Source organism: Zingiber officinale, chromosome 7A, assembly GCF_018446385.1.
Source record: "Zingiber officinale cultivar Zhangliang chromosome 7A, Zo_v1.1, whole genome shotgun sequence".
Classification (NCBI taxonomy): Eukaryota; Viridiplantae; Streptophyta; class Magnoliopsida; order Zingiberales; family Zingiberaceae; genus Zingiber; species Zingiber officinale.
Window position 1 is genome coordinate 134,085,159 of NC_055998.1, and position 144,179 is coordinate 134,229,337.

General features: G+C 38.5%; 5 protein-coding genes and 1 long non-coding RNA gene across 8 annotated transcripts; 4 read left to right on the forward strand and 2 right to left on the reverse strand.

Annotated features, from left to right (window-relative positions):
• The first annotated feature begins 57,734 nt into the window (after positions 1-57,734).
• On the forward strand, positions 57,735-58,131 carry LOC122000520. Of its 2 annotated transcripts, none has more exons than XR_006117160.1 (3): positions 57,735-57,806; positions 57,917-57,982; positions 58,057-58,131. It is a non-coding gene; the product is annotated as an uncharacterized LOC122000520 (long non-coding RNA). The 2 variants fall into 2 exon arrangements; XR_006117159.1 differs by having other exon boundaries at positions 57,742-57,806; positions 57,891-57,982.
• Positions 58,132-64,070: 5,939 nt separating this feature from the next.
• Positions 64,071-95,409, forward strand: LOC122002687 (ferritin-3, chloroplastic-like). Of its 2 annotated transcripts, XM_042557962.1 has the most exons (9): positions 64,076-64,151; positions 93,304-93,404; positions 93,693-93,776; positions 93,860-93,920; positions 94,002-94,089; positions 94,463-94,524; positions 94,606-94,671; positions 94,996-95,059; positions 95,157-95,409. In XM_042557962.1, exons 1-9 carry the CDS (start codon positions 64,107-64,109, stop codon positions 95,189-95,191), a joined length of 606 nt encoding a protein of 201 aa, XP_042413896.1. In that variant the 5' UTR covers positions 64,076-64,106; the 3' UTR covers positions 95,192-95,409. The 2 variants fall into 2 exon arrangements, with proteins under 2 accessions (XP_042413895.1, XP_042413896.1); XM_042557961.1 differs by lacking the exons at positions 93,304-93,404; positions 93,693-93,776; positions 93,860-93,920; ... (3 more) ...; positions 94,996-95,059; positions 95,157-95,409 and adding exons at positions 64,534-64,617; positions 64,697-64,757; positions 64,844-64,931; ... (2 more) ...; positions 65,847-65,910; positions 66,008-66,166 and having other exon boundaries at positions 64,071-64,252.
• LOC122002688 (ferritin-3, chloroplastic-like) lies at positions 70,591-72,769 on the forward strand. The gene is made up of 8 exons (XM_042557963.1): positions 70,591-70,772; positions 71,054-71,137; positions 71,217-71,277; positions 71,364-71,451; positions 71,799-71,860; positions 71,942-72,007; positions 72,329-72,392; positions 72,490-72,769. The coding sequence occupies exons 1-8, from the start codon at positions 70,627-70,629 to the stop codon at positions 72,522-72,524; spliced, it is 606 nt and encodes a 201-aa protein (XP_042413897.1). The 5' UTR covers positions 70,591-70,626; the 3' UTR covers positions 72,525-72,769.
• Positions 84,534-86,637, forward strand: LOC122002689 (ferritin-3, chloroplastic-like). The gene is made up of 8 exons (XM_042557964.1): positions 84,534-84,715; positions 84,997-85,080; positions 85,160-85,220; positions 85,307-85,394; positions 85,742-85,803; positions 85,885-85,950; positions 86,272-86,335; positions 86,433-86,637. Exons 1-8 carry the CDS (start codon positions 84,570-84,572, stop codon positions 86,465-86,467), a joined length of 606 nt encoding a protein of 201 aa, XP_042413898.1. The 5' UTR covers positions 84,534-84,569; the 3' UTR covers positions 86,468-86,637.
• An 8,209-nt stretch (positions 95,410-103,618) lies between the features above and the next one.
• On the reverse strand, positions 103,619-108,143 carry LOC122002690 (putative respiratory burst oxidase homolog protein H). The gene is made up of 15 exons (XM_042557965.1): positions 107,695-108,143; positions 106,922-107,084; positions 106,790-106,838; positions 106,583-106,696; positions 106,041-106,460; positions 105,566-105,952; positions 105,390-105,485; positions 105,197-105,312; positions 105,021-105,123; positions 104,845-104,933; positions 104,612-104,762; positions 104,390-104,536; positions 104,187-104,315; positions 104,029-104,107; positions 103,619-103,961 (listed from the first exon to the last, which is right to left on the reverse strand). Exons 1-15 carry the CDS (start codon positions 108,089-108,091, stop codon positions 103,852-103,854), a joined length of 2,550 nt encoding a protein of 849 aa, XP_042413899.1. The 5' UTR covers positions 108,092-108,143; the 3' UTR covers positions 103,619-103,851.
• A 3,246-nt stretch (positions 108,144-111,389) lies between these two features.
• On the reverse strand, positions 111,390-115,550 carry LOC122002691 (calcium-dependent protein kinase 3-like). Its single transcript, XM_042557966.1, has 7 exons — positions 114,712-115,550; positions 113,639-113,782; positions 113,363-113,515; positions 112,925-113,040; positions 112,671-112,838; positions 111,896-112,126; positions 111,390-111,826 (listed from the first exon to the last, which is right to left on the reverse strand). Exons 1-7 carry the CDS (start codon positions 115,367-115,369, stop codon positions 111,683-111,685), a joined length of 1,614 nt encoding a protein of 537 aa, XP_042413900.1. The 5' UTR covers positions 115,370-115,550; the 3' UTR covers positions 111,390-111,682.
• Positions 115,551-144,179: the final 28,629 nt, after the last annotated feature.

Sequence of the window (144,179 nt, forward strand, 5' to 3'; positions counted from 1 at the left end):
TGTTATTATTTTTTCTCTAAGCCCACTTCTTGAAACATATTTTTTTCTCTAATTGAGCTCATTAATGATTATATTTATTTTTTATTTTTTTAAAATTGCATGTTATCATTTTTTTTTCTTTAGACCAAGCTATCCACTTTGGACCTACATTAACTCCACCCTTAATGGGAGACATGAAGATAGTATATAGAATTTTAGGAGCTTCAACCAGTCCAGAAAATAAGAGTAGAGGATGGGGATGATAATAGGACTGATTTAAATTAGATTTTATATCTTTTGTCTCTGACCCCATTTATTATATTTATTTATGTTCCCATCAAATATTCAATTTTCATATCCTTCCTTATTCTCATACTTATTGAAGGATCGGATATTCATAACCTATCCAAATATCCTATTACCACCTATAATTATATATATTTTTTAAATTTAAATTATTTTGATTAAGTTATGAATATTTACTAAATTCTTTAAGAAAATAAGAAGAAAAAAGATTAAAAGTAAAAAATTAACAAATTACATATAATTAAGACTGAGCAATCGGTTCAAAACTCAATCGACCGAATTGATTAAATTGAAACTGAATAAATCAAATTTTTTCGAACTAACCAAACCGACCAATCTTTCCAATAAAGATCAACCAAACTAAACCTATAAAACATCAATTAATTTGATCAAAACTCAAGTTAATCGAACTGTCTGTGGTGCTGATTTTTGAAAACCAACATTCAATTGTGCAACTCTAGTTCAATTGATAATGTCGATGTATTCCGCTTAACTGGATTAAGAGTTTTAGGATTAAACCTTATTTTCATCCCAAAAAAAAAGTTAAAGAATATAGGATTATAATTGGGTATTCGGGTTAGGTATGGATAGAATTCTACTAAACCTGTCTCTAGATTTGAACCCAAAAATCTTCATATTGATTACCTGATTGTTTAATCAAGTCCAAAAAAAATCTCTTCATACTCTCCTTCATTCAGGTCAGATATCAGATCCTCTATAGGGTTCAAAATAAATAATCATTCCTAGTAGAGGGTCTCCTTAGAAAGCAAGGAATTGCAATATTGGGACTTTTGGAAACCAAACTCAAGCATGAAGCATATCACTTAGGTTTCATCATTTTAGAATCATTTTAGAACTGAGCATGACACATTGCGTATGCAAAGAAGTATAATGGTGATAGTTTGGGATCTAAGCAAGGTCAATTTGACCATTTTATAGTAGGAGCAACTCATTCATTGCAAAATCAGTTGTAAAGTTACACATATTTGCATTACTATCACCTTTATATATGGCCAACTTAGTATTGTTGGTGGGAGCCTCTAAGCATGACACAAACATAACAGGATATTACATACACTAGGAGGAAGGTTTGTACCAAAAAGAGCATCTCCTATGGTATAATGGACCCTACAGGAACTACCCATTTATGGTTTAATTTGATAGGGTTCCAAAAAAAGGAGAGTCAAAAATCAATTAGTTATTGTAGATCCTATTCAGTCAGTAAAAGGGATATCTGAATGATGTTGAGGCTAAGGGGTTTTCTAGGCTATGAGTCTGATTTGAATGTCGATGAAAAAGGAAAGGACGAGTCAGTGGTTACTGAAAAAAATAAGACTATCTCCTCACAGAATGGAATTGAAGTGTTTGATGAATTAAAGAACAAAATTTTGGAGGTAACCCTACATTAGCATGACCACTGATATGATTTAGACATGCTTTGTTTTAAATATAATAATGTATTTGTTTAATATGCAGCAAGCTTATACACACTTTAGTATAAACATTGTAACAATAAGGGTGGAATCTGTCACACCCCAATCCCACACAATCAGTTCCACGATTATATATGAGGAGGTAAATCGGGAAGTTACAATTAGCTACTATAGGGAGAGCATTTTTCTCAATTTTACCGAGATTAAACCCCTTGTCCATTGTAGCAATATCTATCCAACAGTAGTCAACTCAACTATGTACTGAGGGCCACTTTAGTAAATGATAAATAACAAAATGGTGGTGTTGGTTTCTAAGGATCAACACTATTGTGGGACTATTATTCGAAGATCATAATCAATATGTTCTATTGATCTTACAAAATGATGGTGATGGTTTCCAAGGATCACCACCATTGTGATGGACTGATGCACTACAAGAAAAACCCTCATAGACATCGGTGAAACAACAACATTTTTAAGCAAAAATCGATATCTTTGAGTATTTTACACCTATTTTTCCAAAAACCGATGTCTATGAGCGAAAATCTGCGCTCATAGACATCGGTTTTTTAGGTGATGTCTATGAGCGCCTTTTTTTCGTTAATAGATACCGATTTTAACAGCGATTTTTAAAACCCGGTGTTAATGAACCAAAATAAAATAATTTAATTTTTCCACCCATACTTAGCCAAAATTTGCAACACTTCACTCTTCCCTCCAAACCTAAACCTAGAGCGCCGTCCACCGTATACACTTCACTCTTCCCTCCAACACTTCACTCTTCACTCAGCCTCACCTCCCTCTTCTCCTCTCCAAGCTCTCTGCGGAGACAGATCTGAGGGTTCCCGAAATCCCGTCGTTGTCGGATCTTCCTGTCGATGAGGTAAACTTCCTTCCTCAACCCGAGATCTAGGCGATTTCTTCGCCGCAATGTACCTCTCTTGCGTTTTCTGTCGAGATCCAAGCACCTATGATTCTGGATCTACTATTTTTATCTTCAGATTCTTGCTTAAAGTTACTGTGTTTGAGTTTTTTTTTCATTATCTTGTTGGTCCAACGGTGCCTCAGATCAAGCTGCCTTTCCGATCTTGTTGCTCCGTCTGGTAATTTCTCTTTTCTACTTCCAGATCTGTATGATTTCTCTGCTGCATTTAGTTTAATTTCTCCTCGGATCCATCTTGTATTAGCTTTGCAGGTTGTGACCTATTGTTTTCACATGTGGAAGGAAAAACTTGCTTTTTTCCATTTAGGGTTTACTACTTATTTCGTCTTTGTGTTTATTAAATTATTACTTGGTTATGATGTTGAAAAAGCTTAAAATTAGAGTTTTTTTTTTAACTTTCTAGATTCGATTGTTTGGGCATTGATTTTCATTTGTTTATGAAGTAGCTTTTGTTGCGTTTATTATCTAGAAGATTTCTCTGTTGAAGGGAGAAAAAGGGATTCTAAGGGTTGAATGACACGTTGCTTTGTTTTTGACTCTGACTTCTTCAGTCATCTTGCGAATTGTGAAGGAAGTTGGTGTTGGATCTTAGGCCTGAGTTGTAAGAAGAAAGAGCATAGAAGAAACAGTTCCAAATGGGGCCTTTTTCATTCTCCAAGAAATTATCCTCATTGTCTACATTGGCTTTACTTGCCGTGTTTCTGTTTTGCGTCTCTAGTAATGCATTTTATCTCCCTGGTAGTTATATGCACACCTACATACCTGGTGAGAGCATATATGCCAAAGTTAATTCCCTCACCTCCATTGAGACTGAGCTCCCATATAGCTAACACTTTTAAAATAAACCAGTCTAAAATGTTAAGAGTTTAACTAAATTTTCTCATAAAGATAAAGCAACATAGTAGCAGGTTTCAACATATAAATCATATGCAATGGTGTTGGCTGACTTGGAAAGGAAGAGCAAGAAGAGCAGGAGAACAAAAGAGGAAGAAGAAGAGAAGAGGGGGGTTTTATATTACCTGAGGCCTTGGATTCCTTCAATTTGTCAGCCGTTGTAGACTGCCGAAACTTATCTCCAGGGCTCCCTAACAAGTTCATCAATTGCTACTGGAGCCTACCTTCTATTTGGTGATGACGTTTCTGTTCTGTCGTCTCTATGCTGCTAGCATAGATGAATCATAATTTTGATTTAGAGCATAAATTACAAGTTTGCACTGGACCATATTTGGAAATTTAAAAAATGAGGTGACTGCATTAAGAAGCTTAGACATTATTTGCTAGTCTGTTATGGTAAATAAAGAGTCTTAATTGCTGTGTTCTATGAATAGATACTGATTATTAGATTCACGGGTGCCAAGCTGTTCTAAAAATAATTGACCATCAGTTGCTGTTATTCATTTATTTGATTCTGTCAGGTCAACTTCCATGCAAGGAAAATTGCTTTAGCACAATTTAGAACCAGAAATAGTTCATGCTCTGAAAGATCTAAAAAGAAAGCTTTTATAGAAAGAGTGGATTTGACCATCTCTTTCTGTTTGGTTCAATCAATGGAGTTGTAGACTCAATTTGGGTAATTTCTCCATTTCAACTAAGATATCTTGCTTCTGATTAGTTTTTCATTTGTAATTACATTTTTAAAATAAATTTTTATTTATTAGTGTAAATAAAAATTGTCTTTTGATTGGATTCATTGAGATGTCGGTAGGTAGATCAATGACTTTCTTTTGTTTGTTGCAGTGTAATTTGGGTTGAATGTAGGAGCCAGTATATGTACCATTTTTTTGGAATCCTGTTGGCATTTGGATCTTAATTTGAATGTACTACAGTAGCTGATGTTTTATTGCCCTGGAACATTTTATTACCGACAACTGAATAAACAAGCTTGCTATTGCTTTAATGTGCTTTTGTATACTTGGGGAATCTTAGGTGCTTGAATTACTGCTTTTGTGCCATGACATGAACATGTAGGACATTTTGAGTTTTACCATTCGATTAGCACGAGTGATGTACATAAATTTGTTCATGTAATATGTGGTTCGCATAACTTCAGAATTAACTTGACACATGATAGAAAAACAAAAACTCCTATGATCTACTTTTGTCAAGAGTTGCTCGATCATTGTAACTCTAGTTAGTTTTTGTAGCATGTAAATTGTGTGACGGTCTTATGGATTACAAAAGATAAGTGCTTGAAAAATCAGCTGGAAAACAATGGCTCAAAGGAATGCTACTGTCAATGCAAGTCCTAAGGAAATTTGGCATACACAATAGAATGGCTCAAACTTTGTTACTAACTTAAACTGAAAGAAAAATATCATCTAATCAGACGTTTATTGAGTGATATTTCAAAAGCTGGAAATGTGAATGGCTGAAGGGGAAGAGAACACTAGAAAGAAATGGCTAATAACCCACATAACACAGTAGATGGAAATATTCTGTGAAGTTGGAAATAAATGGGTGATAGAACTGGAAAGAGTGTTACTATACACCATAATAATCATAATAATCTACTATACCAGAAAAATCATAATTTCAAATGTGTTACTGGAAATATTCCAAGAAAAATCATAATAATCTACTATACACCATGCATCACTATATTTAGCTTCTTTCAAATCAGTTGCCTTATAACAGATTATTTCAAATGTGCAGATCAAAGAAGCTGAGCAAACAAGTAAAAATTACCAGCAAAAGGTTACTTATCTCATTTTCAATCTCTATTTGAGTAGAATTTACAGCATCCTTAATTTCCCTTATGTAAGCAACAAACTGCTTTATATCCATATTGACTATTTTATTCTATTCAGGTAAGAGAACTGGAGAATCAATTAAATGGTGAGAGGACAACCAAGAAGGATGTTGCAAAGTTCCCAAAGCCTCCAGTGGCTCCTTTAAGATGGAGGCCTCCTTTACAAAGAATCACCAATCAGTTGTCACCCTCAGGACATCAAACAAGCAGAAGTACCCATCCAGTAATAGATAAAGAGAATTGTCTATTAACAAATAAAACTACTGGGGAAGATTTAGTTAAATCTTTGCACAAAGCAAGAAGGATAACGTTGGCACCAGTAAGAAGAATATTTGTGTACTATATCTATTACCTTTTGATGTTGTAAGAAGAATAGTTATGTGTAATTTGTGGATACTGACTTGATGTGCACAATATCTATTATCTTTTTATGTTGTAAGAAGAATATTTATGTGTTGGTTATATGGATATTGACTTGGTGTGTCTAGATACATCGGTGCATTTTTATTTGTGATTTTCTTAGTGAATTAATAATATTAACTTAATTTTATGATTTGCTTGGTGATAATATTGGTTTTTCACTATTTCAGAAATCGAATTTGTGTCGTTAAACAATACTGATATTACATCGATTTTCAACTGCTGCAAAACCGGTGTCATTAACTAATATTACATCGGTTATATACCGCTGCCAAAATTGGTGTTATTAACATATAATATTACATCGGTTTTACACCCGATGTCGTTAAGTGATACTACATCGATTATAACCCGATGTCTAAAATGACAGACCTTTTACATCGCCTTTATAGACATCGGTCGAAAATATAATAGACATCGGTGGAAAACCGATGTCTATGAGGGTTTTTGTTGTAGTGATGGTTCTATTTGAAGATTAGAACCAATATGTTCTATTGATCTCACAAACTGATGGTGTTGGTTTTTAAGGATCAACACCATTGAAATGTTGTTATTCGAAGATCAGAACCAATATGTTTTGTTGATCTTACAAAACAATGGTGTTGATTTCTAAGGATCGGCATCATTGTGATATTGCTATTCGAAGACCGAAGTCTAAAACTTTAAAAACTATTTGAGCACTATTGGGAATATCTTCAGGATGATAACTTAGGGCATATTTGGACTTTAAGGAACTACAGAAACCTACCGGACTTGGAATGGATCCACTTGAAACTTACTAAGTCCATCAATAGGTTTTGATCGAAACACAATGATGAAACTAAGGAATTTGAATTTATGAAAAATGACCCTGAAATGGAAGGGTTGAGTGTGAAGAAAGTATATATGGTGTGCAACGCTAGTTCTAATACCTTTGCAAGAGTTATTGGTCCATGCTAATTAGCATGCATGATGAAATTTTTTAAAACACTGGTGTTGCATTTGAAAGAACAAAACCATTGTTTACGATAATTAACAAAATGATAGTACTGGTTTCCAATGATTAGCACAATTACGGTGATGTTATTTGAAGATCAAAATCGAAGTCTGAAACTTTTAAAATATTTTGAGCAATATTGGCAATGTCTTCAAACTGATAACTTCGAGTACATTTGGACTCTGAAAAATTAAAAAAACCCACCGAACTTGGAATGTCGTCAATCGTAGTTTGCTAAGTTCATCAATGAGTTTTGACCAAAACTTATTAATGAACCTAAGGGATTTAGATTTCTGAAAAATAGCCATGGAATGGAAGAGTTGAGTGTGGAAAAGATATATATGGTGTGCAAGCCTAGTTCTAAGCCCTTACAAGAAGTTATGGTGGCAAAAGGCGAATACGCTCGCCCCGAGCTCCCCTGCCAACCTGTCCCAGAGTCAACACGGAGGAAGTACATCATGGGCGGCTACTATCCTTTAAAATAGTGACCAGCATATAAGGGAGACATTTACCTTGACTTTTACCAAGATTTGAACCTCATACCTCATGGTGGCAACACCTCATGCGTTAGCCACTAGACCATCCCGAGAGGACCTTTATAAGAAGTTATGAATCTATGCCAATTGACATGCATGATATAATTTTTTAAAACACTAGTGTTGAGTTCAAAAGAACAAAACTATTGTTTATTATAAATACTAAAATGGTGGTGTTGATTCCAAGGATCAACGGCATTCTGATGCTGTTATTTAAAGGTTAGAAACAAAGTTTGAAACTTTAAAAACTATTTAAGTATTGTTAAGAATGTCTTTAAGCTGATAAGTTAGGGCATATTTAGATCGGGGAACTATCAAAACCTATCGTACTTGGAATGAGTACAATAAGAGCTTGTTAAGTCTATCAATGAATTTTGATCGAAACTCATTGATAGACCTAGAGGATTTGGATTTTTGAAAACTGGACATGTATTAGAAGAAGGTAGTATAGAGATGGTTGTTATGATGTGGAAGCCTAGTTTTAAGCCTCATAAACGAAGTTATGGATCCGTTCCAATTGGCACAAAGTTTGAAACTTTAAAAATCATTTGAGCACTACTGGTATTGCCTACAAGCTAAACTTTAATAACTCAAGTTACATTTGGACTCTAGAGCACTGCAAAAAAACCTACCTGACTTGGAATGGGTTGAATTTGAGCTTGCTATGTCGATCAATGGGGTTTGACTGAAATCCATTGATGGAGTTAGGAGATTTGAATTTCTAAAAAATGGTGATGGAATGGAAGAGTTGAGTTTGGAATAGGTAGATATGATATTCAACCTTAGTTATGAGAGTTCTATAAGAAGTTATGAGTATGTACCAATTGACATGCATAATGAAATTTTTTAAAACACTAGTACTAGGTTTGAAATAATTGAATCATTGTTTATGATAAAAAAAACAAAATGGTAGTTTTGTTTTTCAAGGATCAATACCATTGTGGTGCTATTATTCAAATATCAGAACCAATATGTTATATTAATCTCACAAATAGGGGTGATGGTTTTCAAGGATCAACACAATTGTGGAGCTATATATTATTCAAAGATCAGAATCAAAGTCTAAAATTTTAAGTGCGCATTTGGTTCAGGGTTATTATGTATAATTTTGGCTGTGTAATTATTAAGTAATCACATAATCAAATTATGATGAATAAAAAATAATCTAATATTATTTAGTTTAATATTAGATAATGAAATAAAAATTTATTTATTTGGAGGTTTTAATTATAACCTAGATAATAATAAGTTCATAAGAGTGAAAATAAATCAAAATATATAAAATAATAATAATAATATTAATGATAAATATATAAATAAATAAATTTAGATAATATTTTAGAATTTTTGAAGAATAATTTTACTGGGCTTTAGATTAGATCTATTTAATTTATCTTAATTAGAGCTAGGAGTTTATTGATTCAATTGAATCAAATTTTAATAAAAAATTTAAAGTAAAACAAACCCAAAGTTAAACAAAATCACAATCACCTCAAGCACGTGATTGTGAACCTACCGTCCCTACTGTCGTCTCTCGCAACGACGATTGTGCGCCTGCAACATCCGCCCCCACTTGTCGATCGTCTTGTTCATGGGACTGATGAGCCGCCGCCACATCCGGCGAGCCTTCTGCACAAAAGGAATGACGACAACATTTATTGCGCATGCTCACTCCATGAGACGATCAACTGTTGCTAGCCATGGGACAACTGGCTGCTGCTCGCCCTAGCTGCGACAACCGGCTGTTGCTTGCCATTGTAGGACCAACCGCTACTCGTCCTCGCTGCGATGAAGGAATGATCGACTGCCATTCACTCTCGCTATGACGAATCAGTTGTTGCTCATGCTCGATGAACGAAAGACTGAGGCTGGATTCTCGTTAAGTTCGAAATCAAGAAAAATCTTATAATTAAGAGGTAATCCCATTTTGGGGTCTATTCCCCTTTTACTGATGTTTGTTGATGCTCAAAGACTGACACCATTGAGTTGGTGAAATCACAAAATGGTGGTGCTGATTTTGAGAATTCATAAGCTATTTGGTTTTGTTGTTCAAACACCGATGCCATTGTGTTGGAAAGATCAAAATATGGCAGTGCTGGTATGGAGAATCAAGATCATTTTGGTGCTAGTTTTAGAGATCATCATTTTTTTGGATAAATAACAACATTGCAGTGTTAATTTTCAAAGATCAAAAGTTTATAATGCTATTGTTCAATGATCAGAATAATAGTGGTGTTAATTGTCAAATAATAGTACCAAAGTGACAATTGGTATGTTGTATTTTGTTCGACATGATAGTAAAAACATTGTAACAATTTACTATAAATAAATTCATACATAACACTTTTAAATAAACATTTAATAAAAGTAATAATAAACAACTATAATAGAATTAACAATACAGTTATTACGACAATTACCAATACTTTATATGACTAGCACAGGACTGCTATAACCATAACTCTGTTGTATCATTTCAAACGTGCAGTAAATATCTAACCACTAAAAATATACAAGTCACGTGCATACATAAATTCATAGTTACAATCCCTACCAAACTCTTTTTGTTACAACAAGATGAATAATTAAACTAAAATTTTTGAGAATATGTCTCTCAAAATTGATATTGATACATCCATTCTATTTTATTTTTTTTGCTTGTTTGAAATCTATATTCAGATCATATATAAGATATCTAATGTATTACATTGTAAAAAAGTTACAATTATTGTTGTAACTAACATAAGATATTTAGTATTCAAAATTTGTCAAAATTGCACATTAATATTGTTTTTCGTTTATTTAGTTGACTTCTTGTTAGGAACAATCAATTGTAACATGTAACATAGACTTAGTTGTCAAAAGGTGTTGGAACCCTAATATAATATTATTTTTAGTGTGATGAATCATATTAGGTGTTGGAACCCTATCATAAGATATTTAGTATTCAAAAATTGCGCATTACTCAAAGGATTTCCTGATTGGTGACCTTCGCCTGATCATTGCTCTGAGGATAAGCCACGGAGATGAAGGCCTGCTGAATGTCATATCCCTCGCACCATCCTCTGAGCCTTTGACCCGAAAATTGTCTCCCGTTGTTGGATACGAGCTGTCTTGGTATGCCGAACCGACATATGATTTGTTGCCAAATGAACCTCATGACCATCTGTTCGGCTATCCTTGCAAGCAGCTTGGCCTCCACTCACTTTGAGAAGTAATCTACGATCATAAGCAGAAACTTCCGCTGGACAACCTCCATGGGGAAGGGTCTGACGATGCCCATGCCCCATTGATCGAACGGACAAGAGATTGTGAATGCCTTCATCTCCTTGGTGGGTCGGTGCGAGATATTGTGATCCTTTTGACAGGACAGGCACGTGGCCACCGTCCGAGCGGCGTCCTGCTGGAGGGTTGGCCAAAAATATCCGGCCAGTAGTATCTTCCTTGCCAATGATCGACCGCCTGGATGTCCTCTGCAGGATCCCTGGTGCACTTCTTGTAGTATGTAGTCAACGTCTTCTGACACGACGCACTTGAGCAAAGGTCGGGAGAAGGTTTTCTTATACAGCTGATCTTCGATCAGAGTGAATCGCCCGCCCATTTTTCTTAATAATCGAGCCTCCTCCTGAACAGACTGGGTAGCTCCCGACCATAAGAATTCTATCATCGTTGTCCTCCAATCGTTCAGGAAAGTGAGCCCTTCCATTCGATCGATGTGTGCCACCAAAGAGGTTTTCTCGATCGGCTGCGCTACGATAATCGGCAACAGCGAACTAGCTAACTTGGCCAATTCATCGCAGGCTGATTTTTCGATCATTGGATTTTCTATATAACGACCTCTTGAAAGTTGAACTTCAGTTTTTCAAAGGTCTCTGCGTAGAGCTTGAGTCAGACGTTGCTTATCTTGAATGCTCCAGACAGCTACTGAGCGCCCAACTGAGAATCCGAATGGATCAAGATTTTGACTGCTCCGACGTGCTGTGCAGCTTGTAAGCCGGCTATTAGCGCCTCATACTCGGCTTCGTTGTTGGTAGCCCTGTAGTCTAGCTGAACGACCAACTTCATCCGATCTTCTTGTTGGGAGATGAGTAGTATGCCGATGTCGCTCCCCTATCGAGTGGACAAACCATCCACATATATCCTTCAAACAGCTTCTGACTCTGGGCTCTATACCTTGGTGATGAAATCGACCAAGGATTGTGCTTTGATGGTGTTGGTGCAACATCCCTCAGGTCAAGGTTGACCTGGGTGACCAAGCTGAGTCTTGGTTTAAGTTTAGATGTTTGACAATAAGAAATTGATTGAAGAAGAGTCAAGTAGGTCAAGGTTGACCGGATACTTGACAGGGAAGTCTGGTGAGTGAAGCCAGGCAGAAGGAAAACCCTAGTGAGTGAAGCTAGGTGAAAGTCCTAGTGAGTGAAGCTAGGTGAAAGTCCTGGTGAGTGAAACCAGGTGAAAATCCTAGTGAGTGAAGCTAGGTGAAAGTCCTGGTGAGTGAAACCAGGTGAAAACCCTAGTGAGTGAAGCTAGGTGAAAGTCCTGGTGAGTGAAGTCAGGCAGAAGGAAAATCCTAGTGAGTGAAGCTAGGTGAAAGTCCTGGTGAGTGAAGCCAGGTGAAAGCCCTAGTGAGTGAAGCTAGGTGAAAGTCCTGGTGAGTGAAGCCAGGCAAGGGAAAATCCAGATGGATCAAGGATGATCGGACATCTGGTGTTGGGAAGTCCAAGTAGGTCAAAGGATTGACTGGATACTTGGCACGAGGAAATACAGATAGGTCAAAGGAGTTGACCAAACATCTGATGGAAGTCCAAGTAGGTCAAAGGAGTGACCAGATACTTGGCATGAATAGAAAAGTCTAAGTGGGTCAAAGGAATTGACCAGACACTTGGTGGGAAGTCCTAGCAGGTCAAAGGAGTGACCGGATGCTTAGGCATGATGTACCAACAGTCAAGGTTGACCGGATGTTGGTTTGAGAGGCTTGAAACTTGGTTTGGGCAAAACCAAGTGTTGGATCGATCGCTGGATCGATCCAGAGGGATCGATCGCTGGATCGATCTGGCTTCTCCTAAAGCAGAGCCTCGGATCGATCCGTGGATCGATTCAGATGTTCCAATCGATCGATGGATCGATTGGGACGCTGTTTCAGTAGCAGCCGGATCGATCCGTGGATCGATCCAGCGGTTTCGCGGGGCTCATCGGATCGATCGATGGATCGATCCAAAGCCTCCCGATCGATTGGGAATATTCGAATCGATCGGATCCGACCGTTGGTATCGATAAAGGCCGCAGCGTTCATTCCTTCGGCATCTCTTCTCCGATTCACTCCAGATTTCTCGCCAGCTCCTCCACAGCACTCACAAAGCTCAGATCGCCAGTTCTTGAAGGATCTTGGAAGTTTTCCAAGTCAAGAGGCGGATCAAAGCCAAGAAGAGAAGCTAGGGTTAGGGTTTATACTCATTGTAAGCTTGTAAGCTTGTATCTCTTGTATCCTTTCCCTCTCTTCTTGTATTGAGTCTTGTAGGGCTTCTCCGCCCTTGGTAGTTACCATAAAGGAGAGTTTTATTTAGTGGAGGGTGTGTGTGTTGGTGTGGATCCTTGGATTAGTCACCTCTTGTGAGGTGGATACCAAGTAAACCAACCGTGTTAGCGTTGTGTGATTGTTTCTTTGTATTTCCGCTGCATATTCTTGAAGAAACAAGCAACGCCAAGTAACGCCGAGCACCGAGCGAACGCGACGAGCTATTCACCCCCCCTCTAGCTACTTTTGGTCCTAACAAGTGGTATCAGAGCGAGGCCGCTCTTCACCGGAATCATCGCCGGAAGGGTCAAGCATAACAAGAAAAGCTAGAGGGTGAAGAAGTTGAAGCAAAAATTGTCAAAGTCAAAGATATCAAAAAGCTCAACTTCAAGATGCAATTCCAAGATGGACTTGGATTTGACACAAGGGTGGCTCCACCATACACTTCCACGAGTTTTGATTCTTGGAAATCAAGAATTGAAAATTTTCTTATGATGGAGATAGAGCAATGGTTTGCTCTAATGGAAGGCTTCAAGGCTCCAAGAAATTCAAAGGGCAAAGTTCTAAAGAAAAGCAAATGGAGCCCGGAGCAAGTCCAAAGGTGCGAGGCAAATGACAAAGTGACCAAGCTTTTGGTCAATTTATTGCCAAGCACCATTCTTTGCAAAATTGGAGAATTTGAAGATGCAAAGGAATTATGGAGCAAATTGGCCAAGCTTCATGAAGAGATCTCCTCCTCTGTACAAGAGCAAGCCGGAGAGGGTGGCTCTTTGGAGCAAGATCAAGAGGAGGACTCCAAGGTTGAGAGATGCTCAACCTCCGAAGAAGAAGAAATCCAAGAAGCTTCATCCTCAAGGGAATGCAACGAAGGGAACAAGGAGGGAGCATACTCCTTGTTTCATATTCAAGATGATGAAGCCTCCACCTCTAGGATTGAGGGGGAGCAATCCTTGGTGACGTCGGATCAAGAAGAAGGAGAAGCTTCTACATTCCGGTCAAGAGATGAAGAGATTGAAGAAGCTTCTACCTCCACGAGTCAAGAAAAATCAAATGGAGGAGAATCAAGATCGGATCAAGAGGAAGCTTCTACCTCCAGATCCAAAGGGAAAGATGCCACCCCTACAAGCAAAGGTATAAATATTTCAATTAAAAATAAAAATCATATTATATGCTTTGAGTGTAGGGAACATGAGCACTACAAGAGCAAGTGCCCTAAATTGGTCAAGAAGAAGGGCCAAGTGGCACAAAAGGGCAAGGCGAAGCCCAAGGAGACCATCCCCGGAACAAAGAAGAGCAAGGAGCACATTGTGTGCTTCTCTTGCAATCAAAAAGGGCATTACCGAAGTCAATGCCCCAAGGGGAAGAAGATGGTCAAGGCTCAAGGAGGCATTCGTCAAGGGGGAGCCTCCAAGGTAAAGAAGAAGGTAACATTTATTGAGCCTACCCCCTTACATTATGGTGAAAAGCATGATAGTTCTAACTTTTATCATTTTAATGCAATTTACCATAAGAATAGAAAGCATGAGGGCTTTAAGGAAAAACATGTGGCCCTACATGCCAAAACTACCCAACCTAAGGTTAGGAAGGTAGATAGACACTTGGGCAATAACTCTAAAGATTTTAGATACAAGCCCAAAAACAAATATGCTCATGAATCAAATGAAAAATCTAAAACTAAGGACTTAGTGATAGAAAATCAAGTCTTGAGGTCAAGACTTGATAAAATGGAAAAGATCCTAAAAAGGATGGAAAATATCCTATTAGGGCAAAATGAGCATAACCTAGGTTTAGGGGTACAAAAGCCATCCAATGGCCATAGAGGTTTGGGATACAAACCAAAGGCTAAGAAGGATGTGCCCTCTTACCATAGAGTTCCATATAGTTATGGAACAAACCCTAGGTCTAGTGGTCAAGCCAAAAATACTAGGGAAGTCATCCCTAAGAGTATTTTTGCAATAAATGTGACTAAGACTTCTAAGAAGTCTAAGAAAGTCGCAAACAAGGTCACAAGGGGGGTTATCCCTAGAGTTGACCTAGAAACTGTGACCAAGGCTTCTAAGAAGCCCAACAAGGTCACTAGGAAGGTATCTAGGGAAGTTATCCCTAGTGAGTACCTAGAGCATCCAAGGAGCACCAATAGGTGTTGGGTTCCTAGGAGCATCTTCTCTACTCCATAGATGGGTTAGAGAGTGTCAACTCCAATTAGAAGGGTAGTTAACCTGACTTTGAGGAAATTGACACTCAAGGAGCATTTTCAAGGTTTTTGTTAACCTTTGAAAATGAAGTGGATTTTTGTTTACTCCTTGAAAGAGTAAAATGTGCCTAATGGTGGAAGAATTGATTTTAATCTAAAATGGCACAAATTGGGAAAACCTTAAGAACTATCAAGTTGGGATTTTGGTATGTTCTCAGGCAATTTAAGGCAATCCGGGCCTTAATTTAAAAGTGCTACTCTTGTGGAAAAATGAAATATGCCAACATTTGAGGACATGTTTATTTTCAATTGGCATACATTAAATCAAGGAAATTAGAAATGCAAATTTAGGCTTTGGCATTCTCTTGTAGCACTTTAGGACAATCTAGGTGTAAGTTGTAAGTTTAGCTAAGACTTTAAGGATACTTAGATAGTTAATCTAGGTATATTTTACTTATGCTAAATCTTGCCATGATTGTTTGCCCATCATATGCCATGACATCATGTCTAGTTTTGCATTCATGTTTTATTATGAAAAATCCAAAAATACCATGTCATGACATTCATACATCATGTAGTAATAGGATATTTTCTTTTAAAAATTATTTTCTTTTGATGTATGCCATAACATAATCATGCATTAAGTTTAATTCCTTGTAATTAAGGACGAATGACATTTAACGACACTTATTGACAAGTGACATCCTAGGTGGATGTCTAATATCTCTAGAATGCCTAGATAGATATGCATGATCCCTAGATAAGGGCAAAAACCAAAATCTACATCTCACAAAGACTATAAGGTGACTTGTATGTGATTAGTGCACATTAGATACAAGTGAGATGTTAGGATGATGAACATAACTCAAAATGTTGATTTAGTGCATTCTTTTGAGTTTTTAGGTTCATCAAAACACATAGTTATGTGTTTTCCCATCATTGGGAAAGCTAATGTACAAGTCATGTGCATTATGCCCAAGGAACATGATGGGATATTGATTTTAAAATGTTTTTAAAAAAAGTTTTTGGAAAACCTTGGTGAAGGCTATCTTTTGATAGTAATCACCATTGAATAGTTAGACACAAACTTGAAGAAAAACACTAAAGTTTTTGCAAATTTTCGAGTTTGTGTCAATCTTTGAAAATATGATGTATTTTCATAGAAAACTATTTTTTCATGATTAAGTATGCCCTAAATAATGTCTACACGAAATTTCATGATTTTTGGATTTTTGTAGAATTTTCTAGGGGTTTCTGAAGTTGACTGAAATGGAATTTCAGCAACTATCAGAGCTCCGATCGATCCATGGATCGATTGGAGTGCCCGAATCGATCCGTGGATCGATTCAGAAGGCAAGACTCCCGCGAGCAGAAGCTCGCTGGATCGATCAGCCGATCGATCCAGGTATTCTGAATCGATCAGTGGATCGATTCAGAAAGGTTCAATCGATTGGATCCCAACTCCAATCGATCAAAGTTGCTGATTTTGGCTGGGTAGGCTTGATTTCAGCATCTTTGAACCTCTTTGAGTCTAGGTAACCATTCCAAACCCCTAAAATACATTTGTATACATACAAAGGGTGTTTTCATGTTGAAAACAAGGATGGATTGGTTAACGAAGACTAAGTAGAAGTTTAGGTTGAGGTCGTTTCAAATATTGAACATTTAAACCTCAAAACTTCTAAAATTTGGGTTTCCTAAAGGTTTAGGAATTCCAAGTCATTGTTGGTGCAATGATAGAAGTTACCACCATGTCTTTAGGGGGAGGGACTCTTTAAAGACATGAAAAATTACTTTTCATGAACCTTGGAAGGTGGTTAACCTTCTGTAAAGAAAATGCTCATGTATGAGCTTTTGAACTTGAAATGGGGAGTGGATATCCTCATTATTTCAAGTGGGAACTCAAGTGGTTAGATAATGCTCAAGGTTGGGTATTTGTCTACATTGAGGAAGAAGTTAAGGATAAATGAAGGGTATGGGACCTTCTTTATCGTGTTGATCACAACGAGTGATGTTGTGAACAATGATGAGTAACTCTTCAGGGGGAGAGTCGTCAACAAATGGATTTGTTGATGTGTACCCAAAATTGGGGCATGGGTTGATGTGTGCCCAAAGATGGGTTGATGTGTGCCAATAGGGGGAGAATGAAAGGACCTATGAATGGGTGTAAGTTAGGCTTTCATTACCTAGAGGGAGTGTGCCCTCGTAGGGGGAGAATGAAGAGCTTAATTTATATGTTCATTACCTAGTGGCATGAAGATTGAGGCTATAGGATTAGCCTAACTTACATGTGGTATTGTAAGTGTTATTGTGGTATTGTCAAACATCAAAAAGGGGGAGATTGTTGGTGCAACATCCCTCAGGTCAAGGTTGACCTGGGTGACCAAGCTGAGTCTTGGTTTAAGTTTAGATGTTTGACAATAAGAAATTGATTGAAGAAGAGTCAAGTAGGTCAAGGTTGACCGGATACTTGACAGGGAAGTCCTGGTGAGTGAAGCCAGACAGAAGGAAAACCCTAGTGAGTGAAGCTAGGTGAAAGTCCTAGTGAGTGAAGCTAGGTGAAAGTCCTGGTGAGTGAAACCAGGTGAAAACCCTAGTGAGTGAAGCTAGGTGAAAGTCCTGGTGAGTGAAGCCAGGCAGAAGGAAAATCCTAGTGAGTGAAGCTAGGTGAAAGTCCTGGTGAGTGAAGCCAGGTGAAAGCCCTAGTGAGTGAAGCTAGGTGAAAGTCCTGGTGAGTGAAGCCAGGCAAGGGAAAATCCAGATGGATCAAGGATGATCGGACATCTGGTGTTGGGAAGTCCAAGTAGGTCAAAGGATTGACTGGATACTTGGCACGAGGAAATACAGATAGGTCAAAGGAGTTGACCAAACATCTGATGGAAGTCCAAGTAGGTCAAAGGAGTGACCAGATACTTGGCATGAATAGAAAAGTCTAAGTGGGTCAAAGGGATTGACCAGACACTTGGTGGGAAGTCCTAGCAGGTCAAAGGAGTGACCAGATGCTAGGCATGATGTACCAACAGGTCAAGGTTGACCGGATGTTGGTTTGAGAGGCTTGGAACTTGGTTTTGGGCAAAAACCAAGTGTTGGATCGATCAGTGGACCGAGCCGAGGCTGGATCGATCGATGGATCGATCCGGCCTTCCTTCAAGCAGAGCCTCGGATCGATCCGTGGATCGATCAGATGTTCCAATCGATCGGTGGATCGATTGGGGCGAGGCGCGATAAGCGCCGGATCGATCCGTGGATCGATCCAGCGTTTCCAGCGAAGGCGCTGGATCGATCGATGGATCGATCCAAAGCCTCCGATCGATTGGGAATATTCGAATCGATCGGGATCCGACCGTGGTGTCGATAAAGGCCGCAGCGTTCATTTCCTTCGCATCTCTTCTCCGATTCACTCCAGATTTCTTGCCTCCTCCACAGCACTCACAAAGCTCAGATCGCCAGTTCTTGAAAGATCTTGGAAGTTTTCCAAGTCAAGAGGCGGATCAAAGCCAAGAAGAGAAGCTAGGGTTAGGGTTTATACTCATTGTAAGCTTGTAAGCTTGTATCTCTTGTATCATTTCCCTCTCTTCTTGTATTGAGTCTTGTAGGGCTTCTCCGCCCTTGGTAGTTACCATAAAGGAGAGTTTTATTTAGTGGAGGGTGTGTGTGTTGGTGTGGATCCTTGGATTAGTCACCTCTTGTGAGGTGGATACCAAGTAAACCAACCGTGTTAGCGTTGTGTGATTGTTTCTTTGTATTTCCGCTGCATATTCTTGAAGAAACAAGCAACGCCAAGCAACGCCGAGCACCGAGCGAACGCGACGAGCTATTCACCCCCCCCCCTCTAGCTACTTTTGGTCCTAACAGATGGCAGTTCAGGGTTGATACTGGATGTCGAACTCGCTGAGCTTTGTTGTCCATTTGATCAGCCATCCAGATGCCTCGGGATTGAGAAGGACCCTTCACAAGGGACTGTTGGTCATCATGATTATCGAGTGAACGAGGAAGTACGGGTGGAGCCTCTGAGCGATGAGCACTAAAGTATAAGCCAGCTTCTCAAGACCAGTGTAGCGGGGCTCAGTATCTTTTAATATGTGGCTTAAAAAGTACACTGGTTGTTCCTCGCCGCTCTGCCTAACTAATGCCGAACCGACTGCATGCTTTGAAGATGACAAGTAGATCCGAAGCGGCTCGCCGACGCATGGCTTGGCTAGGACAGGCAGGGAGTTGAGGTATTCTTTGAGCTCTTCAAATGCCTTGTCGCACTCCTCGTCTCATTAAAATTTTATCGCCCGACGCAGTATTTTGAAGAATGGTAAGCTCCGATCGGATGACTTGGAGATGAATCTGGATAGCGCCATGATCCAACCGGTCAATCGCTGAGCTTCCTTCAAGTTACGGGGCGGGGGAATGTCTTGCAATGCTTTCACTTTGATTGGGTTAGCCTCAATGCCCCGCTCGGTTATGATGTAGCCGAGGAAGCACCCACTCTTTGCATCAAATAGACACTTGCTTGGGTTCAGCTTTATCCCATAAGTTCTGAGTGTTAGTTAGAGCTCTAGAGTCAATCATATGATGATTATTGTATGGACTCAATGTATCATATTCCTATATACTTATAAAGGCATTTCTTTATGGTTATTATACTTACTTGTATTGGTGACAAATAACTAAGTGTAATAACGTCCTTGAGTAGAAGGTTCTTATCTATATCAATCGATTGGTTGAATCGATAGTGAGATGATATAGAGAACACTACTCTTAATCATTCATAGTCAAGTATTAACATTCAGGGACAATGTTAATGCACTGAGACTAGCATGTAGGTCAACTCGATGACTTGATCTCACAAGTCATGGATATAGAGATATTAAGTTGACACATGAGTATGCATTGGAGAATATATATTGAATGACCCGCCATAAGAAAGTATCATGGATCGTTATATGAGTGTCATATACTTTCTCATGTGACTATTAGTATGACTATGAGTCCTTGGACCTGAAGTCACCATGGTTCCCTACATAAGGAGTTGCATACTTTGGCTTCGTCAAATGCCACCCGTAACTGGGTGGACTATAAAGGCGATTACTGGGTACGTAACAAATTATGCGGAGGGATGTGAGTGATGTAAATGGGATCTATCCCTCCTATATGACGGGAGTGACATCATGATTCTTGATAGAGTGAAACCACTAAATGCATGGGCATGCCCAAATGAGTCAATATGAGATATTGAGCTCATTTGATTAGAGTGAGTCTACTTGGAGTTCGAGATATAAATTGATTAGAGGATGACACAATCTATGCCTCAGTTGATCAATTTAGATGTCTAGGATAGAATGACATTATCATATATTGTGAGAGTTACAATTAGTAGTCACAAAGGTGATGTTGGATCTCAACATTCTTGTAACTTGGGTAGTAATGATGTGTTGCTAGATACCGCTCATTACTTATGTTTCTAAATGAGTTTAGGAGCATTGCCAACGTTACAAGAACCTATAGGGTCACACACAAAGGGCAATTAGATAGAGATTAGGTTCATATGATGGACCAAGAGGATTAGGTTCATATGATGAACCAAATTGGATTAAGAGTAATCCAAATTAGACTAATTGAGTTGGACTCATTTTGATTCATGTGTTGAATGAGTCTAATTTAAATTATGACTCATTGAATCAATTTAATTCAATGAATAGAGATTCATTAAATCAAATTGACTTGAATCAATGGTTATATTTGATCAACCATGGGAGATAAATGGGTCAAGTTTGACTTGACTTGAGAGGGAAGATGAAGGGTTAAGTTTGACTTGACCAAATGCCACCTTAATGTACACTTGGCATGGGCCGGCCAATGATGGTGTTCCACATCATCATGGCCACATAATTGTGTGCCACCTCATGAGGGAGACCAAGAGCCATGACTCTTGGTATTACATGGAGGTATAAAACCTCTAGAAAAGTGGACGACCACTTTATGTGAAGCAATCAAGTGCTCGTTCAAGATATCATCTTCTTCCTCCTCTCTTCTCATCTCTCCCTCTCCTCTATTGCCGAGCCACCCAAGAGTGCTAGCACACTCTAAGTGGTTTTTCTCCACCTTTTGTCCGTGTGGATACTTGTAGAGGAGTGTTCACTTGACACTCTTCGAGATCCGGCACCTTTTGGACGAGCGAGATAAGCGAAGGGCTTTGCTACAAAGGTATAATATCTACCATGTAGATTTAGTGTAGATCTAGGAGAAAACTATGTATATGTAAATTTTTATCTTCGTACGGATCCATGGCAAGAATTTCAGGGTTTTTGCAACGCAAAAAGTGATTTTTACGGCTCGAAAGTTCTAACAGTGGTATCAGAGCCACGTGCGAAACATATACTAGTTTTATTTGTATTTTTATATAAAATTTGCAAATCTGTAAATTTACTAAATTTTAACATTTTATGAGTATATTTCTCTTGGGGGCAAAACAACAAGTGTATAGTCACTTGGAGGTTTCGGCCACTGAGAGAAAATTTTCGCAAACGAGTTGGTCTCGACCAAATCAGCGATCTAAATGATTTTAGGTACTGTAAGGTCTATGTAACACTCACAAAATTAATTTTGTGAGTAGGGGTGCTGCCCCTAACCCCGCAAGGGGAGTTGTTACTTGACCTCGACCGAAAAATCAACAAACTAGACTGCCGCGAAGTTGCAGCTCATAAAGGGTTATTAGAATAGAAGTAAATTTATGAAAATTTATGAAAAATGAATATTTTGAATATGTGTGTGATATGTTCATGGTTATGGCCCAAAAGACCCAATATGATTGGAAATTATGTGTTGTAATTCATAATACGGCCTGCGAGCCGTCATTTGGTTATGAGTGTTGTATTGTGTTACACGACCTGTGTGTCGTGCCCTCTTTCTTTTAATATTCCTGTTATAAAATAGTTTTAGACTCGAATGTAACTCAAGTTTCACTTTTGTAATGTACAATTGAAGATGGAGTTACAAGAAGGAAGCCGACAACATAAGGTGGTCTAATGAAGACCTTAGAGAAGGTGCTATCCCTAGGTTGACCATTCGATCTTCTCTTTGGCTAGAGAGAATCATAGTAGGGTCATAACCATGTCACATTATTTTTCTTTGTGTGTAGTGATGCATGCTATTGTAGGGTAATTAGTGCCTTGATGCGTATATGATACACATTAACGATTAGATTAGATCTTAATCAAGTCAACTCGAAATGCCTACCATGTTTTGATACCCATCACTACCTCGATCATTTGTTGTTGTTGAATCTGCCAAAGCAGAGCAACGCATATTATCTTGGTAGGGTATGGAGGGGCAATCTTGGTCCCACCTATCAAAGCTTGGGTGAGTACAAACTCAATTAGATTGAGTATAACTAGTTAACTCTATTTGATCGGGTATAACTATAGGCATTTTTCAACGGTTGGAAGATAGGATAAAAATCACATTTATACTAAATCTTGGGCGATTTAGCCAAAGCTAACTAAAGCTTTAGTATAAATGAGGATCTTGATCCTATAAACAAGAGTTACATAGAGATGTAATTGATAATTCGTTATCTACCGATTATACTAAGTCTTGGGTGATTTAGCCAAAGCTAACTCAAGGCGTAGTATAATGTGGATCTTGTCCCACGAGAATTATAGCTAATTGATATGAATCTAGTAGTGTGGTTTGACCACATCCATGACTTGATTCTACAAAAGCTCTATAATTCAGTGGGAGCATCATTTAGTTAAAGGCCTAATTAAATAATAGATGGAATATGATATTTACTTTCTACATTATTTCTGTTGTAGATTGTCATGTCGACAAACACGAACACCTTCTCCCTGCATTCTATCCTTGACAAGGACAAGCTCAATGGAACTAATTTCCTGGACTGGTACAGGAATCTGAGAATTGTTCTCACACAAGAAAGAAAACTGTACGTCCTGGAGCAGCCCATTCCCGAGGCACCTCCTGCCACTGCCACGCGAGCTGACCGAGATGCTTATAAGAAGCATCAAGATGATGCATTAGATGTGTCATGCCTCATGCTCGCGACCATGAACTCTGAGCTTCAGAAGCAACACGAGTTGATGTCTGCTTATGATATGGTTGAATATCTTTGTCAACTATATCAAGGATAAGCGAGGCATGAGAGATTCGAGATCTCCAAGGAACTGTTTCAGTGCAAGATGCAAGATTGGACTTCCGTAGGTCTATATGTGCTCAAGATGATTGGGTACATAGAAAACCTACAGAGGTTGGGATTCCCACTTGGCCAAGAGCTGGCCACTGACTTGATCTTGCAATCCTTGCCAGAGAGCTACAGTCAATTTGTCATGAATTACAACATGAATGAAATTGACAAGCCACTGCCTGAGCTGTTAAGCATGTTGAGAACCGCTGAGCTCAACCTTAGGAAGGTAAAGCCCAACTCCATTTTGATGGTGCAAAAGAATAAAGGCAAGGTTAAGCCTAAAGGTAAGGGAAAGTCTCAAGCCAAGGGCAAATGCAAGATAATGAAACCTAAAGGAGGGGTTGCCAAGGATGATACCTGCTTCCACTGCGGTCAGACTGGGCACTGGAAGAGGAACTGCAAAGTATATATGGAAGATCTTAAGAAGAAGAGAAGTGAGACTTCTACTTCAGGTATATATTTTATACAAGTCAATCTATCTATTTCTGCATCATGGGTATTGGATACTGGATGTGCTTCTCACATTTGTACTAATGTGTAGGCGCTGAGAAATAGCAGGGCATTGACGAAGGGCGAGGTGGACCTACGAGTAGGCAATGGAGCACGTGTTGCTGCTGTTGCTATAGGAACTTACTATCTATCTCTGCCCTCTGGGCTTGTACTAGAATTAGATAAATGTTGTTATGTGTCTGTTCTTATAAAGAACATTATTTCAGTCTCTTGTTTGGACAAGAAAGGATTTTCTTTTGTAATAAAGAACAAATATTGTTCTATTTACTTAAATGATATGTTCTATTGTAGTGCACCTCTGATAAACGGACTCTATATTCTAAACTTCGAGAACCCCATCTATAACATAAGTACCAAAATGTTCAAGTCAAATGATATGAACCGAACCTATCTCTGGCATTGTCACTTAGGTCATATAAATGAGAATCGCTTATCCCAACTCCATAAAGATGGTTTGCTGGACTCATTTGATTTTGAATCATATGAGACATGTGAGTCATGCCTACTGGGCAAGATGACCAAGACTCTCTTTAGTGGACACAGCGAAAAAGCGATTGACTTGTTAGGACTTATATATAGTGATGTATGTGGCTCTTTCAATGTCACTGCCAGAGGTGGTTATAGCTACTTCATTACATTTACTGATGACTTCAGTAGATATGGTTAAGTGTATCTGATGACACATAAGTCACAATCCTTTGAAAAGTTCAAAGAATTCAAGAATGAAGTATAAAACCAGCTAGGCAAGAGTATTAAGATACTTCAATCAGATCGAGGTGGTGAATACCTTAGCCATGAGTTTCGTGACTATCTAGCTGAGTGTGGGATCCTATCCCAACTCACTCCTCCTGGAACACCACAGCGGAATGGTGTATCCAAAAGGAGGAATCATACCCTATTAGATATGGTACGGTCGATGATGAGTCACATAGATCTTCCTATGACTTTTTGGGGATATGCTCTAGACACAGCAGCCTTCATACTTAACCGTGTTCCATCCAAGGCTGTGATAAAGACACCATATAGGATATGGACTGGGAGAGATGCCCAGATGTCTTTTATGAGGATTTGGGGCTGTGAGACTTACGTTCAACGTCAAGTCTCGGACAAACTGGGACTCAAATCCGATAAGTGTTATTTTATAGGATATCCCAATGAAACGAAGGGATATTACTTCTACATTTCCAGTCAACACAAAGTGTTTGTGGCTAAGACTGGGGTATTTCTAGAAAGAGACTTTGTTTCTAGAAAAACTAGTGGGAGTACGTTCAATCTTGAAGAAGTTCAAGATATGGACCATAGCACTGAAGCCTTGATGGAAGTTGAACTGGAACCACAAAGTGTTGTGGATGATGAGATTGCTCCACAAGGAGTTGAGGAACAACAACCAGTTCAAGTAGACCTACCTCTTCGCAGGTCTGATAGGGTACGTCGTCAGCCTGAGAGATACTCATTTTTCTTGTCTGACCATGATGACGTTATGCTTGTTGAGAATGAGCCTACCTCCTATCAGGAAGCTGTGATGAGACCAGATTCTGAGTCATGGCTAGAGGTCATGAGATCCGAGATGGAATCCATGTACACCAACCAAGTATGTGTTGGATCGAGACGCGCTAGAGGGGGGGTGAATAGCGCTCGCAGCTATTTCGTTTTTCGGAATCGTAAAACTATCGAGTTAAAACACGCAACGGAATAAAGAACGAACACACACAGAGAGACACGAGAGATTTTACTTCGTTCGGAGCCTAAGGCGACTCCTACTCGAAGGCCCGCGATCCTTGATCGCTTTCCGTGGGCAACAACTATAAGCTCGTTAAAAGATTACAATTATGAGTACAATTAAAAGCTATAAGTATTATACCGACAACAAGAAATGCTAATTCTGAAGCTTCGGGTTGTCGGACACTTGTAGCAGCACTTCGGAACGTCTTTTGGAGCAGCACGTTGATGAAAGATCACTTGGTATTCGTTAATACAAGCTGCTGGTCGAACCCCCTTTTAAATGCTGTTCAAGGTGCCTTAAACAAGCTCCAAGGCGCCTTGAATAGGCCGAGTCAGCCGCGGAGATGAGGAGCGAACTGGTCGAATCTTATCACAGATTCAAGGCGCCTTCCACTGTTCATCAAGGCGCCTTGAACAGCTTCTCGCAGCCAGCTCCAGCCTTGCACCCGAGGCGCCTCCAAGCTCCATGAAGGCACCTCGGACACTGTTCATCCGAGGCTTTAGGTTGCTTCTTTGCACCTGCAAGATACGTTAGTCCCAAACACTATCCTGCAGCACAAAGTTAGCACATAATATAATAAATATGACAAATGAAGTATTGACAGTCTCCGGACTGTCCGAGTCTGACTTCGGGTTTCCGACCGGAAACCCTAGGTCGACCCGACGCCTACTGTTCCCTCTGCGGGGAACGCGTCCTCACCTACTCCACTCAGGAGATTTACTTGTTGCCAGTCGTCCTCCAGATCGACTGGACTTTTGCTCAGCACTCGACGCTTCCGGACTTTCTGCTGGACATCCGCTTCCCGGCCAGTCCAGTCTTTCACCTGGTTCACGACACCAGGACTTTCCACCTAGGGTTACCACCCCCTAGGACTTTTGCCTAAAGTCATCGACCTGCCAAGACTTTCCGTATAGGGTTACCACCCCCTATGACCTAGGGTTACCACCCCTAGGGTTTTTCCCTTTGCCTAACCGCAGCTAGGACTTTCTTGAAATCCTCAAGTAGACTTGTTAGAAAACAAAACACCTTAACTTTGAATCCTTTGCCATTATCAAAACACAAGTTCGATCGTCGGATGCTTCCCGCACCAACAATCTCCCCCTTTTTGATTATGGCAACTCAAATTCAAAGTTAAGTAGACAAACGAATAGATAAGCATTTTTAACACAGGAAAATCTGCTAAGTATAGATGAACAAAAATGACAAAAGCAAATTTGCTAAAGTAATCTATATGCTCCCCCTTAACTTTTGCTTCCCCTTAATTTCAATTTTACAATTTGCTCCTTACAAGATGACCAAATTTGCTAAAGTAACCTATATGCTCCCCCTTAATTATTAATTTGAATTTTAATTTGCTACTCTCCCCCTTTGCCATATATCAAAAAATGGTCAATAATAGACACTTGAATAACATTATAAAACTGTTGAGGAGTGTATCGCTTTGATAGATTTAGAAAGTTAGTGATTATATCTTTCTTACTTAACAGAAAAATTGTTTGTTAGTCTTTTGAAAAAAAATTTACAGGAAATTACTAAGTTCAACATGTTAGCTAAGTTCAACAGAGTTTGAAAGTTAAGATTGGAACTTAGCTTAAATAATATTTAAGATTTAGGACAAGGTTAGTCATTCAAATTCAGTTGGTCCTTAAGTCCAAGCATGAGTCATGTTTACTAGATTGATTTACTAGGTATCAGAGCCCTAAGGGTCAAGGCATTCTTAACTAGAAAATTGAGTATCCTTTACCAACTGTCTAACCTTTAGTTAGTTGCTGACTGCCTATAGGGCAGCAGTTTTCACATGGTTAGTCAAGTCAAGTTGATTTGGTCCAGTTAGATTTGACTAGAGCTGGAAGACTCAACTTGATTAATGTATATTGCGTATTTAAAGCCCAGACTCATATCGATGCACAGATATAAGCATTCTTGAGTCCAGGCTGAACCCTATGCATCTCACGCCGTTCTATATTTTTCAAACACAATCAAGGTAAACCTAGGTGCTTGTGAGATGCTAGGGGAACATGATTTCTAGGGGGAAACTTAGGCTAATTCCAGAATTTTGAAAAATTTAAGAAAATTGGGATTTTTTTTAAAAAAAAAAAAACTATTTTTCCTAAATTTTGAAAAATAACAAATAAATCCAGAATTTGTGAAACTGACTAAGTATTCAAGTAAGTACATAACCCTTCAAAGAAGTCTAACAAAATGAATAAGTAGTGCAGATGCTCATAGTACAATGCATAAAAATAGTCATATCAAATAGCTGGATCATCCATGTGAGGAGCATCAGCTGGAGGGTCATCAGCGGAAGATGGTGCATGGGGATGCTCGGGTGCTGGCTGACCCAGACGTCGCATCTCGTCACGAAGGGACGTAAATCCGGCAGCCATCTCAGATCGAATAGAGAGAACTATTCGTCTTGTCTGGATGGACTCGACCTCGAGTCGAGCAAGTCGGTCCTCGATGGAGAGTGATGTAGATGTCGAAGGTCCAGCTGAGGTGGATGGTCTGGCAGACGGGGAGGGATCTGAGAAAAGAGCCTCGGCTAAGAAATCAGCCCACTCCTCTCCCTCGCCTGGTATATCCTCGGCTGCTGGAGCGATAGGGGCAGCTGCTGGCTGTGGTCGTCCTGTCCAGGCTAGAACTCCATCAGCTGTGATATCAGCACCGGCTAGTCTACAACTATAGGATCCTAGCTCGTCATATATAGTAAGAGGAATGACTGTTCCCCTGGTCACATCTATACCCTCTATAGTCGAAAAGAAGCGTGTCAAAATATGACAATAGGGCATGTGTACTGTCCTGGAGGTGACTGTCCCAGATGCACAGATAATGTTCTAAAACATATGTAAGGCTATATCGATGACACAGGGCGTACAAGAAAAATGAGTGTGAAGATCTCATCTTCGGGACATCCCGAGATGAGATCGGCAAAATACATGCTGTCAGGATCCTATACATCATATAGTCCTGAACCCGAAGAGAGACTGACTTGAACTCAGTCGGGCCAGCAGGTCTCTCTTCCCCAAAGAAATACGTGTAGATAGTATCTAACGTAATGTGGGAATAAGGATCGCCAAATGGCAGGTCCCTACTGGGGTAGCATAAAAAAGTAGACTCTGAAACCCTAAGTCCTAGGGTGGTGCGTAGCAGGGTGGGAGTCAGCTCAATGTCAACGCCAGCAACTCTAGTGGAGTATATATTATCATCAACCCTCTCAAGGTTGTGATAAAAATGTGCACATAACTCCTGGTTTACTGTATCAGTGCAGTAAACCAATTGGTCCAGTTGATAGTACTCTATCATTTGGATAGATGGCTGACAAAACTGGGTATAAAAGGTCCTATTTACATATCTAGGTTTGATTGGTTCAAAAACATAATTAGCAAAGGTATCCCTAAGATGTATAGTGGGAAATCTGATATCTGCTGATGGAATTCTAACTGGATTAGGGTCAACGTGTCGGCGCTTCCTATTTTCAACGATTTTGCAAAAATTGACAGAAATAAGCAAAAATATTACGTAGAACATGAACAGGAAGGCTTGAAATTATACCTAGGAGGCATTGCCAGGTGTAGAGGGAAGATTAAATGGGATGAAGGCTCCTTGGTTGCTCGAATCTGTATGCGGAGGATATACTCGGCGTTGGCAGAAAAACGAACAGAAGGATTCTGTTCGTTTTCTAATGAGGAAAACTGAAGACGCCTTAAGCGTGTTTAAGGCGCCTTTAGTTGGTTTAGGAGGCACCTCGGATCGATCCGAGGCGCCTTAAGGTGATGCGGCGAGAACTTTCCCGTCGCTCTTTAAGGCGCCTTCCAGTTGTGGGAGGCGCCTCCAGGAGGCGCCCTACCCCTTTTATATATATATATATATATATATATATATATATATATATATATATATATATATATATATATATATATATGTATATATATATATATATATATTGATTTAAAACATTGAAAAAAGGGTTTAAAGTTTAATGGATTTTGTAAAGTAATTTTCAAATAATTTTGATATTTAAGTTTTTTTTTAAAAAATAATTTTGAAATTTAAGTTTTTAAAATAATTTTGAAATTTAAGTTTTTAAAATAATTTTGAATTTTTTTTTTAAAATAATTTTGAATTTTTTTTTAAAATAATTTTGAAATTTAAGTTTTTAAAATAATTTTGAAATTTAAGTTTTTAAAATAATTTTGAAATTTAATTTTTTAAAATAATTTTGAAATTTAAGTTTTTAAAATAATTTTGAAATTTAAGTTTTTAAAATAATTTTGAAATTTAAGTTTTTAAAATAATTTTGAAATTTAAGTTTTTAAAATAATTTTGAAATTTAATTTTTTTTTAAAAATAATTTTGAAATTTAAGTTTTTAAAATAATTTTGAAATTTAAGTTTAAAATAATTTTGAAATTTAGGTTTTTAAAATAATTTTGAAATTTAAGTTTTTTTAAAATAATTTTGAAATTTAAGTTTTTAAAATAATTTTGAAATTTAGGTTTTTAAAATAATTTTGAAATTTAAGTTTTTTAAATAATTTTGAAATTTAAGTTTTTTAAAAAATAATTTTGAAATTTAAGTTTTTAAAATAATTTTGAATTTTTTTAAAAATAATTTTGACATTTAAGTTTTTAAAATAATTTTGAAATTTAAGTTTTTTAAAATAATTTTGAAATTTAAGTTTTTAAAATAATTTTAAAATTTAAGTTTTTGAAATAATTTTGAAATTTAAGTTTTTTTAAGATAATTTTGAAATTTAAGTTTTTAAAATAATTTTGAAATTTAAGTTTTGAAATTTAGGTTTTTAAAATAATTTTGAAATTTAAGTTTTTAAAATAATTTTGAAATTTAAGTTTTTAAAATAATTTTGAAATTTAAGTTTTTTTAAAATAATTTTGAAATTTCTTAGTCATCTCACCCGATCTAAATTGTCAATCAGGGAATCCTATAATTGTTGTGAGATGAGTTATTGTTGAATTTTAAGGGTCTGGTTTAACTTTGTGTTAGATTCAGGATTAGCTTTGGGTTCAACAAGTAAACATTCTTTGGATAAACTTCTGGACTATGGTGAGTCACACGGAGCTCATTAAAGTAACCATGATTTCGAGGTTTTCCAAATAGTCCTACCCATTGGACTTAATACTACTCCTTGGTTTAACTAGTTAGGATCCATTTAAGGGTAGCTTCGGTCAGTTCCACTTGGCCAAATGCACCAGGTCGAAGTCATATCTTCCTAGACATGCGATGCCCAAGTTTCCCTAACGTACTATCATCCAAAAACTTCACCGGTACTGTGGTTCAAGTTAAACTCGACCCGTTTTCAAACTAGCCTTAATTACCCTGCCGGGTAATCTACTCTTGTTTTACCCATTTCGGGTAAATTAAGTCCAGTTACCCTGTCGGGTAGTTGAGTTGGAGGTGCCAGCTAGTTTGGATCCACCATCTATTTTTGAATTTTAAATATATAATTTAATTTCAAATTTTTAATTTGATTTTGAATTTTGAATTTTAAATATTTAATTCCGAATTTTTAATTTGATTTTGAATTTGAATTTCGAATTTTTAATTTGATTTTGAATTTTAATTTTGAATTTTTAATTTGATTTTGAATTTGAATTTAGATTTTCAAGATAGTTTTTCTTTTAGCTTTCCCTGGATCATATCCTCGGTATGGTTTATCGAGATAGTATATTTGATCCTTCGGAACCCAGTATTGGCCAAGTCCAACTTGATTGATCAATTTGGACTTGGGGACCCATGCTTGAACTGATTTACTATTTTGTTTGTTTATTAAGGATAGATAAGATCTATATTTCTTTTTACTGTTATATCCCAGCCCAGTTTTGTTGTAAATGGCTCTTTGTGTCCCAAGAATTAGATTCAAATTCTTAGAGCCCAGAGAAAACTTTTCTAAAGTAATTTTTAAATATTTTACCTGATTTTTCAAACTAGAGTTTTCTTCCTCAAGTTTTTGAACTTGAGTAGAGTTTCCAGTTTGAAGTTGATTAGGTAAAGAGTTAGTGTTTGTCACTTCTTTAAGGACGACTACTTCCTTTAGAAGTGATTTAATCCTAAGGTTTGATTTAGCTAGTTTGCGAAGTAAGTAATTAACTAAATTATTAAGCCTTGGAATACTTACATTGGAGTCTGGCCCTTCAGAAACGGATGCGGATCCGTGGTTTTGCTCGGACTCGGCTTCTGACTCGCTCTCGATGATTTGGTCCCGGGCCATCAGTGCGAGTAGACTTGTTTGATCAAGTTCATCGTTGTCGTCCTCTGAAGAAGATTCGTCCCAGGTTGCTTTCAGGACCTTCTTTCTTCTTTGCTTTTTGGCCTCCTTTTGGTTGGGACAGTTGGCTTTGATATGCCCCTTCTGGTTGCACCCGTAACAAGTGACTTCGAATTTTACCTTTGAGTTCGGTTAGGCCTCCCTGGACTGAACTGCCTTCTTCAGATCTTTCTTGTTGAAGCCCTTCTTCTTCTTGTAGAGCTTCTTCACAAGGTTCACAAGTTCACTGGTCAGTTCATCCTCTGAATCTTCTGAGTCGGATTCGTCTTCTGATTTCGATTTAATTTTTCGCCGTACTCTTGATTCCCGTGTTCGACTCGTACCTGTAACCAAAGCAATACCCTTCTCGGATGGCTGTGCATTAGTTTGTTCATGAAGTTCAAATTCAAAAAATAACTCGTCTAACTTTAAAAAAGATAAGTCTTTGGAGACCTTGTAGGCATCTACCATTGATGCCCACAATGTACTCCTTGGAAACGAATTTAATGCGTACCTTATGACGTCCCGGTTTTCGACTTTTTGTCCTATTGCATGAAGAGAGTTAAGAATGTCTTGGATGCGTGCGTGCAGCTGGGTCGCCGTCTCACCTTCCTGCATTTTTAAATTATATAATTTATTAAATAATAAATCACGGTTACTTACCTTGGTTTCCGAGGTGCCCTCGTGAAGTTCGATCAGTTTCTCCCAGAGTTCCTTTGCGATTGAAAAGGGACCGACTCTGTTGAGTTCCTCCTTGGTAAGACCGCACTGGATGGTGCAGGTAGCTTTGGCGTCGGCTTCCACCTTTTTGATGAAGGTTGGTTCCCAGTTCTCACAGGATGTAGGCTTACCGTCTGTATCAGTTGGTAGTTGAAGTCCTGTCTTGACTATCATCCAGGTGTCGAACTGGATCTTCAGATATATCTCCATTCGCCCCTTCCAGTATCCGAAATCTTCTCCGGAAAATAGTGGGGGACGAACAGTGCTATATCCTTCTTGTTGAGTCATTTTAGACCTAGATGAGCAAAAACAAAAAGATCTATTCCAAGACTGTGTCTTGGATTAGTAGTGCGGGAGGAAAAAAAATAACGAGCTCAAGTGGTATTGACCAACTTTGAGCAATACTGATTAAAAAAGTTAGAACTTTAGCTAATTAGCTAATTTCTAATTGACTCCGAAACAAAATACCACGAAAAAAAAATGTTTTGAATGGTGGTTGCACCAATTCAAAACAACCCCGCTTTGATACCAATTATTGGATCGAGACGCGCTAGAGGGGGGGTGAATAGCGCTCGTGGCTATTTCATTTTTCGGAATCGTAAAACTATCGAGTTAAAACACGCAGCGGAATAAAGAACGAACACACACAGAGAGACACGAGAGATTTTACTTCGTTCGGAGCCTAAGGCGACTCCTAATCGAAGTCCCACGATCCTTGATCGCTTTCCGTGGGCAACAACTATAAGCTCGTTAAAAGATTACAATTATGAGTACAATTAAAAGCTATAAGTATTATACCGACAACAAGAAATGCTAATTCTGAAGCTTCGGGTCGTCGGGCACTTGTAGCAGCACTTCGGAACGTCTTTTGGAGCAGCACATTGATGAAAGATCACTTGGTATTCGTTAATACAAGCTGCTGGTCGAACCCCCTTTTAAATGTTGTTCAAGGCGCCTTAAACAAGCTCCAAGGCGCCTTGAATAGGCCGAGTCAGCCGCGGAGATGAGGAGCGAACTGGTCGAATCTTATCACAGATTCAAGGCGCCTTCCACTGTTCACAGGGTGCCTTCATCTGTTCAAGGCGCCTTCCACTGTTCACAGGGCGCCTTCATCTGTTCAAAGCGCCTTCCACTGTTCATCAAGGCGCCTTGAACAGCTTCTCGCAGCCAGCTCCAGCCTTGCACCCGAGGCGCCTCCAAGCTCCATGAAGGCACCTCGGACACTGTTCATCCGAGGCTTTAGGTTGCTTCTTTGCACCTGCAAGATACGTTAGTCCCAAACACTATCCTGCAGCACAAAGTTAGCACATAATATAATAAATATGACAAATGAAGTATTGACAGTCTCCGGACTATCCGAGTCTGACTTCGGGTTTCCGACCGGAAACCCTAGGTCGACCCGACGCCTACTGTTCCCTCTGCGGGGAACGCGTCCTCACTTACTCCACTCAGGAGATTTACCTGTTGCCAGTCGATCCTCCAGATCGACTGGACTTTTTCTCAGCACTCGACGCTTCCGGACTTTCTGTTGGACATCCGCTTCCCGGCCAGTCAAGTCTTTCACCTGGTTCGCGACACCAGGACTTTCCACCTAGGGTTACCACCCCTAGGACTTTTGCCTGAAGTCATCGACCTGCCAAGACTTTCCGCATAGGGTTACCACCCCCTATGACCTAGGGTTACCACCCCTAGGGTTTTTCCCTTTGCCTAACCGCAGCTAGGACTTTCCTGAAATCCTCAAGTAGACTTGTTAGAAAACAAAACACCTTAACTTTGAATCCTTTACCATTATCAAAACACAAGTTCGATCGTCGGATGCTTCCCGCACCAACAGTATGGACTTTGGTTGATCCACCTGAATGCGTCAAACCCATTGGGTGAAAGTGGCTCTTTAAGAGAAAGACTGACATGGATGGACTTATTACCTATGAGGGTCGCTTAGTAGCTAAAGGTTTCAAGCAAATTCATGGTATTGATTATGATGAAACCTTTTCTCCAGTAGCGATGTTTAAGTCCATTCGGATCATGCTTGCTATTGCAGCATATCACGATTATGAGATCTGGCAGATGGATGTCAAAATCGCGTTTCTGAATGGACACTTACTCGAGGATGTGTACATGACACAACCTGAGGATTTTATAGATCCCACTGCATACAGGCAGAGTATGCAAGATGCATAAGTCCATTTATGGACTAAAGCAAGCTTCTCGGAGCTGGAATCTTCGATTCGATGATGCAATCAAATAGTTTGGTTTCATCAAGAATGAAGATGAACCCTGTGTCTACAAGAAGGTTGTTGGGGAAACAGTTATCTTCCTTGTATTGTATGTGGATGATATACTACTCATTGGAAATGACATCCTTTTGCTGCAGTCTGTAAATACTTGGCTGGGGAATTGTTTCTCAATGAAGGACTTAGGTGAAGCAGCCTGTATTTTAGGCATAAAGATCTATAGAGATAGATCTAAGAGATTGCTTGGCCTAAGTCAAAGTACATATATTGACACAGTATTACTACGGTTTGCCATGCAGAATTCCAAGAAAGGAGTTTTACCGATGTCACATGGTATGAGTCTTTCGAAGACTCAAAGTCCCTCTTCTAGAGAGAAGAGAAACCGCATGGATAAGATCCCTTATACTTCAGCCATAGGATCTATCATGTACACCATGCTATGTACTCGTCCTGATGTTTCGTATGCTTTGAGCATGACGAGCAGATACCAGTCAGATCCAGGTGAACGTCACTGGACAGCGGTCAAGAATATTCTTAAGTACCTGAGAAGGACTAAAGACTATTTCTTGATATTTGGAGGTGATGACGAGCTAGCTGTAAAGGGTTATAGTGATGCCAGCTTTCAAATTGACCAGGATGATTATAGATCACAGTCTGGGTTCATGTTTTGTTTGAATGGTGGTGCTGTGAGCTAGAAGAGTTCGAAGTAGGACACAGTTGTTGATTCTACAACAGAGGTCGAGTATATTGCTGCATCAAAAGCAGCAAAGGAGGCAGTTTGGATCCGCAAGTTCATTACTGAGCTTGGGGTGGTTCCTAGCATAGTCGATCCTATAGAGCTCTTTTGTGACAACAATGGAGCAATTGCACAGGCTAAGGAACCTCGCTCACACCAGCGGACTAAACACATACTACGGTGCTTCCATCTCATTCGAGAGATCATCGATAGAGGAGATGTGAAGATATGCAGAGTACCCACAGAAGCTAACGTCGCTGATCCCTTGACCAAGGCTTTGGCACAGAGAAAGCATGATGGTCACATTAGGTCATTGGACCTTAGAGCTACACTGATTGGCACTAGTGCTAGTGGGAGATTGTTAGTTAGAGCCCTAGAGCCAATCATATGATGATTGTTGTATGGACTCGATGTATCATATTCCTATATACTTATAAAGACATTTCTTTATGGTTATTATACTTACTTGTATTGGTGTCAAATAACTAAGTGTAATAGCGTCCTTGAGTGGAAGGTTCTTATCTATATCAATCGATAGGTTGAATCGATAGTGAGATGATATAGAGAACACTACTCTTAATCATTCCTAGTCAAGTATTAACATTCAGGGGCAATGTTAATGCGCTGAGACTAGCATGTAGGTCAACTCGATGACTTGATCTCACAAGTCATGGATATAGAGATATCAAGTTGACACATGGGTATGCATTGGAGAATGTATACTGAATGACCCGCCATAAGAAAGTATCATGGATCGTTATATGAGTGTCATATACTTTTTCATATGATTATTAATATGACTATGAGTCCTTGGACCTGAAGTCACCATGGTTCCCTACATAAGGAGTTGCATACTTTGGCTTCGTCAAACGCCACCCGTAACTGGGTGGACTATAAAGGCGATTACTGGGTATGTAACAAATTATGCGGAGGGATGTGAGTGATGTAAATGGGATCTATCCCTCCTAGATGACGGGAGTGACATCATGATTCTTGATAGAGTGAGACCACTAAATGCATGGGCATGCCCAAATGAGTCAATATGAGATATTGAGCTCATTTGATTAGAGTGAGTCTACTTGGAGTTTGAGATATAAATTGATTAGAGGATGACACAATCTATGCCTCAATTGATCAATTTAGATGTCTAGGATAGAATGACATTATCATATATTGTGAGAGTTACAATTAGTAGTCACAAAGGTGATGTTGGATCTCAACATTCTTGTAACTTGGGTAGTAATGATGTGTTGCTAGATACCGCTCATTACTTATGTTTCTAAATGAGTTTAGGAGCATTGCCAATGTTACAAGAACCTATAGGGTCACACACAAAGGGCAATTAGATAGAGATTAGGTTCATATGATGGACCAAGAGGATTAGGTTCATATGATGAACCAAATTGGATTAAGAGTAATCCAAATTAGACTAATTGATTTGGACTCAATTTGATTCATGTGTTGAATGAGTCTAATTTAAATTATGACTCATTGAATCAATTTAATTCAATGAATAGAGATTCATTAAATCAAATTGACTTGAATCAATGGTTAGATTTGATCAACCATGGGAGATAAATGGGTCAAGTTTGACTTGACTTGAGAGGGAAGATGAAGGGTCAAGTTTGACTTGACCAAATGCCACCTCAATGTACACTTGGCATGGGTCGGCCAATGATGGTGTTCCACATCATCATGGCCACATAATTGTGTGCCACCTCATGAGGGAGACCAAGAGCCATGACTCTTGGTATTACATGGAGGTATAAAATCTCTAGAAAAGTGGTCGGCCACTTTATGTGAAGTAATCAAGTGCTCATTCAAGATATCATCTTCTTCCTCCTCTCTTCTCATCTCTCCCTCTCCTCCATTGTCGAGCCACCCAAGAGTGCTAGCACACTCTAAGTGGTTTTTCTCCACCTTTTGTCCGTGTGGATACTTGTAGAGGAGTGTTCACTTGACACTCTTCGAGATCCGACACCTTTTGGAAGAGCGAGATAAGCGAAGGGCTTCGCTACAAAAGTATAATCTCTACCATGTAGATCTAGTGTAGATCTAGGAGAAAACTATGTATATGTTAATTTTTATCTTCACACGGATCCGTGGCAAGAACTTCGGGGTTTCCGCAACGCAACAAGCGGTTTTTCCAGCTCGAAAGTTCTAACACTGAGTGTCCGGCAGATCTCCTCAATATCTGCATATAAGTCAGCAGCTCAGAGGGATTTTATTAGGATATCATCTACGTATACGTCCATGTTATGTCCGATCTGCCGTCAGAACACTTTGTTCACCAATCTTTGATAAGTGGCTCAGACATTCTTGAGTCCGAACGCATGATGTTGTAGCAGTACGTATCATCGGCCGTAATGAAGCTGACATTTTCTTATCTTCGCGGGCGAGTGGCACTTGATGATAACCCTGGTAGGTATCTAGCATGCAGATCATCTCACATCCCACAATGGAGTCCACCATCTGGTCGATACGAGGTAGCGGGTAGAAGTCATTCAGGCATGCCTTGTTCAGGTCATGGAAGTCGATGCAAACCCGCCATTTGTTGCTTGATTTGGAGACGAGGACGACGTTGGCGAGCCAGCTTGGGAACTAAACTTCTCTCACATGTCTGGCTTGTAACAGCTTTTCTACCTCCACCCGGATTATCAGGTTCTGCTCGGCGCTGAAATCCCTTTTGCGTTGCTTTACCGGACGAGCGTCCAGTCGGACATGTAGCTCATGCTAAGCTACGCTTGGGGAGATGCCGTGCAGCTCATGCGTTGACCATACAACACATCATGGTTCCGCTGGAGACAAGCGACCAATTCTGTCTTCTGCTTGGCCTCTAAGTCGGCAGCCATGAAAGTAGTGGCCTCCGCTCGGCTAGGATCGATCTGGACTTCCTCTTTTTCTTCGTACACAAGGGCAGGAGGTTTCTCAGTAATAGTGTTTACCTTGAGTCGCGGATTCTTTCGAGCGACTTTGGCCTCGGTCTTGACCATCTCGATGTAGCAACGCCGAGCGGTAAGTTGGTCGCCCTTGACTTTTCCAACCTGGTCATCAACCGGGAACATAATTTTCTGGCAGTAGGTAGAGACTACTGTCTTGAACTCGTTGAGGGTCGGTCACCCTAGGATGACGTTGTAGGCTGAGGGGGCGTCCACCACGATGAAGTTTGTGGTCCTAATCCTCCTGAGTAGCTCCTCTCCGAGTGAAATAGCCAATCTTGTTTGGCCAATCAAAAAAACTTCATTGTCGGTGAATCCGTACAGCGGGGTCGTCATAGGTAGCAGTTCGCCTCGGTTGATCTGCAGTTGATTGAACGCCTTCTTGAAAATTATGTTCACCGAGCTTCCTGTATCAGCAAAGCTACGGTGAATGGTATAATTAGTGATCACCACTCGGATAATCAAGGTGTCGTCGTGAGGGATCTCGACTCCCTCCAAGTCCCGGGGTCCGAAGCTAATATCGGGCCTATTCGCCTTCTCCTGATTGCATCCTACTGCACGGATCTCCAATCGTCGCGCATACGACTTCCGGGCTCTATTGGAGTCGCCGCTAGTCGGTCTGCCGACGATGATGCTTATTTCTCCCCGGGCGGTATTGCTTCTGTTTTCTTTCTCCCGAGCGAAGGGTTGATTCTGATCGTTCGAACCTCGGGAAGGATTGGCACTCTCCCTTTGTTGTTGATGTTGGTACTGTTCCGGCGACCTTCTTGCGTCTCCTTGATGACCGGTGGACTGGTGTCTATGTCGTCGATCAGGAGAGGGGGTTCGGCGGCGGTACCCCTTGGGAGCCGGTCGATTGGCGATCAACATTAGGTCACGGCATCACGCATATTATGCGATGCCGACTAGTGGAAAGAGCATAACATAGGCGTCCATACCTTTCCTTTTGACACTTTCGGTCGTTCGGATGCCACATGCTGGACGGTGTGTGCTCTGGTTTCCGAGTGCGGTTGTGCTCCTTCAGCCCTTGGCCCCCTAGGCAGCTGGTGGTTGCCTGATGGTCGATGCTCGGTCAGGACAGAGGGCTCGGTCGGCGCCTCCTTTCTTCTGGCTGCCTGGGCTTCTTCCACATTGATGTACTCGTTAGCTTTCTTGAGCATGTTGTCGTAGTCCCGGGGCGGCTTCCTAATAAAAGATCAGAAGAAGTCCCCCTCGACGAGCCCCTGTGTGAAGGCATTCATCATGGTCTCAGATGAGACCGAAGGGATATCCATGACTATCTGATTGATATGCTGAATGCAGCCTCTGAGCGTCTCCTTGGATCCTTACTTCAAGGAGAAAAGGATGACGCTTGTCTTTTGGTAGCGCCGATTGCTGGCAAAGTGGTGTAGGAAAGCCGTTCGGAAGTCCTTGAAGCTACATATTGAACCGTCCGGAAGCCTCCTGAACCAGCGTTGCGCCGAGCAGGAAAATGTGGTGAGGAAGACTCGACATTTCACTCCATCTGTGTACTGGTGGAGTGTGGCTTCATTATCGAACCTATCCAGATGATCATCTGGATCGGTCGACCCGTTGTAGAACCCGATCGCCAGTGGAGTGTAGTGCCTAGGGAGAGGATCTCGTAATATGTCTTCGGAGAACTGGCGGTTGATCCACTCGGGAGATGCGTTGCCTCGAGGAGCCTTGCCCTTCTGTGCGTCCCGAACGTGCGCTTCGTTCGAAGAAGATCCCCACTCTTGGTTGGCATGGGCTATCCCCGAGGGTGTTTGAAACAGTGCCCGATGTAAAGGTATGGGCTCGGGTGACGCCTCTCTATCTGTGCCGATTGGCAATCTATTCTGCCCCCAGATAGAGAGTTGCTCCGGGCGATCCTCCTGTGCTGCTTGGCCTCCTGCTGCAGACGTTGCTTGCTGTGCTTGCCGATTGGCTGGCGCCTTCTGTTATTGTTGCTTGACTATTTTCTGCGCTCGGGCTTGCACGAGCAGGTCGAGCTCTTCTTGGGTAAGTGTCACTGTGTGAAGTCGTCCAGCATCTTCCATCCTCTCAGCTCGGATGCAGGTTGTGTTCCCACAGACGACGTCAAATATGATCTTGTCCGATAGTCGAGGCGACGGAAGCTGGGAATGTGGCGCTCCGGCTGACCGTGTGTTGACTTCGCGCGACCCTGCAATCACAACTACGTCAGTGCCGAGCCAAGGAAGGGATCTCCAACGTTGGCCCTCCGACGCTCAAGTCAGTCACTGACGATGTGTGGAAGCAAAGCAAAGTAACTAACAGTAGCAGCAACAGTGGATTCTCGCATACCTCCGTTGAACCTTGGGCCCCCTTTTATATAGGGTTCCTGTAGCACGCGTGCATGCTTCCCAAGGTGTGTGCACTTCTCCACGATTTCCATGAAAAGATGTGTCAGGAAAGTGTCTCTAAAACAATACCTTAACGAGCCGAGCATATCTCTAACGTGACGATAGAAGCTTCCGCCGTACGATCCTCTGCCTGACCAAGCCGCTGACCATGCCGTCTATCGGCGGCACTGGCTCCCAAAAGGATACTGACAGATACTCCTTTTGTCTATTATCGGGCCGAGCGAAATAGACGCTCAACCAACATTCCACTATCCTTTGTTCCACTGATGTGCCGAATGGGATTAGTGCTTGGCTGATAGATCTGCTCCCTAGCCGAGCCGGGAAACTGCTTGGCCATAATATCGATGTGTCTGAATGTAGTCTGCTCGGTCGTCACTCTGCTCCGCTGATTTCGAGGATTGATGTAAGGCCAAATGGGTTGTCGCTTGGCGCGCCTTTGCGGATACTTGCTTTTCTGAGCGTCGGATGCTCGGTGTGTTCCCGAGCTGTACTGATGTTGGATCGGGTCTTCTTTATCCTAGTCGGGCGAGTGGGCTACCGAACGGCCGAGGATATAGGGCGTTTGTTAACATTGACTTTGACCTACACCGTGGCCGTAACCCTTCACGAGGTGGGCCCCTCATCACCGCATCACATATATATATATATATATATATATATATATATATATATATATATATATATATATATATATATATATATATATATATATATATATATATATATGATTGGGTATTCGGGTTAGGTATGGGTAGAATTCTACTAAACTTGTCTCTAGATTTGAACCCAAAAATCTTCATACTGATTACCCGATTGTTTAATCAAGTCTAAAAAAAATCTCTTCATGCTCTACTTCATTCGGGTCAGATATCAGATCCTCTATAGGGTTCAAAAGAAATTATCATTCCTATTAGAGGGTCTCCTTAGAAAGCAAGGAATTGCAATATTGGGACTTTTGGAAACCAAACTCAAGCATGAAGCGTATCACAAACTGTTGAAGCTTAGGTTTCATCATTTTAGAACTGAGCATGACACATTGCGTATGCAAAGAAGTAGAATGATGATAGTTTGGGATCTAAGCAAGGTCAATTTGACCATTTTGTAGTAGGAGCAACTCATTCATTGCAAAATCAGTTGTAAAGTTACATATATTTGCATTACTATCACCTTTATATATGGCCAACTTAGTATTGTTGGTGGGAGCCTCTAAGCACGACACAAACATAACAGGATACTACATACACTAGGAGGAAGGTTTGTACCAAAAAGAGCATCTCCTATGGTATAATGCACCCTATAGGAACTACCCATTTATGGTTTGATAGGGTTCCAAAAAAAGGAGAGTAAAAAATCAATTAGTTTTCTAGGCTATGAGTCTGATTTGAATGTCAATGAAAAAGGAAAGGACAAGTCAGTGTTTATTGAAAAAATAAGACTACCTCCTCACAGAATCGAATTGAAGTGTTTGATGAGTTAAAGAACAAAATTTTGGAGGTAACCCTAAATTAACATGAGACCACTGATATGATTTAGGCATGCTTTGTTTTAAATATAATAATGTATTTGTTTAATATGCAGCAAGCTTATACACACTTTAGTAAAAACATTGTAACAATAAGGGTTGAATCTGTCACACCACTACCCCACTCAATCAGTTCCACGATTATATGTGAGGAGATAAATCGGGAAGTTACAGTTGGCCACTATGGGGAAAGTATTTTTCTCAGCTTTACCAAGATTCAACCCCTTGTCCATTGTAGCAATATTTATCCAACAGTAGTCAACTCAACTATGTCCTGGGAGTCACTTTAGTAAATGATAAATAACAAAATGGTGGTGTTGGTTTCCAAGGATCAACACTATTGTGGGACTATTATTTGAAGATCATAACCAATATGTTCCATTGATCTCACAAAATAGGTGGTGATGGTTTCCAAGGATCACCACCATTGTGATGGTTCTATTTGAAGATTAGAACCAATATATTCTATTGATCACACAAAATGACGATGTTGGTTTTTAAGGATCAACATCATTGAAATGCCGTTATTCGAAGATCAGAACCAATATGTTCTGTTGATCTTACAAAGGGATGGTGTTGGTTTCTAAGGATCAACATCATTGTGGTATTGTTATTCGAAGACCGAAGTCTAAAACTTTAAAAACCATTTGAGCACTATTGGGAATATCTTCAGGATGATAACTTAGGGCATATTTAGACTTTAAGGAACTACAGAAACCTACCGGACTTGGAATGGATCCACTCGGAACTTACTAAGTCCATCAATAGGTTTTGATCGAAACACAATGATGAAGCTAAGAGATTTGAATTTGTGAAAAATGACCCTGAAATGGAAGAGTTGAGAGTGAAGAAGGTATATATGGTGTGCAACCCTAGTTCTAATACCTCTGCAAGAGTTATTGGTCCATGCTAATTGGCATGCATGATGAAATTTTTTAAAACACTGGTGTTGCATTTGAAAGAACAGAACCAATGTTTACAATAATTAACAAAATGATAGTACTGGTTTCAATGATCAGCACCATTACAATGATGTTATTTGAAGATCAAAATCGAAGTCTGAAACTTTTAAAATATTTTGAGCAATGTTGGGAATGTCTTCAAATTGATAACTTCGAGCACATTTGGACTCTAAAAAATTACAGAAATCTACCGAACTTGGAATGTCGTCAATTGTAGTTTGCTAAGTTCATCAATGAGTTTTAACCAAAACTTATTACTGAACCTAGGGGATTTAGATTTCTGAAAAATAGCCACGGAATGGAAGAGTTGAGTGTGGAAAAGATATATATGGTGTGCAAGCCTAGTTCTAGGCCCTTACAAGAAGTTATGAATCTATGCCAATTCACATGCATGATATAATTTTTTAAAATACTAGTGTTGAGTTCAAAAGAACAAAACTATTGTTTATTATAAATACTAAAATGGTGGTGTTGATTTCCAAGGATCAACGCCATTCTGATGTTGTTATTTAAAGGTTAGAAACAAAGTTTGAAACTTTAAAAACTATTTGAGCATTGCTAAGAATGTCTTTAAGCTGATAAGTTAGGGCACATTTAGATCGGGGACTATCAAAACCTATCGTACTTGGAATGAGTACAATAAGAGCTTGTTAAGTCTATCAATGAATTTTGACTGAAACTCATTGATGTACCTACAAAATTTGGATTTTTGAAAAATGGACATGTATTAGAAGGAGGTAGTGTAGAGATGGTTGTTATGATGTGGAAACCTAGTTTTAAGCCTCATAAATGAACTTATGGATCCGTTCCAATTGGCACAAAGTTTGAAACTTTAAAAATCATTTGAGCACTACTGGTATTGCCTACAAGCTAAACTTTAATAACTCAAGTTACATTTGGACTCTGGGGCACTGCAAAAAACCTACCTGACTTGGAATGGGTTGAATCTGAGCTTGCTATGTTGATCAATGAGTTTTGACTGAAATCCATTGATGGACTTAGGGGATTTGAATTTCTAAAAAATAGTCATGGAATGGAAGAGTTGAGTTTGGAATAGATAGATATGATATTCAACCTTTGTTTTGAGTGTTCTATAGAAGTTATAGGTATGTGCCAATTGACTTGCATAATGAAATTTTTTAAAACACTAGTACTATGTTTGAAATAATAGAAACTTGTTTATGATAAAAAACAAAATGGTAGTTTTGTTTTTCAATGATCAATATGTGCTATTATTCAAATATCAGAACCAATATGTTATATTAATCTCACAAATAGTGGTGGTGGTTTTCAAGGATCAACACAACTGTGGAGCTATTATTCAAAGATTAGAATCAAAGTCTAAAACTTTAAGTGTGCATTTGGTTCAGGGTTATTATGCATAATTTTGGCTTTGTGATTACTAGGTAATCACATAATCAGATTATGGAAAATAAAAAATGATCTAATGGAATAAAAACTTATTTATGTGAAAGTTTTAATTATAACCTAGATAATAATAAGTTTATAAGAGTGAAAATAAACTAAAAAATATATAATAATAATAATGGTGATGATGATGAATATATAAATAAATAGATTTAGATAATATTTTAGAATTTTTGGAGAATAATTTTACTAGGCTTTAGATTAGATCTACCGTCGTCTCTACCGTAAAAAACCCAAAGTTAACCAAAATCACAGTCACCTCATGCACGTGATTGTGAACCTACCGTCCCTACCGTCGTCTCTCGCAACGGTGATTGTGCGCCTGCAACATCCGTCCCCACTTGTCGATCGTCTTGTTCATGGGACTGATGAGCCGCCGCCACATCCGGCGAGCCTTCTGCACAAAAGGAATGACGACAACATTTATTGCTCATGCTCACTCCATGAGACGATCAACTGTTGCTAGCCATGGGACGACCGGCCGTTGCTCGCCTTAGCTGCGACGACCAGCCGCTGCTTGCCATTGGAGGACCAACCGCTACTCGTCCTCGCTGCGATGAAGGAATGATCTACTGTTATTCACTCTCGCTACGACGATCGGTCGCTGCTCATGGCCGACGAACGAACGACTGAGGCTGGATTCTCATTAACCTTGAAATCAAGAAAAATCTTATAATTCTGAGGTAATCCCATTTTGGATTCTATTCCCCTTTTACTGATGTTTGTTGATGCACTGGGAATGCATCAGGGAATTGCCCATTACCTAAATCAAAAGGAGTTAAACAACATAACCTTGGGTCGATAACCAAGATTATTGACAATAACCCCAACCAAATGCATCCTAAAAACTATTTGAGCAATGTTGGGAATGTTTTCAAGCTAATAACTCAGGACTTATTTGGAGTCTAGGGCATTGTAGAAATCGACCAAACTTGCAAACGGTTTAATCAGAGCTTGCTAAGTCCATCAATAAATTTTGATCGAAACTCATTGACGAACCTAGGAGATTTAGATTTCTGAAAAATGGACACAGGATATAAAGAGAGGAATGTGGAGAAGGTATATAAGGCATGTACACCTAATTCTGAGACCCTCACAAGAAGTCACGAGTTCATGCTAATTGGCACAAAATCAGAACTTTTTTGGTGTTGTTGCTCAAAGACTGGCACCATTGAGTTGGTGAAATCACAAAATGGTGGCGCTGGTTTAGAGAATTCATAAGCTATTTGTTGTTGTTGTTCAAACACCGATGCCACTGTGTTGGAAAGATCACAATATAGCAGTGCTGGTATGGAGAATCAAGACCATTTTGGTGCTAGTTTTAAAGATCATCATTTTTTTGGATAAATAATAATACTGTGTTGTTAATTTTCAAAGATCAAAAGTTTATCATGCTATTGTTCAATGATCAGAATAATATTGGTGTTAATTGTCAAATAATAGTGCCAAAGTGACAATTGATATGCTGTATTTTGTTCGACATGATATTAAAAAAAATTGTAATAATTTACTATAAATAAATTCATACATAACACTGTTAAATAAACATTTAATAAAAGTAATAATAAACAACTATAATATAATTAATAATACAGTTATTACGACAATTACCAATAGATCATATGACTAGCACAGGACTGCTATAACCATAACTCTGCTATATCATTTCAACCGTGCAGTAAATATCTAATTACTAAAAATATATAAGTCACATACATACATAAATTCACAGTTTCAATCCCTACCAAACTCTTTTTGTTACAACAAGATGAATAATTAAACTAAAAATTTTGAGAAGATGCCCCCTCAAAATTGATATTGATACATCCATTCTATTTTTTTTATTATTCTTGCTTGTTTGAAATCTATATTTAGATCATATATCAGATATCTAATGTATTGCATTGCAAAAGAGCTACAATTATTGTTGTAAATAACATCAGATATTTAGTATTCAAAATTTTTCAAAATTGCATATTAATATAGTTTTTTGTTTATTTAGTTGACTTCTTGTTAGGAACAATCAATTGTAACATGTAACATAGACTTACTTGTCAATAGGTGTTGAAATCCTAATGTTATTTTTGGTGTGATCAACTAAGTTAGTCTAGGTCTTGTTATATTCTGATCCCTATGTCTAAGTGTGCAAGAGCTTAGAAGCACAGGAAGTCGAACGGAAGACGCGGCTAGCGAGAAGGACGACACGGGTGAGAGTCGACGGGCTCAGTATGTCCGAGGGTCGAGATGCTGTAGAAGAATACACCGGTAGACGAGAAGGACAAGCACGACGTTCAAGGGATGAGAAACTGGAGCGGAAGTTTACTCGAGAAGAATGCCGAAATTAGGTTCGGGTAAGCCTTATTTCAGTCGGCCGAAATCACCAAGGCAAACGGAGTAGCAGAAGAGCTAGAGTGGAGCTATGTGTTGGAGCAATCTGGGTACCCTAAGTTTTGATGTTTGGGCAAAAGTTTAAGTTAGGTTTATTATTATATTTGATATGCATTGTGAATGTGTAGGATATAGGTACAACAAGAAAAGTCCAAGTGTGAACTTGGCAAAGGAGGAAAATCCAAGGATGAGTCTTGGCGGTGTAAGTCCAAGCATGTAGTCTTGGCAACGTAAGTCCAAGTGTGACTTGGCAATGGATGAAGTCCCGGAGGCGCGACCTCTTGGCAAAGGAAGATCCGACAATAATGACAAGGTCGATGGAAGCTCCAGAAGGTAAGACGTGAAGGATAGGGAGACATCCAAGAGACGCAAGGTTGATGAAGGAGGCTAGAAGGCTAGGACTAGGTTGGTCGAGCGAGGACGAGTGCTGAGTGAATGTACTCAGGGGTTAAATCCAAGGATTAGGGTTTACTGTAGCAGTACTGTAGTAGTCGACTGGTGGTTTCATCAGTCGACTGGTGTAGTCGACTGGGAGCGAACAAAGGGCTGGTATCGAGCCGTTGGGTTGTAACGGTCGAATTTCCACAGAGGGCAGTCGATTGGTAGGCAGGATTTTCCAACTCGTGCCCTATATAACCAAGACTTGGGAGCTTGGTTGAGGTTGATGAAATAGAGGTGGTTAACCCCTATTAGTAGTCTACCTATGCCCTAGCGTCTCAAGTGTTCTTGTGAGAGTTGTGGTAAGGTTTCTCCACCCACAAGGAGCTACGTGAGCTAGCCGGAGTTTGCTGAGGAGTCATCTACCAATGGATCGGGATCGTCCACCTTACGGACAGCCGTGGAGTAGGAGCCCTAATCTTCAAACCACGTTAAATGATCATGTAGCTTGGTTTGCATTTCTTGTCTTGTATTTAGATTAGCTTTCTACTTGTTTGTTTGTATTTCCGCTGCGTAACTAACAAGTGTAGGAAGAAGCGACCGATTTGGGTAAGACTCTATTCACCCCCCCTCTAGCGGACGTCAAGGTCCCATCACTATGGAGCTGCTAGAGTCACCTTCAACAGGAGTTAGAGGCGCCTCCGCGACCTTCAAGCAGAAGACACCTTCAATGGCTGAAGGCACCTTCAACCAACCATGGAAGTTGCCTTCAACCAGGCAATCTGGTCGTTGGATGAAAGGATAAAGTTTTATCCTCTGCCTAACCGGAGGCGCCTTCCAGTCTGCGTATAAGGTTTTCCAAGAGCTATAAAAAAACCCCTGGACCTAGGAAAGAAACAAGAACTTGTGTATTGATTTCCTAGCAATAGTCTGAGCTGTTAACGAGTGAAAGAGGCTTCTCTGCCTTCAGTGAAGGAGACTTTTTAAGAACTTTCATTTGGCTTGGATTAAGAACTTTCATTTGGCTTGGATTAACAATCACCTAGGTTGTAACCAAGTAAATTCTGGTGTCTCTTTCTTTAGTTTCTTATTGTTTAATTTTATCTTTATGCTATTGCTGCTAACCTGAGTTGAAAGATTGAGAAAGGTATTTTAATGTTTCAGGCAAATCAACCCTCTCCAGCAAGCCAACCCGGACCAACAATAGGGTGGTAATGTTCTAAACAAAGACGAATAGCACTAAGTTTCTCATGAGGATATTCTTAAAATTCAGATACCTATAAGAATAAATGAAAAAAAAACTAACATAACTATTAATTTATACTAAAATACTAACATAAACAAAAATATTGTATACTCACTACTACTTCAAAATTATATGTTGGAGAGTTATAATGGTTAAAAGTCATTGTATTTGTGTCAATAGACAATAAGTAAAAGTGTATTCTATCACTGGTAATAGGTATAAAAATATACCTAACTCCTCCGTCTTCTATATCCATTTTTTATGAAGTGTTGTGGAAGTCTTCCACAAACATTTTGATGTTGACTATAATTGTGCATAAATATATAATTAACCAACTAATATAACATATTCAATCATGATATATTACTAGATAATTTTAGTTCCTTACAGTGAACCCAGATGAAGAATATATAGACTTGTTATATGACCTACTAGACGAGACCCTCCTAAATAGAATTGAACAATAGATATCAATTAGCTCACCGATTGTAAAAATAGAACCATTTGCACTATAGAAGAAGGAAGTCATAGTTGAACAAAAAGGTGCATCCTGCCAAACAAATTTGAAAGTAGGCCTCCAAGGAAAATCAATTGTAAATTATTAAACGTGTAACATAATTAAATAATTATGTAATGAGGGCTTGAAACTACCATACTTTCATTTTTTTTTCAATGTATAAAACAAGTAGACAACATCTTCATCTTATTTTTTTCTTCTTAGGATTCTTAAATTGTTTCTTGGCATACTATCATTAAAAAAAATACATATAATTAGTAATTAAAATCAAAATACTCAAAATACTTGATGTGAAAATACAATCTAACAACAATGACTCCCAATCTCATTTTTGTTAAGCTTAACGACCCTTGTTTCCTTCTTATTGATATGTTCTTTAGAATTACCTTCAAAAATTGAGATACTAACTCTTTGTTATTGCAAATTATCCACATCAATTCTTTTCTTTCCCCCTTCCGCTTCCAAAACAACTTTTACTTTTATAGTTTTTTCAACATTGCTTTTTGATACCTCAACCAATTGTACTCCTTTCCATGTCATGTTTATGGAAGGAGCGAAGATTTCTGTCTTACTCCTCTTCCTCTAAGGTACCATCTTGAGGCATATAGGACTATCAATAGTAGCATCCTTATAATTATAGTGACTTCGGTCACATTCTCTCCTAGTCTTAGTTCTAGAAGCAACTAGTTCAAGATGAGGATCCACTACATGGTTACTTGATTCAGACTGGATACCTTTATCTTCTATAAGTTTAAGTAATTATTTTACCCTTTTAATTATTTGAATATTTTTTATTATCAGCTCCTTGATTTAGTTTTGATGAATAATGTAGTTACGACATTCACTATTACTAGGGTATCTTGGTGGCACTAGGTGAATACACTCGCCCCCAGCTCCCCCGCCAAGCCGTTCCAGAGCCAACATGGAGGAGGTAAATCACGAGCGGCTACTAGCCTTTGGAATAGTGACTAGCACATGAGGGAGACATTTACCTCGACTTTGTCGAGACTCGAACCCTAGATCTCATGATAACAATACCTCATCCGCTAGCTACTAGACCCATCATCGTTACTTGCTTCTATAGCAAGTAATGATGATGTCTCTAATGGATGCGGAAAATCATCGAGGTAAGGAAGATTTTCAACCAATATATTTTCAAAAGGAGTAGGGACTAGCTCAACAATAACTTATCAAAAAAAAATTATTTAGAAATTGACAATAACTTAGAAATGAAGAGGAGCCTTGGTGCAACGGTAAAGTTGTTGCTATGTGACCAAAAGGTGACGGGTTTGAATCCTGTAAACAGCCTCCTGGAAAAAAGTAGGGTAAGGATGCGTACAATGGATCCTTCCCCGAAACCCTGTATGGCGGGAGCTTCGTGCACCGGGTCAAAAATCAAACTTATTTCATATACTAAGTATTACATACATACTAATGATCGTCCATATAAAAACCAAATTGACAACTCAATTGAATCTACCTAGATTGTTAAAATCATCAATAATATCTACAATATTTATAGGAATCTTATATGTAATAGAAGAAAACAACACACAAATAAATATATACAAAATATATAATTTACAAAATACTAAAACATCATCATTTACTTTAATTCTATGGGAATATATTTTAAGCAACTCAATTTTTGATCTAGTAGGTTCTTTTTTTAAAAGAAATGAGCAAGAAAGAGGTCACCGTATGCATTAGTTGAATTCATAGGAACTTAAACACCTTTGTCTACAATACCAAGCAATAGAAACACATCTTTTCTATTGAAAGTAACTGGAACACTTGAAAATCTAAAACATTTGAGACGTTGAATTCCAACTATGAATATATTCACCAATAGATCCACAATTTGCTTAATATCTTTATATCTAAAAAAAAAATAGTAAAAGTGGACTGTTTAATGATATCTTTGTGTCTATCATGTAAATGAACATAATCATGTTGCTTTCCTTTACTTATTGTACAACCAAAAAAAAATATTAAAGTAACCTAAAATAATAGTCCATTGGAATTTTTGCCAACACCTACAATTTTAAAAAATAAAAATTAATAAATGAAAAAACCAAATTCTCACATTCAATGCATAAAGTGTGGTTACTGTAAGTACCCTGGGTTGATTTTGATACGATCAGCCAAGTTAAGTTATTTCATGTTTATTTTTTATGTCTTGTGTCTAAATGTGCAAGAGCTTACGAACACAAAAAGTCAAGCGAAAGACACAGCGGATGAGAAGGATGACATGGGAAGTGAATCGACGGGCTCGGTGCATCTGAGAGACGATAAACTATGGAAGAGTATACTAGTGGAGCGAGGACACGCACAACAATCCGAGGAACGAGAAGCCAGAGAGGAAGTCTGCTCAAAGAGAAAACCGGAGTTGGGTTCAGGTGAGCTCAATTTCGAGCAGCCTGATCATCAACCAAACGAGCATGGGAAAAAGGTTGCTCGAATGAATAGTGCTTGAGACACCTCCAATGGCTTTGGAGGTGCCTTAAGCTTCGGTAGAGAAGTTGTCGCATTCGAGACCTGAGGTGTCTCAAATGTGCCTGAGGCGCCTAGGATGAAAAAGCGCGAAAGTGCCTTGAGCGAACTCGAATGTGCCTTAAGCACAGGTGTGAAGGTGCTGTCAATCCTCATGAAGGTGCCTTCCAATGTGGCAGAGACGTTGGTGACACTACTAGAAATATAGCTTATTACGACACTTTCTTCATGACATTTAATTTTAAATGTCAGTAAAAGTATTTTTTAATGACATTTATCAAAAAGGATTATTTTAAATATAAAAATATCATTTTAGATAATATATAGTGACAGATTTCATCAATGTCATCATATACCATTCTAATAATTACTTAATAATTAAGCCATCTTTTTTTTTTGCCCTGACCTAACGCTAACCCCTCACAATTCCCTCACACGCCGATTGATTTCCTTCTTCTTCTCTTCTTCTTCTCTGTTCTCGCTGTCTCGCCGCTCACCCATGCTCAAGCGCCGCTTCGATCCTCTCCCTTTCTCTTCCCTAATCTGCTCTCGTCGTCGCTGCTTCTCTCCCTTGCTCCTCCCTAATCTTCTCTCATCGACGCTCCTTTCCCTTTCTCCTCGCTAATCTACTCTCGTCGTTGCCGCTCCTCTTCCTTTTTCCTCCCTAATCTGCTCTCACTGTCGCCGCTCCTTTCACCCACGCTAACGCATACCTGTGCCGCCACCGACCTCCATCGCGTGTCACCACCATGATTCCTCCATAGCACTGCCTACACGCCATGATTCTGCCTATCTCCTCCCAAACCCATTCTCATCGTTGCGACTCCCTAATATGCTCTCACCGTGATTTGTAATTTTTTTTATGTTGTGGATTGGAAGTTTTGTTTTGTATATGCTCCTAACTCATTTCTTACTAATTTCTTGTTTTTTTAGGTTGTGGATTGGAAGTTTTGATAGTCACATTGCTCCTTTCTACAGAATCAAACAGGTATATATAATAATAGTTTTAAGTTTCAGTCCTTATCTAACAAGCTTCACTTGTATGTGTGGTTGGTTTATTTTCTTTGAATTTTGATGGATATGTTTCTTTCTTATGTAACGGGTTCAATCTTAGTGAGTGTTATGAGATCTAGGGATTCTTTAGTTTGCTCCACAAGCTTCACTCAACTCTCTTGATATTTTTCCTCTCTTCTTTTGTGTATAAAAAGAGTTTGTTGGTTTGATGAAACCCACATATCCAATCCTAAATTAGTAGCTGGGCTGACAAAGTGTGATTATGATGTTATTTAGATGTTTGTGACATCCTCTGTAAATGCTTCGGAAAAAATAGTTGTTTACTATTTAGTTCAATTATTTATATTTAGTTATCTTGGTTTTTTTCTGCTAAGAGCAAAATATTTCAATCTTTTCATTTGTGAAAAGCATTATTGATAAATGAACTGAAATAACAATGTTTGGGCTTTGGATTAAATATCCAGGAACTGAAAAGACTTTGATCATGGACTGTATATACCGGTTGGATGACTCAGAAAGTGCATTGGGATATGTGACCCCGCTGATGTCAGGAAGTGTAGAGCTAATTGCTTAACACTTATGGGATACAATCGTTACTAGTGTATACTGGGAGAGTACATTTGGATTTAAGATGATAAAATTTTTCCCATTAGATAGTCTTGATAGTGTACGACATTGACTTGCAATGTTATACCATGGTGTGTATATCTTCCTTGTCCGATATTAGTTCCTTTGAACCTAGAGCAGGGTTGTTACTGGATGATTAGGCTGCTTTGTTTTGGGTTGCTTTTGATTGATGTATTCATGCTTGATACAGATGCATGAATTTTGTTTAGATATACCCGAAAACCATGAGTGTTGGTAGCATAAGGTTGGTCTCTTTGGTTGAGCGGGTATGCGGATTTTGCATGTCTATGTTGCATGTATATTATGATTGTTATGTGTTGTAGGAGTCCTATGGTAGACTGTCCATTGCAAGTAGTATATGTATTCATGTTCTGATATGGTTTGAAGGTTCCTTGTGGATCATAGATATGTAGTTCGGTGTATGTATCTGGATGTATTATTGAAGATATCTTGTCGATTTAATCTGAGTTGTGATATGTACATATGTGTTTGGTGTGGTATCTGAGGTATCTTTTTGATTATGTTGATATGTGAGTGCACCTGGATTTAGTATGCTTTATTGGAAATATATGATGGTTATACTCTTGGCATAGGTATATGCCATGTGAGGTTGTTTAAGGTGTATTGTCGATTATACCTATGTTGATATATGCACACGGGTTTGATAGGTATTGTTGGAGGTATCACACTGATTTATACCTGTGCTATGAGTGCGTTTGGTGTGTACAAATGGGAGGATTATGTCGATCACACATATGTTGTGTGAGCAAGTGTGTCAGGTGTATTGTTGGTAGCAGCATGATTCTACTTATGTTGAATGCAGGATGTAGAGTGTCTGCATTATGTTATTTGTTGGATTACCCTGTCAACCCATATTCTTATCAGTGAGTGATTCACTACGATGTTGATAGATTTGAGGATGAGTTTGATTTGTTTACTAGGTTGTTTATACCTTTGGCTGCCCACAATGATATGTGGTTGAGTGATCTCGTGCAGCCTCTAGTTGGATAGTTAGGTACCTTGGACACTTATGGATCGTTTGTGGTGGAGCGGAGTTCCCACATATATATATTTCGGATTGCTGGTAGCGGAGCATTGCTCCCATATCTATTGCAGATACATGTTATAGATTATTTGTAGTGGAGTGTTACTCCTACATATTGAGGACTTCTTGTGGTAGAGCGTTGCTCCCACATATGTGGTATTTTCTGTGATGGAGCGTTGCTCTCACACTGGAGGATCTATGCTTAGATGATTTATATCGTTGGTGATCATATTTCAGACTTATTGTCAGGGATCTTATGGCTAGAAATGTTTGTGATATGGACATTATGTGTCATGATTTTACCATTAGGGTTTGGGAAGCCTTAGAGGTTTTCAGAGACTTGATGATTTTGGTATTCCCAGGATGTTTGGATCGGTTTCCATTGTCTTTGTTGACGGTGTTGTGATTTATTTCGGATCCACGGTGAGTTACGCACTTCATCTTTGTATAGTTCTAGAGATGCTTCGATGGAAACGTCTAGATGTGAAGATCAGTAGTGTGTATTTTGGTTGTCTTCTGTGAGATGTTTGAGACACACGGTCACCAGTAGGAGAATACCGTGGTTCCACAGGAGGACGAGGTTGTTACCGTTGGGAGTAGACGGGGTCTATAGAAGAGGCTCGCAACTTCCTTTGTTTGGCTCGATATTTCCGGAGATACGTTGAGGGTTTCTCTCGGATAGATATGTCACTGACATGTCTGACCTGGAAAGGCGTGAAGTTCACTTGGACTAAGGATGACAAGACCAGCTTCTAGGAGTTGAAGCGGAGACTAGTGTCGGCTTCGATTTTGGTGTTACCTTCTGGAGAGGACGGATATGTCCTCTACACCGACACATCTTTACAGGGTTTGTGCGCTGTTTTGATGCAGCACGGCAGGGTAGTCTCCTACTTCTCGGTAGTTGAAGGAGCATGAAGAGAACTACTCAGTACATGACTTGTGGCTGGCTGCCATTATTTTGCCTTGAAGATTTGGCAGCAGCATCTGTTCGGTATTACATTTGAGATTCTCACTGACCATCGGAGTCTCAAATATCTGTTCACTCAGAAGGAACTTAATCTTCGACCGAGGATATAGATGGAGTTCCTGAAGGATTATGATTGTACCATTAGCTATCACTGGGGAAAAGCTAATGTGGTTGCCGATGCACTTAGCTAGAGGTCCAGAGGGACTTTAGCTTGCCACCGAGTTGTGGTCACAGATTTGATTCAAGGTTTCTCCGAGTTGTGCCTTGAGGGATAAGGATAGACAGAGCAGGGTACTCTGGTTACCATGGTTGCTCAGTTGTTAATCAGGACGAGGATCCGAGAGCCTTAGGCTGCTGATCAGTATTTGCAGTTTATTTGCAGCCAGATAGCTTCCGGGTAGCAGACCGAGTTCACACGAGACGAGGAGGGTATTATATACTTCCGAGACAGATTATGCGTACCTCAGTCTTATCCGGTCTTACAGGAGCTACTTCAGGAAGCTCATCGCTCTCGATTTGCTGTCCACCTAGGCGGTACCCATATGCACCAAGATTTGAGGTGTTTCTATTGGTGGAACGATAGGAAGGACGACATGAAGGAAGACATCGCGGATTTTGTAGCTAGATGTCTTGCCTGTTAGCAAGTGAAGGCCGAGCACCAGAGATCTGCCGGCTTACTTCAGCAGATTCATATTTCTGAGTGGAAATGAGAACATATTACCATGGACTTTGTGGTAGGGTTGCCGAGGACACGACGAGGCCATGACGCGATTTGGGTAATCATTGATCGATTAACCAAATCCGCGCACTTCTTAGCGATCCGGAGTACTGATTCGCTGGACCGATTGGCACATCTGTATTGCCGAGAGATCATCAGATTATATGGTGTTCCGTTGAGTATCATTCTGGCAGAGTCTGCAGCAGGCCTTGGGCACGCAGCTCTAATTTAGTACAGCTTTCCATCCGCAGACGGATGGACAGTCGAGCGGACCATTCAGACTTTAGAGGACCTGCTGAGGTCATGTGTTATGGATTTCGGAGGCAGTTGGGAGGACCATCTGCCGTTAGTAGAGTTTGCCTACAACAACAGCTTTCATTCGGCTATCCAGATGGCACCGTTTGAGGCGTTGTATGGTAGACCTTGTCGGACACCCGTCCTCTGGGATGAGGTTGGAGAAGCCCAGTTGTTGGGACCTCATAGAGCTCAGCATGACGCAGAGTTGGTCCGTACTATCAGACGGAGGATGTTAGAGGCGCAGGATCGCCAGAGGTGTTATGTTGATCGGAGACGCAGACCCTTGGAGTTCTCTGTTGGTGACCATGTATTTCTACGAGTTTCACCCACGAAAGGGGTGAAGAGATTTGGCCTCAGAGGTAAGCTAGCTCTGCGGTACATTGGCCTTTCGAGATCTTAGAGAGGATCGGAGCGGTAGTTTACAGATTGGCACTACCACCGTCCCTATCAGGTGTGCACGATGTATTCCACGTATCGATGCTGAGGAGATACGTACATGACCCGACACATGTGCTAGCAGATATCTCGGTTCTCGTACAGCTTGACGTGACCTACGAGGAGGTTCCGGTACGGAATTTAGACGAAAAGAGCGTCAGTTGCGGAACAAGACTATTTAGCTGGTTAAGTCCGATGACAGTATCATTGGGACGAGGAAGTTACTTGGGAGCTCGAGGATACTATCCGAGCTCGATATCCCCATCTTTTCACTTGAGGTATGTGAGTTTATTTACCGTTCAGCATTTATTATTATATCTGTTGTTAGTACTTGCTGATGGTAGATAACGAAATTTGGGGACCAAATTTTTATAAGTGGGGGAGAATGTAAAATACCGGAAATAGGCGAATATGAATAAGGGAATTTTCCGGAATTTTTGGACATTTTTCGGGAATTTTTCGGAGCTCGTACGGACGAGTTAACGGGGATAAAAACGGGGCCCAGAAAAGTCTGTTTGGGTTACCCCATTTAAGTGAGGAAAAGTTGATTTTTACTTTTCTTTTTAAATTCCTTTTCTTTTAATTCTTTTTCCTTTATTCCTCACTTCCTCGCCGAAACCCCCCTGCCCTCACGCCGTCGCGCCCACTCTCTGCCCTAACCGTCGGCCGGCGGTTCCACCTCTCCGAGAGCACAAAACGCCGGCCACTTCTTCTCCCTCTCCTCCTCTCCTCTGCTGGAGCCCTAGCACCGCCGCCCGACCGCCTGCCCGAGCCAAACTCCTCTTCTCTGCTTGCCCTAGCCACCCGACGCCGGTGCCCCTGCCGTCGGCGACGCCCAGAGCAGCGCCGGTCATCTTCCTCCTTTCTCCCAAGTCCGACTTCATCTGTGCCCTAGTACATCTGCCGGCCAATTTCTCCTTTGTTCTAGTATCGGCGATTGTACCTCCTTCCCTCTCTTGGCGGACCACTAGAGTCGTCGTAAAACAGGAGCTTAAGAAGGAGGCTGAGGGAAACAGTAGTCCGGCAATGGGATTGAAGGTGAGGGATTAAGGTTTGGTTTTTGAATTTTTTTTTTTGCTATGTTTGTGTCCTGCCGTGAGCAGTAATGTGTTTGGGCTTTAGCCATTCTTATTGAGGATGATCCACAGCTTCGGACATAACTTCCAGCAGCAAGATCTGTGGTTGTGAGTTGGCAGGAAGATACTTAGAGTGAGGTAAGCTTCGGTTGTTGATTAGGATTGTTGTTTGATTGGTTATTATCGATCTTGATTTCATCTGATCCGAACAGTGAAGAATTTCAGCAGCCAACAACCCTTGACGGCAGTAACTTCAGCCAACAACTCTTTGATTCCAGTACAAACCCGTGGCTGTGAATTTAGGTATGGTGTAGGATAATGGATCCTTGTTATAGATTGAGTTGGTTTAAAATTTATCTAATGGAACGGTTAGGGTTAAGACAATTAACCCTAGTCAATTGTTATATTTTAATTTAGGTAGACAAATGGTTATGTGGATTAGGGTTTTCCCTAATTTAGTCTCGTGGATTTTGTTTAGCTATTTAAATTCTTATGAATTTTAGCTAAATAAAAATATATATATTGATTGGTACAGGACTTTGACGCGAGACGAGTATCTCGGAGTCAGATTGGACCTTTCTATTTTTGGAGGCGGGTACTTTTGACTTTTGTTGTCTTTGATATGCTTAGTAATGGAATTAACATGTTTCATTAATTATGTTTCTTATCTATTTCGGTTAATCACTACCCAAATCTTACATGCTTGATTGATTGATTGGTTTTGCATCTCAGGTATATTTTTACCTGTTTATTCATGCTTATAGGGGTAGTGATATGCCATGCTTGACCATGTTCAGGACCTAGGTTTTTATACCTTCTGTGTACCTTGATTTGATATGATTCTTTGACCTAGGGTGCACATTTCTATATATATGGATTAGGTCAGGATGTTTATATGGTTATTGCCATGCATCATTTGCATGATTGCATGCTGTGCGATAGTCCGCTCCATTATTGTTGAGCACATCGCCAGTTACATGGATCTGCACACACCACCACTCATGGGTTAGTGGTCGATTCAGGCAGAGTGTGTTGCAGCAGGGACTCTGTTAGACACCGTTGGTCCGCTCATGGGTAGTGTGACACAACGAGTTATCCGATAGGGATTCCTCCCCGTCTTTGACGGGAGTTGAGAGCATTGCGCCCCCATCTATGATTTGGGGTAGGAGGATAGGTGTACTCGACAAGATCCCGTCCACTCGGTCACTCATCGGGAGTAGTGACGACAGAGTGTTGTCACACCCCTACCCACTCGGCCTCACTTTGGTATGAGATGATCGACTGGCGTCGGGTGACCAGACGCATCATTGGCATCATATGCATGATGCATTTATTGCTGTGTTTGTGTTTTGCATTTATATGCTGCATATTGTTTGGATGCCTATGTTTGACATGCATCTGATTCCTATACCACTCGGATTGTTTGACCTTATACTCAGGACCTGGTTAGTACAGCATTCTCCTGTTTACTTCAGATGCATATTTATATCTTTCTTATAGCAGGAGACTGTACGCATGATTAGTGTTAGGTGTTATTTCTTTACTTTGCATATCAATTGTACCTGCTGAGTGTTGGACTCACCCCGCCTCCATTGTTGATATTTTCAGGTTGATGCTGTCAGGAGAGAGTTCCAGTTGCTGGTTCCTGCAGACCTCGAGGATAGGATTTGGTTTCCGTTTTGGTTTCTTTTCTGCTCTAGACTATTTAAAACTTGTTATGTTTTAGATTTATTCCACCTATGGACGTTGTATGGATTTTATGATGTCGATGAAATTGGATTTGGTTTTATTCTACTACATGCCTGCCTGAACGGCAGAAGAGGTAAGAAAAATCGGATTTGGGCTTTACGAGTGTAGTTGAGTAGGGTGGATTTCGAGTCAGAGTATTATTACTGCGTGGTTGTGTCAGCCAGAGGCTGAATATATATATAAACTGCGTGGTGATTGATTTTATTTATTGTTATGATTCCAGCCGCCTGTGGCTGAGTATTTAGTGCTTGTAGAAATTTTTGATTGTCCGTCGTACAGGGGAGATGCTGCCGAAATTTTCTCGGACAGGGACTCCTCTGGGGGCGTGACACTAGAAGATAAATGAATGATTTATATTTCTACGATGAAAAAATTAAGTTTCAAGAAACACGGAGGAGTGCTAGAAAATCAGAGTAGTGCAAGAGTACTGCTAGAAGAAATCAAGTTTCAAGAAGCTGAGTAGTGCTAGAAAAACTTATTGAGAAATCAAAGAGTCAGGTCTTGGTCGATATGGGGGTTTGTAAACCATTAGCGAAAGAGTTCATTAATAAGTCTAGGAACTTTAAGTTTAATGAACTCTCCCGTAAAATGTTTTGATACTAAGGTTTTTTATAGGGAACAAACAAAATTTTCAGTGTAGGTCTAGAAGTAAACTCCTATTCTACGATTTATTCCTAGAGTTCTTGATTAAAGGCTTGGAAGAGTTGAATTTTGAGGAGTCGACCTATGACATCTTTCAGTCCCACTACTTCTGTGTTTTGCATGAGAAGACAAATCTGTCAGTGTTGAGTGTTGTGCTTCTCTACAGCTAAACTTTGATTTATACCACTTTGCTCATAAAAGGGAGATCTCATGTAGAAGAGTAGCATATGCCTAGTGCACAGTATTTTAAAATTTTATCCACATAGTGTTGGAGGGCTTGATGGAAGTGCTTAACCTATCACCTAAATTAGCGAACCAAATCCTCTTTCTCAATCTTGACCATGATGATAAAAGTTCATTTTTATCATCTTAGTGGTGTGCACGATAACTAACATACTGCTTTGACTTGTATTTGAGTTACAAATTCATTAATATTTTAAGAGTTTTACCAATTTAGTTCTTCTCTTTAGTACTTAATATTAGTTCCTATTATTTGTTTGAAAGTTGCCTGAGGTCCTTGAATGAGGGAAATGAAAGTAATGCTTTTCTTTTGATCAAACTTAAATGCTTCCTAGGTGGAAATCAAACCATCAAATTATGTATGTATATATATATATATATATATATATATATATATATATATATATATATATATATATATATATATATATATATATATATATATATATAGGATTTGCTTCTATCCATTGTAAGTGTGAATATATTCATTCAGCCATTCTGAAACTTCAAGTCATGGCTTTGTACATTTCCTCCTACATTAAAATAAGCATCAAATTTTCATAGTAGTCTTCATTGACAGATATTAGATCATCATGGTGTCACCTGGGATATCCACTAGAAGTAACATGATCATCAGAAAACTACAACATACTCAAAGATAAACTAAAATTTCACATGATCTTGTTATACCAACAGAAGTCCAGGTATATATCTTCTCTTGTCAGCAAATTTTGAGTAGCTTTATTTTCAAACATTCTTAATTAGCAAGTTTAGGTTGATACTATTAATGCATATAGAATGATACTTTATATGTTTCTTGTTTGGTATGATTTTTAATCTTTTAAATTATGTTTATTAGGTTTATATTTTCATTGTTTAATTTACTTATACAAATTTATTGATTGTATTTGTAGGTGACATGTACTTGGATTTTGCATATGATGGTTGATAGTAAATTGTTGAGTTTTTATTTTATAAGACTTTGTTAGTTTTAAAACTCAATGATTTGTTAGTATTTAGTTAATATTGGATTCAATACTTTTACATTAGTATTGCATTTGTACTTTTGTGATGATGGGATGAATTGTGATGATATGGTAAATGAATTGGATATTTTGGATGTAAAATGTTTCTATTCTTATTATGGTGAATTGTGATGATGGTTAAATTGTGATGATGTGTAACTTTTTCTATTATGTAATGAATGTTTTATCTTCTGAATAAATATTATTAATTTATTGTGATATATTCTAAATGTTTCTATTTAATATTTTTATAAAATATTATAATTAACATTTAATAATGTCATTATAGATTATATAATATGACAGTTTAAAATACCCTTAAAAATTATCATTACTAACATAATTTATTGTCCTTATATAAAAATTTAAAACATTTATAATTGTCAATATAAATTAGTTTAGGTGACATTTATATTTGTCCTTATTTAGATAATAAAAAGGCATGCATAAATGTCCATGAAATATTTTTTCGTGACATTTTTTATTGTCATTATATTCCTATATTTAAGACACTTTTGAAGTTAGCATAAATATTTTATAATGACATTATACAAATGTCAGGAATACTAGAGGGTCTGTGCTAACACCACATTTCAATACATTTTTTGGTGATGTCACCATAGCTTTAGTGTCACTAAAAGTATACTATAAGGGCATTTATGAGTGTCCTTAAAGACCTTAATTCTAGTAGTGTGACTATGCCACTAAGGATAAAACTTTAACCACACTAGAGGCGTCTTGGATCTTTTTGGAGGTGCCTCCGAGCCACGTCAGCCAATGGTAACATTATCTCAGGAGACTATAAAAACTCCAAGGAGTTAGGAATTTAACAACAATCATTGTATTCATTTTCCTAGCTTTTTTTTATCATTCAAAGTTTGTAAGAGGTTACTCCGTCTACACGAAGGAGATTTTTATTAGTGAAGCTTATAATTATCTTGGATTAATAATCACTTAGGTTGTAACAAGTAAATATTTTTATTCTCTTACTTTATTTTTGTTATTGATTTTAAAGTTAATTATTTGTGTTTAATTAATTTGACTATCCTTGCTAAGTAAAAGTAAAAAATTTGATTAACTTATTTTTAGGACTATTCACCTCCTCTAGCCAGTCTAAACACAGTCTACCCGTTACACAATTTTAAAATTGATAAAACTCTATATCACACCCACCAATGAATTTTGATAAAAAGTCATCGATGGATTTTTAGATTTCAAGAAAATAGCGTGTTGGTTAAGGACAATGTAAACCAACACAAAATCAAATCAAAGGAATGCAAGTTAAAGTGTGACAAACTCTAAACATGCGTAAGAGATGGGGACTACAATAGAAATCTGAAACATACCTGATCGAGAGGTTGAATTACAATACTAGGTCAGCGATCCAAGATAGGAGAGGAGAGAGATGACCAACATCAGGATACAGAATGAGAAGTCAAACTAAACCCTAAACTTGAATGGGATAGGGAAAGATTATCAGTAGATCCTAATTCACTTTCGGCGAGCTGATAGATCTATGTGGAGGGTTTCGACTTTTGAGGAAATTGTTTTCGACGAGCTAATAGAGAGAGATGAGATTTAATTTCCGAGAACTGGGAGAGCGAAGAGATGTCGAGATTGTATGCATCCGAATCAAATAAACTTTTTATTTATTTTGAATATGTTGCTCTAATGTTTGGGAATGGGATAAGCAGTTGGCGAGAAGGGTATTATCGGAAATAAATGCACTTTTTGAAAAATAACCAACTTTAGTGTGTTTTTTAATTAGGAATTCTGAAATTTTATATGTGGGCTTTAGTCAATTACCGAATATCTTTTGTACATCTACTTTCTTGATTTCTTTTAGAACGTTATTTCACTGTGAATCAACACAAAGACCATGATCAGCTAGGAAGCAACACGCGACTTCTGTGTGTCTCATTTGTTGTTGTCTCCGCAACAAGCGCGAGGCTGCCACACGTCTTCCTTATTAGGGCATCCAAGTGAATCCTCTCAAATATACCCGGTGATTTCTATTTTCAAAAATATATATAAAAAAACATAAAAAAGAAAGGTGGGCTCTGCATTGGGAGTACATGGGTGGCGTGTAGCAGGGCCCACCAAAAAAAAAAAAAAAGTAGGCATTGATTACTTATTTAATTTTTTATTATTTTTTTTTGAAATCTAATTTTTTAAGCAGAGAATTAAAGATATTTGATATTCAACGAATTTATCTATAAATATTTACTTAATAAAATATTTAATTATAAATTTTAAAATATTTGAAAAATGAAATATCTGAATGATAATATGAAAATCAGATAAAAATATCAAAAAAGTAAATGGAATTATTAGTTCCGTTTGTGGATGGCATTAAAAGCTATGAGCTGCCTTTTGTTTTCAAAATTTTATTTTTTTCGTGGCTTAAAGATTCCTTTCAAACGGTCGCCGAGGAAGCGAGTCGTGTGGAGATCGTGAGTCGTCCACGCGCGCATCCGACTGAAAATGATCTGACTGTCCACTTGTCGCCCATCCAGTCTCTCCCCTGCCCTTTTTATATCCCCGCGTCCTCACCCTTTAATTTCATTCCCCACCCATCATCCTTCGCATCCTTCGAGCGAGAAGACATGCCTCTCGAAGCTTCCGCGGCCGCTGCCTTGGACTTGGAGGAGATCGGGAAGGAGCTCGCTCTGATTCCGACGTCCCCAGATCTGTCTTTGGGCCGTCAGAAATACGCCGATGAGTGCGAATCTGCCATCAATCAACAGATCAAGTCGGTTCTATTTCTCTCTCTCATTCATTTAACCTTATGTTTATTGTAATATTTTTTCCCTGCGATCGTTGATTCATCTTTTCGATGAAATTTCTTTGTCATTTATCTTCTCGAGATAAATGACCTGGGATCTCCACAATGCGAGCGAGTTCTTAGCTGCCTTGTTAGTTGAACGCGTCTTGTTTGACTTACCTTTCGTTTGTTCTGTTCTTTAAATTCCTTCTATGAGAAATTTAATTAGATCAATCTCGGTGATCTCGTCAACATTGTTCCATTCGCAGTGTCGAATACAATAATTCCTACGTCTATCATGCCTTGTTCGCTTACTTCGACCGCGACAACGTTGCGCTGAAAGGCCTCGCAAAGTAAGTAGGCGTTTATTCTCTATTTTCATACATGTGTTGTGATTCTTGAGTATATTTGACTTGCTTTTGCTCATTACAGATTTTTCAAGGAGTCAAGTGAAGAGGAAAGGGAGCATGCCGAGAAACTGATGGAATACCAAGTAAGTTACAGATTCAAATTAAATTTCAAGGTGTTTGTTATTGTCTCTGAACTACGACAACTGATTCTAAATCTCTCCGTGATCAGAACAAGCGAGGAGGAAGAGTGAAACTCCAGTCTCTTGTTATGCCACCGTCTGAATTCGATCATCCCGAGAAGGGAGAAGCATTGCATGGTAAGTTCGAATCTGTGCATCAGCACAAATCTACTCTGTCGTTTTATGTAACTGTTGCATATAAATATTTGTTTCGTCCATTCTCCTCAATATCGATGAACTCTATCCTCTTATTACTTATTCATTGATGATGTTCCAGGAGAGAGACTTTTTTTTTTTTTTAAAACAACGATGGCGACTATTCCTAAATTTTTACAATTTAATGTCGGCTCCAGGAATCCTAATATTTTCATTCGGAATCCTAAATTTTTACATCGAGATTGAATTATTTGGTTTTGTACCATTCTATTTTTTTTTTTATTTTTTTTACTACTCTGCTAAGTTTGATCAAACCTTGGATTTTGTAGATAGTCTTTGGTGACATTGTTTTGCTTTGTTTCAGCCATGGAATTGACTTTGGCTCTTGAGAAGTTGACGAACGAGAAGCTGATCCAGCTACACAATGTAAGTGATACTGAACCATTGTCCAACTAGTTAGCGTTATCTCATATTTTAATTTTTACATTGTCTTGAAATTTAATCCAGATTGCTGAAAATTGCAACGACGCTCAACTGACTGACTTTATTGAGAATGAATTTCTCGAAGAGCAGGTGACATAATTATGAGGATGGTTTAACGGATTGTCAACTTTGACACAATTGTTAATTTGTTCAAAAAAAAATTCAACATAATTACACTAAAATCAGCAAAATTATAGACAAAAACGTAGAATAAGATTGAAAGGTCAAGGCAAAAAAGGAAAGCAAAAGCTTTATTTCTAATTTCTATTCTCTAGTAACCAATCTCTATACTGCTATTATAATACTGTTGGAGCAAATAAGTAATAGCAAACTTATGAACTTGTCAAACAACAAGTTAGAAAAAACAAATTTGCTTGCTGCTGCTGAACTTTGTAATCTTCATCTCATTTTCAGGTGGAAGCCATAAAGAAGATATCTGAGTACGTTGCTCAGCTGAGAAGGTTAGGGAAAGGACATGGTAAGGATTCCATCATTAAGATAATCTCTAGATGTCTGTTTTGAAATGTTGTAGATAACCTTCAGATGTCTTATTTGCGATTGGGTATTAAATGCAGGGGTTTGGCATTTCGACAAGATGCTCCTCCATGAGGGAGATGTTGTGGCTGCCTAAAGTGTTGAGGTCCTGATCAGTTACATCTGTCTTTAGCTGTAGGTTGTCATTTGCTTCATTCTGTATTGTAATCTTTGATGCTGTCGAAAGTATAGAGCAGAACCAAACGGGGTTTCTGGAGGAAGTAATATTTGATGTATGTCGTCGAGGTCTAGTCTCGATTGACTATGAAACTTGGTTCAAGCTTTCGCAATCAACTGGATTAACACTACATGTTGGAATAAACATGTGCAATTGTGTGGATGTCATAACTTGAAAGGGTTGACCTCATGCCATGGATTTGGGATCCTTCGTCCATGAAAAAGTGGATCAGTGATGGATCACTTATAATTACGACGGGATTATAATCGTGATCCGACCACAATTAATTATGATCCCTCCTTAGGTTCACTGTCCCCCATATTATAGTTTGGGTCAGGGTGGGTGGTCAGAGGCCACCACCCGCTCGTTTAGTTCCTTACAGTGAACCTGGATGAAGAATATACAAAATTGTTATATGACCTACTAGACGAGGCCCTCCTAAATAGAATTGAACAATAGATATCAATTAACGATCCTTGTTGCCTTCTTATTGACCTCTTCTTTAATATTACTTTCAAAAATTGAGATACTAACTCTTTGTTATTGCAAATTATCCACATCAATTTTTTCCTTTCCCCCTTCCCCTTCCAAAACAACTTTTACTTTTATATTTTTTCAACGTTGCTTTTTGATACCTCAACCAATTGTACTCCTTTCCATGTCATGTTTATGGAAGGAGCGAAAATTTCTATCTTACTCCTCTTCCTCTAAGGTACCATCTTGAGGCATATAGGACTATCAATAGTAGCATCCTTATAATTATAGTGACTTCGGTCATATCCTCTCCTATCCTGGTTCTAGAAATGACTAGTTCAAAATGAGGATCCACTACATGGTCACTTGATTCAGATTGGATACCTATATCTTCTATAAGTTTAAGAAATTATTTTACCCTTTTATTTATTTGAATATTTTTTATTATTAGCTCCTTGATTTAGTTTTGATGAATAAAGTAGTTACGACATCCACTATTACTAGGGTATCTTGCTTCTATAGCAAGTAATGATGAGTCTCTAATGGATGCAGGAAATCATCGAGGTAAGGAAGATTTTCAACCAATATATTTTTAAAAGGAGTAGGGACTAGCTCAACAATAACTTATCAAAAAAAAATTATTTAGAAATTGACAATAACTTAGAAATGAAGAGGAGCCTTGACATAATGGTAAAGTTGTTGCTATATGACCAAAAGATCACGGGTTCGAATCCTAAAAATCAAACTTATTTCGTATACTATGTATTATATACATACTAAATATAATTTACAAAATACTAAAACATCATCATTTACTTTAATTTTATGGGAATATATTTTAAACAACTCAATTTTTGATCTAGTAGGTTCTTTTTTTAAAAGAAATGAGCAAGAAAGAGGTCACCGTATGCATTAGTTGAATTCATAGGAACTTAAACACCTTTGTTTAGAATACCAAGCAATAGAGACACATCTCTTCTAGTGAAAGTAACTGGAACACTTGAAAATCTAAAACATTTGAGACGTTGAATTCCAACTATGAATATATTTTAAGCAACTCAATTTTTGATCTAGTAGGTTCTTTTTTTAAAAGAAATGAGCAAGAAAGAGGTCACCGTATGCATTAGTTGAATTCATAGGAACTTAAACACCTTTGTTTAGAATACCAAGCAATAGAGACACATCTCTTCTAGTGAAAGTAACTGGAACACTTGAAAATCTAAAACATTTGAGACGTTGAATTCCAACTATGAATATATTCACCAATAGATCCGCAATTTGCTTAATATCTTTATATCTAAAATATAGTAAAAGTTGACTGTTTAATGATATCTTTGAGTCTATCATGTAAATGAACATAATCATGTTGCTTTCCTTTACTTATTGTACAACTAAAAAAAATATTAAAGTGACCTAAAACAATAGTCCATTGGAAATTTTGCCAACACCTACAATTTTAAAAAATAAAAATTAATAAATGAAAAAAAACCAAATTCTCACATTCCTATCAATTTGACGATGCACAAAGTGTGGTTACTGTAAGTACCCTGGGTTGATTTTGATATGATCATCCAAGTTAAGTTAGTTTATGTTTATTTTTTTATGTCTTGTGTCTAAGTGTGCAAGAACTTAGGAACACAAAAACTCAAGCGAAAGACACAGCGGATGAGAAGGATGACATGAGAAGTGAGTCGACAGGCTCAGTGCATCCAAGGGACGATAAACTATGGAAGAGTATACTGGTGGAGCGAGGACATGCACAACAATCCGAAGGATGAGAAGCCAGAGATGAAGCCTGCTCAAAGAGAAGACCGGAGTTGGGTTCAGGTGAGCTTAATTTCGAACAGCCGAAGCATCACCCAAACGAGCACGGGAAAGAGACTGTTCGGATGAATAGTGCTGGAGCCGCCTCCAATGGCTTTGGAGGTGCCTCAAGCTTCGGTAGAAAAGTTGTCACATTCGAGACCGGAGGCGCCTCAAATGTGCCTCAGGCGCCTAGGATGAAAAAGCGCGAAGGCGCCTTGAGCGAACTCGAATGTGCCTTAAGCAAAGGTGTGAAGGCGTCATCAATCCTCATGAAGGTGCCTTCCAACGTGGTAGAGATGTTGGTGACTATGCCACTAAGGATAAAACTTTAACTACGCTAGAGGCGTCTTGGATCCTTTTGGAGGTGCCTCCAAGCCACGTCGGCCAACGGTAACATCATCTCAGGAGACTATAAAAAACTCCAAGGAGTTAGGAATTTAACAACAATCATTGTATTCATTTTCCTAATTGTTTTTTAGCATTCAAAGTTTGTAAGAGGCCACTCCACCTGCACGAAGGAGATTTTTCTTAGTGGAGCTTATAATTGTTTTGGATTAACAACCACCTAAGTTGTAACCAAGTAAATCTTTTATTCTCTTACTTTATTTTTGTAATTGATTTTAATGTTAATTATTTGTACTTAATTAATTTGACTATCCTTGCTAAGTAAAAGTAAAAAAATTTGATTAACTTATTTTCAGAACTATTCATCCTCCTTTAACGTCTATTAGTTACCAGATTTTAAAATTGATAAAACTCTATGTCACGCCCACCAATGAATTTTGATAAAAAGTCATCGATGGATTTTCAGATTTCAAGAAAATAGCGTGGTGGTTAAGGACAATGCAAACCAACACAAAATCAAATCAAAGGAATGCAAGTTAAAGTGTGATAAATTCTAAACATGTGTAAGAGATGGGGACTACAATAGAAATGTGAAACATACCTGATCGAGAGGTTGAATTACAATACTAGGTCAGCGATCCAAGATAGGAGAGGAGAGAGATGACCAACGTCAGGATACAGAATGAGAAGTCAAACTAAACCCTAAACTTGAATGGGAGAGGGAAAGATTATCAGTAGATCCTAAGTCGCTTTCGGCGAGCTGATAGATCTACGTGGAGGGTTTCGACTTTTGAGGAAATTGTTTTCGACGAGCTAATAGAGAGAGAGGAGATTTAATTTCTGTGAACTGGGAGAGCGAAGAGATGTCGAGATTGTATGCATCCGAATCAAATAATTTTTTTTTATTTAGAATATGTTGCTATGATGTTTAGGAATGGGATAAGCAGTTGGCGAGAGGTGTATTATCGGAAATAAATGCACTTTTTGAAAAATAACAACTTTAGTGTGTTCTTTAATTAGGAATTCTGAAATTTTATATGTGAGCTTTAGTCAATTATCGAATATCTTTTTGTATATCTACTTTCTTGATTTCTTTTAGAACGTTGTTTCACTGTAAATCAACACAAAGACCATGATCAGCTGGGAAGCAACACGCGACTTCTGTGGGTCTTATTTGCTATTGTCTTCGCAACAAGCGCGAGGCCGCCACACGTCTTCCTTACTAGGGCATCCATGCAGATCCTCTCCAATATACTCGGTGATTTCTATATTTAAAAAATATATAAAAAACATTAAAAAAAAAAGACGGCCTCTGCATTGGGGCACGTGGGTGACGTGTAGCAGGGGCCACCAAAAAAAGTCAGCATTGATTACTTATTTAATTTTTTTATTATTTTTTTGAAATCTAATTTTTTAAGGAGAGAATTAAAGATATTTGATATTCAACGAATTTATCTATAAATATTTACTTAATAAAATATTTAATTATAAATTTTAAAATATTTGAAAAATAAAATATCTGAATGATAATATGAAAATCAGATAAAAATATCAAAAAAAGGAAATGGAATTATTAGTTCCGTTTGCACCGTGGATGGCATTAAAAGCTATGAGCTGCCTTTTGTTTTCAAAACTTTATTTTTTGTGGCTTAAAGATTCCTTTCACACGGTCTTCCTGCCGAGGAAGAGAGTCGTGTGGAGATCGTGAGTCGTCCACACGCGCATCCGACTGAAAATGATCTGACTGTCCACTTGTCGCCCATCCAGTCTCTCCCCTGCCCTTTTTATATCCCCGCGTCCTCACCCTTTAATTTCATTCCCCACCCATCATCCTTCGCATCCTTCGAGCGAGAAGACATGCCTCTCGAAGCTTCCGCGGCCGCTGCCTTGGACTTGGAGGAGATCGGGAAGGAGCTCGCTCTGATTCCGACGTCCCCAGATCTGTCTTTGGGCCGTCAGAAATACGCCGATGAGTGCGAATCTGCCATCAATCAACAGATCAAGTCGGTTCTATTTCTCTCTCTCATTCATTTAACCTTATGTTTATTGTAATATTTTTTCCCTGCGATCGTTGATTCATCTTTTCGATGAAATTTCTTTGTCATTTATCTTCTCGAGATAAATGACCTGGGATCTCCACAATGCGAGCGAGTTCTTAGCTGCCTTGTTAGTTGAACGCGTCTTGTTTGACTTACCTTTCGTTTGTTCTGTTCTTTAAATTCCTTCTATGAGAAATTTAATTAGATCAATCTCGGTGATCTCGTCAACATTGTTCCATTCGCAGTGTCGAATACAATAATTCCTACGTCTATCATGCCTTGTTCGCTTACTTCGACCGCGACAACGTTGCGCTGAAAGGCCTCGCAAAGTAAGTAGGCGTTTATTCTCTATTTTCATACATGTGTTGTGATTCTTGAGTATATTTGACTTGCTTTTGCTCATTACAGATTTTTCAAGGAGTCAAGTGAAGAGGAAAGGGAGCATGCCGAGAAACTGATGGAATACCAAGTAAGTTACAGATTCAAATTAAATTTCAAGGTGTTTGTTATTGTCTCTGAACTACGACAACTGATTCTAAATCTCTCCGTGATCAGAACAAGCGAGGAGGAAGAGTGAAACTCCAGTCTCTTGTTATGCCACCGTCTGAATTCGATCATCCCGAGAAGGGAGAAGCATTGCATGGTAAGTTCGAATCTGTGCATCAGCACAAATCTACTCTGTCGTTTTATGTAACTGTTGCATATAAATATTTGTTTCGTCCATTCTCCTCAATATCGATGAACTCTATCCTCTTATTACTTATTCATTGATGATGTTCCAGGAAAGAGACTTTTTTTTTTTAAACAACGATGGCGACTATTCCTAAATTTTTACAATTTAATGTCGGCTCCAAGAATCCTAATATTTTCATTCGGAATCCTAAATTTTTACATCGAGATTGATTTTTTATTTTTTTTCCTACTCTGCTAAGTTTGATCAAACCTTAGATTTTGTAGAGTCTTTGGTAACATTGTTTTGCTTTGTTTCAGCCATGGAATTGACTTTGGCTCTTGAGAAGTTGACGAACGAGAAGCTGATCCAGCTACACAATGTAAGTGATACTGAACCATGGTCCAACTAGTTAGCGTTATCTCATATTTTAACTTTTACATTGTCTTGAAATTTAATCCAGATTGCTGAAAATTGCAAAGATGCTCAACTGGCTGACTTTATTGAGAGTGAATTTCTCGAAGAGCAGGTGACATAATTATGAGGATGGTTTAGCTGATTGTCAACTTTGACACAATTGTTAATTTGTTCAGAAAAATTCAACATAATTTCACTAAAATCAGCAAAATTATAGACAAAAACCTAGAATAAGATTGAAAGGTCAAGGTAAAAAAAGAAAACAAAAGCTTTATTTCCAATTTCTACTCTCCAGTAACCAATCTCTATATCGCTATTAGAATACTATTGGAGCAAATAAGTAATAGCAAACTTATGACCTGTCAAACAACAAGTTAGAAAAATCAAATTTGCTTGCTGCTGCTGAACTTTGTAATCTTCATCTCATTTTCAGGTGGAAGCCATAAAGAAGATATCTGAGTATGTTGCTCAGCTGAGAAGGTTAGGGAATGGACATGGTAAGGATTTCATTATTAAGATAATCTCTAGATGTTTGTTTTGAAATGTTGTAGATAACTTTCAGATGTCTTATTTGCGATGGGGTATTATATGCAGGGATTTGGCATTTCGACCAGATGCTCCTCCATTAGGGAGATGCTGTGGCTGCCTAAAGTGTTGAGGTCTTGATCAGTTACATCTGTCTCTAGCTGTAGATTGTCATTTTCTTCATTCTGTATTGTAATCTTTGATGTTGTCGAAAGTATAGAGCAGAACCAGACGGGGTTTCTAGAGAAAGTAATATTTGATGTATGTCGTCGAGGTCTAGTGTCGATTGACTATGAAACTTGGTTCAAGCTTTCACAATCAACTGGATTAACACTTCATGTTGGATCGGAATAAACATGTGCAATTGTGTGGGTGTCATAACTAGAAAGGGCTGACCTCATGCCATGTATTTGGGATCCTTCATCCATGAAAAAGTGGATCAGGGATGGATCACTTATAATTACGATTGGATTATGGTCGTGATCCGACCACAATTAATTATGATCCCTCCCTAGGTTCACTGCCCCCCAAATTATAGTTTGGGTGGGGGCGGGTGGTCGGAGGCCACCCCCGCTCGTTTAGTTCCTTACGGTGAACCCAGATGAAGAATATACAGACTTGTTATATGACCTACTAGACGAGGCCCTCCTAAATAGAATTGAGCAATAGATATTGATCCGGCGATAAGAATAGGGAACCCCCGTGCTGGGAAGTCAACGCCAAGTGGAAGTCAAAGGACCAGGTGGTCCATCGGATAAGGATGGACCGACCGGACTCAAGAGAAAGGGCGGACCGATCGACCGACCAGAGAAGGATGGGCCGACCTCCCGACCGGCCGACCGGTGAATAACCGATGGCAACAGGCGCCTCGGCAGGAGTCGGGGTTCCGACGCTCGATTGAACAGGAATGAAGGGCCGAGCGGAAGGACGACCTTCAGTCTTCCCGGATGGGCGAACACCTACGTCGGACTAAAGACAAGCGCTCTGGGCGAGCGGCTGGATGGTCGATCCTAGAAGAAGAAGTCAAAGAATAGGGGGCAGTGTGGACATCATCTCAGTAACCCCTGTTGCTGACAACAGGCATGTTCGAAGACTAAACCATACTGCGTATGGTGCGATCGAATATTCTGATGTCCCATCAAGGAGACGCTCAGACTGTAGCGACATGGAGTCAAACATGCTCTTCTGACAAGCCCATGCTGCGGTATGGGGTATGACATGTGTACACCTCGGGCTGTGTGCACCAAGCTCCCGTGGCTCTATATAGACGCCATCAGACTTCATCGGAGGTATGCAATCTGAGATCCCTAAAGCCACCTTCTTGCTATTCGTTTTTCTGACTTGAGCGTCGGAGGGTCGTTGTCGGGGACCCCTTCCCGACCCGACTTCTTTGCAGGATCGCCGGAAGTTCACACCAGCAGTCGAAGACCCACGTCAGCAACCGGAGAGCGCCATGTGCCCAGCGTCCGTTGATTCAGCTTTCGGACAGGATCAATTTGGCGCCGTCTGTGGGAACGCTCCTGCATCCGATCGGAATCAATGGACGAAGCTGGACGACAGCACACAGTGACGCTTTCCACGGAGGAACCCGACGCTCTAATCGAGTCGAGGGCCGCTAAACTTGTGGAACAAAAACAGAAGGCACAAGCTGAGCGGCCTGAGCAGCAGGCCACATCAGCATCAGGTGGCCGAGCGGAGGCAATGATCCCCGAGCGGACGCCTCCCCCGAGACAATGATCCAACCGACATTCAAGGGGGAGCATCGCCGAGCGGATGAAGATGGATTGGGACTCGGATCAACCATGAAGCGCAAATTATCTCCAGCCTTTCTGGGGCAGGGTGAAAGGTGCGCCAATATAATGTGTGTTGTATATTTTCCGTTTGGCTGTATATTTGAAATGCAGGAAGCAAAATGTTAAAAACGCAATTGGCATTTTCGGCCGAGCGGCCTATCTCCATGATGTATGAAATCCGAGCCACCGACTCAATGGCGAAGATCCCGTGCCGATCGGCCGGCGTATAGTTACACGAGTCAAAAGTTTGATGGCGAAGAACCCGTGCCGTTCGGTCGGGCGTAAAAATTATCCGAGATAAGTCATCGAAGACGAAGACCCCTCGCCGCTCGGTAGGGCGTACGTCATCGGTGTCAAAATTAGTCTTAAAGGTCGTCGAGCTCCGACGTTAAATATCGAGAGACGAGCCAGCGTCTATAAATAAGCCGAGCGGAAGACCGTCGAGCTCCGACGTTAAAAATCGAGAGACGAGCTGGCGTCTATAAACCCTCCGAGCGGAAGACCATCGAGCTCCGACGTTAAATATCGAGAGACGAGCCGGCGTCTATAAACCCGCCGAGCGGAAGACCGTCGAGCTTCGATGTTAAAAATCGAGAGACGAGCCAGCGTCTATAAACCCGCCGAGCGGAAGACCGTCGAACTCCGAAGTTAAAAATCAAGAGACGAGCCGGCGTCTATAAACCCGCCGAGCGGAAGACCGTCGAGCTCCGACGTTAAAAATCGAGAGACGAGCCGACGTCTATAAACCCGCCGAGCGGAAGACCGTCGAGCTCCGACGTTAAAAATCGAGAGACGAGCCGGCGTCTATAAACCTTCCGAGCGGAAGACCGTCGAGCTCTGACGTTAAAAATCGAGAGACGAGCCGGCGTCTATAAACCCTCCGAGCGGAAGACCGTCGAGCTCCGACGTTAAAAATCGAGAGACGAGCCGACATCTATAAACCCGCCGAGCGGAAGACCGTCGAGCTCCGACGTGAAATATCGAGAGACGAGCCGGCGTCTATAAACCCTCCGAGCGGAAGACCGTTGAGCTCCGACGTTAAAAATCGAGAGACGAGTCGGAGTCTATAAACCCTCCGAGCGGAAGACCGTCGAGCTCCGACGTTAAAAATCGAAAGATGAGCCGGAGTCTATAAACCCTCAGAGCGGAAGACCGTCGAGCTCCGACGTTAAAAATCGAGAGACGAGCCGGCGTCTATAAATAAGCCGAGCGGAAGACCGTCGAGCTCCGACGTTAAATATCGAGAGACGAGTCGGCGTCTATAAACCCGCTGTGCGAAAGACCGTCGAGCTCTGACGTTAAATATCGAGAGACGAGCCGGCGTCTATAAACCCGCCGAGCGAAAGACCGTCGAGCTCCGACGTTAAATATCGAGAGACGAGCCGGCGTCTATAAAACCTCCGAGCGGAAGACCGTCGAGCTCCGACATTAAAAATCGAGAGACGAGCTGACGTCTATAAACCCGCCGAGCGGAAGACCGTCGAGCTCCGACGTTACAAATCTAGAGACGAGCCGGCGTCTATAAACCCTCCGAGCGGAAGACCGTCGAGCTCCGACGTTAAAAATCGAGAGACGAGCCAGCGTCTATAAACCCGCCGGGCGGAAGACCATCGAGCTCCGACGTTAAAAATTGAGAGACGAGCCGGCGTCTATAAACTCGCCGAGCGGAAGACCGTCGAGCTCCGACGTTAAAAATCGAGAGACGAGCCGGCGTCTATAAACCCGCCGAGCGGAAGACCGTCGAGCTCCGACGTTAAAAATCGAGAGACGATCCGGCGTCTATAAACCCGCCGAGCGGAAGATCGTCGAGCTCCGACGTTAAAAATCGAGAGACGAGCCGGCGTCTATAAACCCGCCGAGCGGAAGACCGTCGAGCGCTGACGGTAAAATTCATCGTTATAAGGCGAGCGACAGGAGTCTATAAAGCCTCCGGACGGATAACTTTCTGCGAGATCCTGCCCGGTTGTAAAGGCCGACCTCTGATTGGGCCTGCTGCTAAGGCAAGAATAAATCGGGCGGCCGAGCGGCTCCATTATAAAGAAGACTTAGCGTGAAAAAATTATTATTATGATTGAAACAAAGGCTAAGGAGGAATATTGGTCTAGCTAGCAAATAAAAGCAGATTTCATTTACGCTGAACGGCTAACAGACAAAAGTACTAGTAACAAGGGTATTAACGCCGAACGACGGGCATACAAAAAAAAGAAAGTCCAAATACTCCTCACTCATCAAAGTTAAAGAGGGCGTCCGGGATAGAGCCCATCATGATGGCCAGATCTTCGGGGGGGGGGGGATAGACAGCTCGGCTGGTAGGTGGTCCTTAGTCTTCAGATAATCAACGGCCACCTTGATAGCCTCTTCAAAAGTTAAGGACAGCTTGTCACTGAACTTTTGCCAAATTCGTCCGAGCAAACGAAAGCTTTGCGCACTTCCGCCGACCGACCGGGCTCCCCATCTTGATATTCTTTAAGAGTGGCTCTGGAAGCGTCAAGGGCAGCCTGAAGATCCTTCAAGGCCCCTTCAGATTTTGCCTGGTCAGCCGAGCGGCTCTCCCGTTCAGTGGCCAGCGAGGCGTCCAAGTCCTTCACGCGCTGTTCCAGCCCTCGATTTTCCACCTTCATCAGGTCCATATCGCCGATGGCCTTGAGCTTCCGGGTGGTAGCAGTCTTTATTTCCTTGTCCCGTTGCTTGACTAAGGCCTCGAGCCGAGCTACTTCACTCGACAAGTCGGAGGACTTACTCCATTCGGCTTCCAGTAGCTTCTTGGCCTTCTCCAGAGCGGCCGTAGATTGGCCTCTGCTTTCCCCCGAAGCTTTGAGCTTTTTTAGCTCGTCCTCCAGCTCGGCTAGGCGATTGCTGATAGCAATCTGCTCCACCCAGTTCTGCAAATGGATATGATCGAGTCAGAAGTTAAATCAAAGTAAGTGGCAAGACAAAGGATATACCCCAGTCGCCTGCTGCAAATTGCTATCGCCTAGTTGAGTGGGAGTCATAAGAGCGATACGAAGCCGAGCATCCTCCCAGGCTTTGGCGAGGGGACCCGTAAGGGTGATCTGCTGCTCGGGAACTGTTGGCCGATCAGCAGCCAATAAATATTCCTCCGATGGAAATCGCAGAACAGTTTTTATCAACCGCGGGCCGCTCGGATCATCTTGGGGCACAGTTGCTGTGTCAGACGGCTCGCCAATTGTGGATGGACGGTCTCCCAATCGTTTTAGGTGACGCATGGTCCGAGGAGGACTAGTAGGCGGTACCTCGGAGGCAGCCCGGGGGGAGCCGAGCGGCGTAGGGGTGCTCTCCGTGGAAATCGCTCCGAAGATCAAGGGAGCATCATCACCTCTCTTGGAATGCTGTTCATCAGATGGAATTGGTTGAGTGGCTGGCTCTGGCCGTCTGCGCTTCCGAGTTGCCAGGGGGGCTTCGTCAGCCGAGCGGCCCTCCACCTCGACTTGAGCAGGCTCTATATCGCCTACAGCCTCACCGAGAGAGGCAGAAGCGTCTAAGGCTTCGGGGACACTCTGAGTCCCCTCACCCTCTCCGCTGGCCGGACCAGCTGAGGCCAAGCTCCGCTCGGCGACCTCCCTATTCTTGGCCGCCTCGATCTCAGCGGCTCGTAGTTTCAGCCGCTCGGTAGCCTTTGCACGCCACATAACTTCGGCTGCAGAAACAAAGAATAAATCAGTTAGAACAAAAGAAAGAGGATGATAGGAGAGCTTACTCATGTTGCAAGGCAGATCGGCGGGAATAGAAGACAAGCCGAATATATACATCACTTCTGGAAGGAGCAGCTTGTCGATGTGGTAGAGCTGGCCGACCAGCCGGTCGGCTGCATGAAGGTAAGCCGGATCGCCCCTAAACTTGCCGAGCTCCGGCTGTGCTGGCATCGCCGTCTGCCATTTGATACGGAAGGTCGGTGGCTCGGGGAAACGCATGTAGAAAAAATACTCTTTCCAGTGTTTGTTAGAGCTCGGCATGTTATCAAAAAGGACGAAACCTATCCTAGATTGGAAAACAAAAGTACCCCACTCGGCTTGCTTAGGGTAGTAGAAGTAGTGGAACACTTTGGGGTCTAATGGGATGTTGTTTAGTTTAAAGAGAATTATCACCCCGCTCAGCAGCCTAATGGAGTTCGGAACTAGTTGGCCGAGCGGGATGCGAAAATAGTTGCACACTTGTAAGAAAAACTTATGTGGAGGAAAGCGTAGCCCGGCTAAAAATTGATCTCGAAAAAAGAGGACAGTGCCGGGCGGCGGTTCATGAGGTCGGTCGGCGGGGGTGGCAAATACTATGTGGTGGTCGGCAGGGATTTCATAGGTCCGAGCGAGGCGCAGCGTGTCCTCCTCGTCAAATCGGCTCTCCATGGTCGTGTACCAAAGACCAGGAGCGCCGGCAGTCGGCTAGGAAGTGCTAGTCATGGTCGAAACACAGTAAAGAATCCGAGACAAAAAGAGGGGTTCGAACAAAAAAGAAAAGGTGGCAAACTGAAGGGGACAGCTAACAGAAAAAAGAAGAGGGAGGGAACGAGGAAAAGGAAGGCTTACGAGCAAAAGGGATGATCGAAAGGGGCTTCGGGGTCGTCGGGGAGCTGAGACACGAGGTCGCCGGAGCAGAAAGAACAGCGGGAAGTCGAAGGTCGACGAAGCAAGAATGCGGCGGAGAGAAGAGGTCGCGAGATTTATAGCATTAGCCTCGAATGGCCTCAGCCGTCCGATTCAGTGAAGAACGAGGTGATCATCCAACCGCTCATTTTAAACGGCGGCTGTCCCATCGGAGGTAACGCCACCACCATAAGCTGACAAAAGCGAAATCACCACGTGTCAGCAAGACACGGGTCACATTTAATGAACGCCCCTTACTGCGCGCAGTGCACATGCTTGGCAGTAAGGGAGAGGATTCGACATGGATTCCAAGGGAATACAAGGCACGGGCAAGACACCGCCGAACGGGTGAGCATCCCCAAGCCTAGCCGAGCGGACTAGTGTAGCGATCGTTACTCAGTCAGATCGGCAGTCCAGTCAGTCGGACTTCGCCTCCTTCGACTAGACTTGAAGGGGAGGCAAGTGATCCGGCAATAAGAATAGGGAACCCCCGTGCTGGGAAGTCAACGCCAAGTGGAAGTCAAAGGGCCAGGTGGTCCATCGGATAAGGATGGACCGACCGGACTCATGAGAAAGGGCGGACCGATCGGCCGACCAGAGAAGGATGGCCCGACCTCCCGGTCGGCCGACCGGTGAATAACCGATGGAAACAGGCGCCTCGGCAGGAGTCGGGGTTCCGACGCTCGATTGAACAGGAATGAAGGGCCGAGCGGAAGGACGACCTTCAGTCTTCCCGGATGGGCGACCACCTACGTCGGACTAAAGACAAGCGCTCTGGGCGAGCGGCTGGATGGTCGATCCTAGAAGAAGAAGTCAAAGAATAGGGGACAGTGTGGACGTCATCTCAGTAACTCCTGTTGCTGACAACAGGCATGTTCGAAGACTAAACCATACTGCGTATGGTGCGATCGAATATTCAGCTGTCCCATCAAGGAGACGCTCAGACTGTAGCGGCATGGAATCAAACATGCTCTTCTGACAAGCCCATGCTGCGGTATGGGGTATGACACGTGTACACCTCGGGTTGTGTGCACCAAGCTCCCGTGGCTCTATATAAACGCCATCAGACTTCATCGGAGGTATGCAATCTGAGATCCCTAGAGCCACCTTCTTGCTATTCATTTTTCTGACTTGAGCGTCGGAGGGTCGTCGCCGGGAACCCCTTCCCGGCCCGACTTCTTTGCAGGATCGCCGGAAGTTCGCACCAGCAGTCGAAGACCCACGTCAGCAACCGGAGAGCGCCACGTGCCCAGCGTCCGTTGATTCAACTTTCGGACAGGATCAGATATCAATTAGCTCACTGATTGTAAAAATAGAACCATTTGCACTATAGAAGAAGGAAGTCATAGTTGAACAAAAAGGTGCATCCTGCCAAACAAATTTGAAAGTAGGCCTCCAAGGAAAATCAATTGTAAATTATTAAATGTGTAACATAATTAAATAATTATGTAATGAGGGCTTGAAACTACCATACTTTCATTTTTTTTAAAATGTATAAAACAAGTAGACAACATCTTCTTCTTATTTTTTTTCTTATTAGGATTCTTAAATTGTTTCTTGGCATACTATCATTAAAAAAAACACATATAATTAGTAATTAAAATCAAAATACTCAAAATACTTGATGTGAAAAATACAATCTCACAACAATGACTCCCAATCTCATTTTTTTTAAGCTTAACGACCCTTGTTGCCTTCTTATTGATCTCTTCTTTAAAATTACCTTCAAAAATTGAGATACTAACTCTTTGTTATTGCAAATTATCCACATCAATTTTTTTCTTTCCCCCTTCCGCTTCCAAAACAACTTTTACTTTTATATTTTTTTCAACATTGCTTTTTGATACCTCAACCAATTGTACTCCTTTCCATGTCATGTTTATGGAAGGAGCGAAGATTTCTGTCTTACTCCTCTTCCTCTAAGGTACCATCTTGAGGCATATAGGACTATCAATAGTAGCATCCTTATAATTATAGTGACTTCGGTCACATCCTCTCCTAGTCCTGGTTCTAGAAACAATTAGTTCAAGATGAGGATCCACTACATGGTCACTTGATTCAGATTGGATACCTTTATCTTCTATAAGTTTAAGTAATTATTTTACCCTTTTATTTATTTGAATATTTTTATTATTAGCTCCTTGATTTAGTTTTGATGAATAATGCAGTTACAACATTCACTATTACTAGGGTATTTTGCTCCTATAGCAAGTAATGATGAGTCTCTAATGGATGCGGAAAATCATCGAGGTAAGGAAGATTTTCAACCAATATATTTTCAAAACGAGTAGGGACTAGCTCAACAATAACTTATAAAAAAAAATTATTTAGAAATTGACAATAACTTAGAAATGAAGAGGAGTCTTGGCGTAACGGTAAAGTTGTTGCTATGTGACCAAAAGATCACGGGTTCGAATCCTGTAAACAACCTCTTGCAAAAAAGTAGGATAAGGATAGGTACAATGGATCCTTCCCCGGGACCCAGTATGGCGGGAGCTTTGTGCACCGGGTCAAAAATCAGGACCTCGTATGTCGGCAACTTCGTGCACCGGGCCAAAAATCAACTTGTTTCGTATACTAATTATTACATACATACTAATGTTCGTTCATGTAAAAAATCAAATTGACAACTCAATTGAATCTACCTAGATTGTCAAAATCATCAATAATATCTAGAATATTTATAGGAATCTTATATGTAATAGAAGAAAATAACACACATAAATATATACAAAATATATAATTTACAAAATACTAAAACATTATCATTTACTTTAATTCTATGGGAATTTATTTTAAGCAACTCAATTTTTGATCTAGTAGGCTCTTTTTTTAAAATAAATGAGCAAGAAAGAGATCACCGTATGCATTAGTTGAATTCATAGGAACTTAAACACCTTTGTCTACAATACCAAGCAATGGAGACACATCTCTTCTAATGAAAGTAACTGGAACACTTGAAATCTAAAACATTTGAGACGTTGAATTCCAACTATGAAAATATTCACCAATAGATCCGCAATTTGCTTAATATCTTTATATCAAAAAAATAGTAAAAGTGGGTTGTTTAATGATATCTTTGTGTCTATCATGTAAATGAACATAATCATGTTGCTTTCCTTTACTTATTTTACAACTAAAAAAATATTAAAGTGACCTTAAACAATAGTCCATTGAAAATTTTGCCAACACCTACCGTTTTAAAAAATAAAAATTAATAAATGAAAAAAACCAAATTCTCACATTCCTATCAATTTGACGATGCACAAAGTGTAGTTACTGTAAGTATCCTGGGTTGATTTTGATATGATCATCCAAGTTAAGTTAGTTCATGTTTATTTTTTATGTCTTGTGTCTAAGTGTGCAAGAGCTCAGAACCACAAAAAGTCTAGCGAAAGACACATCGGATGAGAAAGATGACATGAGAAGTGAGTCGACGGGCTCAGTGCATCCGAGAGACGATAAACTATGGAAGAGTATACTGGTGGAGCTAGAACATGCACAACAATCCGAGGGACGAGAAGCCAGGGAGGAAGTTTGCTCAAAGAGAAGACCGGAGTTGGGTTCAGGTGAGCTCAATTTCGAACAACCGGAGCATCACCCAAATGAGCACGGGAAAGAGATTGTTCGGATGAATAGTGCTCGAGACCCTCCAATGGCTTTGGAGACGCCTCAAGCTTCGGTAGAGAAGTTGTCGCATTCGAGACACGAGGCGCCTGACATGTGCCTCAGGCGCCTAGGATGAAAAAGCGCGAAGGCGCCTTGAGCGAACTCGAATGTGCCTTAAGCAGAGGTGTGAAGGCGTCGTCAATCCTCATGAAGGTGACTTCCAACGTGGCAGAGACGTTGATGACTATGCCACTAAGGATAAAACTGTAACCACACTAGAGGCGTCTTGGATCCTTTTGGAGGTGCCTTCGAGCCACGTCAGCCAACGGTAACATCATCTCAGGAGGCTATAAAAAACTCCATGGAGTTAGGAATTTAACAACAATCATTGTATTCATTTTCCTAATTTTTTTTAGCATTCAAAGTTTGTAACAGGCTATTCCACCTGCACGAAGAAGATTATTCTTAGTGAAGCTTATAATTGTTTTGGATTAACAATCATCTAAGTTGTAATCAAGTAAATCTTTTTATTCTCTTACTTTATTTTTGTTATTGTAAAGTTAATTATTTGTACTTAATTAATTTGACTATCCTTGCTAAGTAAAAGTAAAAAATTTGATTAACTTATGTTTAGAACTATTCATCCTCCTTTAACGTCTATCCGTTACCAGATTTTAAAATTTATAAAACTCTATGTCATGCCCACCAATGAATTTTGATAAGAAGTCATTGATGGATTTTCAGATTTCAAGAAAATAGCGTGGTGGTTAAGGACAATGCAAACCAACACAAAATCAAATCAAAGGAATGCAAGTTAAAGTGTGACAAACTCTAAACATGTGTAAGGGATGGGTACTGCAATAGAAATATGAAACATATCCCATCGAGAGGTTGAATTATAATACTAGGTCAGCGATCCAAGATAGGAGAGGAGAGAGATGACCAAAGTCAGGATACAGAATGAGAAGTCAAACTAAACCCTAAACTTGAATGGGAGAGGAAAAGATTATCAGTAGATCCTAATACACTTTCGGTGAGTTGATAGATCCATGTGGAGGGTTTCAACTTTTGAGGAAATTATTTTTGACGAGCTAATAGAGAGAGAGGGGATTTAATTTCCATGAACTGGGAGAGCGAAGTAAGAGATGTCGAGATTGCATGCATCCGAATCAAATAATTTTTTTTATTTTGAATATGTTGCTCACTTGCTCTGATGTTTGGGAATGGGATAAGCAGTTGGCGAGAGGCGTATGTATTATCGGAAATAAATGCATTTTTTGAAAAATAACAACTTTAGTGTGTTCTTAATTAGGATTTCTGAAATTTTATATGTGGTCTTTAGTCAATTACCGAATATTTTTTTGTACATCTACTTTCTTGATTTCTTTTAGAACGTTGTTTCACTGTAAATCAACACAAAGACCATGATCAACTCGGAAGCAACACGCGACTTCTGTGGGTCTCATTTGTTGCTGTCTCCGCAACAAGCGTGAGGCCGCCACACGTCTTCCTTACTAGGGCATCCATGCAGATCCTCTCCAATATACTCGGTGATTTCTATATTTAAAAAATATATAAAAAACATTAAAAAAAAAAGACGGCCTCTGCATTGGGGCACGTGGGTGACGTGTAGCAGGGGCCACCAAAAAAAGTCAGCATTGATTACTTATTTAATTTTTTTATTATTTTTTTGAAATCTAATTTTTTAAGGAGAGAATTAAAGATATTTGATATTCAACGAATTTATCTATAAATATTTACTTAATAAAATATTTAATTATAAATTTTAAAATATTTGAAAAATAAAATATCTGAATAATAATATGAAAATCAGATAAAAATATCAAAAAAAGGAAATGGAATTATTAGTTCCGTTTGCACCGTGAATGGCATTAAAAGCTATGAGCTGCCTTTTGTTTTCAAAACTTTATTTTTTGTGGCTTAAAGATTCCTTTCACACGGTCTTCCTGCCGAGGAAGAGAGTCGTGTGGAGATCGTGAGTCGTCCACACGCGCATCCGACTGAAAATGATCTGACTGTCCACTTGTCGCCCATCCAGTCTCTCCCCTGCCCTTTTTATATCCCCGCGTCCTCACCCTTTAATTTCATTCCCCACCCATCATCCTTCGCATCCTTCGAGCGAGAAGACATGCCTCTCGAAGCTTCCGCGGCCGCTGCCTTGGACTTGGAGGAGATCGGGAAGGAGCTCGCTCTGATTCCGACGTCCCCAGATCTGTCTTTGGGCCGTCAGAAATACGCCGATGAGTGCGAATCTGCCATCAATCAACAGATCAAGTCGGTTCTATTTCTCTCTCTCATTCATTTAACCTTATGTTTATTGTAATATTTTTTCCCTGCGATCGTTGATTCATCTTTTCGATGAAATTTCTTTGTCATTTATCTTCTCGAGATAAATGACCTGGGATCTCCACAATGCGAGCGAGTTCTTAGCTGCCTTGTTAGTTGAACGCGTCTTGTTTGACTTACCTTTCGTTTGTTCTGTTCTTTAAATTCCTTCTATGAGAAATTTAATTAGATCAATCTCGGTGATCTCGTCAACATTGTTCCATTCGCAGTGTCGAATACAATAATTCCTACGTCTATCATGCCTTGTTCGCTTACTTCGACCGCGACAACGTTGCGCTGAAAGGCCTCGCAAAGTAAGTAGGCGTTTATTCTCTATTTTCATACATGTGTTGTGATTCTTGAGTATATTTGACTTGCTTTTGCTCATTACAGATTTTTCAAGGAGTCAAGTGAAGAGGAAAGGGAGCATGCCGAGAAACTGATGGAATACCAAGTAAGTTACAGATTCAAATTAAATTTCAAGGTGTTTGTTATTGTCTCTGAACTACGACAACTGATTCTAAATCTCTCCGTGATCAGAACAAGCGAGGAGGAAGAGTGAAACTCCAGTCTCTTGTTATGCCACCGTCTGAATTCGATCATCCCGAGAAGGGAGAAGCATTGCATGGTAAGTTCGAATCTGTGCATCAGCACAAATCTACTCTGTCGTTTTATGTAACTGTTGCATATAAATATTTGTTTCGTCCATTCTCCTCAATATCGATGAACTCTATCCTCTTATTACTTATTCATTGATGATGTTCCAGGAAAGAGACTTTTTTTTTTTAAACAACGATGGCGACTATTCCTAAATTTTTACAATTTAATGTCGGCTCCAAGAATCCTAATATTTTCATTCGGAATCCTAAATTTTTACATCGAGATTGATTTTTTATTTTTTTTCCTACTCTGCTAAGTTTGATCAAACCTTAGATTTTGTAGAGTCTTTGGTAACATTGTTTTGCTTTGTTTCAGCCATGGAATTGACTTTGGCTCTTGAGAAGTTGACGAACGAGAAGCTGATCCAGCTACACAATGTAAGTGATACTGAACCATGGTCCAACTAGTTAGCGTTATCTCATATTTTAACTTTTACATTGTCTTGAAATTTAATCCAGATTGCTGAAAATTGCAAAGATGCTCAACTGGCTGACTTTATTGAGAGTGAATTTCTCGAAGAGCAGGTGACATAATTATGAGGATGGTTTAGCTGATTGTCAACTTTGACACAATTGTTAATTTGTTCAGAAAAATTCAACATAATTTCACTAAAATCAGCAAAATTATAGACAAAAACCTAGAATAAGATTGAAAGGTCAAGGTAAAAAAAGAAAACAAAAGCTTTATTTCCAATTTCTACTCTCCAGTAACCAATCTCTATATCGCTATTAGAATACTATTGGAGCAAATAAGTAATAGCAAACTTATGACCTGTCAAACAACAAGTTAGAAAAATCAAATTTGCTTGCTGCTGCTGAACTTTGTAATCTTCATCTCATTTTCAGGTGGAAGCCATAAAGAAGATATCTGAGTATGTTGCTCAGCTGAGAAGGTTAGGGAAAGGACATGGTAAGGATTCCATTATTAAGATAATATCTAGATGTCTATTTTGAATTGTTGTAGATAACCTTCAGATGCCTTATTTGCGATTGGGTATTATATGCAGGGGTTTGGCATTTCGACCAGATGCTCCTCCATTAGGGAGATGATGTGGCTGCCTAAAGTGTTGAGGTCTTGATCAGTTACATTTGTCTCTAGCTGTAGATTGTCATTTTCTTCATTCTCTATTGTAATCTTTGATGTTGTCGAAAGTATAAAGCAGAACCAGACGGGGTTTCTGGAGAAAGTAATATTTGATGTATGTCGTCGAGGTCTAGTGTCGATTGACTATGAAACTTGGTTCAAGCTTTCACAATCAATTGCATTAACACTGCATGTTGGAATAAACATGTGCAATTGTGGGTGTCATAACTTGAAAGGGCTGACCTCATGCCATGGATTTGGGATCCTTCATCCATGAAAAAGTGGATCAGGGATGGATCACTTATAATTACGACTAGATTATGACTGTGATCCGACCACAATTAATTATGATCCCTCCCTAGGTTTACTGCCCCCCAGATTATGGTTTGGGTCGGGGCGGGTGATCGGAGGCCACCCCCGCTCGTTTAGTTCCTTACAGTGAACCCAGATGAAGAATATACAGCCTTGTTATATGATCTACTAGATAAAGCCCTCCTAAATAGAATTCAAGAATATATATCAATTAGCTCACTGATTGTAAAAATAGAACCTTTTACACTATAGAAGAAGGAAGTAATAGTTGAACAAAAAGGTGCATCCTGCCAAACAAATTTGAAAGTAGGCCTCCAAGGAAAATCAATTGTAAATTATTAAACGTGTAACATAATTAAATAACTATGTAATGAGGGCTTGAAACTACCATACTTTAATTTTTTTTTCAATGTATAAAACAAGTAGACAATATCTTCATCTTATTTTTTTATTCTTAGTAGTTTTAAATTGTTTCTTGGCATACTATCATTAAGAAAAAACACATATAATTAGTAATTAAAATCAAAATACTCAAAATACTTGATGTGAAAATACAATCTTACAACAATGACTCCCAATCTCATTTTTGTTAAGCTTAACGATCCTTGTTGTCTTCTTATTGACCTCTTCTTTAGAATTACCTTCAAAAATTGAGATACTAACTCTTTGTTATTGCAAATTATCCACATCAATTTTTTTCTTTCCCCCTTCCGCTTCCAAAACAACCTTTACTTTTATATTTTTTTCAACATTGCTTTTTGATACCTCAACCAATTGTACTCCTTCCATGTCATGTTTATGGAAGGAGCGAAGATTTCTGTCTTACTCCTCTTCCTCTAAGGTACCATCTTGAGGCATATAGGACTATCAATAGTAGCATCCTTATAATTATAGTGACTTCGGTCACATCCTCTCCTAGTCCTGGTTCTAGAAACAACTAGTTCAAGATGAGGATCCACTACATGGTCACTTGATTCAGATTGGATACCTTTATCTTCTATAAGTTTAAGTAATTATTTTACCCTTTTATTTATTTGAATATTTTTATTATTAGCTCCTTGATTTAGTTTTGATGAATAATGTAGTTACGACATTCACTATTACTAGGGTACTTTGCTCCTATAGCAAGTAATGATGAGTCTCTAATGGATGCGAAAAATTATCGAGGTAAGGAAGATTTTCAACCAATATATTTTCAAAAAGAGTAGGGACTAGCTCAACAATAACTTATCAAAAAAAATTATTTAGAAATTGATAATAACTTAGAAATGAAGAAGAGCCTTGGCGTAACGGTAAAGTTGTTGCTATGTGACCAGATCACAGGTTCGAATCCTGTAAACAACCTCTTGCAAAAAAAGTAGGATAAGGATGGGTACAATGGATCCTTCCCCGGGACCCCGTATGGCGGGAGCTTTGTGCACCGGTTCAAAAATCGAGACCCCGTATGTCGGAAGCTTCGTGCACCGGGCCAAAAATCAAACTTGTTTCGTATACTAATTATTACATACATACTAATGTTCGTTCATATAAAAAATCAAATTGACAACTCAATTGAATCTACCTAGATTGTCAAAATCATCAATAATATCTAGAATATTTATAGGAATCTTATATGTAATAGAAGAAAACAACACACATAAATATATACAAAATATATAATTTACAAAATACTAAAACATCATCATTTACTTTAATTCTATGGGAATCTATTTTAAGCAACTCAATTTTTGATCTAGTAGGCTCTTTTTTTAAAATAAATGAGCAAGAAAGAGGTCACTGTATGCATTAGTTGAATTCATAGGAACTTAAACACCTTTGTCTACAATACCAAGCAATGGAGACACATCTCTTCTAATGAAAGTAACTGGAACACTTGAAATCTAAAACATTTGAGACGTTGAATTCCAACTATGAAAATATTCACCAATAGATCCGCAATTTGCTTAATATCTTTATATCTAAAAAATAGTAAAAGTGGACTGTTTAATGATATCTTTGTGTCTATCATGTAAATGAACATAATCATGTTGCTTTCCTTTACTTATTTTACAACTAAAAAAAATATTAAAGTGACCTTAAACAATAGTCCATTGAAAATTTTGCCAACACCTACAGTTTAAAAAATAAAAATTAATAAATGAAAAAACCAAATTCTCACATTCCTATCAATTTGACGATGCACAAAGTGTAGTTACTGTAAGTACCCTGGGTTGATTTTGATATGATCATCCAAGTTAAGTTAGTTCATGTTTATTTTTTATGTCTTGTGTCTAAGTGTGCAAGAGCTTAGGACCACAAAAAATCTAGCGAAAGACACATCGGATGAGAAAGATGACATGAGAAGTGAGTCGACGGGCTCAGTGCATTCGAGAGACGATAAAATATGGAAGAGTATACTGGTGGAGCGAGAACATGCACAACAATCCGAGGGACGAGAAGCCAGGGAGGAAGTCTGCTCAAAGAGAAGACCGGAGTTGGGTTCAGGTGAGCTCAATTTCGAACAGCCAGAGCATCACCCAAACGAGCACGGGAAAGAGACTGTTCGGATGAATAGTGCTCGAGACGCCTCCAATGGCTTTGGAGACACCTCAAGCTTCGGTAGAGAAGCTGTCGCATTCGAGACACGAGGTGCCTCAAATGTGCCTCAGGCGCCTAGGATGAAAAAGCGCGAAGGCGCCTTGAGCGAACTCGAATGTGCCTTAAGCAGAGGTGAGAAGGCGTCGTCAATCCTCATGAAGGTGACTTCCAACGTGGCAGAGACGTTGGTGACTATGCTGTTAATACAGTCTGACCTGACTGTTGTTTTGATGTTGACACTGATTTAAGTTTGTATCAGATATTAATTAAACTCAGACTGATTAATGATAAAGGTTGATCATGTGGAGAGGAAAAGTCCAAATACGGATACTTGGCACGCGAAGTCGGAGAGGGCTCGGTAGCTCGTTCTCCGGACTAGGTTAGAGAGGGCTCGGTAGCTCGTTCTCTGGACCGGACGAAGTCGGAGAGGGCTCGGTAGCTCGTTCTCCGGACTAGGTCAGAGAGGGCTCGGTAGCTTGTTCTCTGGACCGGACGAAGTCCGAGAGGGCTCGGTAGCTCGTTCTCCGGACTAGGTCAGAGAGGGCTCAGTAGCTCGTTCTCTGGACCGGACGAAGCCGGAGAGGGCTTGGCAGCTCATTCTCCAGACTAGGTCAGAGAGGGCTCGGTAGCTCGTTCTCTGACCCGGACATGGAAGTCGGAGAGGGCTCGGTAGCTTGTTCTCCAGATTAGGTCAGAGAGGGTTCGGTAGCTCGTTCTCTGGACCAGGAAAACGTTAGGGTTTAGGGCTGGGAAGCGCTAAAACCAACAGAGGCATTGGATCGGTCTGTCGACCGATCCAGTGATACCTTAGTTATCTGATCGGTCTCGTGACCGATCAATAACCACACAGTAGCTTTCTGTGGGTTATCTGATCGGTCTGGTGACCGATCAGTAACCAAACAGTAGTTCACTGTATGTTATCTGATCGGTCTGTAGACCGATCAGAAGGAAGCGGAGGATTCAGAGGACTATAGGGGATCGGTCTATGGACCGATCCACCTATAGGCTGATGGTCCACAGACCGATCAGAAGCCTCCCAGACCGATCAGGATATGTCCTGATCGGTCCAGAGAGCTATGGATCGGTCTATTGACCGATCCACAATGATGTCGTTTATCTTCTGATATTTCTCTGCGATTTCTGATTCATCTGATCTAACCATCTGCTGTAAGCTTTTTGAGTTACAGATTGCAGGTGTCGTGTCAATGCTTGAATTCAAACTAAGCACCATCAGAAGAATAAGACCAAGTGCTCTTTCTGCTGTGTTTCGCTGTAAATTGTGCAATTGGAGCGTCAACGTTCACTGGCTGCGATCAGTTGGCAACAGCTTGACTCTTGCTTATTGGTTTGAGCTCAGAAACACCAGTGAAGACCATGGATGGTATTGGTGTGAGTTCAGAGAACCAGATGAGGAGGAAGAGTGATTGGCGACGCCTGAGTTGGTCGCAGTGATTCGATACAGGTGACAGTGATTCGGCTCTAGCTGAAGACAGTGAGAAAGCAGAGCAATAAGAAGAAGGAAGAAGAGAGGTTTGAAAAATATTTTTGAAAAACTCTCTGTCGATCAAGCAAGAGTGGTGTGTGTTTGAGCTCTTGGCTGAGGAACTTCTTCTGTCTTTGCGCTTTGCTTTCATCGTGGCTGTAAGTTGATTGTTCATTCCTTTTGGCCACTAAACTCTGTAAGTCTTGTGCTTCATTTCAAATCTTGTCTGAGACTTTGTGTGGAGAGGTTACTCCACCGAGAAGGAGAAATACTTAGCCGGAATTTGTCCGGGGTGTGATCTACCGAAAGATCAAGGGATCGTCCACCTTACGGACACGCCGAGGAGTAGGGGCAAGTTATCCCCGAACCTCGTACATCCTTGTTGTGTTAGTGGTGGGTTGTTTCTTTTCCTTGCATCAGTTTTCTTTTTGTTTATTTCCGCTGTGCTAACAAGTTTTTGTGAGGAATTAATTGACTTTTTAGTGGAGGCTATTCACACCCCCCCCCCTCTCTAGCCATCCGAAGGTCCTAACATATGCCACTAAGGATATAAAACTTTAACCACACTAGAGGCGTCTTGGATCCTTTTGGAGGTGCCTTCGAGCCACGTCAGCCAACGGTAACATCATCTCAGGAGGCTATACAAAACTCCATAGAGTTAGGAATTTAACAACAATCATTGTATTCATTTTCATAATTTTTTTTTAGCATTCATAGTTTGTAAGAGGCTATTCCACCTGCACGAAGAAGATTTTTCTTAGTGAAGCTTATAATTGTTTTAGATTAACAATCATCTAAGTTGTAATCAAGTAAATCTTTTTATTCTCTTTATTTTTGTTATTGATTTTAAAGTTAATTATTTGTATTTAATTAATTTGACTATCCTTGCTAAGTAAAAGTAAAAAATTTGATTAACTTATTTTCAGAACTATTCATCCTCCTTTAACGTCTATCCGTTACCAGATTTTAAAATTGATAAAACTCTATGTCATGCCCACCAATGAATTTTGATAAGAAGTCATTGATGGATTTTCAGATTTCAAGAAAATAGCGTGGTGGTTAAGGACAATGCAAACCAACACAAAATCAAATCAAAGGAATGCAAGTTAAAGTGTGACAAACTCTAAACATGTGTAAGGGATGGGTACTGCAATAGAAATCTGAAACATATCTCATCGAGAGGTTGAATTATAATACTAGGTCAGTGATCCAAGATAGGAGAGGAGAGAGATGACCAAAGTCAGGATACAGAATGAGAAGTCAAACTAAACCCTAAACTTGAATGGGAGAGGAAATGATTATCAGTAGATCCTAATTCACTTTCGGCGAGTTGATAGATCCATGTGGAGGGTTTCAACTTTTGAGGAAATTGTTTTTGACGAGCTAATAGAGAGAGAGGGGATTTAATTTCCGTGAACTGGGAGAGCGAAGTAAGAGATGTTGAGATTGCATGCATCCGAATCAAATAATTTTTTTATTTTGAATATGTTGCTCACTTGCTCTGATGTTTGGGAATGGGATAAACAGTTGGCGAGAGGCGTATGTATTATCGGAAATAAATGCACTTTTTGAAAAATAATAACTTTAGTGTGTAATTAGGAATTCTGAAATTTTATAGGTGAGCTTTAGTCAATTACCGAATATCTTTTTATAGATCTACTTTCTTGATTTCTTTTAGAACGTTGTTTCACTGTAAATCAACACAAAGACCATGATCAGCTGGGAAGCAACATGCGACTTCTGTGAGTCTCGTTTGTTATTGTCTTCGCAACAAGCGCGAGGCTGCCACACGTCTTCCTTATTAGGGCATCCATGCGGATCCTCTCCAATATATTTTTAAAAAATATATAAAAAATATTAAAAAAAAGGCTGACTTTGCATTGGGGCACGTGGGTGACGTGTAGCAGGGGCCACCAAAAAAAGTGGGCATTGATTACTTATTTAATTTATTTATTATTATTTTTTTGAAATCTAATTTTTTAAGGAGAGAATTAAAGATATTTGATATTCAACGAATTTATCTATAAATATTTACTTAATAAAATATTTAATTATAAATTTTAAAATATTTGAAAAATGAAATATCTGAATGATAATATGAAAATCAGATAAAAATATCAAAAAAAGGAAATGGAATTATTAGTTCCGTTTGCACCGTGGATGGCATTAAAAGCTATGAGCTGCCTTTTGTTTTCAAAACTTTATTTTTTGTGGCTTAAAGATTCCTTTCACACGGTCGCCGAGGAAGAGAGTCGTGTGGAGATCGTGAGTCGTCCACACGCGCATCCGACTGAAAATGATTTGACTGTCCACTTGTCGCCCATCCAGTCTCTCCCCTGCCCTTTTTATATCCCCGCGTCCTCACCCTTTCATTCCCCACCCATCATCCTTCGCATCCTTCGAGCGAGAAGACATGGAGGAGATCGGGAAGGAGCTCGCTCTGATTCCGACGTCCCCAGATCTGTCTTTGGGCCGTCAGAAATACGCCGATGAGTGCGAATCTGCCATCAATCAACAGATCAAGTCGGTTCTATTTCTCACTCTCATTCATTTAATCTTATGTTTATTGTAATATTTTTTCCCTGCGATCGTTGATTCATCTTTTCGATGAAATTTCTTTGTCATTCTCGAGATAAATGACCTGGGATCTCCACAATGCGAGCGAGTTCTTAGCTGCCTTGTTAGTTGATAGTTCTTGGAAAACGCGTCTTGTTTGACTTACCTTTCGTTTGTTCTGTTCTTTAAATTCCTTCTATGAGAAATTTAATTAGATCAATCTCAGTGATCTCGTCAACATTGTTCCATTCGCAGTGTCGAATACAATAATTCCTACGTCTATCATGCCTTGTTCGCTTACTTCGACCGCGACAACGTTGCGCTGAAAGGCCTCGCAAAGTAAGTAGGCGTTTATTCTCTATTTTCATACATGTGTTAGTTGTGATTCTTGAGTATATTTGACTTGCTTTTGCTCATTACAGATTTTTCAAGGAGTCAAGTGAAGAGGAAAGGGAGCATGCCGAGAAACTGATGGAATACCAAGTAAGTTACACATTCAAATTTCAAGGTGTTTGTTATTGTCTCTGAACTACGACAACTGATTCTAAATCTCTCCGTGATCAGAACAAGCGAGGAGGAAGAGTGAAACTCCAGTCTCTTGTTATGCCACCGTCTGAATTCGATCATCCCGAGAAGGGAGAAGCATTGCATGGTAAGTTCGAATCTGTGCATCGGCACAAATCTACTCTGTCGTTTTATGTAACTGTTGCATATAAATATTTGTTTCGTCCATTCTCCTCAATATCGATGAACTCTATCCTGTTATTACTTATTCATTGATGATGTTCCAGGAGAGAGACTTTTTTTTTTAACAACGATGGCGACTATTCCTAAATTTTTACAATTTAATGTCAGGCTCCAAGAATCCTAATATTTTCATTCGGAATCCTAAATTTTTACATCGAGATTGAATTATTTGGTTTTCTACCATTCCATTTTTTTATTTTTTTTTTCCTACTCTGCTAAGTTTGATCAAACCTTAGATTTTGTAGAGTCTTTGGTGACATTGTTTTGCTTTGTTTTAGCCATGGAATTGACTTTGGCTCTTGAGAAGTTGACGAACGAGAAGCTGATCCAGCTACACAATGTGAGTGATATTGAACCATGGTCCAACTAGTTAGCGTTATCTCATATTTTAACTTTTACATTGTCTTGAAATTTAATCCAGATTGCTGAAAATTGCAACGATGCTCAACTCGCTGACTTTATTGAGAGTGAATTTCTCGGAGAGCAGGTGACATAATTATGAAGATGGTTTAGCTGATTGTCAACTTTGACACAATTGTTAATTTGTTCAGAAAAATTCAACATAATTTCACTTAAATCAGCAAAATTATAGACAAAAACCTAGAATAATTAGATTGAAAGGTCAAGGTAAAAAAAGAAAACAAAAGCTTTATTTCCAATTTCTACTCTCCAGTAACCAATCTCTATATCGCTATTAGAATACTATTGGAGCAAATAAGTAATAGCAAACTTATGACCTGTCAAACAACAAGTTAGAAAAATCAAATTTGCTTGCTGCTGCAGAACTTTGTAATCTTCATCTCATTTTCAGGTGGAAGCCATAAAGAAGATATCTGAGTACGTTGCTCAGCTGAGAAGGTTAGGGAAAGGACATGGTAAGGATTTCATTATTAAGATAATCTCTAGATGTTTGTTTTGAAATGTTATAGATAACCTTCAGATGTCTTATTTGCGATTGGGTATTATATGCAGGGGTTTGGCATTTCGACCAGATGCTCCTCCATTAGGGAGATGCTGTGGCTGCCTAAAGTGTTGAGGTCCTGATCAGTTACATCTGTCTCTAGCTGTAGTTGTCATTTGCTTCTTTCTGTATGTGTAATCTTTGATAATGTCGAAAGTAGAGAGCAGAACCAGATGGGGTTTCTGGAGGAAATAAAATTTGATGTATGACGTCGTGGTCTAGTCTCGATTGACTATGAAACTTGGTTCAAACATTCGCAATCAACTGGATTAACACTGCATGTTGGAATAAACATGTGCAATTATGGGTGGTTGTCATAACTTGAAAGGGTTGACCTCATGCCATGGATTTGGGATCCTTCGTTCATAAAAAAAAGTGGATTAGGGGATGGATCACTTATAATTACGACTAGATTATGGTCATGTTCCGACCATAATTGGTTATGATCCCTCCCTAGGTTCACTGTCCTAGATTATAGTTTGGGTTGGGGCGAGTGGAGTGGTCGGAGGCCACCTCCCGCTCGTCGCCCGGCAGCTTGCCCACTTGCCCACTGCTGGCGACCTCCGAGCTGCCTTTGGTTACCCGTCATGACCCAAACTATAACAGGGGGTGGTGTGATCCGGCTGCAATTGCAAGTGGTCAATTCCCTAGTCCATTTTTTTTGGACCATGGGCTCTGGGCTCATTAAACTCGGAGTGATTGTTATATTTGTTTACTATTTTACTTTCTTTAATTATTCGGAGGAGTATAACTGCTATTTCAGACTCTCATTGAGTAAATCTACAAAGTACCAATTTGAATATAGGAGTTTGTTCATAGTGAAATTGTTGATTTACTATAGGAAGCCTCATGAAAATAGATCAAATTGTATTCTTGGATTCGAGAACTAAATTTTCTAGACCAATTGTGTTGATAAATTTGAATAAGCTTTCTCTACAAGGTTTATGAATTGGGATTGGAAGTGGAACATTTTTCAAATCATTAGTTTATGAAACTATTCCATCCATTTTCTCTCTCGCAACCCATTGGGAATAAGAAGGATGGGAGTATGAACACACGCCTAATAGATTAGGAGAGTAAGTCTCCAAAGGAGCGTGTAGAAGAGTAATATGTGAGTGCATGGAATGTGCTAAGGTGCTAATGGAGTTCTAGGGGCCTTGATAGTTGATACATGTACGAGAGAAGGGGAGAGGGGCAAATAATAAGTACTTGTAAAAGATAATCAGGGTGACCTTTTTTAAAAAAAAAAAAAAATTGGATGGTATGGCTCTAGTAGACATGATGCTACAGAAATCTGTGCGGCTTAAAATTCTCTCATGATGTGGTCAGACCTGTATGGATTGTAGAGAGTATCACAGAGTCATCTCAGTAAAGTTCTTATACTTAAATCATAGTGGGATCATGTAAGGAATAGAATATAGACAAAAAAAAAATTATCATTAGACACCGTAGATTCCTTTTTATACCACTTCGAATCATACTTTGAAACTCTAATAGGAAATTTAGGGTCCCAATTTTAGGGTTGTGAATTTCGAGTCTAGTGTTAGAAGGACAATTTTACCTGGGGCATCACTACGTGATGTCTCGAGTTGCTTTTGAATGTTCAATGTCTCAGTACCCCATTCCAACACCATGACCCAACTTCCTGATTTGGCCTCCTGAATCACTCTTATAGCTCAAGAGTCCTAGCACATCATGCTCCATATGCAAGATCACATCCCAAGCTCCTTTAATCATATTTTATTCAACTTCACTTCTTAGTTTGACATAAAGAGAGAACTAGTAGCCCCCAGGATGTAACACAGATGGTAGACTCATGGTATCTCTGACGTAATAATCAGGGATCGATTCTCAGGAACTAACGACCTATGGTTACCCTACCATGCGCCTAATACCTATGTACTTACATTTACCTCCCTCCATATCCGTGGATCAAATACTAGGAGGACTCCTAAGATAACGGATCTACCTTTTTGAAGAGAAAACTAGTGATAATACCCCTCCAACACATGACCAACAACTTACAACCCACAATCTCAATATCCAATAACCTAGATTTCATAGCAAGATTCTCCAAGTGGTATGGAAGGGAATATATGGTATGTTAGCTTAATTTGCTTCTTCTATATTTTTATTATTATATTCCTTCTATGATTTCATGATAATTTAAATAGAGATTGCTAGGTTATAATGGTTGCAAATAAAGTTTCATATTAAAAATATATGAAAAAAATCATGGATTTATAAGAGAAAGATATCTCCATTAGTACGAGACCTTTTAGGTAGAGTCCAAAAATAAACCATAAAAGCTTAGGCCTAAAGTGGAGAATATCATACCATTATAGAGATATCTTAATTCTTTTGGTTCTAACAATTAGTATTAGAGCCCGAATTGCTAGAAGGACTAATCGCCGACTATGCACAAGAGTCATAGTTAATCGAGCCATATGAGTGAAATATTGACTTCTAATGAAGGAAGTGAGGGCTCTCACGTCTGGATTAAGATGATCAGACATCAGGCAGAGAAGTCTTAGTTGTGCCTAGGAAAGGAAGTACTAGTCGGTCGATTAGAACGAGGGGCAGAAAAGTCTTACTGGGTCAAGGATCAGATGACATCAAGCGAATAGGCTTGAGGAAGTGGTCCTTCGTTTGAAGAGGGATTCTTGGGTTGCAATAGTTGTAAACAAAGTTCCACGTTGAAAACATATGGAAATGATTATAGACTTATAAAGGAAAGATATCTCCATTGGTATGAGACTTTTGGGGTAGAGTCCAAAAATAAAATCATGAGGATTTAGGCCTAAAGTGGACAATATCATATCATTATAAAGATATATTAATTTTTTTAGTCCTAACATCAGAGGGACCTTACTAGGATGACTTCGAGCTCCCTCTAACATGTTTTGATCCATGTAGGTTTGACCACATCATAAGAGAAAGCTTCGTCAGTAACTTCCAATAAGGCTGCTCTATTTTGTGATAGGATCATATATCAATAGGAATAGAAGTGGATGGTATGTCTCCAGTAGACCTAGGAGGAAAGACGCTCAAAATAGGTGGCAATGTTGATGGTATTGTGTTGGAGTGTGGTCGGATGTGTTAGAATCGTTGACATCACTAGAGAGAGGGTGAATTGTGATTCGCTTTGTGTGCTCATTTGCAAAAGGTTAATATGCAGTGGAAAAATAAAAAGAAACAAACGAAACACAAACATAAACTTGAGTTTTTTTATGTGATTTGGAACCCCCGATTCCTACTCTATAGCCTAACATCCTAGCATAAATGCCACTATTCTTTCTCCTTGTCAAAGACCTTCCAGAGGCGGAGAAACCTTTTATAACAACCTGTTCTTACAAGTAACATAAACTAAATACAAAGATAAAGTTGAAAATAAATACAATATAAATAAACTATTTTTACAAGAGATATTTTGCTTTGCTCGTTTTTTGTTTCTTTCAATTTGCATCCTAAAGTATGGAATGCAGAAATACATTCCCTCAAAACCTCTAAGAACTGTCCAAGAATAGATGGTTTGAAATTTCCACAAAATCCTCTTTTATATGGTTGTTATAGTGACTAAATCATCCTAACAATCAACTCTTTACTCTCAATAGTCAATCATGTGCTCAAATTTGAATATTGCTCTTGTTCTACTAGTAGAATTGCGAGTCGACTACATAAACCATAACAGTCGGCTGATGCATCATTGATCAAGTTTTCAAATGAACTACAAAATCTTTTGTTCAATCTACAACGTCATCAGTCGAGGCCTTCACTCGACTTATGCAGAAGTCAACTACTAACACCCAACATTTGATTGCTCACACCATAAATCCCCTTAAATTCCAAACTCATGATTTCATACTCATCAGTCGATTGTCATAACATAGCAGTTAACTGATACTTTTTCATTCTGGTCAAGGCTAAACTCTCATCCTTGCCCGATATTTGATTGACTTTCAACCTACTAAGATTTCATCTGTCCAAAATCCAATTAACCTTGACCTTCTACGACTTCAACTGCCTAGTATTCGGTCAACCTGAACCTGTCAAGACTTCACCATTGTCAAACATTCAGTCTTCTTTGATATGTTTGGATTTTTCTTCTCATGTTTAACATCCAATCCTCCATGACATGTCAGGATTTCACTTCTTGTCTGGCTCATCATGACATATCAGAACTTACTTCCATATACCTAACATCCGGTCCTCCATAATTATTAGGACTTTTATCCACATGCTTAGCATCTGATTCTCTATGTCTTGTTAGAACTTTCATTCACATGTCTATCATTTAGTCATTTATGACCTATTAGGACTTCACCGTCATGCCTAACATCCGGTCCTCATGATTTGTTAGGACTCACCCAACATTGTCAGATGTTTGGTCAATCGTAACCCACTTAGACTTCTTCCGTACCAACTCACCATTGGACTTTCAACTACCAAGTATTTAGTCAACCGGTACCATGACCCACTTAGACTTCATCTTTGTCAAGTCTTTGTTGATATTTTAACTATCAAGTGTTTGGTCAACCGTAACCCACTTTAAATTTCACCTTTGCCAACTCCCTATAATTGGCCTTTCAACTACCAATTGTATCTAGTCAACTATAAACCACTTGAACTTTTTCGCTATCAAATATTTAATCAACCTTGATCTACTTGACTTTTTGCTCAATAATCAAATATCAAAACTCAAATCAATCTTAGTCAATCTTGACCTAATTAAGATTAATTGCATCTACAATCTCTCTCTGATAATCTCCCAACCCCTTTTGATATTTTGCTTTTAATCATCAGATATATTGACTAAACATCAAAGGCCAATAATTTTTTTAACTCGAGCTTAGTCAATATTGATTATAAATCGATTGCACCAAGATAGAAGTGTATAGGGTTACAACTAATGGTAGTAATATAGTAATGAGGCTACACCTTATGCCTTCTCAACTACTATAAACATCAAGGGAGATGCTGCCTTTCCAAGTCTTTGTAATGAGGTGGATTAGCATATCTTCTCTAGAGTGCATGGAAAATCTTGGGATGCAAGTCACAAATCCATTATTCAGAAGCCTTTTAAGATTGATCTTAGAAAAGCATTTGATAGCCTCATTGAAAGCATTACTTTGTATCTTAGAAAAAAGGGTTCTAGAAAATTATCTTAGCTGTATTTATGATTGTCTTGCCTTAACATGTTTTCACTGCAAGGTAAACTTTCCCACATCGTGTATGATGACGAGCTTCCAAAATTAACCTCTTAGATATGATGATAAATCATGCTCAGGGTTGAAGAAACTCCTAGATGATTTTTGTAAGTTCATATATAACTAGAGGGTAAAATTATGAAAATATGAAATCTACTTCTTGGATGCTTGTCACTGCAATCATATCTCAAATCGTCAAGTTTGATTAGATTGTTTTGATGTAGTTGATAAAGGGTTTAAGTTAGGATCATCTTATGTAACATAATGTGTGTGTGGAGCATAGCAGGTTACATAGGTTGATTGAAAGTTCAAGTGGACTAAGAGTTTGATATATTGGCAAAAAGTCCAAAAATCAAGATTAACCAAGAGTTAGACGAATTGATGTGAAGTCTAAGAGATGAAGATTGATTAGGAGCTGAGAAGATAATTAGAAGTCTAAAAGATCAAGGTTTACCATGAATTTAATTAGTAGATTGATTAGAGGAGCCAGAGGTCAAGTTTGACTAATATAAGAGAGTTGTATGATAAGGAACAAGTGTTTAGGGTCCTAGTTGATGTTTTGAATTATTCCCGAGTTAAGTAAAGATCCTCAAGTAGATCCAATCAACTAAAGGCTATTTTAGTTGACTAAAGTATAGAGTCAATTCAAAAAAAAAAATTATGGAATCTCCACATCAGCGGCCCCCCTAGAGCCGGTCCCACGGATATGGAGGGAGGTAAATGCAGGTACACAGGTGGAAAGTGCATGACGGAGACGTTAACCCCAGACAGTGACACTCCGGAGATCGACCCTAGACCTTTCGAAGTATAGAGTCAATTCAAGAGCATATCATAAGTATCCTACTTACAAATAGAAAGATTATATTTTAACTTGAGGTAACTAAAAGTTGTTGGTTCAATTCGATTGCTTGAAGTAAAATATTTTGTATTAGATTGGAGTCAACTTAAGATAGTACGAGTCAATTGAAAAAGTATCCATTAGAAGGATAAGGTTTTCCATCATAACCACCTAAGTCGAATGGAACTAGTTGAGTTGATTGAAGTAGATATGTCCACTAAAATAGGTGTGACTTAATCGGAGAAACTATGTGTTGCAATACAGACATGTAATTTCAAGCATATGGCTATTTGCTCCCTCTTTATCCTACAAGCTCATCATTTTAATCTAATTTTTTTGTATCATAATGTAACTCTAATTATTTGATCTCACAATCAAACGAAGATATGGTGCAAGAGGAATTTAGCACCAAAGAATATGGTTCTTCATTATGATAAATTTTGTTTTTTAAAAATTTAGAATTAAAATATCTAAAACAAAGAAAAATAGCCGAGGGTGATGTTGTGTTTCTCTTCATAGACAAATTGAGCATTGTTGCAAAGAGGTACATTAACCAAAGGTCAACATCGTACCCTTTTGAGTGTTGGTATTGTGCACACTTGTGCTAGAGCTTACCCCCCTTGGTTATCACGTGGATTGCTTCTTCATTGCCCCATGAATTCCATGTGAGTTATTGTGGGTTCATCACAACGAGTAATATGGTAAACAAATCGAACAAATTTAGTATTCAACTTAACATAAGAAATTATTTATGTTTATTTAATATACAAGGTCAGCTAAATAAATAAACTTGAACAACTCATCAAACTAAATGAATAATTTGAATAAACATTATGTTCATCAATAATGTTCAAGAATAAAATTTGTATTCATTTATTTATGTTCATTTATATTCCTTAATGTTTATGAACATACATTATGAATTGTTCAATTTTTAGGATTAAAATTTGTATTCATTTATTTATGTTCATTTATATCCCTTAATGTTTATGAACAAACATTATGAATTGTTCATGAATAAGATTCAGGAATAAAATTTATGAATTATATTCATCCATAACTTTTATCAATATAACAAATAAATTTTTTAAAAAAATAAAATGAACAAATAAATTTGTATTATCAAGTTCAATAATCAATTAAATAAATTTAAAAATATAAAAATTTTAAATAATAAAATAAGATTAAATTGAGAACTCAATGATATTTTAATAAATTATGCTCAAGTCAAACTTAAACTAAATTTAAACTCATTAAAAAAAATAACAACCATTCTAACATATTTATTTATTTTAATCTTGGCTTAAAAAAAAACTTAAACATCACCAAATTAACTCCTTTATAGCCTGGAAGAACGTTATCCCTTTCAATTTTTAGTCCACGTGACCGTTTTTCCCTTCAACTATTTATATATTATTAAATAAGAGATATTACTCAATTAATTATTATGAAAATTTTAATGGTCTATTCTAAAGGTGTTGTTTTAGAATTAAGTCGCTTTTAAAACAATATAAGTTGCGGGTTATTTATTCCAAGTTTTATAATTGTAACGTGTTCTAATTTTTTTTTTCGGTTAATTCCATCAAATGGTACTAATGATCTATTATTATTATTATTTTATTTAGGTATCTAACTTTTTGAATCAATTAATTTTAAAGATGACTAGTCTGATCTTACGAAAATTTTCACCGATTATCAAGATAAATTTGAGAAATACAGATAGATCCTAACAAACGGTCCAATATCACGAGTGGTTCGAATACCACAGACGTATATCTCATGAGAGATTAGAAACATTACTACAAGAGAACTCATCCTATATTGTACCATCGCACTGTGTCCCGAGGAACCTAATGGTCGATTTAACTCCGAGGATGGATCACTGAATGGATAAATTGTACGAGAGTTAAAATAGATTTGTAATTAGAAAAAAAAAGATAGGTTTGTAATTCATCAACAAATCTATTTTGATCAATTTCTGATTCACCTAAATTTGATCAGATCAACACTCCGTTTCCTCTCATGGTGTAGAAATTGATGAAAAAAAACCATCTTTATTGATGAATAAAAAAGGTTATTAGAAAATAAAGAATACAAAATTTTATATAGTAAATTCTCAGAAAATCTAAATCCTAAATTAAAAAACATAAAAAACTAAATTACCATAAGGTTATAAATAAATAATTCTAATTATATAATTTAACCATCTACATTGTCCTCTATAGTCTATTGCGAACCCAACAGCTAGCTCGTGAGAAGTTTGTGGTCAAATCATGGCGGCAAGCCCACAAGCTTGTAGTTGCAAAGTAGTAGCAACGCTCGCAAGCTGACAGATAGACCAACACAAGCTCACAACCTCGTCGTGGTGTGATGATAGATATTAAGCAACTTGAATTTAAAGAAAATAAAAAGCTGGAGCAATGAAATATGACTGGAAGGGAATTTGATTTTCAATTCAAAATAGAGTTGGCTGGAAATTACATGTTCAATTATCCCAATAATTTTCCATCTCTACTGTACACTCCGTTTCTAAATTTATGTATATATGATGTAACAACTGAAAGACCAACAACACTCTAATGATTTCTGCAGAAGATTCTTACACTTGATCCCCTGTTTATTGTGTATGTTCGCTTTCCTATCTGTATCATTTTGTTTCCTTCAGAAGTTCTCCTTGTGGAAGTGAAACCGGGTAGTGGTGTTATGGCTGAATTCTTGTGAAAGATCTCTAAGTTGTTTCGTAAGTGTGGGTGATCCGCAGTAGAAAACACCTGAACATTACACGTTAGAATCCTAATGCGGAAACATGAGTAAAGTAAATGCTACAAAATAGTTCACCTATACGAGCTGCTTTGTGGGTGCTGGACAGATTTGAGAAAACTTTTCTCCAGTTTGGTCTGGCAAAGTGTGTTCGTATCTGTCAAGCAAGAGCTAGAGATTAGAAAGGAGAAATTGTGTTTATTTTATCCAATTATGAGATGAGGGGCTTGGGTTACCCGGCTTCCTGAGACTATATCGACACCATCTTTGGCATGTTGGAGTGACTGAACCATTGCAATGAGGGCTGACCTTGCATCACCTTCTTCATACACGCTTGTTAAGTAGTTGTGCATCTCTATGGCATTCTGTTAATTGAATCAGTCAGGGCACTGTGTGAAACATAAGTATCAGTAAAAGCAGAGGGATTTTAAGGAAGTACATTATGGTCGCTTTCTGCAACATCATTCATGACACCTTTGAACCACTCAAACGATCCTTGTTCCCTTGTCACCCAGTAAAAGTAAGCCCTCCCTGGGCCATTTGATCTGATGAGGTTGGGATCTGGGTTATGCATTCTTTGGAATTCCTACATGAAACATAAACCAGTTAGAAACATGAGGGATTGGCATTTAGAAAATAAATTTCTGCAAATCGTATATACTTCATTGGTCTTTATACTGTTCAGGAGATCCTTCAGTATGCTAATAAACGGAGTTGCACCAATTCCTAATCCGATGAGCAAAAGAATGTCATACTTCTTGTAATTTTGAGCTGGTGCACCATACGGACCATCAATGTAAAGCTTAGGGAATCTGAGATGTTACTCATCAAAGCTTGGCACATTCAATAATGTTGTTAATTGGTTGACATCAACTGCTAGACAGTGACACTAACCTTGTATCTTCAAATTGAACATCTGCCACAACCGTGGTTTCCAGTCTAACTAGATTTGCCTTCTTTGAGGTGACCTGAGCCTGACAAACCTGTATTAAGAGATGTCTATTAAATCGATAAATCTGACAAATATTATACTTTTTCAGCAAGAAGAGACCCTTTCTAAATGAACTAACCTTTCCAAATAGGTTCCTTAACTCAGACGTCCAGTCACCCAAGGTTCGGATATGAACACTTAAGTGTTCATCTCCTGGTGCTGAGGTGATTGAGAATGGATGCCTATTGAGAAAATATTTACTTCAGACAGAAATAATCACTTATTACTCATTTCATTTTGAAGCTAAGCACAAACCATTCAAAAGGTGAAACATCAGGACATTTGACGAACAGGTACATCCCACTTTTATATTTGAAACCTGGTGGCTTTTTCATATGTATCGAAAGAACATTACCAGGATATATAGCTGCCTGCATGACAGATATATGTGAAAGATGAGATTTCAAATTTGCATGCTTGCTAACATTCATGCATGTAAGAAGACTACCTTAACAATGCTGACGCCATAGCTTTTCTCACGAACTTTACGAATTATTCTCTCGCAAGCATAAAACAGTATAGGGACTGCAAGATACATCCATGTCTGTGTGCATACAGGAAAATTAATGCCAAAAAATATTCCACACACAACATATGGTATGAAAAGAAAAAGGTAGGACTTACTGTCTTCTTATACCATTCCTTAGTGAGGAAGAGGAAGTACGAATGGATTATCAGAAGGATGTATGCAACAACCAGAAGATGATGAGCATACCAAAATGCATTGAACCCAGCTAAATGGTGGAGGGGTGATGGCAACTTGACCACACTCCTCCTAAAAGAATGTGTTGCTAGGGTGAAAGAAAATGACATGATGAATATCATCAGAATACCAGTGATGCCTGGGGCACTTGCCAACAAAGATGGATAAGTAGGCTGCTTGTAGTTGAAATCAGGTCCCAATGTGCTCATGAATTTGGTACGTGGACAGTTAATAAGCCTCGGAAAATCACATGTTAAATGTGCAAGCATGTGCACTAAAGTTCCGATGGTTATTGCCAACGCAATAGTCTGCATATATTAAGCGCAAAAAAAAACATAACTTGATATTTACATCATTTTCCAGGAATATGCTTAATCATAGGAAAATCTCTGCTACCTTGTGGAAGTTTATGTTGTCATCAAATGGAAATACTGAGCTAAGACGAGTAGATCTCAGCCTTGTAAGGGTGTTGCGACAGACAGGGATGAGAATCAAAGCCATATTTAGTTTCAACGTTTCAGCAGCAGCCTTGGCTATGCAGACACAATAGCCCATCACTTCAAATGCTGCTCTCCTTTTGTACTGGGCAAACTTCCATGAAGCTAGGACTATATTCAATGTCAACCAAAAGGAAATAACCCATATCCTCTTCCAATTCTCATGAACAGAATCTGCAGCATTGCTGATAAATCTATTCACTGGGTTTCTGTATCTCTTTGGAATCAATGTTCTTGCAAGGCTATATGAACGTTTTAATGTCTTCTCACTTCCTTGTTCGCTAACCATACCTCTAAGCAATGTCTCAAGCTGCCAAAGCTGGGACAAGGATTGCAAGTTAATCATGTTAGTCTGATATTACAAGCCATTTGTTCTTCCTGATTTAAGAAATTTCACCAAATTTGGAGAGAGTATTAAAAAATGGATACAACTCTCAGTACCTCGATATAGCCTAAGCCATCAGGGTCTAGTTCCTCCATTATGAGAGCAGCATAGGTTGCTGCATTTGATTTCAATTTTGCAAGCTTGTTTGCTGAGGCACTCAGAATGATTATCTATAAGCCAGGACACTAATATTATTCTCTTCAGCGTAAAGAAAATTAAAACCGCTCCTGCATGAGAATCACTGAGTGATTTTGACTAGTTACCTCTTTCACCTCTTCTTCAGATAGCTTTCCATCACCATTCTTATCACACCTATTTAATAAGTCACAGCAGACAATGTCAAAGGACACTCATGAGACAAAGGTCGAAAACAGATAAAAATGAGAGAGTGATACATGTCAAAGAATATTTGTAGCCGAGAATCAAAATTTTGGTCTGTCATTTCTTCCCAAAACTCTTTTAGTTCATCCTTTGTTATACCATTTTCTGGCTCCAAGTTTCTTCTCCTTGCTAAAGTGACAAACAGCTCTTCAGCAAACTCTTTTGATTCAGCCATGCCTAAAATTTGGTAATGAAGACAAGGATTGTGAGAAACTAGTGCAGAGATAAATCTGGTACCTATAATTTTGAATCTAATATCGAAAAACGGTAAAAATTTAAAAGAAAATTCCATGTCCTATCTTCTACTTTCCCCCTTTTTCTTCATTGAAGTGTTTATTTTTCCCCTTACAACTTACAAGGACTTTAAATTGAATATTGAATTATTTCCCCAGGGTTATACTTTAATCAATTCGCTTATTAGCCACCTATGTTGATTTATTCAGTATGTGTTCTTAATAAACCAACACGAGGATGAAAGAAATATTAGCTCTCATCAAATGATTTTGGTCATCATTTGCTTAATTTAATCTTTAAGACCATTCACTAGGTATAACTTTCCTGAGTCAAAAGATCAAATTTTACCAAATTCTTTGGCTCATTAAACTTATTTGACTTTGAAGACAAAGCCTTTGCAAATCTGTAAGCTCACGAAGTAGGAATAACAGAGAAAAGTTTTTAAAAAAAAAAAAAAAAAAAAACTGATTCTTTACTTCAGTACAACTTATCCGATACGACAATCGATCCTCAGATAAAGGGGGGAATATAGGCAAAAGATGGAGGAACATACCAATGCAGCGGCCGAAGTTCTCCTTTGGAAGACTTCCTCTAATGGCGAATTGCTCGAATCGCTTCTCGATGGCCTTCCACCCCTCGCTGCCGCCTGAGGTCTTGTCGAGAAACTGGAGCCCCTTGAGCCCCATCTGCGTGCTGGAGGCCACTCGGGTCATCTTTGCGGTGGCATTGGACCTTAATCCAGGGCCCTTGCGGGAGGACGCACCCCTGAAGGAATCCCTCAACCCAACCTTGATCTTGGAGGGCCGGGAGAGGGAGCTACCGGGTGGCTTCGAGCGGGGAGATTTGGCCGGGGCCATTGGATCGGGGGCGGCGGGCTGGGTCTGGTCGGAGAGGACGACGATGCTCTGAAGCTCGTGAGCGGAGCCCGTGTAGTCGTGGCCCGTGGTCATCGTCGAAATCGGCGAAGAAGAGAAAAGAAGAGGAAGCTGTGAGTTTGAGGGAGAGAAGAGACAGTTGTTGGGGACATTCAAATAGCCATAGGAATGGCAATATTACATTTTTTAAAAAAATACATTGGCATTTAAATAAACATAAAACGATTAATCATTTTGGATAACGTGGAGTTGGGATGACCGATTCAACCTCATGAAAATTTTCTACTGACAAATAGGATAAATCGAGAAGCACTGGTGGTGAGCGATCCAGAAGTCCAACATCCCTTAGGACTGTAAACAAGCCGAGTCGAGCAGACCTTTAGGGTGTTCAAGTTTGTTTGATAAGGTAACCAAGCCGAGCCGAGCCGAACTTAAAATGAACCAAGCTTTTGAAATGAGTGTTCAAGCTTAGCTTGACTTATTTTTTATGAGTTTGAGCTTGTTTAAAGCTTGGTTTGAGCTTGGTTCGTTTAGATGTTATCAAACTCTTAATTCAAGCTTGACTCGAGCTTGGTTCGAGCTTGACTCATTTAAATGTTATCAAACTCTCAATTCAAGTTTATTTGATTGTTTGAAATTTTTAATTGTTTGATTGGTTATTAAGTTTGATAATATAAATTTATTTATTTATTTTATTATTTGTTTAGCATATTAAAAAGAGTTTTATTAATGAATATGATTCATGAATTGTTCATGAACATTAACGAGCTGAACACATATGTATTCAAACTTGTTTATTTAGCTTAACGAGCTGTTCAAGATTGTTTGTTTAATTAATCTTATATATATTGAACGAACATAAACAAGCTCTTACCAAGTCGAACACTAAACTTGTTCACCAATATTTGGTTTATTTACAACCCTACCCTTAGTTACAAGTCCTATTTAAAGAAAAAAAAATCCTTATAAATACATCATAACTAAAATTGAACCGTAAATACATGGAGACAACTAAATACTCTTACTAGCTATTACATCATAGCTCCGGAGGCCTTAAATAAATATAATATCAGCCGGATAATAATAATAATAATAATAATAATAAATATAAATTCAGTGCCCAAGCTGCCTTGAAATCGAACTTAACAGTATTTCAATTGAATCAAATCCATTCTAACTCAACATCTATCAATTGACTCAACCGAATACAATCTATTGCTTGCAGATCAGCCCAAAACATTTATATTTTGAATTAGATTTAGCGATTAATTTTGCTTTATAACTCATTTTTCCTTTTTTTTTAATCGACACTATCATTTTTCCTCCAAAGTCAACTAGGATATTATATGCTAAATGTGTTGTTGTTAGGAGGGTTTCGATCACTAATATGTCATGCAAAACCAATTCAAATGTCACTATGCAAAATTAAATATGTCCATTAAAAATGAGCAATCATGTGATAAATATATCAACTATGCTTAAAATAAATTAAAAATAATAAAACTTTCTACATATGTGCTATCGTGCCAAATGTAATATTGGCTTCTTAGCTGCCAACTAATTGGTGATGATTTAGAATGATCAAATGAAGATTCACCAAAATATATATATATATATATATACATATAATTCTTAGATTTTTTTTTAAAGGATTTTGAATGACTTTTATTACTTAAGTATGATGGCATTGAAGATTTCATGATCACATTTTGATGACGTAGAGCCTCTCACATTAAAATTTGATATTGATGCATTGTCGAGTTTTTTTATTTTATAATTGATTATCAATTGAGCTAAAATTCTTTCAACAACTTGATTCTCTCTTTGTTGTAGGAAAGTAGGAAAATATGGCCAAGACTTTTTGTTGGGAACCAAATCCCAGCAACTTAGCAGCTGGAGTTTATAATAATCACAACCAACATCTAAACATAAATAAAATAGAAAATGTAAAATAAAATTTAAAAACTTAATCAGCAAACAAATGAATAATTCTTTCCCCTCATCACTCGTTATACAATGTGCTCCAGCATGATGTTATGTTGTCTGTTTCTTTATTATTATTTTTTATCTTTTAGTTTTTAATACTTTTTTTATCTAAATATTCAGTTTTATGGATCGATTAATCTGGGAGATGATCGATATAATTCTATGAAATTTTTTTATCGATCATCAAAATAAATTCAAAAAATATAATTAGATATGATATATCCTACAAGAGATTTGATTTTTTTATTACATGATAATCTGTTCTACCTTTTACCAACGGATCATACCTCGAGAGAAATAATACTTTTATTGTGATAAAAGGTGAAATGCTCGCCCCCAGCACCTCCATCGTACTCGACCTAAGGCTATCATGGGGAGATAAATCGCAGCATCTGAGCGGACATGTGACGGACAGGGTGTAATATGAGGATAGGGGATTTATTCCCCAGCTGCCCCGAGGATCGATCCTGCCACCTCATTGTGGCAAGTTTCGTCACATACCAATTCAGATGACTCACGGGGTCGAGAAATAATACTTTTATGTATGTTGTTGTAGATGTGGTAGTTAGAGATCAAATGTGCAATTATTCTTGAAAAAAAAGTAATATTCAAATTCTTTTTTAGGGCTAGTTAATTGTTTATTTGATAAGATAATAGAGATAGGATGAGTTCAATCTAAAATAAATCAACTTGTGAAAAAGATTATTTAAATTTGGCTTAGTTTTTTTCTTTATTTTGAGATTGATTAAGTTTGACTTAAATTTATTTTATTTAGATGTTATCCATCTTTGCTTGATTATTTGATTTTTTTTTTATTTTTTTTAATCTTATTTGATTAGTTAGTGAATTTGATATTATAATTTTTTTTTTTTATTTTGAGAGTTTTTTTGTTTAATTAAAATTTATAAGCATTTCACATTGATAGACCTTGTTCATAAATTATTCATGAACAATGCATAATATTTATTTATGGATATTAATAAGTTTGTTCATTTAATTTAGTAAACGGTTCAAGTTTGCAAGTTAAAGCAAAAAATGTGAATAAAATTAGGTGTCATAAAATAAGGCCAAAAGTTAGATCAATTCACCCTTATCCACTAAGCAAATTAAATTGGAGGTTGAGAATTCCTTAAATAAGATATTTGCTAGAATAAAGTACACAATGTGAATGGTAAATAAGTACAAAATTGTGCCAAGACACTAAATAGATGGATCACTATGTAATTAAGAAAATTAGACAAAATATTAACTTTACTTTCTTCTCGTCATCTATTTTGTAGTTCATCGACTACAAGCTTTGCAACTTGTAATTTAGTCTCACGACCATACCAAGTTTGCACAATCTCATAGTTGATTCCAATACAATACAAACTCTCCATACTGTTTCTTGTTCAATCATAATGCAAATGCGTTAAGATTTCCTCTCTAATCATAGTGATTATGAAACAAATATTGTACATCTAGTTACAACAAAGCCCCCCTCCCACAAACTATGCCAACACAATGCTCCAAATTAGCCATATTCACACGAGTGTAGAACTACAACACTCCACAATGGCATCGCACTGGAACCACTAGATAAAGAGCAAGTTAAGCAAGAGGGGTTACCTGGCCAAAGTGCGCGAAAAAAAAAAGCAGAAGATAAAGAATTTTGTCGTCCATTCGAGATTAGTCCATTCATCACCCCAAGTTTAAGGATCCATCCTTCATTAATCTGACACTAAGACTGTTAAATCTCCCTCTTGAATAGTGGCGTGATGCCTTTCTCCAATCGGTTCCGGTCTTCATCATTGCCACAAATTCATCATAGCTTATTAATCCATCCTGCAATTGGATATCCTGTTAATGAAAACGAGGGTAAAGGTGCCCAATAGAAGATTGGCAGAATTGTACCTTGTCGGTATCAATTTCTTGGAGGATATTGTTTGCTGCATCTGTGCTATCAGTAGCTCCATCTTCGGTTAGTGCCTCACGAAGCTCCTCTAGCTCAATAAAGCCATTCCCGTCTTTATCAAAGTATGAGAAGGCCTTTCTGAGATGCTCATCATTTGTCATTCTCTGTAAATGAAGAGATACAGCCAGAAACTCCCCGTAGTCTAGAGTGCCTTTTCCATTGCTATCGACCTATTCGACAAAAGGATATGGTTGAATTTTAAAGCTCATTTCTCTTTGCTGAGCAAACATATTAACTCTAATAAGTGAATGTAATGTTGACTCAATGAATGAAGAAATAATTAATTGAACCTTTATTATCGATCTACGCAATTAAGAAAGTAAATAATTTTTATATGAAACATCACATATTTATCCATGGAGAAATATTTCTAACCAAATATCAGAATGCTCAGAATTTGTTACTTAGATTCAACATGAGTATCCCACATGGGTGTCAAAGATCAGGATATCCTTTTTGACAGAAGATAAATGCTACAGGACCCAAGCATTCTTACATGTTCAAAGTTTGAGACTAAAACCCTGAAATATGACACCACACTTTCTTGTGACAAACGTAAGATTCTTAGATGCTCAATTTAAGCTTCTAGTTGAAAATTCCAAATCAATTCAACTTAGAGTTCCCAATAAAAATTGTCATGCATTGAAGATTATAAGGCATGAACCGAATTCTAAGTAGCAGGAACTGAGAAACTCATCATGTATATATACTTACAGCTTCAATGAGCATCTGCACTTCAGACTCTATAAGGTGTGAACCAAACTGAGGAAGGCCAGCTTTGAGTTCGTCATGTGAAACAATACCGTCATTGTCAGCATCCATCATCTTAAACATCTCTTTAATATCTTCAACTTCTTCAGTAGACAAGTGATCAGCAATAATCTAAGAAGCAATTAGCAGAATTAAGCTGTACGCATATATTCGAGAATATAAGAAGCAGTTAACCTACAAAATGCAATGTAGCATACCCTCAAAGCTCTCCTTTTGAATCTATTCATTCTTGAAAATTGCTTGAGTCTCGACTTGACAACGTCACCAAGTGGCACATTGGGTGCTTTCTTAGCATTTTGAATCCAAGGATGATCTGCAATAAAAGGGATGCATATCTGAGCGCCAGTTCTATGAACTGCAGATGAAAATGGTAATTTAAAGAATTTCTAACAGAAGGTGTCTAGAAGCTAGGAACCATGGAATACGGCATCAATGAAGAGAAGATAGTTGTTCTAACTACAACTAGAAATATCAAATTTCCATAATTTTCTTTCATGATTTTCCATTAAAAGTACACATGCATGACTACGATTAACTAGACAGAACTGAGATTAGATGAACTAGTTCTTTACAAATAATGAAGAACCAGTCAACCAGTTCTCTTCACAAGAAAGTGAGCATGACATGTAACATACCAAGAACTTGCTTTGCAGTTAACCTAAGTTTGGGATCAGGTTCCAACATCTGCTGGACCAAATTCTTAGCACTTTCTGACACACTAGGCCATGGATCGCGCTTGAAATCAATTATCCCCCTCAGAATAGCTTGTGCAACTCCTTGTTCAGTTTCTGCAGTGTAAACACATTGCAACCTTAGCAGAGAGACAGAGTTCATCAGAAGATGAGAATGTGAAATTAAGTATACGTTTGCTGATGTTGCAGAAAATAGTATTACAATTACATAACACATACCAGCCCAAAATGGTGGAACTCCACAAAGGAGAATATAGAGAATAACTCCAGCACTCCATATATCAATTTCTGGTCCATAATTCCTCTTTAATACTTCAGGAGCCATATAATATGGGCTCCCAACAATCTCTGAAAACCTTTCTCCTGATAATGGAGAAACTTATAATTATAAGTTTGCATGTATTCATCTGATGGGATAAAGATTAAAAGTTTATATCTAGAAACATTAGTAATCGTCATAATCAAATGGTGACAGTAAAATTTGATGTATGCATAGTACTCCAGATCATACCATTTATTAGCTCATATGATATAGGATGTGAAAAAGCACCATTGCAGGAGAGGGAGGTAAATATGGTATAGAAAATTGGTTTAGTCCTAATATTTTGCATATTAGTTACCTTAACCATTGTAGACACTCGATCCCTCAACACCAGTTGCATACTTTGAGCTCAATAGTCTTCAGAAAAAGTTACTACTTTTAACCACATAGGAAGTCATAAAGAACATGGTGCCTAAACTAGAACGCTTTTTGAGATATAAGTTCTCTGTTCTTAGTGGTTTATTGCTGGTTCTTTTCCTTCATCCCTTCCCTCACCATAGATGTTTCCCTCCTTGGCAATGAATTAATAGTCCTAATAGGATTTTTGACTTTGATGCTAAAATAGTAAATCTTTTTGTTTTCCTTATGACACTGCAAGTTTGTCAGTTATATTATATGCAAGAAAGGTAGGTTTAAGCTAAAATTGAAAGGTCGTGATGATGCTTCAAATGCTAATCAAGACAATTTGGCCTTTGCAAGAAAGAACGACAAGCCAATTTCTGCTATCAATTATAATTTCGGAGTAATCAGAGAAAGCTTCGTCAATAATAGCATATGTAAACCAAGATTTTAGATGAAGTTGACCACACAAGAGAATGCCATTGGATTTGACAAGACAAATTAGGAACTCTGCAACACTGGTATGGTCCAGAACTATGATTTGGCTGCCTCAGAAGCCGCCTAATCAGGAGGGTTGTGTGTTAACCAATAAACAAACAGATCCGGACATCCAGATGAGAAATTGACTAACCAGGCTTGAAAAATACGGAAAGCCCAAAGTCGATCGCTTTCAATGGCGAGTTCTCCTTATTGTTGGCAAACAGAAAGTTCTCTGGCTTGAGGTCGCGGTGGATGACCCCATGCCGATGGCACAGCTGCACGACTTCAACAATGGTCCTCATGACCGCGGCCGCCGCGCGCTCCGAGTAGTGTCCGCGCGCCACGATGCGGTCGAACAGCTCCCCGCCTTCGCACAGCTCCATCACCAGATGCACGGCGCCTTCGTCCTCCAGCGCCTCGCGCAGAGTCACGATGCTGGGGCTCTTCGGCAGGTGCCGCATTATGGCCACCTCCCGCCGCACGTCTTCCACGTCCACCGCCGTCCGCAGCTTCCTCTTGGAGATCGACTTGCAGGCGAGGAGCTCCTTGGTGTGGCGGTCCATGCAGAGGTAGGTGACGCCGAACTCTCCGCGGCCGAGCTCGCGGTCCAAGGCGTACATCTCCTCGATCGCGCCCGCCAACTTCGCGTCGCCGCTCAGCACGGTCATGCGCTTGTGCTGTAAACCACCATTCTGGTTCTGGCGGTTCTTGCGGGCGGCGGAACCTCCGTGGTCGTGGTGGGCGGCCGAAAAGTGCGTGTTGACGTCCTCGCGGGCGACGGCCGCCGGCGAGCGGCAGCAGTTGCCCATTTGGGATCTCCGATCCGGAGGCCTTCTGCGTGGAGGCGGAGAGAACGATCGACGGCAGGAGAGATGGGTAGGGCTTCACCTTCACGTCGGATCTAGTGGAAAAAGACGGAGCTTTTCCGGATTGGGGAAAGCCGATGCGTTTGTCGTTGGGAAAGAAGAGAGCGAATGTGACTGTCTGGAGAGAGAGAGAAGAAAAGAGAGATAACCGTTGGGTTTATTTATTTACTTTGCGAAATTTAGAAAAAAAATAAAGAAAAGTGGAATTGATTTGACCTACTGAAATGTGAAATAAAAAAAATGCTGTCAGAATATTCTCTGAGAATATAGTTAACGTATTTATGTACAAATAATAAGAGTTTAAAATTTTACTTTTATTTTTATTTGTAAATTTCATTCAACCCCTTAATGACTAGTATCAATCGAGTTGGTTAAATAGCCACTAAATAACATTGAATATTAAAAAATAAATAAAAATATTCTAGTTGCATTGATTAAAAATGTGATTGTGCATTATTCTAAATTAACATTTAAATTATAATACCCATTAATAACAATAAAGTGTCTAGTATTATAACTCTATTTAAAATACAGTTTTATTTTGATCAAAATATAATCGTGTGAAAAAAATATAGTAAACCAACTTTCCATATCTCAATCAATCAATCGATTCAAGTTACCCGTTACTATTTTATAATAATTTTTCATTCAAATAAAGATACAATTAAATGATGTTGGTCTTCTAAATTGATCATCAGGTATATTTCTTTATTTATCGATGAAAAATATACATAATTTGCCACCAATGAGGTCTGGGGTTCGAATCTCGGTAAAACCGAGGTAAATGTCTCCTTTATGTGCTAGTCACTATTCTAAAGGCTAGTAGCCGTCCGTGATTTACCTCCTCCGTGTTGGCCCTAGGACGGATTGACTGGGGCGCTGGAGACGAATGTATTCACCTTTTGCCACCAATGAAAAACGTACATAGGACTAGAAAGATCATTAATAGTCGAAACTAATTAGGATTTTGATCTTGACAGCTTTATCTAAACCCTATCTTATTTAGCTGATCAAATTTACATCAATCAACTCAATTAAATAAGTTTGTGATCTTTGCTTCGAACAACTTTTATCTCTGATCAACTCAACATATATTCAATCAACTATCGAAGGTTTGAGTTGATCCAGGATTTGTGTCAACTTAAGACAAAGCCGTTGATAGGGAAGGTCACAAATTTATTTGGTTGAGTTGGTTAATATAGATTTTGAATTGACTTAAAAAAGAAATAATGATTATGAATAAACTTTGAAGATCAATATTTCAATCAATTAAAAAAAATTAATAAACCTAGTTAATTTTAGGATAATCAATTTGGTCTTATTGAATTTTTCTATCTGTCATTAGGATAAATCGAGAAGCGCTCGCGGTAGATAACTCAGAAACTTAATATCTTTTGATTGCACGTTCTATTTGAAGAAATTTTTTTTTATAAATATATCATTACTAGAGATCAAATCGTAAATTTCTGAATAATAATCTAGATATTCTACTTACTGCATTGGAGTCTGGCGGCAATATTTTCAACTAGAACATATTTGAGTTTGTTGAAAATATCTAAATTGCTATTATTAATAGGGGAGGGAAGCAACAATCTCTGCAATTTGCAGAATTGCAGAATCTGATTTTTAATTTTTCTAATTGTGTTCTTGTATTTTGAGATACTCTGGCCAACCTAAAAAAGATTAGTTAACTCTCACAAGGTTCATTTTATTTTTATTATATTTATTTTCTTTTGATCTTTAATTCTTATCCATTTATATTAGAGGAAAATAACACATCTTGTGCATAAGGGTATTCTTAAAAATTAAAATGGTGTCCTATTTTGCGGAAAGGCAAAATTTAAAAGGCCCCCCTGTTATTCTTTTCATCAAAAGAATCTCTTTTTAAAAATATATTAAAATAACATCCTTAATGTATTTCTCATATTAAAAATATTGTTATTCCCGTGTTAATAAAATATATATCATCGTAATTGCTATAACATAATACAAAAGGAAGTCTTAGTGCAATAGTAAAGTTATTATTTTGTGATCAAAAAATTACGAATTTGAATCTTGAAAACAACCTCTTATAAAAAGTAAGGTAAAATTACATATAATGAATCTTTCCTCGGGACCCGCGCTGATCTTTATACACTGGACTGTCCTTTTTTAACTGCTATAACATAATATAAAATTATTAATATAATCAATTTCTTATCAAAGTTGACCAAATTCAAGTTTAACTCGGGTTATGATTTCAATTTTTGATCATTATGTTAGTTAGTTGAGGAATAATCAAGTAGATTAAGGTTGATCGGATATTTGACAAGATTAAAAAATCAAAGTGGATCATGATTAATCAGATACTTAGTAATCGAAAGTCCAACATGGAATAATCACAAGAAGAAAGTCTAAGTGGGTCACGGCTAATGGGATACTTGGTGATCGGAAGTCTAATAGGGAGTTGGCATGAGGCGTGAAGTTCGGGTAGATTAAGGGTGACCCAATGTTAAGTAATGAGAAAGACACGACAAGTTGAGGTTGATCGGATGTTATTGTTAGTACCCCAAGATAGTTTTGATATGATCAACCAAGTCTGGTTAGGTTATGTTAGTATGTAACCCTTGTGTCTAAGTGTGCAGGAACTTAGGAGCACAGGAAATCGAGCGAAAGACATAGTTAGCAAGAAAGACGGCATGGGAGAAAGTCGACGGGCTTGGTGCTTCCGAGGGACGAGGTGTTGTGAAAGAGTACGCGGACGGGCGAGATAGAGGCGCGCGACGTTTCCGAGGGATGAGAAGTCAGAGCGGAAGACTGCTCGAAGGAAGTTGGGTTCGGGTGAGTCATATTCCGGATGGCTGAGATCACACAAGCGAGCGGATCCGGAGCGAAAGATCCGGACCAATGCGAGTGGAACCGGAGCGGAAGACGCGGACCAACAAGTCAACTGAAAGTTGACTTTTTGGTCCCGGTGCCCAGAACCCTTCTGGACGCCCAAAATCGAATTTTATCCAAATGCAACGTGTCGCATTGCGTTGCGACGGGGAAAATATTTTATCCCCTAGAGGCGCTTGAAACCCTTCCAGGCGCCCCGACCAGGGCTATAAATATAGCTCTGGTCCTAATGGTTCAGTACAACACTTGTAATTAATTTCTTTTCAGTCTTGTTTTATAATTAAGTGCTTCAACTATTGTAAGAGACTTTTCCTTCCGGTTGTATCTAAGTAAATTTTTTGTGCCTCTTCTTTTTTTTATTTAGTCTCTTATTTTTTTTATGCAAGTGTTGAATCTTATAAAGCTATAAAGTTCGAGGAAGGTTCGTTTTTCTTTGCAGGACTATTCCCCCCCCCCCCCCCCCCTCTAGCCGGTCGCCTAGGGTCCTACAGTTATGCAACGTTAAAGTTACAACTTGTTAAGATTGACCGGATGTTAGACAACAAGGAAGTTTCGACATGTCAAGATTAACCAGATGCTGGGCAACAAAAAATTTTGGCATATTAAGGTTGACCGAATGTTAGCAAAGGAAGTCCTAGTAGATTGAGGTTCAACTGAATATTAGACAAAATGAGAATTCAATTTTGATAAGGCTGAAACAAGAGTATTAGTCGATTGATAGGGTGTATCAATCAATAAATAGACACAAAACCTCCAAAACCTCAAAAATATAGTTGTTGTAGTATATGACTACAATGTTGATACAATACCCATAAACATAATTTTACTATAATAACATTCGATTTTGAAATCTATTAGAAATTTTAGAATTGCGACTGTTCAACTCAATTAATGATATCAATCGACTAATGGTTAATATTAGTTGACTGATGGTTTCAAAAATTAAACAAAAGTAAGTCAATTCAACTGTTAGACTTGACTAATGACATCAATCAACTGATTGTTGATATCAGTCGACTGATGTCAATCAGGAGTTGAATAGAGGCAGATTAATTCGATTGCAAAATTCTGACTGATTGCTCTATGTTGATTGATCGGATGAATTAATCGACTCATGTTCAAATAATCGACAAAATTTGACAGATTTTAGAAGGTTCATAGGTCATTCAACGGCTTAAATAATGTCAGAGACCATATCAATCGAAAATCAACTTCAACCTAAATGCTTTAAAAAGATATTTTAAGGAGATTTTGACAGTTAGTTCTAAGAGGTTTGAGGATGAAGTGCTATTACATTTCCATACCAATAAGAGATATTCTTAAATAATCAATAGTGATCAAAAGTGAAATTTTTGTAAAGTTGTTTACATTTTGTATAGCAATCATCAACGATCAAAAGTAAGATTCTTGTTAAGTTATTTACATTCTTGCTTTTATATATTGTATTGTTGTGAAATATATTATAAGAGATTTTTCAAGAATAGGAAGGTTTAATAGAGGTAAATTGCTATAACTAGGCCTTGGATTAATTGCCTTAAGAGATGGATATTAAGTAAAATCAAGGTATTATGTATGTAACATCAAGTTTGATTCAAATATTATGTTGAGTATTCTAATGACAAGCCTGCAATCAAGATGAAGCTATGAGAACTATTCACCCTCTCTACCTCTTGCACGAGTCCTAACAAAGACAACTTAATCAAAATTATTATTTATAAAATATTATTTAAAATATTTAAATTACTTAAACTTAATAAAAATAGATTCAATTTCGTAAACATTTTTTAAAGTAATTTTAAATTTTGATAAACTGAGGCAAATTTAATTAAGTTGATAAAGTATATATATTTTGACTAAGTTTAAGTATTTTATGGGTAGCAATTTTGTTTAAATTGAACTGATTTCGATTATCTACCTGTTCTTTTTTATTTTAATCAAAAGGATATATATATATATATATATATATATATGCTCTACGGACTGTTCACTACGGAACGATTTGTAACAAATTTTGAGGCCCTTGAAATTAATCCAGGTGCTTCGATTCATTTTTTAAAAAAATTTTAGTCGGGGGACCGGGATTTGATCCAGACGCCTGACTCTTTTTTTTTTAATTTTTTTTTAAATCATAAATTTCTTAAAACATCCCAAACACATATATTATATCCCGTGAGCACCTAAAATTATTTATCTTGAACATTATAATCTAAGAGGGGAGCCTGAACCCTAGAGGAAAATCTTATGAGCTTAAATTCATACTAATGCAAACCCTAAATTTAAAAATCTTAAATCCTGAATACATATAATATATCCCGTGAGCATCTAAAATTTTAATCTTGAACACTATAACCCAAAAGAAAAACCTAAACCATAGAAGAAAAATCTTATTGACTCAAACCTGTTATAACACCACTCCTAAATTTTAAAATTTTAAACCCTAAATACATATAATATACCTCAAAATAAAAAGTTAAAAGAAAATTGCGCCTAGATTCATTTAAGTGCCTAGACTCATTCACAATCATGCCCCTAGATCAATTCCAGACGCCCCGAGTCTAATCCGAATGAGTCTGCAGGATAAAATCTGATCCATAGGATATCAATATATATATATATATATATATGGACTTTATTTGAGTTTTTTGGGAGATGGACAATCTTTCTTCTAATTCGCCTATTGTATAAATTCAAAGCACAACTTATACGAAATTGATCTTTAAAATATTTGTCTCAATTTGAGATTTGAACTCAATTTCTATTATTATTCATTTTACTAGACATCAGACCGTGTGCAGGCATCCCCTTCTTTACCAAAAACACACTTCAAGCCTCCTTCATTTCATTCACCTCAAGGCCAGCAACAATCTTGTAACTTCAATCTAACTAATCCTTAAATATTGTATCTCACTTCCTCCTATTGATAGGATTTTCACTCTCCTTAATGTGATCATGCTACCGCATACAAATCATTCAAAATGATTCACTATTCCAAAGATTAGTAGTCGTCCGTGGTTTACCTCCTTCGAACTGACTTTGGGACGGGTTGACGGGGGCGCTGGAGGCGAACGTATTCATCTTTTTATCACAAAATGATTCAACGCAAGATCTTGTCAGCGATATACAATAATATGCAAAATTGAAAGCGGAAGCATTAAAATGAAAACTATAAATCCACACCTACAATTAAGAGGCATCCTCGGCCTCTTCATCCCTAAAAGAATCCCAAGATCAAACAGAAATCGGCCACAGGGCGTGATCTTGTGTAGGTGTGAGGGCAACGGCTCCGTAATCTGGATCCGGTTGTCATATCATGTCCAAATCTATTAGCAGCCCATCAATACTAATGATAATGTGCTAATGGATTCCATATCCGATAATCCAAACCCATGATTAAACATAAAATTGGATTTGTCAATAATGATAAAATTTGTGTGTTATTAATATGTCTGCCCATAATGGAGGTTAAATCCAACATCTATTTCTCCTTTAGCCTCGCTCACTAATTCGCTTTCCCGCCTCGTTCATTCTATCATCTTGTTTCTTAGTGATAAAAATGAATACGCTCGTCCTTAGCACCTCCGTCAATCCGTCCCAAGGCCAACACAGAGAAGGTAAATCACAGACGATTACTAGCCTTTGGAATAATGACTAATACATAAGGGAGGTATTTATCTCGACTTTGCCGAGATTCTAACCTCAGATCTCATGATGATAACACCTCATGCGCTAGCCACTAGACCATCCCGAGGGACACCTTAGTGAAAAAGCTTTTGTTTAGGGATATATTATTTAGGGATGTGACCATGAATCATATTTATATTTATATCAAATTTTATATTATTTGTTCTAATTCTCATTTATTATATCTATCCGCATCTTCATTCCTATTAGAGTTTCAACTTTCATTCTCATCTCCATCCCCATACTCATATCTATCGGGATCATATTCATTCTTATACTCATATTCATTAAAGAATAAGATATCTTTTGTACTAATAATTTTCTTTATTCCATCCAACTTCCACAAAAACAAATTAAATTAACATTATATTAAAAAATATATATAATTAAAAAAAATATACGTTAAACATCTATAGCTTATTTCTAATATAATAGGATTCAATAAAAACATATTAAACATCAATAAAAATAATTTATGGGTTTTTTGTGTGTGTATAGAGGATTGATATTTTGTACATCCTTAGTGGACGATCATGGTGAACGACTCTCATAAGTCGGGGTGGCTATATATATAGAGAGAGGATTGATATATTGTATATCCAATGGATGATTATGATGGACAACCCTCATAAGTTGGAGCGCTTAGATCACTTCTGAACCGTCTGATTAATATATATATATATATAACTAGAGAGAGAGGTTGCTCAAGGTAGTAGGTAAAAACAAAACTTAAGTCTTTAATAGTGTTTTTAAAAAATTTCATCCTTTTTCAGTCGTAATAGCAAATTTAATTTTTTAAAATAAACTATATATTTTAAAAAAATAGATTTTTATATAAAATTTAATTTCCTATCTTTTTAGATGTCAAATTGAACGAGGAGTCAAATATTCTAGTAGCTGGTGCCAAATTGACATACATAGCCGTAACAAGTAAATCAGAAAATACAGAAAGCAAAAACAAAAGAACACTCATAAACAACACAGGCAAAAGTCAAAACTTCAAAAAGAAAAAAAATAACAATTTGATATTTAAATTGTTTTGTATGATAAAAACCCTCTATCTTCTTATTAAGGAAGGGGAAAAAAATAGAGAAAACATCTTGAGAGAATCACCCACAAAGAATGAGAAGGGTACAATATGTACGAAAAATTTTAAGATCGCGACTAGGATTTTTGAGATTTATTAAAAAGGAAATAGTTGATTATATCTTATAGTATATAATTAAAAAATAATAATTATAAAAATAAAATAAATGATATAAAAATAATTTAATATTTAAATTGAACATTTTCTTTAAAATAAATTTAAATTCTCAGGCTCCGAAGTGGAATGGCAAACAAGTGAAATGGGAGAGGCCCAGACTTCGCCGGCTCCCGGTAATACTACTTTTTGCGAGCATAGGTTTAGTTAGCTGTCCTTGTCTGATATCCACCCATAGTCTCTGTCGAAGCTCCATTCCTGGGTGATATATGGAAGAGGATTATATACAGGGGCGGATCCAGGGGTAGTATCGGCGGTCGTCTTCTTTATCAACGGTGGAACTCTTAGTATCATGATGTTCCACTGATGAAGATAGAGGATATCATCCTCTCTTCTGTGTAAAAATTATTCCTCCATACTTGAATTTCTTAGTTATATATGTTCTTTTAATTTATTTTGCATGGGAAAAACAAGATGACAAGTAAAAAATCTACTTAATTTACATAGAAATAATATATTAGATTCGGAAGTGAGGTTCCATAGAATTGAATTGTGAGGGTGGTCTTTAAAGATAAGTGTTGCTCGATGAATTAGATAATTACATTGACCGGTCTTACGCTAATGATTTGTATGAAAAGCTTCTCTATTTATTTACTCGGTGGAGCGCCTGCATGCTTATGGTGTGGCAGATTAAAGTAAGGTCTTGCCTGCATAAGGCTAAGGCAATCATGAGTTCTCAGCTTGCTTCAATCAATAATGCAGTGTCTGCACCAGCACCTCAGATGTCAGTACTAGTTGCTTGGCTACAATGGTGAATTTTGACTTGGCCACTACGATGATTTCATTTGGATAAAAAAATCATGTTTCTCGTTCGGATGAAACAGACTGCTACTGGGTAAAAAGTGCGAGCCTTCCTTTCCAGGGCTTCTCCACCACTGTCGAGTGTCGACTCCACATAGCCAAGAAGATGTTAGCTAGATCGATGCTGCTCAGAACTCAAATATTGAATAAATTGCAAATGCTGCATAGATTTACTAGATAGACAGGAGTAGAATCCATTTCCTTGTGTATTTTCTCAGTTAACTACAGAAAAACATGTCATTAGCATCCCAGAAAAAGATGCAGATTCTTTGCGATAATGTTTTAGGAAAACAACATCGCAAGTGTTTTTAGCATCGCTCTTCTCTTAGCCCATGGATTACTATTGAGGATTTACTTGTAAGAGATCTAAAGGAGAAAAATTTTGACCAACATTTACATCATAGAAATCAAACAAAAGAAAAAGGAAACCAGAGCCGCCAAAAGATTAACAACTTGTAAGAATAATTATAATTAATTAACGTTTTGGTGGAAGATCTAGATATGCTCTGGTCAATTGAACTTCAGATAAAATATTATTAAGAATTTTACCACGTGGAATGGTAAACATTATCCTTCATTTCATCGAAAGAAATGGGGGAAAAAAAATCGAACCCATCACTGTCCACTAATTGCCTCGGAACTTGAAGATTTTTAAGTATTCGTCCAACAACCATCGGGAGTGTTTGTTGGACCACCATGACAAAGATTAATGTGCGGGCATTTGTTGGGTTATATTTAATATTTTGGATAAGTTTCTCCGTCACACTGGATATGTAATTTTAGGGTGTTACTAGTCAAGTATTCATATCAGTTTTTTTTATCTAAAATATATAATTTAAAATAAAAAATTAATTTATTAAATTTATATATCTATTTTTTAATACTCCATATAACAACTTATATAAGCATGAAAGAAAAGAAAATTGGTTCCATCGGGACGGTGCGATAGTTAAGACATGGGGTGTTACCATATGAGGTTTTGGGGTCGAAATTCGGCGTGACCGAGCATAATCTCCTCCATGTCTTGGTCATTTACACTAATGGCTAGTAGCCACCCGTGATTTACCTCCTCCGTGTTAGCCTAGGGACAAATTAGTGGGGACGCTGGGGCAAACGAATCATCTTTTTGCCACATGAAAGAAAAGAAAACCACTACATAACCTTATACTGGAATCACACATATGAAGAACATATACCTAATCTTGTAGGGGATGGTAATGAAATACCTGTTGTAATCATCATTATAACACATTCGTAAGATCCTAGATTATGTAACTGTTGTCCATTCATTTCATCATCATTTATATTTGAAAAGATCCTTTAGAGTTCATCCCAGACACCAATCTCATACTCTCACATGTCCATCCCTATATCTTTTTTTGCTAACCCCTTTCGGCATGCAGAGCATACTCCGTAGGCATCATTCATAATTCCTTATTAGCTTTCATGGAACGAAACAACTAGAACCTCATGCATCACATAAAGGTACATTAACTGTTAAGCATATTTAATTTAACTTCAACAAACACAAAAGTAGAGTTTAAAACATCACGCTTACAAGTGGCTTGGTTTATTTTTGCCAATCTTTCGGTTTGGTTCTGTCTAGCATGTGAGGAAGCGACGCACACTTTGGTTCGCTGGCGAAGCAGTCTGCTTTCTCCTTCTTCCCTCTCTGTGTGTGCGTTGTCCTGAGGCTTGGTGTTCCACGATCTAAGGTTGGGTCCGAGTGCGACGTCATATTTCCACTTCACAAAGTAATTGAGGTTTTTCAACAGTCATTTGTTCCAACAATAACCAAATTTCCCAAGTTTCATAAAATTCAGATTTTCAATCCAAGGAGTGATGCGTGTTAGGACTTGATGCTGAGCAATTATGTCGACTGCCTCGAGCTGACGTTAGATAATTTCTTTCCGAAGAAGCTTACTAAGTTTAGGATGGTCTTTAGCAAGTTTTGAGGAGAGTTTGTACTTTGTACTGAAAGTGTTGATAAGAATCTGGAAGGTTACCAACAACTAACACTGGCAGCATGCTGCACCTTCAGTATAATCCTCAACTGTGGATATTTCAGTTGGCACTGAAGATGAAAACTCTGTCTTCCATTTGTTGTCATCAATAACTCTTCTGGACACATCATGATCTCTCTGTTCCTCGTAACAAAATGTTTGACTTTCCTCAAGCATTATAGCAGAAGAATTGATAGGTTATGCTGCTATATAGTAGAGCTCAGTTCTCCTCTCAATGACAACTTAAACAAATTTCTTTCCACCACTATGTTTTCAGAATCTAAATTATCAAGAGAGTTTATACATGTGATAATAGATTGTGTTTGCAATTGAGTAGAATTAAACACTTTTACTTGAAAACTTGTTATCAGTCTGCAATATATCAGAAGCTAACACACAATCAACTTTCTTGTCTTCCTTCTCGGAGCTAGCATTAGCAGATTCATCATGTGAAGGATTCCTCTTAGCCATATCATCATCACAAGATAATCTTAACATAGTCATCATTGCCAATGCATTGTTCCTGCAAATTACTCACTCTTCTGTCCACATTCCATTTGAGTCTCATCAGTAAAAGGAGCATATGCAAAATCAGCCACTAGGGATAAAACACTAGTAGCACTTGATGAAATAAAAGTTTGATCAGGTTCTCTAGAATCATCTTCAGCAGCAACACTAGAAGAAACGAGTTCTTTGAGATCAGGAGTCTGAATGTTGTACTCTTTCATATAGATCATGTATCGAGGATTAGAAAGTTGAGAAATATCCTTCGAATATGCAACATCTCTATCTTTGACCATCCCACTTTTGTCTTCATCCTCCGAGTTACCTTTGAAAGTCAGCAGACTCTCACAAATGACTAAGGTCTCATGGTCATCATCATAAAACACCTTGTCAACCTCATCATCGTCATACACTAGTTCATTAGTCAGCTTGGTCTCGTCTCGCACGTCTTCTTCAATCAACAAATTATTGTCTTGTGGTGACTGCTAGATAGGACACAAATCTTGAGGGTGAGCTGGCAAACAGTTTTGGTTGCCCTAATCAATAGTGTCCGGTTATGTGGCTTTTCACCAATTAAGGCACATTGGAAATTTGCATTTTGCCTTAATGTTTATAGCCGTTGAAACAAGGTTTGAGGGTAATCGAAGGGAAGAAAGTGAACTTTTATTTTATTTTTTCATCTTCTCCCAATTAGTGATATTAGGTTTGCCTTATTTTTCTCGTGATCATCACAATTGCTCCCACCATGTAGATGCTCGGCCCTCGAGTTTGATGACAACCAACTTTACTTGACATGATTGGATATTTCCTTATAATCGAAATTTCTTTCCACTTCGTTAAGCCAATTAATAAAATTCTTGGTCTGTAATGCATCAGAAAACTCAAGAAGATCAACTAGAAATCCGATATCTCTATACCATTCCTCTTGACAACGACTTTTGTGATTGTGAATCAGGTTTTCAAGGGGGGAATTAGAATCAAGATAAAGGAACTTACGACCTTTAAAGATCTCGCGCCACCAGACACTGTTGGTGTAGTCAACACAAATAGTCAAAGTTATATTTTGATTAGGAGTGTCAATTCGGGTGGATGGGATTGGGTTGATATTTTTTTAAATCTCAACCAGAATATAACCCGAACCTGAATTCAACCCGAAACCCTTAAATCTAAACCCAAACCCGACCTGAATATGTTGGAACCTTGCGGTAGTTTTGATGTAATTAACTAGGTTAAGTTAGGTCTTGTTGTATTTGACCCTTGTGTCTAAGTGTGCAAGAGCTTAGGAACACAAGAAGTCAAGCGGAAGACGCAGCTAGCGATAAGAATGACATAGGAAGGGAGCCGACGGCTTGGTGCATTCGAGGGACGAGGTGCTGTGGAAGAGTACACCGGTGGACGAGAAGGACGTGCATGACGTTCTGCAGGACGAGAAGCCGGAGCGGAAGTCTGCTCGAGGAGAAGGCCTGAAAATGGGTCCGGGTAAACCCTATTTCGGATGATTATGATGACCCAGACGATCGGAGTAGCAGAAAAGCGAAAGGAGGCTGGAATTGCTGCTGGAGGCACCTTCAAAGTGAATTGAAGCCGGCCTCCACACCTTCACTGTGGAAGGCACCTTCCATGGCTGGAAGGTGCTTTTGATGAACAGTACGAAGACGCCTTCCAATCCTATGGAAGGCACCTTCAATCAGGCTAATTTTACCGTTGCAAAGGGATAAAACTTTATCCTTTGGTGTTTCGCTAGAGGAACCTTCCAACCTATTGGAGGCGCATTCCACCCACGGATAGGATTTTTCAGTAGCTATAAAAAGGCCCCTAGAACTAGGAAATAGACAAGAACTTCAGTATCAACTCTTGTAATCATTTTCTAGCAACTGTCTGAGCTTTTCAACGAGTGTAAGAGGCTTCTCCGCCTTCAACAAATGATATTTTTATTGCGCTTTCACTTGCCTTGCATTAACAATCATATATGTTGTAACCAAGTAAACCTTGTGCTTCTTCTTTCTAGTCATTATTTTAATTTATCATTATTGTTGCTTTTAATTAAAGTTAAAAGAACAGGAAAAGTATTTTTTTTCTTTTTCATGCAATTCACTCCCTCAAGTCGGCCGCCAAGGGTCCCAACAAGTGGTATCCGAGCCATGGTCCATACCAGATGCAATGTGGGATGATCTTGAACGAAGTTGAGGGTAGGCCCGGAGCTGGTCATGTGTGACCGATGCTCGTGGGGAGGCACAGAGCAGATCAAAGTGACCGGATGCTTGTGTGGGGCTCGGAGCAAGTCAGAGTGACTGGATACTTGCAGGGGGGAGAGTAGGTCAGGGTGGCTGGATGCTCACGGGGAGGTCCGAAGCAGGTTAGGTCAGGGTGACCGGATACTTGCGAGAAGGCTGTAGGATCGAAAGAGTGCGATAAAGGGGGGAGGGGGGAGGGGGGAGGTAAATATCGTGCTTTTAAAAACTTTTCTTTTAATCATTTAAATAAAAGTCGTGCAGCGAAAAATAAGGAACAGATTCAGTTACTTGGTTCGGAGCCTAAGTTGACTCCTACTCCAAGGCCTGCGATCCTTGATCGTATCGTTGGCAATTCACTAAAACTCTTTTCTCCGAAAACCTCGGAGAGAAGTAGATCGTACAATGAAATAAGTAAGATAGTAACAGTCTACTATCTTACTTTAGATTAAGTACAAAATAAGCTAATTAAATAAACCGATTACTTGGATAGAAGATGCAAATCGATCAGTACTTCTTAGATGATACAACAGTTTACTTGATGGATACGTAGAAGAGTAGTAGCACGAACAACAACTTGCACAGAGATGAACTTTGAACAGATCTGATTTCGTTGTTCCCGAACTTTGAATCCAAGGATCGTTGGCTGGTGGTACTTGGGCTTGTGAATTGCCTACTTCTATATGTGTGGAACCTTTTATAGTCTGCTCCAACACCGTAGGGCCCTGTAGGGAGTGTCCATTTGCCTATGCTAACACTACATTATGTTGGGCACGGATACAAGTGTTCTTGGTGGTGCCTCAGTTTCCTGTAGCTGTTAAAAAGTTTCAACACTGATGCAAACCTCAATTCCAATTCGAGTTCACGTTTATCTGGAAGGGTAACTGGTACACTTGTAGGCAAAGGTTTAGTGATGTCAACTTCCACAAGTACCCTTGCATAACTAATTCTTTCCTTTTGTTGGTGACCTTGTCTGTGTATATAATGGGTTACTGAGGCCCGAGGTCGTCCAACAGTCAACCGAAAGTCCATAGATTTTCATTCAGAGTTGAATCTGGCTTTATGCTTCAGCTTCAAAGCAGAAGCATTGGGGCATGATCTTAAGATAGAATGGGCAGCCATAGGTAATGTGTGGTCCTCTTGTAATGGCCGATCACACAATTCTTTAGTTTCAAATCGAAAAACTAGCCAGAGGGAGTGATGCATGTAGGGACGGAGCCGGGAAATTCATATTGGGAGAAGTAAGGTCTCTTACCCATACACCTCTCTTGCATAAAGAATTGAAGGGCTCTGTCTCCGAGTGCATTTACATTTTATGTCGCGCATTCCATCGTTTGGTCAGCTCCAGGCTTATTTATTTATTTATTTATTTTTGATAATCTGAATAATATATATAGCTCTTCGAATTGATTAATCCTGAATGTGACTAGCCCACCAAGATAAATCTGGGAAGCATCACGTGCCCAACAATTGTAGCCGGACTTTCCATAATTAATCACACTTGGCAAATGGCCTTATTGAAAATTGATTTCAGATGCTCAAATTATATTTGTTGTATACTTAATTTATTAGTTCAAGTATATTCTTTTGGGATTCCATTTATTCATTCCAAGTCCAAGTTCAACTTTTATTAAATTATACATCAAAAACTGTACTTTAAATTCCCTTTTTTTTTTTTATCTTGAAATGTGATTTTAATCTCGCTAATTATTTAAGATCGTACTCTTCTTCTCTAAATTCCCTTTGCTATTTATTTCTTTTCAATGATCTTTGGTTGTACTCCAATATCAACAAAAAATTTTGTCAATTATACATCAATATATTAATAAATATATAGAAGTGATTAAATTCCCAGGAAATTCATATATTTTTTCTATCGAGTATGCTTTAGGAGTAACTAGAAATGATAATCATATCAAAATTTTCTTTCAAGTAAAACAATTACAAATTCTCACTCAAATATCACATATCAATAATCAATTCCAACACAAATGCCTCGGCCTAACAAGTTAGTAATTAAGCTCCTAAGCACTTGTTTAATTTTTTTTTTTTAAAAATAAATATGGCGTTGCTAATTAACCTCGATCGATATCCATGTTCGAGTCCTTCACAAGGTTGATTAAATTCATGGAGCTTGGGAGCCACTCTGCGTTGCTGCATTAGTTTCTGCACAAATTTAACAAATATATTAATCTTAAGAAAAGTTTTTGCATGCATCCACTGATTAAAGAAAAATATATCCACCAACAAATTAAAGAAAAATAATTTAAAGAAAAATAATTAAGAAGAAACACTCACGTGATTGATGATCATCTGCTGGCGATCCGGCGAAGTAGCATCTGATCCTGCATAATAATCCCTCAGGGCACTTATCGTGGCACGAGTGATTTGCAGGAGTCGCCGTCGCCGGTGCCGGTGCCGGTGCCGGTTCCGGTGCCGGCGCCGGCGAGGTCACTTCAAAAGGGGCGACCATGTTTGTCATCAAGGTTTGCAGGCGCGCCGACGCGGCCGGAGCCTTGACAAGAAGCAGACACAAAATGAGAACCACGCAGCTCTGCCTCGTCTCAATCGCCATTCTAATTGTAGTCGATTGATTTAATTATTAAATTAGTTAATTTAAATTTATTTGGGATTTGATTTACTATTATATTTTATTTAGTGGGGGATTAATTATATTAGGAGGAGGAAGAGGGGGGTCTTTATACTTGTGCGGTGGGCTATTTTTGGATTGCGAGCTTAATTAATGGTTGATGAATGTTTTACGTGGCCTCTTTGTTAGGAGGAAGAGTGAATTAAGCGCGTATTGTGTTTGGCCATTTCTTGTTAGCTTTATTTTATATATATATATATATATATATATATATAGCGAAATCGGATGTGGATTATCTAACATGGTTAAAACTTATTTTTTAAAATTCCTTTCTCATCTATATGTAATAAGTTTCTCACTTTCTTCTTAAATTAAAATAAATAACTTTTCTCTCTTCCTTTATAAATCAAAATAAAATTTCCATTTCTCTCTCCTATGCTTACATACAACAATCACTATATAACATTGTAGCGCTACAATACAATAATTGTTAATTATAGCAGATACTGTGTACTAGCTGCTACAATGTGCAGTAGTTATTATGTAGCTACTGCGTTGTAATAGTTACTGCATCGTTGTAACAACTGCTGCTACCAGCTACTGTACAATTGTAGCAGTCATTACACAATTGTAGCAGCTACTATACCGTTGTAGCAACTATTATACCGTTGTAGCAGCTACTACACTATTGTAGCAGCTATTATACAGTTGTAGCAGTTACTGCACTATTGTAGCAGCTATTGCATAGTTGTAGCAGCTATTATACAGTTGTAGCAGCTATTGTACAATCGTAGTAGTTACTGCACCGTTATAGTAGCTACTGTACAGTTGTAGCAGCTATTATGTAGTAACTGCTATAACGTTGTAGCATCTGTACCACAATGATTGTTGCATGTAATAATAGAAGAAAGAAGATAATTTTATTTTAATTTAAGAGGAAAGAGAGAAAAGTTGTTGCATGCAGATGAGAAATAGATTAAAAAATTTAAGTTTTGGCAACATCAGATCACCCATGTCGGATGTCACTCATGGTCGTACAGGAAGCATCGGGCAACATATCATTTCTCTCTTTATATATATAAATTCAATCATATAAAGAATTAAAAAAAGTTAGAATAATATATATTAAAATAGTTAAGAAGTAGTACCGCCACGTTAGCGACCCTCACAACTGTCCCATGCTATTAAGAGGGAGTTCCCCAGAACCCAAATTAGCAAGTGCATGAGCGAAATTCGTAGAAGTGATAAAATCCCCTATCGAATTTTGACCTTTTGATTATAATCATTATCTCATGTATTTACCTATGAATCCACCCAGGGTTAAATTGAAATAATTACGTATATATAGTACTCTAGACTCCAAACAAATTAATTGAAATATTACTTTAAATTTCCAAATAAATCATGGAGGTCATTTTGCTCTAACGTATCGACCCTTTATATGGAGGAAGTTAGACACCCACTGAGATATTTTCCACTTGTTAAAAATTGACCCCGAGATCGATTAGAGCAAACAATCATATAGGTACCAACTATAGCAACTTGTAGGGGCATGGGAAATTTATTATTAGAAGCAAAAGGTGATAAAGCTCACCCTAAGTGGCCCAATATAGTTGATCCCCTGGTTAGATACAGGTAGGTAAATCATGGAACATTTTGTTCTAGCACAACACCCTTTACATGAGGAGATTAGACACCCATCCTGATATTTTACAGTCGCTGGGAATTGACCTAGAGAAATTTATTATTAGGAGCAAAAAGATAATATCACTCACCACAAGCGACCTAATATCAAGAAATTTATTATCAGGTTTGGCAAAATGTTATACACTGACTCCAGACGCTCGACACATGGCTGACCTTGTAGGATCGATGACGTGCTAGAGGGGGGTGAATAGCACTCGTGACTAATTCATTGGTTTAGGAAAACTCAGAATAAGAACGCAACGGAATAAAAAAAGACACAAAAGCAATTGCTAACATGATTTTTTTTACTTTGTTTGGAGCTTGTGACGACTCCTACTCCAAGGCCCGCGATAGTTGATTGCTTTCGATGGACAATCAATAATAGCTCAGAAATTCTTTACATGTAAGCAATTACAAGTACAAAACTAAACAAAGTATAGCAACAATATAAGGATGAGTAAAAGAGTCATTAATTGTTGGAGTAGTAATTGAACGTTGTTGAAGCGTTTCGGAGCAGCACATAGGAGTGCAAGTAATCTGATTTTGGTGTTTCCGAAGTGCTAGCTGAGACCCCTTTTTATAGCCTCTTCAAACCTAATCCATATCCTCTGATCTCGGGATCAAGTTTTGACTCAACCCGGATCGATCGACCGATCCCCAGGTTCGGTTAATCGAACCTGCTGAATCCACCTGGCCTTCTGTCCATATGCGGTCTCTCTGGATGAGCCTTCGTTCGGTCGATCGATCAGCTGATGATCTTCACCTCATCCGATCCGATCAACCCGGTTTGATTGAGTCTCTATCTATCCTCGGTTCGATCATCTAATCCGAAGATTCGGTCGACCGAACCTCTGGTCAACACTTCACCGAGAGCTGGAATTATAATCCTTCTGTTCTGAGGTTCGATCGACCATTTCATACGTTCGGTCGACCGACCCAGATGTTCGGTTGACCGATCAAGGCTAAGTCTAACCCTGCAAAACTGTCAGTTTCCTATAAAACAGAGTTAGATAAAATAACAAATAATATATAAATCGATAATTTGATAGCTTTCGGACTGTCCGGTTCCGACTTTAGATTTCCTCCGAAAACCCTAGTTCGAACCGATGCCTACTATTCCCTCACCAGGGAACACGTCCTCACCTACTCCTCTCAGGGGAAGTTACCTGTTGTCAGACCGATCCTCCAGACCAACTGGACTTTTGCTCAACGCCTGAGACTTCAGGTCTTCATGCTGGACATCCACTCCACGACCTGTCCAGACTTCCACCTGGTCCGCGACCACTAGGGTTTTCAAGAGTCTCCGACTCTAGGTTTTTGCCCAAAGCGCTCCACCCGCCAAGACTTTCCGCCTAGGGGTTACCACCCCTTAGGATCTAGGGTTACCACCCCCTAGGGTTTTCCACCCGCCTAACCGCAGCTATAGGACTTTCCTCCTAGGGTTGCCACCCCCTAGGACCTAGGGTTACCACCCCTTGGGTTTTCCAGCTGCCTAACCATAGCTAGGACTTTTGCCTAGAGTTACTATCCCCTAGGACCTAGGGTTACCATCCCTTAAGGTTTTTCACTAACCTAACCGCAGCCAGGACTTTCCATCACCTAGGGTTACCACCCCCTAGGGGTTTTTACCTATCTAACAATAACTAGAACTTTCCATCACTTAGGGTTACAACCCCCTAGGACCTAGGGTTACCACCCCCTAGGGTTTCCCACCTACCTAGAATCCACTAAGACTTTTTCCTAAGACAACTTAGGACTTTCATACAATCTCAATCAACCTTGTTAGATCACAAGACAACTTAACTTTGGACCCTTTGCCATAATAAAAACTTAGGTTCGATCGTCTGGTGCTCCGTGCACCAACAATCTTCCCCCTTTTTGATTATGGTAACCTAGTTCAAAGTTAACTAAAATATAACAATAATTAAAGGAATTTTAGCATGAGCATAAATACAATCATTTGTAAAAAAAACTCCCTTATGCTCCCTCTTTCATAAAAATTATGTTTAACTCTTAACTTTAACTTTTTTTCTCCCCCTTTGACATAAATCAAAAAGTAATATAAGTGGAGAGAAGGTTGTTTGACAAAAAAATTTTATTTTGTATAACTTTAAGCTCCCCATGAAGGGTAACACTTAAAAAAAACTTAGCTAATTTTTAAGCATTGAAAGTGAGTTAGCTTTTTCAAAAAACTTAGCTAAACTTAGCTTTGAAAATAATTGCTATGAAAAACACTTAGTTAAATTAGAAATACTTTGAAAATACTTAGCTTTTTCAAAAAAAACTTAGCTAAACTTAAGCTTTGAAATTTACTTAGTTGTAAAAAAACTTAGCTAATCTTAAGTTTTGAAATTGTCTTAGCTTTTTCAAAAAAAAAACTTAGTTAAATTTTAGTTTCGAAAATAATTGCTTTGACAACCACTTAGCTTAATTAAAAATACTTTATTAAGTACTTTAGCTTTTTGAAAAGAAATTTTGATAAAAACTTGGCTTTAAAAAGACTTTGATAAAAACTTAACTTTAATACTTAGCTTTATAAAGGTTTGAAAAAAGTTTAGTTAAAAGTACTCACCTTAAAAAAGATTTGATAAAAGCTTAGTTTAAAAAATTTGATAAAAAATGAGTTAAGTACTTAGCAGCTAAAAGAAGTTGATAAAAACTTAATTAAGTTCTTAGCTTAAAAAAATTCATAAAAGCTTAGTTTTAAAATGATTTTGATAAACACTTAGCTTTAAAAATATTTTGATAAAAACTTAGCTTTAAAAATATTTTGATAAAAATACTTAGCTAAGTAAATAATTTTTTGAAAAATATTTTATCAAATACTTAGTTTCTGTCTTTTCAAAAATAATTTATTTTTCTTTTCAAAAATAGTTTAAAAAATTGAACTTCCTCTTTCAGAAGTATTTTGAACTTTTGAAAAGTTTATCTTTAAAAAATAATGTTTTAACAAAATAAAAGTTAATGTCGTAACCTTCCTTTCACTCCCCATTAATTAATGCCAAAAATGTTTGAGGGTCCTAAAGTCCAGGCATGTAAACCAAAAACATAAAAGTTATTATTTATTTTCCTATTTTCCATCTCACATATTCTAGGATATCAAGCATGCCCATCTTATAAGTTTGTGTGAGATGGAGTTAAGTTAATCTTAAAGTTGATTTTATCTATGATGATATTAAAGAATATTACAAAAAAAAATAATTTAAGTTAAATTTTGATTTCAAAAATATTAAATTTTGAATTTTAAAATATAAGTTTAATTATATTTAAACATTTGATAATATTCAAATTTTGAAGATTAATTATAATTTGAAAAATTAATTAACATTAACATATTAAAAATTAATTAAGTTTGAAATTTAGAATTTAAAATTAATCAATTAATTGAAATTAATTATATTTTTGAAAATTGATCATGATTTAAAAATTAATTATGATTTAAAAATTAATTATCATTTAAAAATAATTAAGATTTTAAAATTAATTAAACTTTTGTAATTAATTAGATTTTGAAATTAATTAAGATTTTGTAATTAATTAGATTTTAAAATTAATTAAACTTTTGTAATTAATTAGATTTTGAAATTAATTAAGATTTTGTAATTAATTAGATTTTAAAATTAATTAAACTTTTATAATTCATTCGATTTTAAATGAGTTAGCTTTAATTTAATTAATTTAGGTTTGATTGACTACTTTAAACCTAGGTCTATCTTATCCTTTTCTAGATTTTCAATCAGTAAACTTTAATAGTTTTGTGAGATGGTTAATTTAATCTTCAATTTAAATTTCAATGTAAGGATTGATAAATATTTGAGTTAGACTAAGGTTTAACAGTTAGTTAATTAAATATTTATTTCAATAATTGGCTTCAACCACTTTTAGACAAAGCCTTTTAAAGAAATTCAATATTTAATTTTCTTTCTGAAAATCTTGGGTCTAACTAGTCAAGTGTGAATCAAACCTAAGTCCTTATCTACCCTAATCTAAGCATGTATAATGAAAAACAATAAAGCAAACATCAGACAATTCTATTTTATGATAAAGACGGTCTTTTTGTTGGCTCCCCCTGAATCATAGCCTTGATAAGGTCGATCAAGATAATGAATTTAATCCTTGAGAATCCAATATTGACCAAGTCCAACTTGATTAGTCAGATTAGACTTTGGGACCCATGTTTGGACTGTTCTTCTATGTGTTCGATTAACAAGCGATAGATAAGATCTAAACTTACGGTTAGTCTTATATCCAAATCCAGATCGATTGTATACGACTCTTTATTTTCCAAGAATCAGATCTAGATTCTTTGAACCTAAGGTGAACCGTTTCAATGTATCTTTTAGTTCCTTGACTTGACTTTTCAGGCTGGAATTTTCTTCCTCAATCTTTTGGACTTGAGTTAAAGTTTCAATCTGACTCAATTCAGTCAAGGAGCTTGGGTTAGTTACATCCTTAAGGTCTTTGACCTCCTCTTGCAGTGACTTGACCTAGAGATTGGACTTAGCTAGCTTTCTCAACAAATAAGAAATTAAGTTGTGTGATCTAATTAAAGAGATACTCACATTGGTTTAGGAGCCTTCTGAATCGGATGCGGCCGATCCGTGGCTTCCTTCAGACTCGGTTTCAGATTCAGCTCCTGTTTCAGACTCGGACTCAGTTTCGACAATGTAAGCTTGTATCGATAGGATAAGGAAGGTTACTTCTTCGTGTCCTTCTTTGTTTGACTCTTCTGATGATTCGGACCACGTTGCCTTCAATGCCTTCCTTCTTCCTTGCTTATGGTTTGGACATTCAAGCTTGTAGTATCCCTTCTAGTTGCAGCTGTAGGAGATAACTCCATACTTGGTCTTCGAGTTTGATTGAGTCACCTTCTTCTTCTTAAATACTTTCCGAACTAGTTTGACTAGTTCGATGGTGATTTCATCTTCGAGATCCGATTCATCTTCGGATTCGTGTTTTGTTCGGCGGTTGATTTTTAGTTCCCTCGTTCTCCTTGTACCTACAATCAAAGCAATACCTTGCTCGACCGGGCACGCATTAGTCTGTTCATGAAGTTCGAATTCTGAAAAGAGTTCATCTAGTCTAATAAACGAAAGATCCTTGGATACCTTGTAGGCATCTACCATTGATACCGACAATGTATTCCTCGGAAAAGTGTTCAGTACGTACCTTATGACGTCGCGGCTCACCACTTTCTGTCCGATCGCATGGAGTCCATTCAAAAGATCTTGTATGCGAGTATGTAGCTGACTCACTGACTCACTGACTCACCTTCCTACATTTTTATATTATATAATTTATTTAATATTAAGTCTCGTTTACTTACCTTCGTGTTGGAAGTGCCCTCATGCAACTTGATCAATTTTTCCCACAATTCTTTTGCACTATTGAAGGGGCCAACCCAGTTCAGCTCTTCTTTGGTTAGGCCGCATTGAAGAGTTTCTGTTGCTTTTGCATCGACTTCAATCTTTTTGCGGGTTGGTATGTCCCATTTGTCGCAGGGGACAAGGACACCATCTTTGGTGGGAAATGTGATTTATGTCTGGATTATTATCTACATTTCCACCTGCATCTTGAGGTAGTACTCCATTCGGCCCTTCTAGTAGCTGAAATCTTCATCGGAGAAAAGAGGCGGCGAGCTGTGCTGTAGCATTCTTGGTGGGCCATTAAAAAGAATCTTGCAAAAAAAAAAAATAACAAATGTTCCAAGACTTGTTCTTAGATTAGTAGTGCGGGAGAAAAATAAAAACAGTAATTCACTAATTTTGAGAAAAAATAATAAAATATTAATTAAAAAATATTATTACAAATTTTGGTAACTGCGATATTTTGCTAATACTAACCAATGATGAAAAGAAGAAAAAGAATTTTTCAAAGATAATTTTGGAGGGAAAAAACAAAAATGATATATAATTTTCTTTCAAAAAAAACCCCCTTTGCTCGATTGGTGATTTCACCAATTCAAAACGACCTAGCTTTGATACCAATTGTAGGATCGATGACGTGCTAGAGGGGGGTAAATAGCACTCGTGGCAAATTCATTTGTCTCGGAAAACTCAGAATAAGAACGTAGCGGAATAAAGAAAGACACAAAAGCAATCGCTAACATGATTTCTTTTACTTGGTTCGGAGCCCATGACGACTTTTATTCCAAGGCCCGCGATCGTTGATCGCTTTCGGTGGACAATCACTAATAGCTCAGAAATTCTTTACAAGTAAGCAATTACAAGTACAAAACTAAACAAAGTATACCAACAATATAAGGACGAGTAAAAGAGTTGACGATTGTCGGAGCAACAATTGAGCATTATTGAAGCATTTCAGAGCAGCACACAGGAGCGCAAGTAGTCTGATTTTTGGTGTTTCCGAAGTGCTGGCCGAGACCCCTTTTTATAGCCTCTTCAAACTTGATCCATATCCTCTGATCTTGGGATCAAGTTTTGACTCGACCCGGATCGGTCGACCAATCCCCAAATTCGGTCAATCGAACCTGCTAAATCCACCTGGCCTTCTGTCCATATGCAGTCTCTCTGGATGAGCTTTTGTTTGGTCGATCGATCAGTTGATGATCTTCACCTCATCCGATATGATCAACCCGGTTCGACTGAGTCTCTGTCTATCCTCGGTTCGGTCAACCGATCTCAAGGTTCGGTCGACCGAACCTCTGGTCAACATTCATCGAGAGCTAGAATTCTGATCCTTTTGTACCGACGTTCGGTCGACCGATCAATACGATCGGTCGACCGATCAAGGCTAAGTCGAACCCTACAAAACTGTTAGTTTCCTACAAAAGAGAGTTAGACAAAATAATAAATAATATATAAATCAATAACTTAACAGCCTTCGGACTGCCCGGTTCTGACTTCGGATTTCCTTCGGAAACCCTAGGTCAAACTGACGCCTACTGTTCCCTTTCCGGGGAGCACATCCTCACCTACTCCTCTAAGGGAAAGTTACATGTTGCCAGACCGATCCTCCAAACCGACTGAATTTTTGCTCAGCACTTGAGACTTCAAGTCTTCATGATGGACGTCCGCTCCACGACCCGTCCAGACTTCCACCTGGTCCGCGGCCACTAGGGTTTTCATCTAGAATCCCCGACTTTAGGGGTTTACCCAAAATGCTCGACCCGCCAAGACTTTTCGCATAGGGTTCCACCCCCTAGGACATAGGGTTACCACCCCCTAGGGGTTTCCACCTACCTAACTGTTGGAGCAATCTAGTGACCCTAGGTTTTGATGTTTGGGCAAAGGTTTAAGTTAGTTTTATTGTTGTATTTGATATGCATTGTGAGTGTGCAGGATACAGGTACAACAAGGAAGTCCAAGTGTGATCTTGGCAAAGGAGGAAAGTCCAAGGATGAGTCTTGGCGGTGTAAGTCCAAGCATGTAGTCTTGGCAACGTAAGTCCAAGTGTAACTTGGCAATGGATGAAGTCCCGGAGGCGCGACCTCTTGGCAAAGGAAGACCCGACAACAATGACAAGGCCGATGGAAGCTCCAGAAGGCAAGACGTGAAGGATGGGGAGGCATCCGAGGGACGCAAGGCTGATGGAGGAGGCTAGAAGGCTAGGTCTAGGTTGGTCGAGCAGGGACGAGTGTTGAGAGATTGTACTCGGAGTAAAATATAAGAATTAGGGTTTACTGTAGCAGTACTGTAGCGCTACTGTAACAGTACTGTAGCAGTCGACTACATGTTTTAGCAGTCGACTGGTGCAGTCAACTGGGGCAGTCGACTGGTAGCGAACAGAATGTGTAAAATCGAGCCGTTGGGGTGTAACGGTCGAATTTCCATAGAGGACAGTCGACTGCATGTTTTAGCAGTCGACTGGTAGGCGGGGTTTTCAACCCGCGGGCTATAAAACCAAAGCTTGGGAGCTTGGTTTGAGTTGACGAAATTAGACTTGGTTAAGGTCTAATTAGTAGTCTACAAGTGCTCAAGAGTTTTCCTTGTGTCCAAGAGGTCTTGGTGAGTTTGTGGTGAGGTTTCTTCACCCACAAGGAGTTTGAGCTAGCCGGAGGTCTTCCGGGGAGTAATCCACCGACGGATAGGGATCGTCCACCTTAAGGACACGCCGTGGAGTAGGAGTTTTATCTCCGAACCACGTAAATGATCGTGTAGCTTGGTTTGCATTCTTTCTTGTCTTGTATTTTGTTTAGCTTGTTTATTTTTGTATTATTCCGCTGCGCAAGCTAACAACGTAGGAAGCGAACGATTTGGGTGAGCCGCTATTCACCCCCCTCTAGCGGACGTCAAGGTCCCAACACTAACCACAACTAGGACTTTTCACCTAGGGTTACCACCTCCTACGACCTAGGGTTACCACCCCCTAGGGTTTTCCACCTGCGTAACCGCAGCTAGGACTTTCCGCCTAGGGTTACCACCTCGTAGGACCTAAAGTTACCACCCCCTAAGGTTTTCCACCTGCCTAACCGCAGCTAGGACTTTTGATCATCTAGGGTTACTGCCCCTTAGGACCTAGGGTTACCGCCCCTAGGATTTTCCACCTGCCTAACAACATCTAGGACTTTTCATCACCTAGGGTTACTGACCTTAGGACATAGAATTACCACCCCCTAGATTTTCCATCTGCCTAGAATCTACTAGGACTTTTTCCTAAGACAACTTAGACCTTTTCTGTAATCTCAATCAACCTTATTATATCACAAGACAACTTAACTTTGGACTATTTGTCATAATCAAAACTTAAGTTCAATCGTTTGATACTTCTTATACTAATAGACCTCATAATCATTTATAAAGAGATAAATCAAAAAATTGAACAAAAAATTGAACAAACTACCACATAAGACATTTCTCCAATGACTTCATCAGGAATCGATACTTATTTGATATGACAATTCTATCATGACCCACTCAATCGGCAAAGTTTGAGGCAAGAATTGTAGGTCTATAATGAGTCATGTCGTTCAGTTTGAGGCATGACAACATGAAAAATGACTTCCTTTGTTCATGATTGTTTTTTTTTTTCAATATTATAATTTGAGACAATTCTTCCGTATGTGTAATGTTTCAACCGGTTCAATTCAAAATTGTTGATTATGAAACTTGTGCATGTAGAAATTTTGTTAGAAAATTCCACTTTACGTGTTGGGCCCATATGATTAGAACCTTATGGCGTGTTAATAAGCCACTTGTCCACAGTTTTATCTACTTGGTTGGGTCAATAGATGTTTTTTTCGGAGTTTCATCATCTTCATCTTCATTCACTGTATTTGAAGGTTCATCTACGAGTCGGCGTTTATGTTGATCCCGATTGGCATAGAAAGTCAGTAGCTACAGGGTTGAATAGAGATTGACTTGCAAATCAATCTTATGTTACTTTTGCTAATATTTTAGGAAGGTCACATAAACACAATTAGCAACCAAATTAACATCAAGCAAATCAACGCATACCAACTCTAACAAATCAATGTAACATTGTTTATAACCCTCATTCTTTCTCCATGACCTATGATTAATCAATGAATCATTCCTAAAATTCCATTATCTTTCTCCTTCATTAATAACCTTCGGAGGTGGAAAATTTCTTATGACAAGCTTTACAATAAGAGCTAGAGGAAAGGCTACAAAGATTACATATAAGAGATAAACCTCAAATGATCAAAACATTCAATATTTTATCAACCTTCAAACTTAATCTTCCTTTTATAGCCTTTAAACTATTCTAATTTCACTTACTATTTTGTTGTTATGCATTGATTAAACAATTGTCTGCCATTAGTCGACTATTTTCACTTGTAGTTAGCCAACAACTCTTGAGTTGAATGGAATCCATCATGACTGATCTACTATAGCTCTCAAGTCATCTTACCACTACCATGCTAGCATGCCATATCAATGGTTACTACTGACTACAGATCAATTGACCATTTAGTTGCCTTAGCCTCAAATAGAAACATTTATTTGCTGGTTGGTTAACTTAACTTTTTAGTGGACTTAGCTCACTAATTGATTGGAATCACCTTCACTTGACCGAAGCCTTGATTATTATCATCTTACTAATCGGGTCTTTAGGTAAGTTGAGATATACCCTCTCAAGAATACAAGTATCAAAATTCACACAAGAGCGCACCTTCAATCCATATGAGCACCATTCAGTTTTACTTCATCATCAAGGTCATCCCTTGGTAGGTCCTCATGTTTCTTGGATGCATCGAGCCCACAACTCACTCTGCATGTCTTGTTTCACTCTTTCCCTACATAGTTTGTCTTCTTCCAGCTACTATCAAATAATATGCCTCAATGCTCCTCATCATCTTGCGATCCGTTCTTCTCCGACCTCCAACAGATATCCAGCCACTGAACCAACAAACTTGGTCTCTCCAAGTTATCCTCAATGAGTTGTTTCAACACCACCTCAATTCCTATCTTGTAATTTCTCATATGATTCTCTCGAGACGGTCTAGTGGCTGATGCATGAAATGCTGTCAACTTGAGGTATGAGGCTTAAATTAAACTTAGTATAGCCGAGATAAATATCTTCCTCATATGTTAGTCATTATTCTAAGAGCTAATAGTCACCCATAATTTACTTTCTCTGTATTGCTCCTGAGATGGATTGGCGGAGACGTTGGGACGAACATAGTCATCTTTTGCCAACTTGTAATCTCTCATATGCCTCATGCAATACTGACGGAACTTATGACAAATCATAAGCATCCTATATTTATCCTATGGCAAAAGAACCCTCCTATAGATTTAAGCAAAGTTGATTCGCTTTTCTTCATTCCTCACTCGGATTCACTCAGCTTCCTCTACTCGATCAACATATCCATGTCTTAGAATTATATTAAGGGCACTAGATCATAATCTCCAAATGACAAAGAAAAACTAGATTTGCATTTTGGGAGCATATAGTGCAAACCTAGTATTAGCTTGCGATTGCGAGATGTTGCCGACAATCAAAGCCTTTTAGCATTGTACCTTAATACAAAGCATTTGATGTGTGAAAATTGAGAGAGTCCATGAAACAATTTACAAATTTTTAGTCCTTTCAAATTTATCGAAAGTTCACACTACATATAATAAATAATATTAGGAAAAATAATTTTTAAAAGTACTTTATTTGGATCAACACTAAAAGGGTGTCTAGTATT

Coding starts and splice junctions, on each gene's coding strand:
- LOC122002691 (XM_042557966.1), bottom strand. CDS start 115,369: ATGGGCAACTGCTGCCGCTCGCCGGCGGCCGTCGCCCGCGAGGACGTC. Junction 113,516..113,638: donor AGTTCCACCATTTTGGGCTG/GTATGTGTTATG, acceptor TTTACACTGCAG/AAACTGAACAAGGAGTTGCA. Junction 112,839..112,924: donor TCAAAAGGAGAGCTTTGAGG/GTATGCTACATT, acceptor ATTGCTTCTTAG/ATTATTGCTGATCACTTGTC.
- LOC122002687 (XM_042557961.1), top strand. CDS start 64,107: ATGCCTCTCGAAGCTTCCGCGGCCGCTGCCTTGGACTTGGAGGAGATC. Junction 64,758..64,843: donor AGAAACTGATGGAATACCAA/GTAAGTTACAGA, acceptor CTCCGTGATCAG/AACAAGCGAGGAGGAAGAGT. Junction 65,911..66,007: donor AAGGTTAGGGAAAGGACATG/GTAAGGATTCCA, acceptor TATTAAATGCAG/GGGTTTGGCATTTCGACAAG.
- LOC122002690 (XM_042557965.1), bottom strand. CDS start 108,091: ATGACCACGGGCCACGACTACACGGGCTCCGCTCACGAGCTTCAGAGC. Junction 107,085..107,694: donor GAACTTCGGCCGCTGCATTG/GTATGTTCCTCC, acceptor ACCAAATTTTAG/GCATGGCTGAATCAAAAGAG. Junction 106,839..106,921: donor CTACAAATATTCTTTGACAT/GTATCACTCTCT, acceptor CTTATTAAATAG/GTGTGATAAGAATGGTGATG.
- LOC122002688 (XM_042557963.1), top strand. CDS start 70,627: ATGCCTCTCGAAGCTTCCGCGGCCGCTGCCTTGGACTTGGAGGAGATC. Junction 71,138..71,216: donor GCGCTGAAAGGCCTCGCAAA/GTAAGTAGGCGT, acceptor TGCTCATTACAG/ATTTTTCAAGGAGTCAAGTG. Junction 71,278..71,363: donor AGAAACTGATGGAATACCAA/GTAAGTTACAGA, acceptor CTCCGTGATCAG/AACAAGCGAGGAGGAAGAGT.
- LOC122002689 (XM_042557964.1), top strand. CDS start 84,570: ATGCCTCTCGAAGCTTCCGCGGCCGCTGCCTTGGACTTGGAGGAGATC. Junction 85,804..85,884: donor AGCTGATCCAGCTACACAAT/GTAAGTGATACT, acceptor AATTTAATCCAG/ATTGCTGAAAATTGCAAAGA. Junction 86,336..86,432: donor AAGGTTAGGGAAAGGACATG/GTAAGGATTCCA, acceptor TATTATATGCAG/GGGTTTGGCATTTCGACCAG.